Below are 144,179 nucleotides of genomic sequence, written 5' to 3' on the forward strand. Positions count from 1 at the left end.
ATTGTTATGATAATCATCTATTTCATAAAGAATGCTGCATCTTCCTATTATCAGGCTTTCCATATAATTTATGCTTGAAAACTATGACTTTATTATGCCTGGTGAGTTTTTATTCTGACAAACTAATGTGAAGTTTTTCAAATTTTGTGCTCAGATATTATGACTTTATTATGTTTGTTAAGTTCTCATTCTGAAAAAAATTACTTTGTTGCTTTCATATCTGTGCTTGAATGTTATGCCTTTATTATGTCTGTTGAGTTCTCATTCTGACAAACTAATGTGTTTATGTCAGAAGCGGCTCATGCTATTGGGCTGCAAGACTGAAGACCCCCCCAGCTGTAAAAAAGTAAATAGAATAGACAAAATAAAACAAAAAAGAAAAGAAAAGAACAAAATAAAAGCAAATGTGAGTCCCGGAACATCGCTCATGCGCACACGCAACATTTCCTGATATCCGGACTGCTGGTGAACCAGTCTGGAGCATGCACACAGAATCCAGACTGTCTCACCAGCAGTCTGGATTAAGAAGACAACATTCAACTCCAAATATCCCAGAAGTCTATGCAGTTGTAACTGCATAGACTGGAAGGGGATCAAACTGCGACGTCTGCAGGATGGTGCTCCCGCGGGAAGGGGAAGGACTAGGACGAACCTCACAGAATGGGAAGGACTTTGCTTACTGCAGGAATGGATGGAATTTACACCTGCTCTCTCATCGCGGGCTTTTATATGGATGGATTTTACAGCTGCTACAGGGATTTTGGACTCAAGTAGGGTGCGAGCTGCTCTGTGTGTGTGTTTGTGTGTGTGTGTGTGTGTGTGTGTGTGTGTGTGTGTGTGTGTGTGTGTGTGTGTGTGTGTGTGTGTGTGCGCGCGCACGTGCTCATGTGTCTAGGAGAAGAATGAAAGATTGCTTGTGCCAAAGCAAGGCATGGATAGCCAGTGGTACATACTGCAGGAAAATATTGATTTGCACTTAGTATAGTTTTGGGTGATTCACACACTCACAAATTAGCAAATACTAAGGTTTTTCCTCATTGTGGCTTACGTCTCTGAATGACATTTTCCCACTTCACAGAAACAGTCGCTTTTAGATGCAGCTGTTTTCACTGACGTTCCTAGATATACTGTGATGCCCTCTGTTTGGTCTTTTCCATATAGAACTGTCACAACCAGAACATGTCACCACAGAGAACACTCCTCAAGAGTTAAAAGTAACATGAGCTTTTGCACTATAGATTCTCTCTGAATGTGGACTATTTAGGAGTGTCTATCATTATCTATAATACAAAACAAAACTCACTTTCCCAGCTCTCCAGAGATTTTGAGCTATTTGATAGATTTCAGGTATACTTCTCTCTGCCAAAAGTGTCATAATGTTCATTTTCCTTTCATTGATAAAAACTGGAATACATCCACCACTTTCAAAGCATGACTACTGCCTTAAGGTTTTTCCACATATGACTAAAGTGTTTGGCGGTTGTTAACATTTCTGCTGTACTGATTATAGTATCAAACTCCAGCCATGTAACATTACCCAAATAAGGGCATATACAAATAGAATCTCTTTTATATTAGTAACTATACTCTGATCATATCCCCATCTAACAATATTTGAACAATCTCCATTTTTTTCCATTAAGACAATTTTTACCACCAGACATCAGTCTAGATAAAGTATAATAACTGACTTTTAACAGCATACAATTTTATAATATTATTATGACTAGCATCATGAGAATACATGCCCCAGTTGCTTCATGGTGGTGGGTAGAGAATACCACAGGCTTGAACCCTGCACCTTTGGCCCAAGTGGCAAAAGCCTGAATTCCCTACCCACAACCATTTGTAAAATGTTTGCAGATTTTTACCTCATATTTTTCTGTTTTGTTCTGTTCCTCATAAAATCTGTGATTTCTGTATTTTTCCTTTTTTGCACAATTAGTAGTGCAGTGGTGCAGTGGTAGCATTGTTGCCTGACAGCTACAGCTTCTCTGGTTTAATTCTTGGCTGGGGTGCCTTCTGTGTGGAGTCTGCATGTTCTCATTGTGTTTGTGTGGGTTTGCTCTGGTGTCCTCCAATCCTATAAAGACGTGTGTGTGGAGTTTTTCTCCCTGCTAAAATTGGCTTTTGTTCCAAGTCAGACTTTCCTGGTTAACAAATGTTATATAAATAAAACTGACAAGCATTTGAATTTCAGACTTCATATTCTTCAGAAAGTACATGGTAACACAAAACCTTTTATTCTAGCAATTTTCTAAGTTTATAAGGTGGGTATTTGAAATTTGCCTTTAATTTTGGGACTGCATTCCCCCATTATTGGCTTTGTCCAGGTTTTTTGTGCTAAACTTGAGAGCTATGGTAAGAACTGAATTCACTGAATATGTTTGGGGCTGTATTCCCCCATTACTGGCTTTGTCCAGGAGTTTTTTGCTAAGAGGTTGAGAGCTATAATGATAACTGAATTCACTAAATGGTATCCATTTAAGTTTCAGTCTTCCTGTCTTTCACAAAACAGCCACTTTGGCATAGTGGTATGGTGCTCTGACTGTTTAGCACAGGCTCCTGGGTTCAAGTCTTGGCAGTGAAATGTTTTGTGGCAACATTTTTAAAATGTGTCCCTGTTTTTTGGGCTTTTGCCCCAATAAATTTTGTTTTTCCAGATTTCCTGTGCTGCAAATTTCAGAGATACAGCTGAGTGTTGAGTAGATATTACAAGGAGCTGAGAGCTGCAGGGGAGCAAAGTTTAGTGCTGCTTATGCTGAGCTGGCTTGCATTGTTAATAGCTCAACAGGTATTGTACTTGCTTTTGATGTAGAAGGCTGTGGGTTTGAATCCCCCATTAGGTAAATGCATTGCTGATACTGTACTGTGTTGCGAAGGGGTTGGATGCTGGAATTCATTTTGGCAAATATACCTAGTAACTATTAACCTGTTATCAGTTTGCCATCCATTCCATATTGCAATATTACTAGCTTATCATTTTTTAGTGTAACATAGGCGATTTATTCCTCAAGGGCAACAGGCACTTTATTTGTAGATGAAACAATGAAATATAAAGTTGTTTGCTAGCAGCAACCTCTTCATTAGTTGAAACCACCACGAAAAAATACTGCTGTATAAAAGTCCAACTGATTTATTAGAACAAGTACAAATGAAAAAAAGAACAGATGAGCGCCGCATACCAGCTAATGCGCTTCTTCAGATCTTAACATCTAGATTTTCAAAACCACTTTTATACAAAAGCTCATACTCAAAATGATCAATTAATCAATTTATCAATTTAACAATTATACAACTGAATGATCAGTCAAAAGTGCAGTGCAAATAAAAGTATACTAGCTGCATGATATCTCTATAAACCCTTTTAAAATTAAACATATGTTCTTCATTGTCCAATATGTGTTTGCTCATAGCATTGGTTAACTTTTTTGTTTTGATCTCATAGAGGTGCTCATAAATGCAATTTTTTTAGTTTCCTGTCAGTTTTACCAATATAAAAACAGCAACATTGGTTACAAACAGCGCAATAAATCACTCTTTCAGAGTTACAGTTACTTCTATGATGAATTTTAAAATTAATATTGTTGATGTTAAAAGTGAACCCTTCCTTAATGTATTTACAAAAGTGGCAAATACCACATTTGTTCATACATCCAAGTTTGTGCTTAAGTCCTCTTTGTTTTGTTTCAAATACATTTTTTAGGTTCCTACCTTTCTTATAAACTATGGTTGGAACTGTATCAATGATGGGTCTAATAGCTTTATCTTGTCTTAGGATTGACCAATTTTTAATAAGGATTTGTTTTATTGCAATACTGTCGGAAGAAAAGACAGTTATTAAGGAAGTCATGTAGTCACTAATACCTGAAGTAGTGAAAAGACAGTTATTAAGGAAGTCCTGTCGTCACTAATACCTGAAGTAGTGGCTTGAATAGTAATGTCATTTTTGGTGTTAGGGCTCTGGTGTCCTAAATCTTCTCCTAGTAAAGGTAGATAGAAACCCCATTCTCTTTCATTAACAACTTCAAGCAAAATCTCCATGTCAAAACTAACAGGATATCCTCTTTTCAGGAACATATACTTGAGGGTATCACATTCAGACAAAACATCTTCCATAATAGACACCATCCGTGCAGCACGCACAAATTGTCCCTTCATTATAGCCTTCTTCTGTTTCAGTGGATGAGAACTTGAATATTGAAGTAAAGAATTTGAATACGTCTCTTTTCTGAAGATTTTTGACATAAATTTCTTATTTTGATAGTCCTTAACAAGGAAAAGTTCAAGGAAGGAAATTTCATCTAAATGAAGTGTATAAGTGAACTTTAAAAATTCTGTAGTGGAATTAATGTAATTAATAAATTAATTAATTAATAACTCAGTTCCATCCCATAAAATAAAAATATCATCCAGATATTGAGTATAGTGTTTGATGTAACCATAGAAACACGAGGGAAAAAAGCATTTCATCTCCCACTGTGTCACAACTAAATTGGCATACAGACCACCAGATGCCAACCCCATAGCTACCCTTTCTTGTTGTAGGAAGATTTCATTGTTAAAAAAAATTAAATTGTTTTTAAGCAGAATTTCCTTGAGGTGTGTGTAGAGTAATACATCAAAATGACCAACTTTCTTTGCATAAAGGAACTCACTGAACCAATAAAGACCAATACTGTGAGGAATAACTGAGGAAAGTTCTTTTATGTCAATAATCAAAAAGACAAAAGTGTCCCTGAAAGGTATCTTGTTGATAGCTCCAGGAATCTTTACTGATATGAGTTTCATTAAAAACTAAATGTTTTAGTTTAAGGTCAAGATATTTAGCCAAGGGGTGTGTAATGGATCCCTTAGCTTCTACTATGGGGTGCATGGGTGGTTGTGTTAAATTCTTGTGTAACTTAGGCAAGCCAAACATTACTGACACTCTTGGATGTAAAACTGATATGTAATTCAGAATTTCAATAGAAATAGAACCTTCTATAAAGAGATCTTGTAGTTCACTCCTTATTTTTGTGTAAGCACCATTCACTTCATTGATGGAAGATATTGCATTAACTTTATTGTTTAAAATAAATAGCATCTTATTGTTATAGTCATCTAAGTTCATTAACACAACACCACCCCTCTTTCGGTTTCATAATTCTAATTCTATCCAACACATCCTTGATTTCATTGATGGTGGTAGTCTCCTGAGTATGAATTTCAATATTCGTCCTATGCCTAGTATGGAGGTTATGTATATCTAGTTTATACATTCTCTCCAATAAGGAAGTTATAGGATGTAATGGAGGATTGTAAGTGCTGGAAATGGCAAGTGGGTTAACAAACTGACTAGATAAAGAGTTCTGAAACAGAACCTTTAAGTTCAGCTTGCGGGTGTATAATTTTAGATCCATCAAAGTGGTGGCTACATTACACTTGTATTGGGGTACAAAAGTAAAACCCTTTGCAAAAATGTTGCAATGCGAAGTGTCCATACAAACATTAGAAAAATTATAAACTTTAAAATCACCTAAAGAATTCATAATGATGTTGATAGGGGATAAAATGTGGTCATGGTAAGTGCCTATAATATCAAAAACATCAGTATGTTCCGGGGAATCTACTTCAACTATTTCCTGTTGTTGTTGTTTTTGCAAAAGGTTGTCCCTCCACTGTTAGATTATCCCCCGCTCTACCATCAATTTTTGGGGTGATGAGAAGGTGTATACTTGTCTACCCAGTGGTTATCCTGTGGGAGGGCTCGGTTCTTTAGACGCTCGGAGGGTCTCTGTGGAGGAAAATCTGCTTGGTCTAAAAAAACTTCCTCTGAACTATTGTTAGAGGCTTGAGCTTGAGATTCATTAATGAAAGTTACATTTTTGGCAGAAAATTTAGTACCCCATTCTTGTGAGGATTTGATAAAGGTTCAACAACTGAAAACACTTATCCAGACAGCAGCAGCAGGATTACATTTTATTTTGTTAATAAAGGAACTGATTTTAACTATTTCAACCATTTTTCTTCAGCTTGGGTGGCAGCGGCAGGTTTACTTTTCACATTTTCTTGTGAGGGTAGGGGGGTTAGGGTATGCTGCACCCTTGCTGTATTTTTTGTCTGAATGTGATACACTCAAGTATATGTTCCTGAAAAGAGGATATCCTGTTAGTTTTGTCATTGCGATCTTACTTGAAGTTGTTAATAAAAGAGAACATGCTTTCTATCTACCTTTACTAGGAGAAGATTTAGGACACCAGATCCCTAACACCAACAATGACATAACCATCCAAGCCACTCCTTCAGGTATTAGTGACGGCAGGACTTCCTTAATAACTGTCTTTTCTTCTGACAGTATTGCAATACAACAAATACTTATTAAGAATTGGTCCTTCCTAAACAAAACAAAGTGGACTTAAGCACAAACTTGGATGTATGAACGAATGTGGTATGTGCCACTTTTATAAATACATTAATGAAGGGGACACTTTTAACATCAACAATATTCATTTTAAAATTCATCATAGAAGTAACTGTAACTCTGAAAGAGTGATTTATTGTTCTGTTTGTCACCAATGTTGCTGTTTTTATATTAGTAAAACTGACAGGAAACTAAAAATTTGTATTTATGAGCACCTCTATGAGATCAAAACAAAAAAGTTAACCAATGCATTGAGCAAACAAATATTGGACAATGAAGAACATATGTTTAATTTTTTTGTAATAGACAGTATAAGGACAGACATTAGAGGTGGAGCCTGGTCCATACTCTTAGAAAAGAGAGAGCTTTACTGGCAGTTACACTTTGGTGCGGGTAACTGGCCAGGATTAAATGAAAATATTTCAATCAACTCCCTTTTAAAGCTCAAAGCATTAGACAGATAAATTGCATCGTATTATATATTTTAAAAGTTATTATTATTTTTTTGATAAACACTTTTATTATTGTAATTTATACATTTTTACATATTTATATTCTATTTTAATAGTGAACACACTTTTTATATAGCATATTTATTACATACAACTGTTTTACTGCATTTTATTGTTGTGTCTTTAAGGGGGGTGTGGCTTATTTCATTTCATGATTATGATGCCTTCCATGTGTGTTTATAAGGGGGACTTTACAATTTTATTGTATCTGATGAAGTTCTAGTGTTCTGGGATGAAAGCACTTATCTGTTTTATGTGGATTTAATAAAGCTGTGTTTTGCACTTAGACTACTTTTGGATCGATCTTTTGGCATGAATAAGCATTTTTCTACTTCAGGGAGGACTTTAGCTGCCATGTTTTGTATTTGGACTACTCCTGGATTGATTTTTGGCTTTAATAAGCATTCTGCAACTTCAGTGGGGATTTTAGCTGCCCTGTTGGCTTTCTGTCTTTTTAACTTACATACCTCCCTAAGGAAAAAAAAATAGAAAGCTGCTATAATAAAATTGTCAAATTTTCCATAAACCCAACCCCTCTAACTTATCACCTGCAAAGCTCAACATTTCCTAAGATGGCTAGTACTCCCCGTGCCCCTCCAATACGTCCAACTTACTATGGTATACAGAATCATCCACAACCCATTAGCTAGTTCTGCTGTTAGCCCATTAACCATCTTTTATATCCCAAATAAACATCTCAAATCTGAAGACAAGCATCTCCTCACAACTTATAAATGTCACAAAACCTCAGGCCTAAGCCTTTGCTCGTGCTTTGTGACAAAACTATGGAACTCATGTCCTTTAACTATCAAAACTGTTATTAACCTTCACTCCTTCAAAACCTCTATAAAAGAATACTTTAACAAAGCTCGGATGTGCTCTTTTATGAGCCCACACTGAGATATTCTTATACCTTTTTCTTACTCTACTTTCTCTGTATCCCGACTACTAACTTACCCTACCCTCCCTTCCTCTACATATACTCACCTGAGGTTACACTCATACCTTTTCCCCATCTGTTCCTACTATCCCCTCTATCATGCCCTACCCTTCTCTACTTGTGATATCCTATACTTTCACCAGTATAATCTATTACCTTACTTCATCAGCTCTAGAATATTAATAATTGTTATGATAATCATCTATTTCATAAAGAATGCTGCATCTTCCTATTATCAGGCTTTCCATATAATTTATGCTTGAAAACTATGACTTTATTATGCCTGGTGAGTTTTTATTCTGACAAACTAATGTGAAGTTTTTCAAATTTTGTGCTCAGATATTATGACTTTATTATGTTTGTTAAGTTCTCATTCTGAAAAAAATTACTTTGTTGCTTTCATATCTGTGCTTGAATGTTATGCCTTTATTATGTCTGTTGAGTTCTCATTCTGACAAACTAATGTGTTTATGTCAGAAGCGGCTCATGCTATTGGGCTGCAAGACTGAAGACCCCCCCAGCTGTAAAAAAGTAAATAGAATAGACAAAATAAAACAAAAAAGAAAAGAAAAGAACAAAATAAAAGCAAATGTGAGTCCCGGAACATCGCTCATGCGCACACGCAACATTTCCTGATATCCGGACTGCTGGTGAACCAGTCTGGAGCATGCACACAGAATCCAGACTGTCTCACCAGCAGTCTGGATTAAGAAGACAACATTCAACTCCAAATATCCCAGAAGTCTATGCAGTTGTAACTGCATAGACTGGAAGGGGATCAAACTGCGACGTCTGCAGGATGGTGCTCCCGCGGGAAGGGGAAGGACTAGGACGAACCTCACAGAATGGGAAGGACTTTGCTTACTGCAGGAATGGATGGAATTTACACCTGCTCTCTCATCGCGGGCTTTTATATGGATGGATTTTACAGCTGCTACAGGGATTTTGGACTCAAGTAGGGTGCGAGCTGCTCTGTGTGTGTGTTTGTGTGTGTGTGTGTGTGTGTGTGTGTGTGTGTGTGTGTGTGTGTGTGTGTGTGTGTGTGTGTGTGTGTGTGTGTGTGTGTGTGCGCGCGCACGTGCTCATGTGTCTAGGAGAAGAATGAAAGATTGCTTGTGCCAAAGCAAGGCATGGATAGCCAGTGGTACATACTGCAGGAAAATATTGATTTGCACTTAGTATAGTTTTGGGTGATTCACACACTCACAAATTAGCAAATACTAAGGTTTTTCCTCATTGTGGCTTACGTCTCTGAATGACATTTTCCCACTTCACAGAAACAGTCGCTTTTAGATGCAGCTGTTTTCACTGACGTTCCTAGATATACTGTGATGCCCTCTGTTTGGTCTTTTCCATATAGAACTGTCACAACCAGAACATGTCACCACAGAGAACACTCCTCAAGAGTTAAAAGTAACATGAGCTTTTGCACTATAGATTCTCTCTGAATGTGGACTATTTAGGAGTGTCTATCATTATCTATAATACAAAACAAAACTCACTTTCCCAGCTCTCCAGAGATTTTGAGCTATTTGATAGATTTCAGGTATACTTCTCTCTGCCAAAAGTGTCATAATGTTCATTTTCCTTTCATTGATAAAAACTGGAATACATCCACCACTTTCAAAGCATGACTACTGCCTTAAGGTTTTTCCACATATGACTAAAGTGTTTGGCGGTTGTTAACATTTCTGCTGTACTGATTATAGTATCAAACTCCAGCCATGTAACATTACCCAAATAAGGGCATATACAAATAGAATCTCTTTTTTATATTAGTAACTATACTCTGATCATATCCCCATCTAACAATATTTGAACAATCTCCATTTTTTTCCATTAAGACAATTTTTACCACCAGACATCAGTCTAGATAAAGTATAATAACTGACTTTTAACAGCATACAATTTTATAATATTATTATGACTAGCATCATGAGAATACATGCCCCAGTTGCTTCATGGTGGTGGGTAGAGAATACCACAGGCTTGAACCCTGCACCTTTGGCCCAAGTGGCAAAAGCCTGAATTCCCTACCCACAACCATTTGTAAAATGTTTGCAGATTTTTACCTCATATTTTTCTGTTTTGTTCTGTTCCTCATAAAATCTGTGATTTCTGTATTTTTCCTTTTTTGCACAATTAGTAGTGCAGTGGTGCAGTGGTAGCATTGTTGCCTGACAGCTACAGCTTCTCTGGTTTAATTCTTGGCTGGGGTGCCTTCTGTGTGGAGTCTGCATGTTCTCATTGTGTTTGTGTGGGTTTGCTCTGGTGTCCTCCAATCCTATAAAGACGTGTGTGTGGAGTTTTTCTCCCTGCTAAAAATTGGCTTTTGTTCCAAGTCAGACTTTCCTGGTTAACAAATGTTATATAAATAAAACTGACAAGCATTTGAATTTCAGACTTCATATTCTTCAGAAAGTACATGGTAACACAAAACCTTTTATTCTAGCAATTTTCTAAGTTTATAAGGTGGGTATTTGAAATTTGCCTTTAATTTTGGGACTGCATTCCCCCATTATTGGCTTTGTCCAGGTTTTTTGTGCTAAACTTGAGAGCTATGGTAAGAACTGAATTCACTGAATATGTTTGGGGGCTGTATTCCCCCATTACTGGCTTTGTCCAGGAGTTTTTTGCTAAGAGGTTGAGAGCTATAATGATAACTGAATTCACTAAATGGTATCCATTTAAGTTTCAGTCTTCCTGTCTTTCACAAAACAGCCACTTTGGCATAGTGGTATGGTGCTCTGACTGTTTAGCACAGGCTCCTGGGTTCAAGTCTTGGCAGTGAAATGTTTTGTGGCAACATTTTTAAAATGTGTCCCTGTTTTTTGGGCTTTTGCCCCCCCCCCAATAAATTTTGTTTTTTTCCAGATTTCCTGTGCTGCAAATTTCAGAGATACAGCTGAGTGTTGAGTAGATATTACAAGGAGCTGAGAGCTGCAGGGGAGCAAAAGTTTAGTGCTGCTTATGCTGAGCTGGCTTGCATTGTTAATAGCTCAACAGGTATTGTACTTGCTTTTGATGTAGAAGGCTGTGGGTTTGAATCCCCCATTAGGTAAATGCATTGCTGATACTGTACTGTGTTGCGAAGGGGTTGGATGCTGGAATTCATTTTGGCAAATATACCTAGTAACTATTAACCTGTTATCAGTTTGCCATCCATTCCATATTGCAATATTACTAGCTTATCATTTTTTAGTGTAACATAGGCGATTTATTCCTCAAGGGCAACAGGCACTTTATTTGTAGATGAAACAATGAAATATAAAGTTGTTTGCTAGCAGCAACCTCTTCATTAGTTACAGATCTCTTTAATGTGGAATTATTTAGATGACTTTTACTTCTTCAGAGATTGTGCATATTTACTGATACTGATGGAGTGTAGAAGTTTGAGTAGACTTTTATGATGGAAATGTTCTGAACTGGGCAGTTTTGTCATTATTAGTGCATGCATTTTGTTTCATTGTTTACTGGAAAAATGTTCAAAACAATGAATTTAAAATGCCCTCTAAAAGTGTACTGTATTGTTCAAGGAATATAATTTAATACAATCAGGAAGGTGTATCAAAGAGCATGTGTATGTTTCGTGTGCAAGGGGCCTGTGATTTGAAAACAGCCCGAAGTTAATCTTTTTCTGCCACTGGCAAAATGTAATTTCTTTGAATGTGGGTTTCAATGCTGTTTCAATAAATGTGAGTTTCAAGGGCAGAGAAGTTTTAATGCTGTCTATTTTCATTGTGAGACTGCATTGCTTTGTTTAGCAAATGTCAATTAGTGTTTGTGCTATAAAATGCAAACTAAAACTTTCAAATGAAATCTAAATCATCACAGAAGTAAAGCAGTATGCACATTACAATATTTATGGTAAATTGGGTGAAATAACCAAGGAATGGCACATTGGAATGGCTGCAGGGGGAGGCTCCATTTGACCATGATTTTGTGATGGGGAAGGGCAGCAAACTCAGACAGCCCCATTTGAACTATACCTCTCAAATGTCCAGATTTTTGTAGAATGAATAGATTTTTGCTTCTTATTTTTGGTTTGTTCCTCATAAAATTTGTGGTTTTCTGGCAAATAATTTAGGAATGAACTGAAGTCACTAAATAATGACAGACATTGAGTTTCAGACATCATAACCTTCAGAAAAATGCATGCTTCATATGACAATATTTGTAATAAAGGATAGGATTACAGTATTTACAGAAGCTCATTATATTTGTTGGAGACTTGCAGTCATCTTTGCAGGCTTTACCCGCAAACTAAACAGAATGCCAATCTATCATGTGCTGTCCAAAACCTGTTCAGTAATCCTTTAAGCAATTTTACTTGAGCTTGTTTCTTGTTTGCTATTCATTTTTTACTTTAATCATGTCTTCCCCATGAAACAAGTAGATAGTTGTTGTCAGGCAGCAGGTCTTTTTTGGATAAAAAACATTTGAGGGTATCAGCTACTTTCAGCATATTACTTGGTACTTTTATAAAACTGAATATAAATTATAATTTGAACTGCAGTGCAAGGAGAAGTGGTTTGAGTTGAGTGCTGCTTGTTTTTTCTTTATACTTCATCTTGACTGGCATTCCAGTAATGTCTTTAAAAAGTAATTTATTTTTTCATGACTCAGAACCTTTTTCTTTCCATCTAGATATTAAGTAAGCTGCCATGTAGCCAATGCATTGAAATATTTTTTTCTTCTACACTTCATTTTGTCTTGATTGAACTCTCGTAATGATGGTTTGGCACCCAGGGCAGGATATTTAATTAAAGTTCCAGTTGTTGTGGTTATGAACATAGCTCCACCCCTTTCTAGTTGTCCACACCCCTTCCCATTGGCCCTACCCATTCAGCTATCTCCTGCAGCCCCCCTTTAATTTGAAGTCACCAGCCGCCACCGGTTTATGTTATAAGCTTATTATGTCTATCCTGTTTTCTGTTCTGTTAACCATATGCATCTAGAGCTATTCCGCCCAAGCCTACACTGAAAAGGGGTATCTCATGACCCAGTCAGACTTTTCCCAGTAAACAAATGCCAGATAGATAGATAGATAGATAGATAGATAGATAGATAGATACAAATGCATATTTCCTGACTTTTTATATAAACCATTTCATAGCAGCACAGAAGCCTAGCTTAAAATAACTACCACAGTGAAAACAAGTCTACAATTCTGTCAAAAACAAACCACCTTTTTGTTTGCAAGTGACCAATTCCTCCATGAGGGAAAAATGGCACTGGTAATGGAGTTACTTGACTATAGACTCATTCACTGAGAATGTCTTGTAGCTCCCTGACAACTACATTACTTCTGTAACATGTGCTAAGCATGGTAGCATGATCAGAAGCAGTGCTAATTGAATATGCATACTGCTCATTATGCCTACACATTCACAAACACCTTTCATGGTTAGCAATAGTGTTCATGGCCATAGAAAGGTGCTTGCAAGCACAAACACAGAATGTAAGCAAAATGTCTTCTTATAAGCAAAGCTCAGCTGTGAGCATGTGCTGTAGCCTGGAAATATTAAGGACAAGTACAATGACAGAATATTGAAGGAATCACCAGAATTACAAGCTCTAAAGACTTAAACCTTGCCTGTGATATAAATAGGACCTGCTGGAGAGACACTTATGTATTCCAAAGACTACCCCTTCTCTGGAAAAGTGAAGCAGAGTTCCTCCCTAACCCAATTCAAGTGTGGATGGGGAATAGGAAATTCATCCCTTGTCTGGTACCTATGTCTATAAAGGGCACAGACAGCCTGTAACTGGTTTATCTTCCAAGCCCCTGCTTATACTTATCAGTGGTACCACAACTTGTCATAGATTTGGCATGCATGGCTAGGCTTAAAAAGAACCTTGTGGTCATTAGCCTACTAAACACCTATGAACCTATAAGGGAAGTGAAATGGGGAAATTGTACGCACATAATAATTGTTTTATACTACATAATTAATTAACATGAAAGGGTAAATTAGTAAAGTGTACTCATTTGCTGTAGACAGATGTGTTGAAATTTCAAACAAGCATTTTTATCATAAGTCCTGTAATACTGATGTAATGATACTTAATGTCAATGACAATAACAGAGTTTTGTACATAAATAGAAATGGACACGCTAACAATGGATGTGATAGAAATATAAAGCTGCAGTACAACAAATCAGAGTGAAATTCGATATACATGTTAATAAAATACTGAGTTGCATTAACAGCAATGACAGAAGATACATTATGGGCAGAATGCATAGGCTACAGTTATTGCATATGAGATGTATATATAGGGAAAGTATAAATGCAAGCCAATATCAATGCTTTATTCTCCACATCAGCATGTATAGACAAGAACAAATGGACCTTACAGCTGTAATATTGAGTACATAAGAAATGGACATTGTTTTTGCAAAGAAATGTCCGTGGCACTCAAAGGAAAGGGGTTTATCACCTAAAAACATGTAATATCAAAGCAAATGTGGTTTAGCCATATAAATGCTAAATGGCAATTTAATAACACAATGTACATAAGTGACAAAAGACAACACAGATCAGATGATGTGTCATGACTTCAAGTTTTCCTTTGCTGATTTGCAAACATCTCAGACATCATTATACTGGGCATGCTGACATGAAATTACAGGGAACAGTAGCCTAACAGCAATTCAACAGCAACACACAAGCAAGTGTTGTAACAGAGGACCAATCACAGCTTCTGATGGTCTGGCTGCATGTTATACAGTAGGAAACATTTATGGAATTCCTACTCTGCCATTAAGTTATATAGTGTGATGAAACACAATTTCAGTAATAAAGAAATGTCTGGATGAAGACATGCAATACAAAGCATAATTATCTTGGGAAAAGGTAATGTCTGTGAGCAATGTATGACATAATAAACACGTGCATCATGTCATTTTCGAACACATTCCAGTGTAAGAGAGATGTATAATGATTATGGATGCTACAGAAGTATGTATATTGGTCACGTCATGACATGAAAAGCATCCTTGAAGGGTTTGCAGCACTCTCCTATCATAATGGATATAGATGCTTACCTTGTAGGACAAGACCTGAAGAACATGACCCGCTGAGTGTGCCATAACTATTTTATGTGAGTGTAAGCCAGTACTGTCTGAGACATTTGTCTGAAAGACAAATGTTACCAGATTCAAACCCCTGCCTATTCTACAAGGCTCTGTCTAGAGCTCTGTATTGACTGCATGTACCCCATCAGAGAGCAATGGAGACTGTCACAAATAATTGAATTGCATGCATGCATTAAACAATGAGTTAGGAATATAAAATGAACAATCAGATTTATTCAGAATACTGGAAATGAACTACACATCTTACTCTCCACACAACAGTGTTCAGTAAAATATCAATGATTCTTTGACCAGGAAGCTGTTTTCCTCATGTATTACATACACTGCCCCAAAACTGAACAACAGTCCTTTTGTGCAGGTATTCTGTATTAGCCAGTTATCAATTAATGTGCCACAGGAGTAAGCAATGCATGGCATGCCCCAGATACCAACGTTACTGCCATGCGATCACAACCTAGGATGATATATATTTGTCCAACATAAAATGGAAAGAATAACTAGATATAATGACATTTGTGTAACATCAGTCCATTCATATAATGTTGCCTTTTCAGGAACTGAACAGCAAGCAAGTAGACTCTGTAAATTAATGACACATGAATAAAGAACAGTGGAAATCTTAACACAGCTGTGGCACTCCACCTATATGCACTTATTACATCAGATGTATATGTTGTGAACAATCTCTGTGATAAAACTGATGGTGGTGGCCTCTCCCAATGTAAATGGACTCATTATAACTGTGTTAGATGCCATTCATGCTTTACAGTATAAGGTCCAACAATGACAACAGGCACTGAATGTGGATGTTGAACACCTGAGCATTTCACTGCTGAAAAAACATGATATTGTATAGGGTGAAAGCATCATGTAAAAGTGTCACTGCAATTGTGAGATATGTCAGTATGTGAAAGCATTACATCATGTTATTGCTGCAAGGGATATGTGTCCTTGTAATTGCTATTCTAAGACAACAACATACAGAGTATCATCTTATTTCCTTGTGACAGAAGATAATGTTTCGTACAAATGTTATGTAAGGAAAATATAATCACATGGCACCATTACTCTGACCACAAGTATTGCAGTCTGAGAAATTATCAGAGATTTTTGTAAGAGAAATCAACATCTCTACTTGTACACAGCAGATGTGTTTGACAACAGTGTTAGCAACATGTTTAGTTACATTGAGACTGACACAACAAAGACTGAGCTGTAATGGCTGGATTTAAACTAGGTATGCAATATCACACTCTAAAGATTAGTGCCTGAGGAAAACTGAGACAGTGCATATGTAAAAGTATGACATCCTCACTGCTGATTTAGCTGTATGTTTAAAAGCGATCAAAAGGCATAATAATATTGTATAGCCACACATCATATATGCATTTGAAGAGTAGTATATATAGTAATGGGGTGAGATACACACTCACAGCTGGCCTCAAGCATCTTACATATGTAGTTACACAATATACAAAGCATAGTATCAAAGTCATATAACACAGGGAAATTCACAGTCCTACTGTTAGATACTGCAGTTACTGTAAATTACGTAATCACTGAGAGCCAAAAAGTTATGTTCCCTGATCATGCTAGGATTTGCTGTTCTAACATTTTGCCACTGTAAATCTATCTCATAAGTAGAAGTGTACATAAAGGTGGTTGTCAAGTGGCCAACAGTACATGACAGCAATCACAGTCACATTAGTTAAGCAGTGATGGACTTGAACCTCCTACCTATCCACTTACACTATCTATACAACACATTATTGGTAGCCAGTGACACAGAGAAATACTGAGTACAAGTGGGGCATACAGCATCTATGAAGGGATGACATCAGTAGTATATTGCTATGAAGATGTGTCTGGTAAAATGACTTTTACAGCTATGTGGCACATCTCATTACTAAGAGTTTTGCATCCAAGAAGAAAAAGGTCATTGTCTTCCTCTACTCTTCCCGCATTAGACCAATCATTGAGTACAATGCCCCATTTGGCATGCACCTCATTAAACACTTGCAACAACTGGAGAGGCCACAAACTACCTCACAATAGGATCATAGGCCTTAAACATTTGTCCTACATGGACAGATTAAAAAAACTCCAACTATTCTCTGCCTCATATTACCTACTTAGAGGCGATCTCTGCTTGACTTACAAAGCCATGTCTGACCTGGCTCTGTTAGAAATGCTACATCTGAAGAAATCCCAATCCCTCTGCACCACATGCTCCAGAGACCTCAACCTTATTACCACAATCAACGGAGCATGCTGGAGGGACAGGTTCATAACCCAGAGACTGCCCATGCTATGGAATAGCCTTCCCATACATGTCAAGCAGAGCACCTCACTGGCCCTCTTCAAGAGAAATCTTGATGAGTGGATGGGAAATAAAAAATTCACCCCAGGGATCACTCCAGTGGCTTTACTCGGCAGAGGCACTGGGAGCTAAGGTCAGGTGGCACAAGGCCAGGGTAATCCTATGGGCTAGGCTTGTAAAGGCTCCAGGGCCATTAGCCTAGTACATACCTATAAACCTATGAACCTATGTTGGGCTGTAAAAATTGCCACTGCAAATGTGTGTAAACAAATCCTGAATTCATTTGCAGTCTCACACACACACACACACACACACACACACACACACACACACACACACACACACACACACACACACACACACACTTGAAGAAATTGAACACTGCTGTATTCAGACTTCCTACATACCTATTTACACATGCTACAGAATAATGTAAGAAATGCAAACACCACAAAAGAATTCTGTAATTTAAAGTGTGACAGTTAATTTTAGAAAGAATGACCTCATCAATGTGTTGCACCAGTATTGTAGGCAGAGAATATAATTTTGTATTAATGTGCTGCCCCACAAACCACCTGTCATTTGGAAAATGGAAATCCCCCACCCTTAACGAATGTTTGGGTAACTTTCACCCCTAAAAATATTAAACAGATATTTTTTTTCAATCTGTGACACTGCTATTGTTCACATTATTTTAGAAAGTTGTGGACATATTATGACTTAAAAATATATGGTTTATTTAAATAATGTATAGAAAAGTGTACTCAGTAGAGTACAAACAGTATGCCTAGCTACATTCTTGTGTTGCAGAAAATTTGTGGTTGGGAGCAGTGGGTTTAGTGGATGGTGGAGTCATGCAACAGTTTAAAACATTTATCCAGAATAGACATTGATTGAGCATATACTCATCTAACTGTAAACAGTTCCACTAAGGCACACACACACACACACACACACACACACACACACACACACACACACACACACACACACACACACACACACACATATATATGCTCACACGTACATACATTTCCCATATTGAGCACTGAACCTCCTACCTATCTAGTCACACAATGTAGAAAGCACTGTATTAATTGCAAGTGTCACAAGAAAAACCTGACCCTTAAGGGGAGAGACTGCACTTTTGTCAGGATTATCTCATCAGTGTGGTTCAGAGATGACATTTTAGTAAAAAGTACAATAAGGGAGCTGAGTGCACATTTACATACATTCTCTTTAGGGGGAGTTGATACAGCACTAAGCATTAAACAGACACTCATTATTCCTCTACCGAGAGTGAAACATTCTACCTATTTATTTACAGAAGCTAGCAAGTACTGTATTGTCACAAGCACCACTGAAGACCTGACATTAGCAATGTGAAATAGGATGTTTGAACTTCTTGAAAGTCCATTGCTTGGGACAGACGGTGCTGTGTATCACAGGATGTGCAACAAAAGCACATGTGTGCACAGGGCAATGTTACATCACTATGATTGTCACATGTAACTACATACTTCTCAGCTAAAACTTAGATACCTTCTTTCATGTATAGTTCTATACTGTGAGCAACATTGATGTGTTTCACATTATGGGATGCCATAAACATTCGCTGTTGTAAACCAATGGATTATCAGTCAAACTTTCCTGCAACTTCATGTTAGGATGACTGCACGCATGCATTGCTTCATATCTGCAGTATGTGCATTGACAAGACAAACATGCAAGTCATACTGCAGAATAACAATGATCGATTGTGTGAGAATAGGTTAGCCTAAACTTGTAACACAATTGCATGTATAAACACTGCAGAGCAGTTATATATTAAATGACTGAATTAATTGAGTCAACAAGATCACCTGTTGACAGAAGAAATGCAGATATATAAATTTGCAACATAAAACAATAATTTTGAGATTTTCTATTTTCTTGTTTTGGTACTCTTTGAGTTCAGCTCTGCCAAGCTGACTTACGCTGCTAGTGTCAAATTATCAGCACAGGCGTAATCATATCTTAAAGTGTTGAACTTAAAATAGGAATTAGCATAAGTCTATGCTGCTCTGTGCTGACTTTCCCACAAAGATCTGTACAAGAAAGGCTTCAAAATAGGAAGCAGGCACATTAATATATCAGCAGGATAATGATGTATAATGAAAGGAGTAGCAAACATTTGCAGTCACAGGAGTCAGACAAAACATTCTTAAACATTTTTACATCCATCTGGATTCAAAATTTGAGAACATTCAAAGAAAAGCATGTATACATGAGTATTGTCTAAGCACATCACATATGAAGTCATACTTCTGATAGCTAGCATTTGACAGCAGATTGCAACAAACATTAATGTATGTATTCATCCTCCTTACCTTACTGACAACTGTAATCTGTAAATCCAAGTCTTCAGGTTGTTGAAAAGTACTTTAAACTGAATAAACATAGCTTAGTGTGGCAGTACAAAGCACAATAGAGTAATGCATATGAAGGAAATAAAACCATAAACTATTGCCATAAGCTGTGTACTTCCATTTAGCCTTAGTCATAGCTGTTGCCCAGAGCCAGACATTGCTTAAATATAGAGAGGGAATAATAATAATAATAATAATAATAATAATAATAATAATAATAATAATAATACAGAAGGGAAACATTGCATAAACAGGGTGCAATGGAGGCAGGCATAAAGTAGCTAATGACAGAAGAAGGATAATGGTGGATAATAACAATATGTAGCCATCAGGTACACATTAAATCCTCTACTAAAAACAGTCAGTAACAGCCAAATTGCTGGATTAGATCCATTCAAATAAGTCAAAAATGTATCTATACATGTGAGTGCTAGTTCATCATTCTACAAAGTAATTATTACTTCACATCTTTTAAATAACACAGAAAGCACAGTGACAACTTACTAAAGCAGAAGGGGTGAACAGAGAGAGATAAAGACATATGCAGAATGGAATAGAAATAATATTTTTTTGTGGTACGTGTAGGAAGATCTGTATGGTATATTACTCTAACTTATTAAATCATCATTCATCTCTCATGCTCTGTACAATAGTGTTTGCTATATAGACAATTAAGGGGTAGGAGAGTGCAACAAACATGAAGACATAAGCAGGATAAGGTTGGCTTAATAAGTCTTCTTGTTGGGACTACAGTGTTTTTAGAAATTATGTCTTGCTTCACTATTCAAATGGTATGTTAATGAAATGTTGAATATGGAGAGAAATTCAGATGTTTGCAGTTAAATATATGATAGGAGTATGAAATGTTAGGAATTGATAAATGTATCTACAGCTGTAATTAAACCCATGACACTATGCAAAACATCAGTCTACAAACAGGGTAGATATCTCAGCATGCCACATAGGAACTCCTACTTTATTACATCCATCTGCCCAAGACCTTTTACATTAACTATTTCATAGTACAGCCTTATGTCTGCCTTTACTCTGTATTCAGCAGTATAGCAGATTTAAGCACATTTGTGGAAAAGTAACCTGACCACTGGAGATTACATTGAAATCATCAGCTTTTGCAATAAGAAGTTGAATAGCATTCAGTCACAGCATTGCAGTGTTATGTCAAGCTCTGCACAAATGCTGCGGATATACAGTGAATGCTTTTCCATGGGCCATTTGTGTTGTATATGAATCTATTTTTTCACTAGATTAAATGTGTGAAAAGGGGTTATAGGACAGTGCTGAAAATGGCTTTGGCAAGCAGAAGGTAGGACACGGGGGAAAGAATACAGGAATTTGCAAGACAACAATAGATTAATGTTTCATAACCAATTGGACCAAGTCAAGTGAGTAAAGCTGACATATAGACAAAGTGGAGAGATATGCATCAGGCATATTTTTTATGGGTGGACAGATTCTCATTTTTTATTATTTTTTGGGAGAGAGAGGAATGTTGGAAGAGGTGCTTAGGAGTGAGAGTGTCAGGTAGGTAGGGAAGTTTATCAAGCATGTGCAGATATACAGGACATACAAGACAGAAATGGTAATGGAAGCAAAAGGTTGGGGATAGCATGACTAAAGATAGGTAATGGATATCAGAGGGGCACTCATGTCCAGCATGAGAACAGTGAAAATCTAGTCCTCACTCTCAGAGCTATCATCACTTTCTCCTGCAGCAGCTTCCTGAGTTATAGCCAGATGTGGCATCATCTTTACTATCTGACTCAGGACCTTTTCAACTCTGCTGATGTATGCATGGAGGCCCGCCTCCATGATATTCTACACTAGCCCTGTCACCTCCTGCCAGGAGACAAAATCACTACCTCCACCAGTACTGCTCCAGGAGGGTAGCATTGTATGAGCAGTCAGGGCAGAGTTACCTGACACAGATGGACTAGTTAGGGCAGGAGTTGTGGAGGCAAGCAACAGTGACTGGTTGAGAAATCAAAATGCCAGGTGTCTGTGCTGCCATCTGTGGAGGTATGGCAGGCTGAGCTGCAGTGTTTGGTCTGTCTCACTGTGCTGTTGGTCATTTATTTTTCAGCAGGAAGGTATGCAAACAGCAGATTGCTAATAAATTATAACCCAAAAAAGAAAATACATTACAAAATAAATAAATAAAAAAGATAGCAAAGCATTGAGAGAGACAAAAAAAGAGATAATAGATATATGGCATGTCATAGTACTAAATTTTTTTAACGAACTTTGCTTGGCAATGCATAAACAATTATGACAATTTACTATAGTAAACTTTTGCCATATCCATATATGATGGAAAGGTATTAATGTGTCATGAAATAAAAGTCAAACTATCAAAATATGTCTTAATTGGTGTCCATTTCAGATCTTGTGAGTAACTGTGCATAAAGACTCAGTCTTGGCAACTTGCAATTGCACAGTTGAAAACAGATGGCTTCATTGGCAGACATATTGGCACTTCTTACATCACATAGCAGTAAAGGTGTGAAACATGGCATTGAGCTTTGCCATGTGTGATGCTCAACCTTTTGATACAGGTTCAACAATGGAATGCTTAACAGTATTGATTTTAATCCTTGCAGTCTAGAAGGTGATGACCATGAATTGTGAGATATTGCGATGTTGGGACTTGCACAATATTAAAACATTGTTGTATATACTGGAAATCAAATCCATGTGAAAAAGTATACAAAAATGAAAGTAACCTATTAATTGATATTGCCACAGGACTACCTTTTAAGCATGGGAATTAGAGATATAATAATTTCAGAATAAATTGAAATACATTTCAAAGAGGCCTGCATGTGTGTGACTTTAGTTTTTGGAATGCATTCTTATGTAAAAGTCAGTATTTATATTTAGAAATAGATTTCAGATGGATGTAGATGTATAAGCTGAGTAATGCAGGCTAGGAAATCTTAGATACAGATTTCACAAGACATAACTGTCCTAAACACATAGGTAGAATATCTTATGAGTCATGATGATTATAACAAAAGTGTTTTGCTTTTTGCCTATCATACAGCTGAAAGTGAATTTTAAATTAAATATTATCATTGTCATGTTTATGAAACTGGATACGCATTAGTCTGAGGCTATATGTGAAGCATTACCAATATATGCCAAATAAAAAGTTGATTTATGCACGTTACTGATACATTGCTTGCAAAAATCATGTTTAATATTATTATTTTTTTTATTATTTTTAAAGTACTAATGAAAATGTTGTACGAAATGGGACTCACACCCTTTGTGAATGTATCTTTCAGTTGGACTGGATTCCTTAGTCAGCTGTATTCTTTAAATAAACTCACTGCACTTACACCTTGTATCATAGAGGAGGCTGTATGGCAGGCTGATTTTCTCCACTCAGTGCTACCTACAGTGCTGAGGAAAGTGCACTGTTGCTGTGTATATTTGTACTATATAAGAAAGCCTAAACTAAATTTTTCACTTTTGTCCTTAGGTAGTCAACCATATTTGTATACTGCCAAGCAGAGAGCAAATGCAAGTGAAAATGACAAGAAAAACAATCATATTGTGAATAATTGCAATGTGATCTCTAAACAGGATTCGAACAATGCTTTATGTGCCTTATTTCTCTCAAGTCACATACCTTGTGCTAATCAGAGAGTTATGTAATAGGTGGAATTCCCCCACTCAGTATTGTCCAGAGTGATAAGGAAAGTGCACCATTGTCAGGCATGTTTTTGCTACATAATGCAGCCTAAACTAAATATTTCACTTTTTTCCTTAAGTAGGAAACATGTTTGTACATTGCAAGCGGAGAACAAATGCAAATGAAAATAACAAAAAAAAAACACATATTAGGCTGTAGTCAATAAAACCTACATGATTCAGTAAAACTGCACGCATGTCATGGCAAAATGAGTACATGATAGCTCGCTGCTTTTTATACAGTAAGCAGCTCTTCATGCTGTGTAGAGCTGTGCAAACATAGTAAATATTGTGACATGCTAATTTCTGCATAAGCAGCTGAATTGTATGGTAATAAATCAATCCAAGATGGAGGAGCTATTCATCAAGCTATTAAGCAATTGTGTAGACTCAATTAAGTTTTGCCTGTGAATTCCAAAACCTATTGGAATACAGCCACAAAAACTACTCTACACAGAAACAATGTTATGGGCTGCTGTTGCTTTTATGCACGTGTATGTGCAAAAGGGCTATGTCTATACTGCTGCTGCTGCTAATAAACCTCATTCAAGAATGAAAAGGGTGTTAGATGCCATTTAACTTTACATGGTCTGCATGAGATGGAAATTGAAAAGAGCTAGAGGCTGGATAGAGACACAATACAGGAACTCTACAACCTCTATCATCCTCAACTGAGAACAAGGGGAGCCAACACTTGTGTAGACTAATGCAAAAGACAAGAACAACTGGAATCCAAAAACGTACCACGGAGCCCTTGTACCAGCAACAACAAGTAGGTAGTCTTAACGAATTTATTTATCACAAACGTTTTCGCCGCACAAAGGTGCAGCTTCCTCAGAGAAAACAAATTAACAATGAGGTAAAAGTGCACGCCCCTTTTATACAAAGCAAAAGGAAAATGACAACATGATAAGGTGAAACTCATTGTAGTAATTAGTATACAAGTAGAAGCCTTCACAAGAACAACTTGTTCCTCAAAGAGAAAATGCAAACATTAATTCATGTTAGTAATAAGCATTTCAAAGTGTGGAATGTTACCAAAGAAATAAACATAAAATTTAAAATAACATATTTAAAATTCTTAAAATGTGTGAAAGAAATCATAACGTTAAAGTAAAAATTCAACATAAAAAGACATTCAAATAGCAACTCATAAAAAAGTAAGTATAATATGCAGTAATGGATTAAATCTTAGTAAAAAAGTGATGGTAATCCATTATAAGTATGAACCATAATGAACAACTTTGTACCTTAAAGATATTATTGTATAAACAACAATAATAACTAAAATCTAGGCAATATTTAACATGAGAGGTGCTACAACAAAGGCACGTCACATGAAGTCAGAAACAAAAAAATTTTGTATATTTTAAAAAAAGTCTTTATGTATGCATAAGAAAGTAAGGAATATCTACAAAGGGGGGTACTACCTTAAATAGCTCCTCAATTTGAGTACTGCTGAGATGTTACAGTTTTCGTTTAAACCCGGGTAGCAAAATGCGTCTAAAGCAGTTGCCACTCCAGTTCACGTACTTCTAAGAGTAGAGTTATTGGGCCTCCCGGATGTTATTGGTCACTTGATCTATGGCCATAAACGAGAAAGAGTGCCCAGGGTGGTTGGCAATGTGTTTAGCCAAAGCGTTAACGTCAGAGTTTTTCTTAATTGCATACATATGCTCATAGACACGGTCCCTAAGTCTGCGATCAGTCTTTCCCAGATAAAATGAGGGACAGCAATCACAAAGAGCCAGGTATACAACTGATCTACTTTCACAGTTGAGTGGAGCTTGGATTAAAAACTTCCTGTCCCTTATAGTGTAGGTCTGCCCTACCTTCATTTTGTAACACCAGTTGCAGAAACCACATGGGTACATCCCTGTGCGCCTGTTAAAGGTTTTTTTAGTTAGGTCCCTCTGTAGAAGTTCCTTAAGATTGTTGTTCCTCTTGAAGACAAAATTAGGACAGGGGCCTAATTTCTCAGAGAGGCCAGGACTCCCCAAGATAAATTGCCAGTTTTTCTTAATCAATGCAGTGGTAGTCTGAGTGTTAAGACTAAATGTGTGGACGTAACTAATGGCAAAATCGCGTACATGGTTGGTCAGAGAGATGTCATTAGGAGAGGGGAAACACTCAATGGGTGACAGTAGTGTGTTGTTAGAACTAAGGTCAAGTAGTACATGGCTTTGCAAGATAGGTTTATAAACCCCGTTTATCCTTTTGGCTGTAACTTCAAGCCTAATTTCATCAATGAGATTCCTCGGGTAACCCCTATTAAGGAACATGTTACACAAAAGTGTGCATTCGTTCTGGAAGGTGTCAAAATCACTACACATTCTAACAGCCCTAACCATTTGGCCCTTCACAATAGATTTCTTTTGTTTGAAGGGATGGTGGCTAGTGAAGTGCAAGAACGAATTACAGTAAGTTGGCTTTCTGTAAACACAAGATGTGTAGGTGTTCCCTTCCTTTCTCAACTTTACATCGAGGTAATCGATTTCTACAGGTGAAAAATTAGAAGTGAATTTCAAGAAGTCAGTAGTACCATTTAGAAACTGTAAGAAGTCTACGGCTTCTGTGTCATTACCATGAAAGAGGATGAAAATATCATCCAGGTAACGTGTGTAAAATTTCACTGTCTGCATCCTTTCACTGGAAAAAAGGAAGTTCTTTTCCCAAAACCCATAAAGAAGTTGGCGACTGAGGCCCCACAAGGCGAGCCCATCGCCACGCCTTTTCTGTAAAAGTAATCCTTATCAAAAGGAAGTAATTACATGAAAGGACTATGTCCAAGACTTCTGTAACCAAGTCAATTTCAGTCTGTGGTGCTCCACAGTCTAAAAGCAGTAGCCAAATCCATTCCACAGCTTCTTGGTGTGGAATGGAGGTGTATAAGTCAACAACGTCGATGGTGAGAAAATTATTCCCATCATCGAACGGAATGTTGTTGAAGTTGTCTAAAAAAGACCAGGAGTCTTTACATACACCCCGAAGGTCCTTCAGGTATTTAGACAGGATAGTGTCTACCAATCTGGCGCTGGGATATGTCATAGATGATCTACCATCAACCAGCGCTCGCATGGGGATTATTGACATCCTTATGGACCTTGGGGATGCCAAACATGACTGGAATTTTTGGCATAGAGATGTCGATGTAATTGTAAGTTTCTATGTCAATCTTACCCTGCAAAAACAAGTCACGGAAGACGCCCCTCATCATACTATGGAGTGCGGTGTATTTCATTGAGAGAAGCAGGGGAATAGGCAAGTGTGTTAAGGACATACAGCATTTTTTCATTATACAGTGAATTGTCCATAATTACAAGTCCACCCCCTTTATCAGGTTTGACTACTCGAACTGGGTAATGGCATAATTCATCTAAGAGGTGACTTGTTCTTTAGTAATGTTATACCGAGGAGTTTCGGTATAACTATTACATGCCTTAAAGGAATGTCTGATGTCTGCTTCACAGATCCTTTCAAAATGCTGGAGAGAAGGGTGGATGGGGGGGTTATACACACTCGGTAGTTTGAGAGAATCATGTGGCAAGGCAACTTCATTGCTAAACAGTAACTTGAAATTTAACTTTCGGACAAAGCATTTTAGTTCAATAAGTTCCTTGGATATGTCACCCATTTTACTAGGGTCAAATGTGTAACCAAGGGAAAGTAACTCAACTAATTCCTCCCTTAGTTCCAAGTCTGTGAAATTGTAAATAGTGAAGTCCCTTTACGGTTAAGTATAATTCTTGGACCTTGATGTAGGAAACAAGGGTTAAGGTCAGCAGTCGTGGTGAAGGAGGAAGAGACACCTGCTGTGTAAGAGAAATGAGAGTCCGAACAGTCAAGAACTGAGAGACCAGGGGAAGCTACTTCCGCTTCTATCTCTTGTTGTGAAACTGTCGGTGGTTGCGGTTGCCTAAAAAACTGTTGTTGTTTTTGTTAGTATTGGTCCTATTTGTGTTGGTGTTATTATTGCCTTGATAACCCTTCTTAAACCCTTTAATCCTGTCACTGCGTCTAGGGCCTACCTCGTCCACTCCTACCTCATCTTCGTGAAAGTGAGGGCTGGCGAGACAGGGTGGGGTGCAGGGTTAGGATGTTCCTGGTGGGTACTAGTAGTAGTGTTGTGAGATTCAGAAGCCTGTAATTTAGGATATGCAACGTTATCCTGATAAGTCAATCTGTCTCTGACTAATTTTTTATTTTTGTTAAGCTTTAGTTTGACAAGAAGCGTGTTAATACTAGAAAGGGTACGGTCATAGTCGAACCTGTACCTTACAAAATTCAAGTCTGCTTTAATCTCCTTGTCTAAAACATCAATCTCCTTCAGGAGAACACAAACATGTTGGTTATAATGTTTCACAATAAGCTGTAACAGATCTAAACCTTGCTGTTGAAATAAGTCTTTTAAGTCACAAAGGAAATTGTTGTTGTTGATTAAGCCTGAAGGAGAAAAAGTACTACGTAGACCTTTTGGAACAAGTTTCTCATGAATGCACTGGTTAAAATAACCAATCTCAAGCTGTAACTTTTAAGTTTGAGAATTTTACTGTCAAAGATCTTTAATTTATTGGACAGTGACTCATTACTTGAAATGGTATCATGCTGATCAGCTGTACTTTCCATAGGATTAGAAAAAACAAAGTTGTCAGTATTTGTCATCCATTCAGAAAAATGAATGGAGCATTCACATTGTCAGTCTGGCCTGAAAAAGAGCCAGTGTTAACAGCTGCAGCTATACGTAAAGAAGAAGTTGCAGGCCCAGTGGGCCAGGCAGAGTTAGTTGTATTGTAATTAACTGAATGTTCTCCACTACTGTTAATGTCTGCACCTAGTAAAAGGGCAGGAATACCATTAGGAAAAGTACCTGTAGTTGCCTCCAATCTTGTACCACTGTTGACAAGGCCAGCAGATGTAGATGTAGAAGGCGGTGGTGCATTATGTTCATTTGCAGAATGAAAAGGTTGTCCTGCCGGTATTAGAGAACCAGAGTTCGACTGTGTAGTATTAGTGGCTGAAGAGCCTTGAGTAGATAAAGGTATAGAAGCTACCTGGCGGTTCCTGTTGCCATTAATACCTTCCAGTAAGTCAAAGCGTGCATTAAGCTTGTCGAGTCTTTCCGACAATGAAATCAGCAAGGCAGGCACATCAAGAAGTGGATTAGACTGCGCTTCCTTCACTCCAGAATTAAGAGATGCGAGGGCTGCTGGGACTAACAGGGCTCCCTGTGGCCATGAAAACAAACAGGCAAATGCAAAAGACAAGAACAACTGAAATCCAAAAACGTACCACGGAGCCCTTGTACCAGCACCAACAAGTAGGTAGTCTTAACGAATTTATTTATCACAAACGTTTTCGCCGCACAAAGGTGCAGCTTCCTCAGAGAAAACAAATTAACAATGAGGTAAAAGTGCACGCCCCTTTTATACAAAGCAAAAGGGAAATGACAACATGATAAGGTGAAACTCATTGTAGTAATTAGTATACAAGTAGAAGCCTTCACAAGAACAACTTGTTCCTCAAAGAGAAAATGCAAACATTAATTCATGTTAGTAATAAGCATTTTAAAGTGTGGAATGTTACCAAAGAAATAAACATAAAATTTAAAATAACATATTTAAAATTCTTAAAATGTGTGAAAGAAATCATAACGTTAAAGTAAAAATTCAACATAAAAAGACATTCAAATAGCAACTCATAAAAAAGTAAGTATAATATGCAGTAATGGATTAAATCTTAGTAAAAAAGTGATGGTAATCCATTGTAAGTATGAACCATAATGAACAACTGTGTACCTTAAAGATATTATTGTATAAACAACAATATTAACTAAAATCTAGGCAATATTTAACATGAGAGGTGCTACAACAAAGGCACGTCACATGAAGTCAGAAACAAAATAATTTATTTAAAATATACAAAATATAGGAGCCTTAAGATAACATGTTCCACTCCAGGATTTATAGGAAGTCTACTTTTTCCAGTAATTACTTGGTATATTCAAGTAACCATCCCCCGTATATTAAATGTTACATTGTTAAGGGGCAAATGGTAAGAGTAGTGAGGATGTGTTCTAAGAAGGAATATGTAGAAGAGGAAACTAAACTAGTGTTGGACATGTTTCTCAATAGAGGATACCCTCTCGTTTTTCTGGAAGGTATCAGAAACCAAGTTATGGGTGAATGGAACCATAGATACCAACCCTTGCTGGGTTCTAGTGAGAGAGTGGAGTCCACAGTTTATAATGCTGAAAAAGATTTTACCCAAGCTATGGTTTTAACCTACGGTGAAACATCAGAAGAAATTAAAAAGATAATTAAGAACAATTGGGCTATGTTTAAGGGGAACAAAGATGTTTTAGCCCTAATTGGCCCAGAACCCCTTTTTACCTACAGAGTCCATAAAAACTTGAAAAATATTTTGGAACACATTCCATCAGGTAGAAGGAAAAGGGAGGGTACCCACAGATGTGGGGCGTGTGAATACTGCAAATATATTTTGGAGACTCCCAAGGTAAAGCTAGGCCCTTTTGGTTTTGAGGTAACCTTTGTTACAGGTTCTTGTAATACAACAGGTATTATCTATTTAGCTCTGTGTAATGTATGCAAATGTTTTTACATTGGAAAAACAGAGAGAAGATTAAGCCGTAGAATTTACGAACACTGTTACAGTATTTCTAGAATGGATGGAAAAAAATGCTTTATACAAACATATCAAAATCAACCCCACCCATAGTTTTAAATTTGGTATTTTAGAAATAGTGAGTAAAGATTTTAGAGGGGGGGATTGGACCAACAAGTTACTTAGGGCTGAAACTAGATGGCAACTTAAGGTTAATGCCTGTGAGTTTCCTGGCATCAATGAGGCCATCAGTATTAAACCAGAGCTCTGATTTACAGCTAACAAAATAAAGTAAATTTTATATGTTTCTATATATAAACAACACTGGTTTGTTGTAATTGTTTTACATTACTGGGTTACTGTCTTTTTAAATGTTTAGTGCTAATTGGATTGATTAATTTGGGGTATACAAGGAATGTCTGGTTAATTTGAAATTGTTCTGAAGAAGTAATTCTGATGAAAGCACTTGACCTGTGTGGATTTTACAACAAGATCTCTGTGGATTTTACAATAAAGTGTGGCAATCATTTGGCTTGTGTGGATTCTGTCTTCTAGATTTTCACTTCAGTGTGGTTAGGTGGTATTTCGTGTTTATTCAGGGACTAGTTATTGGCTTGGAAGTGGCGGGTTTTTTATACTATTGGGAAAGGTGTTATATATTTAGTAAGGAAGACATTAATTTTAAAATTAAATACTATACTCAATACCTAGATGATATATTTATATTATTTAAGGAAAACAAAATAAGGCTCAAGATCTTTTAAAGTATTTAAATGAAAGCACTGACTTCTTAGAATTTACATATAATTTTGAAGAGAAACAAATTGCATTTCTTGATGTACTTTTGACTAAAACTAACACTGATAAAAAGTACGAAACAAGAATTTATAGAAAACCATTGTATTCTAATGCTTTCTTGCATTATTCAAGCGCCCACCCTATGTCCCAAAAAAAGTCAGTAGTGAAGGGACAATTGGTAAGGGCGGCACGAATGATTTCAAGAGAGGATGATTTTAATGAGGAATGCAAAAACCTTAGGGATATGTTTCTCAGAAGGGCATACCCAAATGCGTTTTTAGATAACATCATAGATGAAATTCAAGAGAAGAGATGTTGAGGTATTTATAAACCAACTGTAAGAGGAATTATAAAAGTACAAATCCAGGAAACAGCACTAAATATTTCTGGAAACTCTAATTGTGGAATAACGGACCTTGCTATAAATGAACTAACTAAAGAAGAAAAAAATAGCCTGACTTTGACTTTCAACTCTGATTTTTATTACCTAAAAGGCATTGTATTTAAAAATTGGAACATCTTGAAGGAAAGTAAAGAACTAATAGAGAAATTAGGGGAAGTACCCAAAGTTACAGTCAGAAGAGATAGAAATTTTAAAGAAATTTTGCAAGGTATAAATAATAGCAATAATAATACCAGTAAGAAAGGTATGCATAATTGTGGCTCTTGCCCTTATTGCAAATATATTCTAGTGAGTAATTCTGTAACTATTAATAATTTTTTACCTAAAAAGTAAGGGTAGATTCAACTATAATTCCAAAATGGTTGTTTATTTAGCTAAATGCAAGTTTTGCCCATGTTTCTATGTAGGCAAAGCTATTCGTAGATTAAGAGACAGAATCTACAAACATATCTATAATATAAATAGACTTAAGCAAGAAAATGCATTAGCTAAGCATGTATCAGAATATCCTACACATATATTTAAGTTTTGGATTTTGGATCAACTAATGTCTAATATAAGAGGTGGTCCAATAGAAATAGAATTAGAAAGACAGGAACTGTTATGGCAGATCAGATTATACGCATATAACTGGCCAGGTCTCAATGATATGTGTTCCATTATGGCCATATTAAAACTCAAGAGCCTTCGAAGATAGGCTTATATAAGGGGATATACATTTATTTATGTATTTTTATAATATGTGTACACATTTCATGTGCAATATATAATATGGAACTAAGTCACTGCTAACAGGATATATAGTAATTATTAATATTTTCAAAATGTGTTTATTTTAGTTGCTGCTGCTTGTTTAACATTATTTTTACCAGCATTTATTGAGATTAGAATAGTATTAGTAAATTTAAATATAATTATTGTTTACAATGTATTTTAAATACTAAAAGAGAGTTTTTAAATCGAACCAGATATACGGGAGATACTCCTTTAATGCTTAATACTGATGTATCAGCCGACTAAGTGTTCTTAATACTTAAACTGCATTTCTTGATCTAGTTTTTATCTGATGAAGTTCGTACACCTATCGGACAAAAAGCACTTTATTTTACTGGATTTGGAATAAACGGATTATCCTTAAGGTTGTTTGGCATATTTTGTGACTTTTTAAAGTTTCTAATGGTTAAAGTGTTTGCCTTACAAGCACAAGGTGCAGGGTTTAAGTCTCACAAAGGATAATTGGCTAGGCTTGAGAGGGTGGCATAATGGTTAAAGTGATTGCCTTATAAACACAAGGTGCAGGGTTTAAGTCTCACAAAGGATAATTGGCTAGGCTTAAAAAAATGGCTCGCAATGGCAGTTAGCCTAGTACCAATCTATGAACCTATGATGCCCATCAGAAATGCACACACACCCGCAAAAGCATGCTATAATGAGGTAAATGCTCAAACAAAAAATATCATAGAGTGTGTGTTTGGGCTCCAGAAGTCACAGTTCTGGTGCCTAGATTTATTTCGGCGAGCCCTGCAGTACAATCCCAGTACTTGTGCTGAAATTTCACTCTATGTGCCATCCTTTGCAACATTATTATGAGAAAACAGTTTCAATAGGAACACTAAGGGGAAGGAGCACACATCTCACCACTGCTGACAAGATCACTACAGCTACATGCAAGTGCCAAGTCAGAAGGGGAACCACCTGGTGTCAACAGATGTAGGTATGCACAATATGCCCCCATCCTGGCCAAGAAGCAATGGATAGCACACATTCTCACCACCTAAGGGGTAAAACCTTTATCCTATGCGCATATATAGCATATTATTGATGCCAGCCAATGCTCATGTTTACTTCCCCATGTAATGGCTGTATATCGCTAGTATCACACAGAGTCAGCCCCAAATTACAACACTTGTAACTCCTAGACTATCAAGGTAAGTGTTGAACATGGAATAGGAAAATAAATGACTAAGGACACAAAATATTGGCATATCCTTGCATACTGTTACTTGATAATGTAACTAAGTAGCAGGTGGGTGATTTTTACAGCAAAGACATTAATCTGTGACAGTAATGACTAATGTCAATAGATGTGTTCTCTGTCAACTAATAGACCTCATGCATCAAAGATTCACACATTACAAAAACCTGTAAGAAAGCATTTCAATTTCTAAAAGAGCATCACAAGCACATGTATACCAAGCACTCAGTCAGCAATACACCCTGTGCATTGGACAAAAGACTTATGTATCTCTGAATCCAAAAGATAGAAAATCAAGGCAATGGCACACTTCTCATCATTTGCACAGGGTGTCATTTGTGGGAGCAGGAGGTAAAGGCTGAAGCAAGAGGTAGAGAGTGCATGTGAGTAAGAAAGACAGGCAGGCGGAAATCTGGATAAAGTATCAAAGAGCCACTGAGACTGAGTGAGCCATATGGCTCACAACTGACTCATTTAACTGCTGTGTGTGTGTGTGTGTGTGTGTGTGTGTGTGTGTGTGTGTGTGTGTGTGTGTGTGTGTGTGTGTGTGTGTGTGCGTGCGCGTGTGTCTGTATAGGCACTCAAGGTGAAACATGTTTGTGAGAGTCTGCCAGAACAAAACCAATCTCTGTGCTACTTCTACATCCAGTGTTAGACAGGTGAGAGCCATGCATGATACAGGTAAAAGTTCATTGTCAACACCCCAGACAATGAGAACTGGTTCTGCAAGGAGTTGCACAGCACACCACTGCCCATGGTCAGGTGCATTGCTGCTGCCTGTATGTGACTGATGTCTGCTGGATGAGCTCTCATCATGAGTATGCCCAGGGCAATGATCCCCATGTCCTACCACATCTTGTTGTGGACACTGATGGAGCAATGGAAGTAGGGCCAGTACGGGAGAGTTGTCAGGTACAGCAATATTGGCTAACATCAGTTGATGCTGCTGACCTTTGTCCACATGGATGCTGTCTATCTGAGAAAGTAAAATGCCTTCAGACATTCCATTGCAGACGCGTCCTGTTCCATCCTTTCATTCATCTGATCCAGTGAATCAGCCACACAGTGGAGGCATTCATGCATGTCAGCTTGTGCTACATCTAAGACCCTAAACATGTCCTCAGTGTTTTATATATATATATATATATATATATATATATATATATATATATATATATATATATATATATATATATAAATTTAGAAATGCATGTACTTCTGTTGCTAGTTAGATGCATATAGAAATAATATAGTCGGTTAGATGCATACATTTCTGTTTGCTAAAAAAGGGTTAAACTGTTCTTAGCTGAAAAGCCAGGAAAAAAAATCAAATAAATAAATAAAATGGCATTCATGTAATATAAATTTTCAAGGTCTAATACAGCTTGAGAAAAATAAAGATAAGGAATTCCTGAGACTCAGGTCCAAGGAAGGAACCAAGTTGGAGGCAAAGAACAACTTACTGAACTTTTGCATAATTCACCCTGAAACAAGAACACAAAGGAGCTTATTAACAGACTGCATGACATCATCGAAAGACTGCATGCTCGTACAGAAACATACTCAGATGGGAAAGACTCCATAAAATGTTTAATTAGTGGACTAAATAAAATCAGAAAATGCCAAAGTAATGACTTTGAGCATTCCCAAAAGACTGTTTTCACAAGAATGTATATATGTGAGATGTAATCTCATTTCTCAGGAGATCTGCTTAGATCTGCACACTGGAGATCATTCATGTTCTACTGTAAAAAAACTTGAAGACATAAACCCTGCAAACTCTACATCATTGTACTTTTTGTCTGTTATATAGATAAGTTACTTTATTAGTTTTTGCACAATATACTGCTGAGAAGGTTAAAATCTGCAAAGTTTATCTACACTAACCAGACTGTGTTTTTACAAGGCACTAAAGCAGTGTGCTAACAAGACTAGGCACCAACACAGAGTTGTATTTCAGCAGATTCAGTAAGATAAGACAAGACTGTCAGTGACATTCAAAATAACTTTTCAGTGGAGAGCCTTGGCTGTATTCAAACACAGAGGGAGTGATGTTTGTGCCTTGTTTAAGGTCACTTCAGTGAACACACAGTAACTAACATTTATGTACATTATTGAGTCCGGAATAGAAGCACTTCAATTTCTACAGTTTGCAGCAGTACATTTACCCAGACATCTGGATCCAGAGAAAGGACTGCAGGACAGGAAGTAAGCAGTGCCATAAATTCTGCAGGGTGGTGAAGACTTCAAGTTGAATTTGCAATGCCACATTCATTTCTCCAGCTTTTGAAGTAACTACAAAAGTTTGCCAACCATCTAGGGTGCTCAGAAGTGGCCAGCTGAAGTCAACATGGACTCTGGTAAAACACTGTTGTTGTTACGTAACAGCATGAATGACATAAATCAGGGTAGGAAAGGTAGTAAACACAGTATGACTATTAATCTGTCAATTTTAAACAGACTACAGAAGTATGACCAGCATGTTAGCAAATGTATAACCTTATTAGGGCAAGTTGACAGTCAGGAAATATAAAAGTGGATTACTTTTGACTGGTATCTTAAACAGAAACATGATTGGTATGACAATAAATGTTTATTATGCAAATTATATGAAACTGCTTTCTGTGTGCAATGTCAAAAAAGTAATGGTAAACAACCAGATAAGGGTCATGCACATGCATTATGTCTTGCCACCACATGTGAAATGTTAATTTCAGAATTACAGCAGCAGTCAGATCAATTATTGACAGAATCTTATATATATCTTGTTAGACAAAAGTGGCACAAAACCACTGCACAGTAGAACACAGATAAGAAGAGAGATGAGATTCATAGTGAACTGACAGAAAGATTTAATAAACTTCTAAGAGACAGACAAAGTGATTTCAGAAAGTATAGACAACATATGCAAATACTTTTTATGAAGTACGTAAGAGCTTTAGAGTCAGCAGAACAGAATACTGAGACATAGACAACCCGTGCAGAATCACAAGACAAAAAGAATCTGGTTAGTAAAGGGTTAAAGCAACAGCAGTTAGCTATGCTAATAAAAATAATTTATGACATACTATTCTACATCTAGAAAATGGTTAGCATAATCTAATGTAACTTTCATTCAGTTAAAGAAAGACACAGTTAAACAGCAATGTAAAATGTATGACACTGTTCTCATAGCTAAGCTACTAAATAATTGTTAATCACCATTTCAAATAACAGAACAGTTCTAGGGCACAGACATCAAATGAGACTAGTTAAAAACAGTAAAGACATGTGGTCAAAAGACTGCCATACATGTATTTTATTTTCACCTAAAGTGCATCTGTTTAAAATAATGCACAAGAGCAAAAGGCAGACAACAGCAAATGTAACTAATTTATATATATATATATATATATATATATATATATATATATATATATATATTTGTTTTAAGCATGTGCTAGTTAAAATAATATCTATTTTGTTTCTTACAATATTTTGTAATTGCATAATAGCATCAAAAATAGCAGAGACTCCAGCAAAAACAGTATTCAAAAGCAATATTATCCATAGTTAGGCAAATTACAAATACGTATTATAGTTATAAGTGTTTTACAACTGCATTCTGAGAAAACGTTTTACAACTGCATTCTAATATCAAGTTGCAAGAGTATTAACAAATGATTGAAGGTAAAAAAAATGCTAAAGAGGTTAAAAAATGTACTATAGTTTAACAGAGTCTGAAATGCACAAAAAGAAAATGTGAGCTAGAATCTTCCCAGGCTGGAATGGGTAGTTACAAGGAATGTTTGAGCGATAAAATATTACTAGTACTGAAATTTATTGTTAAGCAAAAAGCAAGAGAGTCTACAGAAATTCTGTTTGGTACTTGTAATAAAATGTCACAATTGTGCATATATACCATTAATAATCTGCTTGCAAGTAAATACTACACCGAGTACAATCAGTAAATGGGCCGTGGTATGCAATTCAAATAAATTATGTAGGTCCCTTGACAAAAAGGGGAGGGAACAAATACCTACTAGTAGTAGTGGATGTCTTTTCAATTTTTACTGCATAAAGCAAATGAGCAATACTACAATAAAATGCTGTATACTGCAGGGAAAATGGCAGTATTCTACACTGACTGTGTAAACAGTACTGCAGAAGGGATTAAAATAAAGGAATAACAAAAAATGTATTGGTCTGTGTTAATGATTCAGTAATTATTAAAAGACAACCTTGCCTTTTTATTGTCATCAAGTGATAAGGGTATCATCAACATGTATGGTTGTAAGACAAAAATACCAGAAATACATTTTAATGTTTCAAGCAATGTTTACTTAGCAGGCTTCAGTATAATACTAAGTTTATAAACTGGACTGAGTGTAAATTACAGCGATGTATCTACAAATACAAAACATTCTGTACAAGCAAGCATATGTTGTACAGTAAATTGTTTAATATATAAACAGCATTATTTAGTGTATAAACCATGATGTTATGCTGTCCTATCTCACCTTCATTCTTACAATGATGGGTTCAGAGCAGAATCACAGCTCTGACTCGGCTGAATACACAGCTGCAAGACTCAAACTTGGCTCATGGCAAGTAGGTATCCCATAATGCAGTGGTGCAATTCCCCAGATCTCATTTGCTGCTTTACGAGGTTGGATGTGCTCATCGTGGCTAAATTGTGAAAAATTTTCTTCATTTTTTCTTTTTAGAACCAGTAATCTCTTTCTATATTATAGTAGATAGTGTTTTTCATGCATTGTACTTACATAGTTAGCTTTCAAATTTAGTAATACCTAAATTGTTAAAGATTTATTCCCTTTGGTGCTGCCTTTGGCCATTGTTTCTTAGGCCTTACTGTATCTCTTGTAGAGGTTGTTGTTGTTGTGTCTTGTCATAGATAAATAGTAGCTCATTTAAGTTAGACAGCTCCTCACCCATTTTAGTTAGAGGGCTTGTTGTTAGTGTGTTGTTTTTTTCTGGGAAATAGGGCAGTTTGAGTTAGAGGCCCTATTTTATTCCCTTGTAGTCTGTCTCCCTAGTGTTTCCTATAGTTAGCTGTAGATCAGTTTAGTCTAGTAAGTTAAATTTCTTGTCATATTGTGGTCTTATGTTTATCATGTCCAAAGACCCAAAAGAGAGGGAACATAAGCCTTCAGACTTCAAAAAATGCCAGACGTGTTCACCAAAAATGTCTATCACAGGCGGTCATGGCATATGTGTGTATTGCCTTGGAGCTATTCATTTACTAGACAATTGTACATTTGTCATTCCTTCAGTGCCAGGGTTTTACAAGAAAGGAGAAACAAACTGATCCTTAAAGGGATCTTAAGGCCAACTTTTGAGGAAGCTATCCACAGTTCTTCTTCCTCTTCTTCTTCTCTGTCTTCTAAAAAGGACAAACCTCAAAAGAGACAATCACCTGCTACATCAGCTTAGTCAGAGCCACCAGTCAAATTACCAAAAATTTCTAAGGCCACTACCTCCTCAGCTCCACAGTCCCCGGAGCCATTGGAGGTTATACTTATTGACAAGCCTGGTTCTTTGGATCCAAAGCCCTCAGAGCCACAAGATACCTCTTCTCGGAGCTGGTCCATGGATATTTCAGTGGTTTCCCTGACACTGAGATCTCCCATTTTGCACAGGTCTTCTTCTCCATCCCTTTCCTCCAGGTCCACCAGGAGCTTATCTGACAATGACATGGAATGGGTAGTGTTCAGACTCTTGAAGTCATTGGCGCTGACTAAATTGTTTACAGCTCTGACCCATTTGGTTCCAGAGCCTACTATACAAATTGTACCCACTGTTGTTCCTCCTCCGAGCCAAGCTGGACCTTCGGAGCTGAAGTTCTTGGTACCACTTACTGTGGATCCATAGATTCCAAGACCCCCTTCAGTGTTCACAGAGCTGACTTCCACTCCAACACTCTCGGTGCCATCCGGAGAGTTGGCCCCAAGGGGGATTCTCAGCCCTGATCATCTTCAGTGCTGTGCCTGCCCCTTTGAGCATCAGCCAGGGTTAACTTGGCTCCTACATCAGCCTCTGGTTCTGGTGCCTTCCTCTGTCTCCTCAGAGTTGAGGGAGTCTTTCAAGCCAGTGGGATCCACCTTTGAGCTGATGAGGAGTGTGCTGTCTACCCATACAGCTCCACATAAGGATACCAACACTCATCCCCCGGACACCGGCTACTGTCTCGGCACCACCCATTCCACAGGACAGCAGAGATCCAGAGTCTTAGGATCCCCCATTGGGCAAACACCTCTCCTCCGAGGCCTCCTCATAATATCCTTCTGAGGAGCCACCTCTAAAGAGAACTTGCAAGAGGAAGCATGTAGACTCTCCAGATGAGTCCGTCACTTCAGACACTGACCTTGAGGAGTCGGAAGGGTCCCCATGGTTGTCCTCTGATGATATCTCATTTGCAGATATTCTAGAGATCCTGAAGCAGAGAGGCAGCTGGCAGGTCACCACCCCTTCTGATGAGGAGTCAGTGTACCTGAAGGCTTTTGGAACTCAACCTTCAGCCTTCTGGGTGTCTCCACCTCTTGATGAGCTAATGGACTTGGCTAGTCAAAAGGGGTGGGAGTCACCTGACACAATGGAATCAGTCCTTTGGAGGCCAAACAAATTCTTATCAGCTCCTTCGGGAAAGGATTTCCTCACTAAGGGGGTACCTGTAGATGCTATGGTGGTGAGAGCAGCCACCAAGAAGGAAATTTCAGAGACATCCTCATCTGTTCATCCTCTGAATAAAGACACTCAAAAAATGGACAGATACAGGAAGCATGTCTTTTCTTCAGCGATGCTTAGACTCTGATAGCTGAACTACCTAACTCATTTTATAAGGCTACAAAGAGATCTCCTAAAAGAGGTAGGAGATACTCTACAAAATTACATTAGCTGTGGGAATGAATGAGAAAGTCTCCTCCCAGCTATCCACTTTAAATTCCATCATCAACTCCTCCATGAAGCTGATATCCTACGCAGCTGATGGAGTGAGTAGGGCAGCGGGTTCCGGAGTTTCCCTTAGGTGATACTCTTGGATGCTCTTGTGCACTTTTGCATAGCCCTTTAAATCTACTTTTACTAATGCACCTTTTGATGAATCCTCACTCTTTGGACCCAAAGTAAAAGGCACTCTCACCTGATGTAAGCAGGAAGGAAAAACTCTCTCTGCCATTGGAGTTCATTTTTCCATACCTACAAGACCTTATCCTAAAGGTCAGAAGAGTGGGAAAATGTTGTTCAAAATATACCAGAGAGTTTTCCAGGATGCATGGGGTGATTCCTTCCCCAGGGGCAGAGGGGGAGGTAACAATGGTAGACACTGTCCCAGAGGCAGAGGGGGCCCGCAGAACCAGGGTGACCATGATTCCTTTCGTGGATGCCCTTATCAGCACTCCTGAAAGGAGGCTGACTGCTCTGCTGTGGAGGCAGGTGGGGGAAATTTATCTATGTACCCAGAAGCCTGGCAAACTATCACAAGAGACAAGTGGGTACTAAGAATAATATCCAGAGGATATTCCATACCCTTTTCCAATCCTGTTCCAAAGACCAGAACAATCCCAGATTCCATCCAATCTAAGGGAGCAAGCAACTATAGAGACTCAAAAGTTGCTGCACAAAAAAGTCATCCAAGAAGTCCCCACAGACCAAATAGGATTCAAAACTTACTCAAGATTCCTTTTGGTGTCAAAAAGAACAGGGGACTGGAGACCCATATTAGACCTAAGCAAATTAAACAAATCTGTCAAGAAGTCAAAGTTCTGAATGGTGACACTGCAATCTATACTTCCTTTTTTAGGGAAAGATGATTGTATGTGCTCGACAGACATTCAAGATGCTTACTACCACATACAAATGGACAGGACATCAAGAAGTTTCTTACATGTATGGCTGGGAACCAGTCATTATCAGTTCCGAGCTCTGCTGTTTGGTCTCACTACAGCCCCCAGAGTGTTCACCAAATGCATGGCAGTAGTCATGGGTCACCTGAGGCTTCTAGGATTCTGAATGTTTCCCTATCTGGATGACTGGCTCCTGTCTGACACCACCAAGCATCTACTCCAACAAGCCAGGGATCTGACTTTGGACATTTGCACTAAGTTGGGTATTACAGTTACCTTTCAAAAATCTGCCTTGTTGCCATGTCAACATATTACTTTTGTAGGCACAAATCTAGACACTGCTTCTATGGTAGCACTTTTTCCAACAGACAGAGTACAGCACTCAGACAGCAGATACTTTATTTTCTTCCCAAAACCAAGGTGAAAGCGAATATAGTTTTAAGATTATTAGGGACAATGGCTTCCACAATAACTCTGGTTTATCTTGCCAGAATGCACATGAGGATCCTCCAATGGCTGTTGTTCTCCCAATGGTCACTTCAAGAGCTTCCTATGTCTCACCCGATCAGGTTAACAGAATCATGCAAAAACAACTTGAGATGGTGAATACATTCCAGCCATGTGACCATAGGGAGACCCTTTGTTCCACAACAACCCATAGCTACTGTGACCACAGACGCTTCCCAGATAGGGTGGGGGTGGCATTATCTGGGTAGAACAGTCCAAGGCACATGGCAAGAACATGAGGCACACTTGCATATAAATGTCCTAGAGATGAGGGCAGTGCTTCTTGCATTGCAAGCACTTCACAACTCTCTCCCTCCAGGGATAATTGTGATACAGTCAGACAATATGTCTGTGGTCTGATACATAAACAAGCAGGGGGGTCCAGATCTTATCCTCTTTGTTGCGAGGCCCTAAGAGTTTGACAATGGGCAGTTTCTTCCCAGAGCTTTCTAATAGCAATGCACATTCTGGGGAAGTCCAACGTGATTGCAGACAAGCTGAGCAGAGCAATTTTAATGCCTCATGAGTGGTATGTCAATCAGAATGTAGTGCAAAGGATTTTCTGAACATGGGACCTGCCTTGATGCAATCTTTTTGCCACTCCCATGAATGCCAAGTGCAGCAACTACTTTACCCTAATCCCCCCTCTGGGGGAGACACTGAGAGATGCACTTGCTCACTATGGGCCCTCGGGACTTCTATATGCCTTTCATGTTTCCTCTCATACCTAGAGTCATCCAGAAAGCACAGTACTTGGGAAGCAGGATAATTCTCATTGCTCCTTACTGGACTCATCAAGTTTGGTTCCCCTTCCTTTGGCTTCATCTTTAGGAGAAGCCTTGGACTCTGGACCAAGTTCCAGACCTACTGACACATATATCAGGTGCGCTTCATCCTTCTCTCCACACCCTAAAATTGACAGCTTGGCTGCTCCACTTCCTAATCTAGTCAGGCTTCAGAATTTCACTCCTACAGTTAAACATATCCTAATGCAGAAAACTGTATTCTAGCAAATGTAAAAGGTTTTCCCTCTGGGCTCAAAACAGGAACATTGATCCTTTTTCTGCGCCCATCCACTCTATCCTGGAATTTTTGGTGGAGCTCTTCCAACAAGGTTCAGCTACAGCAACCATCAGAGTATAACTCACTGCAATCTCAAATTTCCACATTGGTGATTGTACCTTGAACTAAATGTCACACAGGTTATGTAGAGCCTTCTTGAAAGGTGCCTTCTTATTAAGACCTCCCTTTAAGGAACCCCTTTCTCCTTGGGATTTAAGTTTTGTTCTATCTCACCTGATGTTACCCCCTTTTGAACCCTCATTATCTTCAGACCTCAAGTTCCTTTCCTGGAAGACCATTTTTCTCGTGGCTATAAAATCTACTAGAACTGTATCAGAGTTGCAAGCTCTATCTGTTAAACCGCCATATTTGATATTTCATAAGGATAGGGTATCCTTGCGAACTAATCAATCTTTTTTTTACCAAAAATCTCTTCTTCGACTAGCATAAATCAATCTATTGAGCTTCCAGTCTTTTTTATTAATTACAGCAGCAAGGCAGAATATAAATTACATTAACTAGACATGCACAGACAACTCAGATTCTATTTGCATAGGACAAAAAATTTTAGAAAATCCGACCAGTTATTCGTATCCTTCTCTGACACAAAGAAAGGTAGCTCAGTTTCAAAAACTACTCTTTCCAACTTGCTCTCAAACTACATTACATTCATTTATACCTCAAATAACCAAGATATACCATTTAAAATGAAGGCTCATTCCACTAGAGCAATGGCTATGTCTTCTGCCTTTCAAGCAAAAATTCTTATGGATAATATTTGTGCAGCAGCTACCTGGACCATTCCTCATACATTTATCACACATTATAAAGTGGATTTGGCCTCCAGGGACAGGGCCTCCTTTGGTTCCAGGATGCTTCAAGGTGTACTCTAGTGAGCCCCCTGGGGAAAAGGTGCTAGGGACTCTGTCCCATCATTGTAAGAAAGAAGGCGAGATAGGGCAACATAAGATAAAGAAGTTATTTACTCACCATAATGTTCCATCTTTATTGTCCATCTCACCATTCATTCATATGAACCTTCCTTCCTTCCTCCTTCCAAAGGGTCCTTGTGGACCTGGTGGATGTTTTACTACCTTCAGGAGTTCTGTTTCATTTTGTCTCTCCTTCCACTGGGGTTAGCATATGTTTGTATATATATATATATATATATATATATATATATATATATATATATATATATATATATGTATGTGTGTGTGTGTGTGTGTGTGTGTGTGTGTGTGTATATGCATATAGTTGTTTATAATTCATTTAGCAGTAGCAGCAAACAAGATCTGGGGAGTTACACCACTGCATTATGGGATACCTACTTGCCACAAGCTAAGTTTGAGTCTTTTAGCTAGTGTATTTGGCTGAGTTGGAGCCGAGATTCGGCTCTGAACCCATCATTGTAAGAATGAACGGTGAGATGGACAACAAACATGGAACGTTATGGTGAGTACATAACTTCTTTTTTTCTATCTGTGTAAATAACCAATTTTGCATTTGTTTAAACTGTTCACAGAAATCACTCCTAAATTAATTTATATGTATAGTAACAAGTCAAAGCTTGACATTTATGACATATGTGTTTATTCCAAAAAACAAGGCTGCAGTGCCTTTACAGTAATATTCACAAACATTGTCAATGTAAAATCACTGTATAGAGCATCACTGTATAAAGTCACATTCAGCAATTGCAAAATGCAGCTTGTGACTGGTAAAACATTTTTACAGAATGGTCTTCAAAAGAAAAAGTTGATAAATGAAATAGTACAGCCAGTTCTAATAGTAATGGTTGTTACCATTGTGTTGACAATATAAAACTGTGTTAACTTGCTGCATCAAAAGAAACTAAATGTGTTTCACGTAATCAGTGTTTTTAAAATGAAACAGAGGTAATTGTTAGATACATATATATTTAGACATTTATAAATGCATGCACTTCTGTTGCTAGTTAGATGCATATAGAAATAATATAGTCAGTTAGATGTATACATTTCTGTTTGCTAAAACAGGGATAGAATGTTCTTAACTGAAAAGCCAAGAAAAAATCAAATAAATAAATAAAAACGGCATTCATGTAATATAAATTTTCAAGGTCTAATACAGCTTGAGAAAAATAATGATAAGGAATTCCTGAGACGCAGGTCCGAGGAAGGAACCAAGTTGGCGGCAAAGAACAACTTAGCGAACTGTCACATAATTCACCTTGAAACCAGAATACAAAGGAGCTTATTAACAGACTGCATGACATCATCGAAAGACTGCATGTTAATACAGAAACATACTCAGACAGGAAAGACTCCATAAAAAGTTTAATTAGCAGACTAAATGACATCAGAAAATACCAAAGTAATGACTTTGAGAGTTCCCAAAAGACTGTTTTCATAAGAATGTATATATGTGAGACATAATCTGGTTTCTTGGGTGATCTGGTTAGATCTGCACACTGGAGATCATTCATGTTGTACTGAAAAGAAACATAAAGCCAGTAAACCCTGCAAACTCTACATTGTTGTACATTTCATCTGTTCTATAGATGTTACTTTATTAGTTTTTGCACAATATATTGATGAGAAGGTTATTAATCTGTAAAGTTTATCTGCACTAACCAGACTTTGTATTCTTACAAGGCACTAAACCAGTGCACTAATAAGACTAGGCACCGACACAGAGCTGTATTTTGGCAGCGTCAGTAAGATAAGACTATCAGTCACATTCCATCATTTATTTTAAATAACTTTTTACTCAGATGCCCTATTGGAACATGCCTGCACCTCCATGATGGCTCTAAACATATGTTGAGTGGAAAATAGGCCTCCTCCGATCACTCTGAACAACCCTCCTGTGTGGCACTTCACCTTCACTTTGGCTATGGCCAGAGTCAACTGGCACTAAAGCCACAATAAGCAAACTACCCTTATCAAGTGTATCAAACTCTACTTGCAAAATATCTGATCACTCACTGGAATAGGTATGAGCAGGCCTACTGGCTGTGTCTGATGGAAATACAGGGGATGGCTGAATGTCAACCTCAATGTCAGATTCAACCTCTGCACCCCCCTGACTGTACCTGTGCTAGGTCATCATCATCAATCTGCCAGTACTCTGACATCAGGTGGCAAGAGTCCTACACTTATGCTGTCAGGATTACCTGTGATAATAAGCAACACACACAGGAACCAAACTAATACCTACACTAAAATTTAATATTATGATAACAGACTAACACTGGCACCATTATCACAGATGGTACAGCAATATATGCACACTCATGAAACCCACCTCACACATATGGATAAATGCATATTTCTGACAAATTGTCATCAATAATCAATGTGCAGATGACTCCACATTTGCTACAGAGGATGGTCCTGTAAGACCTGAAGCAAGGTAAGGACACAATCATCACAACTGCAATAATACAGGGGGACAGAGAATATACATTTTTTGCCTGTATGTTCATTAACATTACTTTTAACTGAATCTTGGCTGACACCCAAAGTACATGTGTAATGAACAAAAATATGCTGTTAACTGTAACAATTTACCAGTAGGGTCATCCAGAAAACAAACAAATAAAAACATCAACTATTAATTACAATATTTTACTATACAAGCAAATCTTAGAAATTGACATATGTAAGCCTACACAGAAGCTCCACCTAGGAAATACTTATCCCCCCAGAAACACCAGCACCAACAGCAATCACATGTTGTTGTGCAGTTTCCACTAAACACTCTGGATCTTTGCCAGTGGGCAGGAACTCTTCATTTGGTGTTACTGGTGGCTCTGTAGCAGCTCCACTTCCCACAGACAGCTATTCATGGTCAGCTGTAGTTGCTTTCCTCCAGTCTGATGAAATCATATCAATGTAGCTATGATGCACTTGGTCATAAGTTCTGGTGTATTCCCCTATGGCATTTATGTCATTGAGTATCTGGTTCCAAATCTGCATTCTGGTAGCCATATCTCCACGTCCTTTCTCAAGCAAAAAAGGTGTTGGGGCATCTGAATGCCTGCACCATGATGCCTTTTTCTGAGTCACTGAAAGGAGGTTTATGTGGATTTGTAAACTTGTGTACCATAATAACATGTAACATAAAACAGAGAAGAATAAAACACATAAATATCACATAATGAAATCCCTTCTTACACACACACACACACACACACACACACACACACACACACACACACACACACACACACACATACAAATTATATTTCAACATTAAACACTTGAGAGACACAGTTCAGTTAGTAAAATTTAAGGTGATGTGTTGTACCATATTGTACTCACATACAAACCAATGTTTGCTATAATACAAGGAAGAACAATGGAGTAATGTATTGTTTACCACAGAAAGAATAGGATGACTACATAATCTGAAGAACAAACCTCTTGAAACACAGCTTTTGGTGTGACAACACACGGATGGTTATTGCATTCCCAACCCCCCCCCCCCAAAAAAAAAACAGGCAGATAACAATTTGTTCAAACCAAGGAATACCACATAATAACATTGCTATAAATGCTTTAAACTCAAGTTTCACAAAATATGTATACACATTTACAACAAGTAAGTCAATTTTATGTGATTGCCAATCACCTCTGACAGTACCCAGCACTCCCCTGGAGGTGTCTATGCGCCATCTTAGAAGCCTAAAATGTCTGTGTCATTGAAAACATAGTACATTACATTTCTCTGTAATAACATAAGAAGAGTGTAAGATAACCAGTTGTAGCAATAACATTTGAAAGTTAATTAGGACTTTCTATCTGAGAAAGTAAAATGCTTGCCAAAAATATTGATGCCAACAGTGAGCTATAAGTGCATACAGATAAAATTCCATTTTCTAATGCATATATATATATGTATTGTATTTGTAACATGTTAAATAAAATATAACTTAACTCATTACTAACAACTTCAACTAGAAAGCTCATGTGATTACCGTGATTTTCTTCTATTTGTGGCTTTGTCCAGATTTCTTGCTCTGAGGCTGAGAGGTTCAAGTGCTTTGTGTAGCAGGTGCAAACATAGTGTAGGCCCTACCTCAGTATTAGTTGCTAATGGATTGCAGCTGTGAAGGATTAGTGTGAGCGAGAAGGAAGACACAACAGCAATTCAGACTACATCACCTGTAGTGGGTGTGTCATCCAAGATACACTTACAAAGTGTATAAGTAACTGTAGCAAGATTTTAAATGGAAGTGAACGGCACACATTTCTCACTTTAGTTGACTAATAGCCAAACTCTACTCCATTTGCAGAAAACTGTTTTTTTTTTTTGCTGTCATGTCATTTTATTGGATTTATATTAGATGAGTGAACTTTCAAAAGTTTGACTGTCATATGGTCGACACCATATGATCGAACTTTTGAAAGTTCAAATGTTTTAATGGAGATCTCTGTACAGTGCAGAATGGGAAGACTTCCCTTTTCTGCACTGTAGTGCAATCTCAGAGTTGGTATATTTAAAGAGCGGGGGTGTGGTGGGTGCAGGGGGGCTTCCCCCCTGTTTAAAATGTTCAGGTAGGTTATTTGTGTAGTTTATTTTTTTTTATTAGATGTTCAAACTTTTAAAAGTTCAATCATGTGGTGTCGACCATATGATGGTTGAACTTTTGGAAGTTAGATCATCTAATATAGACCCATTTTATCATACATTTTAATGTCAATGATACAAAATGCGGTATAGCCTACATGTCTGAGAGTAAAGCACAGATAACAGAAGAATGAAGACAGAGCTCCGTTGCTGAAAACAAAATTCATAAATGGTTGTGTGATCACTCATTGCACTAAACATGTAAGCTACACGTATACAAACAACTAAGAGTGTGCAAGTGTATATATCTTGTTAATACCATGGAGGACATTGGACTTGCTTGTATGCACAATGACTTGCATTACTGCTGCAAAGTTATTTCTGTGGCAAAGACAGATAAGACACCCTTAGCATGTTTTGTTTTTTTAGAAAAATATATATTTTTACATGACCACACATCTTAGGCAAATACAGTGAAACAGCAAAATAAATTAAAATTAATAGACGTTCCTTGTATGATAAAGACAGCATAAATTAAGGCTGTGAGCCAAGTGTGTGTAGAGCACACTTGATAAACATTATGAACCATAAAACACATAGTATACATAGATCAAGTACATTTATCTTTTACTGATGAAAATTTATAAACACTTTTTTACAATATTAATACATATCAAGCTTTGCTAATCTCATTTGTACATTTCTCACCTCTGCACAAACATGGCGTAATGGCCCGGACAACAATCAGACATTGCCAATGCCAAAAAGGATACATTGTCGCATCTTTTGCTGATTATCACACAGACATGCTAACCAGCATTGCACATGTTAAGAAAGCTTCCACAACACCTGCGGAGAACAAGCAGACATTGTCAATTTCAAAAAAAAATTAATCACAACATGTATGGTCTTTCCACCATGCAAACACACTAAGCGGCATTGCGTGACAGTTAACATACATATACAGTAATGAATGTGAAAATATTCAGCTGTTTGCTAGCTCTTCCTGTGGTAGAAGGTGTAAGTTAAGGGTTACAATACAAGTGAGCCAGGCTCTAATCCAGCAAATTCAAAAGTTTTATTAATGCCGTTCCAATTTATATTTTAGAAATATGCATAATAGATAAATAACTACACACACAGGTAACCACGTATAGCAGACAGATTGAGCATACACAGAATATCATACACATTACATTTCTAATCATGTGTATCGGTTCAATTATGATTCTACAATTAAAAAGTTATGTTCTGAACTTTCATGTCGCACACAGACATGGTTAACAACTCAACTCTTTAATGTGCGTGCTCTACTAATGAACATGTCTGATAAACAAGGTCTTGGTTCCAATGAACACTATGCCCAATAATGACCGAAACAAATTCTCCTGATGCTAACCCTGTGTCAACTGCTATAAGTTAATGTCCACAATACAGGTGATCCAGGTTACTGATGTAGCACACTCCAAATTTTATTCCAATTTGTCCAGTCAATTTCAAAAACTAAAAAACAATATAAAATAATTATAAAAAACAATAACTATGTATAGCAGTGAAGATCATATGAATTATGTCTGTGATTGAGAATATACTGACAATTATGTTTCTGTACTTAAAAGTGTCTTTTCTGCCATGGGATGGACTTCATAATTCAGTGATAGCCAGATACACCTGAATGTGTAAATCAGGAACTTGTCAGGTCACAAACATACATGGTTATCCCCTCACTCTTTCATGGGTCTATACAATTAATGAGCATGTCTGAAAAGCACTTCTTCTGTGGCAAGGATGAATAACACCTATGTGGAAGAATATGTTCAGTCTATTTTACATAGGTTTTTAATACCACATTGTACTTATTACTTTTATTAGTGTGTAAAGCCACACAAAAATGTGTATGTTCATAAAATGTATACACCCAAAAACATGTCTGAAAATTTAAGTCATCTAACAGGTACGGCAGCATCCAACCCATAAATCCTTTCTAAATCATAAACTGCCTTCTTCTCTGTTTGACATTGTTGCTGTCTGTTTTGCATTGCTCAAACATGGTTGACATCATTGTGTGGGTTTGTGCAATAGCCTTAAATGCAATAACACAAATTGACAGGAAAACTCTTTAACTGTTGCTGTATGACCTGCACAGACATGACAGGAGCATGAAAGGAAAGTGCCACAAAGATGGTGGGTAGAGGAGTCCAGAATCTTTACTGGACTCCTTGTAAATCATCACAATCATAGGCTATTGCAAGGGGACTATACTTTATCTCAATATAAATCAGAGGTTTTGAATAGTTTTGCCAAGGCTGTGTCCAGTGAGACCGGCATTCCACGCACTGGAGAGTAATGTGAATACCAGTTCAGTGACCTAAAAAGGCCCCAGCCAGCACAACTCAACCAGTGAATGGATGAGTTTAGGACTGCTGACATCCCACAATTGTTACCATACAGAAAAAGATGCATTAAATTATATAGAAAGCTGGATATAGCCATGACTGGTATGCATAATGACCCTTTCTATTTTACAGCTGCCCAGGAGATTGCAGTCAACAGAAATGTCCATGTTGAATGTGTAAAAAGATTAAGAGAAGCAAGGCATATGTATGCAGCACAAAATATTTATTATTGTATCAAAAGTATTGCTCTTCTATACATTACTAGCAAATGAAGCATGCATATCTTAGCTGTAAAATCAAGCATGCATACTTCATTCTGTAGCTGAAGACAATTGTAGCAATCAGTTGAAATAGTGTATTCAGATGTTGTGGGTTCCAATCTAACGGGGTAACAAATATATTGTAAAATAATTTAAAAATAAACTACATAAAAACTTTGACTAAATTGACATAAATACCATGTTGTTAAATTAATCTATATTATTTGGAAACTGTATGTGTGATATATTCATATTGTAAGGATTACTTAGAACAATTATCAGTCCTTGATGTAGTTTTATAATTAATGTAAAAGTAAACTTATATTTTTATCACAGCAATTTATTGCATGTGACATATGATGATTCTAATTTTTTTTATGTTTCCTCTCTTGCTGCCTCTGATCTCGCCTTTTTATTTGTACATGTGTGGTCACAATGTTCTGATGTCATCAATTTCTGACAAATGACTAAATGTTTTTCGGAGCAAGGAGGTAAGACAACCATACGGCTAAACTTATCATCTCTCCAGTGGCTGCCACACTGACACCCAGCACATCTGGAACCCAATCTCTGGGCAGTTGTACATATCTACCAAGCTATTTCATACAGGCTTTTCAACATGATCTCAAAATTATCCAGTGATGATGTCATCCACAAGAAATTATCCAACAGTAATGTAAACATAAGACTTGTGCTGTGGCACTTGCATTAAGTAATGACTTCTCTAGCTTTTGTATCTAGTTAGTTAGGGATTCTAATCACACTGGAGTCAACGTGTGTGTGTGTGTGTGTGTGTGTGTGTGTGTGTGTGTGTGTGTGTGTGTGTGTGTGTGTGTGTGTGTGTGTGTGTGTGTGTGTGTGTGTGTGTGTGTGTGTGTAGTCTGAAGGCAGGCATCTCAACATCTTCTCTCAAACATGCAGTAATGATGTTATCCACTAGAAATTGTTCAGTAGCAGTGTAAAAGTCAAATTTGTGCTGTGGTGCTTTCGTTAAGTATTGGTTTCTCTACCTGGTGTAACAAGTTAGCATGGGTTCTAATCTCACTCCAGTCAAAAAGCGTGTGTGTGTGTGTGTGTGTGTGTGTGTGTGTGTGTGTGTGTGTGTGTGTAGTCAGAAGAGTATGCATCTGTATCCTACTGTCAGCAATCCAGTGCTATGTTGAACAAACATTTTGACAGTCGTACTTGCCTACATATCCATTTCATACAAGCCTCCAAATGTCTTCTCTCAAACATCCAGTGATGATGTCATCCACTAGAAATTATCCAGCAGAAGTATAAAAGTTAGACTTATGATGTGGTGCTTGCAGGATAGCTAGGTAAGGGTGTCTCACTGTAGTCAACTTGTGTGTGTGTGTGTGTGTGTGTGTGTGTGTTCATTCAGAAATCAGTACAGTGTCAAATTTAGAATGGCAATTTAGAGTGCATTACAACCTGTGGTGTGAAATAATTAATTGATGGCCTCTGCTGACATTTCATTACATGTTCATTACATAACAGCTGTAGTAATATGCCTTCTGAGAACTGTTGACATGGGACGATACTATGTATGGTGTTTGGCGTATTAAGTTATGTGTTTTTATAGTGGAGAAGATACACTTTCTACTCATTTCTTATTCAACCTTCACATTGATACATGCAGTACGGCACAGGTGTGTATGTATATATCTACCATCGTTAAGTCCTCTGTGACTTACATCAATATACTGTCATACTGATTACATGGACACAAATATTTTGTTTTATCCACATGTTGTCATGCTGTGATATACAAAAAAAAAATCATATTTTACTTCAACTGCAACCTTGTGGAATTCATTGTATGAACAATTGCATTGTTATTCCAAAGGATTATTGAGGTGGTCAGCAGCACTCCACCCCTGGACCAGTAATCAAGAAGCCTCAATCCTCACTACTAGCACCAGTGGGAGATGTACATTGGGAGGATGATAGGTGCACACACAGTATTTCCAGATGCAGCTCTCTACATCAAGTGCAATTTCACTTAAGAACACACAAAAACTCAGCCAGTCCAAGGCTGGTTTTGTCCTCATTCTCCAGATTCCCAATAAGCCTCCCCGCTGACACAACTATAGAGTTGAGATCTCAGCTTAGTGGCCAAGCCAAGACCTCCAACACTCTCTCTGTCCAACCAGTGCTTCACATTCCCACCCAAGTAGCTGATACACACACTCTCAGAGATTTGTTTTACATACACACACACACACACACACACACACACACACACACACCTGGGAGAAGCTGTACAGGTTTACTAGGTATGCCCCATTCTGCCAAAACTATAAGGTAGTTATTTCTACTAACAGCTAACTCATTATCAGCTACTTTAAGGCCCTTAACAAACCATGTCCAATCTTACTGTGAAATGTTACTATCAATAAAAATGTTAGTTTGACTAAGAGCAAGGGTAGTAGAAGCGGCCTACACAGTATCACCAAATAAATATGCAAGTACTCTCAGAGCTTAAATATATCTAGACAAACCAGCCACAGTGAAATTTTTAAATATGTTTAATAATAAATATTAAAAGAATAAGAAAATACTCAGTATATATTTACAGTGATAGAAGAGTTCAAAATCACAGGAAATATTTTAAACAACATTACAATACAGTATCAAATAAATAAAAATATCTAAGCTAATCTTTGCTATATTCCTAACTATATCAAAGTGAATTACTATAACCTAGAAACTTATTCAGAGCAGCAAGGCAGATGTGGGGAATAGATCCTCTCAGAATACAGACTGCAGAGTCTTTCTCAGAGAGTTCTTAAATTAATATCTCAAATATTACTACTGGGATAGCTTGCAGAATGACATCATTTGTTATCTATCCCAGGTAAAACCCCACTGCTGAAAGCTAGCAGTATTTAGCATCTACCTACACAAGGGCTTTTCCTCAGATCTTTGCAGATCTTGGAAGTCATAATACAATAAAACACATCCAAGACAATACAGAAAACTTCTCAGCATATACATTCTGTCTATTGCTGCACTGAAACTGAAAGATAACATCTTTCTTATGAACTGGCTATAAAGTAATTTACTTTCAGCTATTTTCTGAAGTTTTGCAAATTAATGTTCTGTATAAAAGACAACCCTGTTTAAATATATACATTTAAATAGTTACAATAGTGTATGCACTTTTCTGTTCTATTCCAGTAGGGTACACTGTGGATACATTTCAAACAGCACTTTGCAAAATACCTCTTCAGTACACATGTCTGTACAAACCATCTTATATGACATATAGCACTAATACATTTGTAACATAAACATCGTATATGAATCGTGTTGATATTCACAAATGACTCATAATTATTTCCACAGATCCAGATAGCTGTGCTGGCAGTATCTCACTGTGTCACATGACAATCAGCATTTGTATCAGTGAATGTTTTGCATGAGCCACATCTAACTCATTTGTACTGTGTCCTTATATGGCATCAGGCTGCTGAAGCACAGCTTTCCCATGAAACACATATAAACATGTGTTGTTGAATTGATGTAGTTATGTGAGACTGGTAGAGTTGTATGAGTATGTGAACAGTACCACTGTATGGCATGTGATGCATAACCAAGGATGCATTTGGAGGTGTTGTTATAAATTATTTATTTAAATAAGTGGGAAATGTTAAGGGGAATACACAACCAAGCACATAGCTGTTTGTAGATGCCACCAGACATTCTCAACTGCCAAAAATAGACAATCTGCTAGATGACAGTTTGACTCACACTTCACCCCCGCCCCCATATCCACTGGACATCAGCCAAAGTATACATGCAAATATTACTCAGTTTACAGTCTCAGGAGAGCAGCTCATCTGTGCACTCGCTAAAATGAAAAGCACAGAATCATTGGACCCTGACAAAATTCCAGATTGCCTGTAGTGTGACTTAAAACCTGACATAGCAGACACAGTCGGATCCTTACTTAAACACAGCATCCATACAGTCTATGTTCTTGCAGAAGGGTGTGCAACAACAGTCCTCCATCTGAACTGGGGCAAACCAGTATCATCACCATCACCTGATATAAATACTTATAAACACATACTCCTGACACTACTCATCTGTGAGACAGATCAACAATTCATCATTGACCTTATTAAAAAGGACTCAGGTAATGTTCCGACTGTGTACCAAACTCATGGTTGATTTGTTTAGGCTATATCATGACTGTTAAACTTGTTTGACATCTTCAAGAAAGTTACCAAGGGCTTGTGTGGGGAAAATACTATCATCTCAGATAACTTGACCTGGCCAAGGCATTAGACACAAATCCACACTAATGTATTACAGAGAAACTGTCTCAAGTGATAATAAACACCAACATCACCAAGTGTATAGACAAATGGAGTGTGTACAGGACACATACTGTCAAAGTATGTGAAGTCACTTCTAGCTAGAGTACAGTGACCAGATCCATACATCAGGATTCTCTACAAGCCCTCTCCTGGTCAGTATTTAAGTCTCAGAAGTTGAAACAAATTTATAAAGCCTTTGTCTACCCCGCATTGTGGATGAGTGCAAATTGTGCGCAATCAATAAATCCAAGAATGACATTGCTCTAATGCAGAAAGTATTAACACACACAAAGGATTGTTTCCAGAGACATGGTGACACCAATAGATGAACAAAAATTATGACTAGTTCCTTTATGGAAGCAACTCATAAGATAATTACAATATAGACGCGACACATCTATGAGCAGACCAAGTAGTACATGACCTGTGTACTCAGGTTGATAGTAATCTGAACTTCCACCTGTATGTGACCACAGTGGTGACAAATCCCTTTTATGTAGCACAACTTCTGAGTGTGGGCAGGCCACCCATATTGAAGTACATTATAGTTCCAGTTATCATCCCTAACTTATACCAATAACTAAGTACAATACATCCTTTTGCATGTACCTCAGCACACATCTTCCTGGAATGATTTTTGCAAGTGTATCACTTTTGCCACATTGAGCTTCCACACATCTTTGTGTTCATACATAAATATTCTTTGTGATGCATAACCATTGACAACATTGATGGCATGGGTTACATTCTTGTATTTGTGGATTGTGACATATATATGTCATGCAAACCTCTTAACTAGCCATAATTGCTCATAATGTAAATTACAGGTGTAACACTGTCCCTCTTAAAACTGCCAAAAAGTGGTAATTTTTTGAGAAAAGTGTAATGGTTTACCCTTATAGATTACAAAATAATCATTATAGTTGTACATATGGGTTCCTGCAGAACATGTATAATTAATCAAAATCAATAGTTTATGTCAGTAATACAGATTAATGGTGGCATTATTCTGATATTGTCCATGATCGTGTGTGCTCCTTTCTGCTGTTCTCCATATGCTTGTTGCTATGTGGCTTGATTGGTTGAGACCTGTGTTGAGATTACATTCATATTCCAGCAACTCATTTTTCACACCTTCACAATTTGCAAATACCCCCTGTTGTATATACTGCCCTTGCTAAATGATCTCTCCAGTGATCATGTCAGATTGCTTATATCACAACCAATCATCTCCATTAATATGTGCCCTTGACTGACTGTCACCTAATATACAATTAAGTGTGCGATGATATGAATATACCCACACAGGAGATATAATCAGCAGTCCACACTGTATTATGTACATATATAATTACTGTTCATGCTACAACTGTCTTGTCTTTGGGGTGTACGTACACTGACAAGCCCTTATCTGGTGTACATTACCACGTTTCACTTGTCCTGTTACCCATTCTTCATTCCGAGCATTCCTGTCTGTGGCCATTTTTAAAACACATACTTCCTCAGACTACTGTCTTACTGTCTTTATAATGCAGTCTATGTACCTTTGATAATTATCACCCCAAACCTTTATTTCAGTAGTGGCTGTTTGTGCAATCTCGCAAAACAAGTTTGTCTGTAGGTAAACATGTCTGCATGTCTAACTTTGTCCTTGCTACTTTACATGGTTTCCATGCTGGCAACATTGTTGCTGGCCATGAAACCTCACTTACATCCTTGTAGCTCGATGTGCAGCATGCATCTGCAGTTAACACTGCTACTTCAAGCTAAGCCTACACAGAGTTTATTGAATCTCCAGGATTGTGTATAATTGCAATGTGACATATAAACAGTATTTAAACAATGCTTCGTATGCCTTGTTTATCTCAATTCACTTCAGTTATACCTTTTGCCATCAAATTGGACATTTGGCAGGTGCCTTCACTGCAGTAAGTACTATCCATGTCGTGGAGGGCCATCCAATGACACCATTCTGATTTGCTCTACATAAGGCAAAAACTACATTTTTCATTTTTTTTCCTCAGGCATTGAGCCATGTTTGTGAGACATTGAGTGGGGAACAAATGGCAAAGGCATTAGAAAAATATACATGGTAGAGAAAAACAGCTGAAAGTACATTAAATGCAATCAATGGATATTTCTAGAAATGACCAGAGCAAGAATTTCATTTACATGACTATTGATCTTTCTCGCATGTCATTGCAACATCAGACTTGCAGTTGATAACACATCATGTGAAAGTGGACAGATAAAAGCTCTCAAGTAGTTAGCAATAGTGTCAACAGTTACTTTTTAAATAACAAAAACACAATGGTACCACAACATGACTAACTATGTAGTCAGACCACCCTCTTAAAAATTATCATTTAAATGGATTCAAATCATACATCAGTTGTCCTTTTTCTTTAAGCTAACAGCACTTACACCTTGGACAAAAGAGAAAGTTACTTAACAGGCATACTTTCTTCACTGAACACTAACCAGGCTGCTGACAGCCATTTAAGTCCTCAGAGCTGGTTTGCGCTAACTACATAAGGCAGCCTAAACTAATTTTTTTCATTTTCCCTTAAGCTCTAAAAGTTCAGTTTGCAGTGCCAAGTGGTGCACAAATGCAGAAGGCAACATTTAGCAGAGGCATTAAAAGAACTTTTGGGGAATAACAACTTGAAGACACATGAAATGAATCACAGTGTATATCTAACAATGAGCACAGCTACTATTGCATTAGACTGATAGATTCAGCTTTCTCAGATCTTCTTCCTACATCAGAGATATCATGTATGTCTCACAATATCAGGACTTTAGCTAATGCCATGGGACTAGGCAAGGACATAGGGAACAGAAAAAGTGTGTTCATTGTTCACACAGCACACATAATGAATACTGACATAACTTTAAAGGATGTTATCTGCTGTCTATCAATTTTAGTCAGAAATGACCTTACTTGAGTATCCCACATCAACACATTCATACATCAAAATGAGTGTTAAGATTTAGTATGACCTCCTTCATTATCTGTAAACAGGATTCAAACCTTGTATCATCTGTATTGTTTCTCTATTCTCAATAAATTTACACATTATGCCGCAGAGATAAGAGTATGGCATCTTGAATTTCTTCACACATTTCTGTCCTGACTGTTAAAGATGGTGCAACAATGCCAATTGTTATTGTGCTATTACAAGAATATAATAGCCAAGTAGCTGAGTAAAGGTTATAACACTCAAACGTAGTATAATAAATAGAAAATATGTAATGTTCTGACCACCATGAAAACTTTCTTAGTAAAAATCAACACATTTTAATGAAGACATGAAGAAAAAAAATAAAACAGTTTAGCACTTTCACAGTGCTACACTGCTTCATCAGACCTTATATAATGAAACATAACATCTATAATATAATTTATAAAACGATATAAATACAAAAGAACCAATAAAAACATAAAACAATTATGATTTGACAATTAGGCATAAACATATAAACACATGCACATTTGATCATGATGATCCAATAATTGTCTGGTAAATGTTAACTGTTTGTTGAAGAACCAATGACTGCAAAGGCAAAAAAAAAAAAAAAAGAAAGAAAAAACGCCCTACTGAGTATAATCTTACAGTCAAATCACCAATTGCCATCATATGGTCAGCATATAGCCAATGAACATACAAGAATAAATACTTCATAGTCTTCTGTTGTCTAATAAAATTCATGCCCTCACATGTATAAAACTACAGTCATGTCATAGAACAACATCTATTGGTTAATACATAGCCAATGAGCCAAGAAACTAAAAACTATGCATATTTAACAGTGTATGCTGACATAATCATTGCTGACAAAATAACTAATAAAAGGTGAAAGGCAGAAACACATCTTTTCATTTAAAGAGGCAATAGATACAAAGGCTAAATATACACCTTACTGAGTATAGTCTTGCAATCATAGTTTCATAGGTTCATAGGCTCATACTAGGCTATCTGCCGTAGGGCATTTATAAGCCTAGCCAGAGTGTGTTTGGTTTTCACCACCCATTTTAAATTAATTTTGCTATGCCCTTTTTCGGGGTTAGTATACTGTGCCTCTGTCTAACAGTGACACAGAAGTGATACCCGGGGTAAACCTACGATCTCCCATCCACTCATCAAGATTCCTCTTGAAGAGAGTCAATGAGGGACTCTGCCTAACCTGGACTGGGATTTTATTCCAGAGTGAAGGGGGCCTCTGGGTTATGAATCTGTCCCCCCAGCATGTCCTATTTATTTCAGTGCTAAGGTTCAAGTCTCTCAAGTGTATAGCTTGATGGGATTTGGATTTTCTGAGGTGCAGCATGTCCATTATTTCCGGGTTGGACATGGCTTTATACGTCAGGCACAGATTGCCTCTGAGCAGGTGGTATGCCACTGAGTAGAGCTGGAGATTCTTTAACCTAACAGCATATGGCATCTGTTTGAGCCCTTTGATCCTCTTGGTGAGGTACTTTTTGAGTCTTTAAAGTTGCTGCAGGTGTCTGGTAAGGTACATCTCAAAAGGGGCATTGTACTCAATTATGGGCCTGATGAGGGATGAGTAAAGAGACACAATGACCTCCCCTGATCTAGATATGAATCCCTTCATGATTAGGTGGGCTATATAAAATGTTTTTCTAACCACTTCGGCCACGTGGTTGTCAAATGAGAGATTGCTATCAACTTGGGTCCCCAGGTCCCTAATTACTTCTTCTGTACTTAATGGATTACCACCTATGTGGTAATTTGTGGGCACTTTGTTTTTACCAAAGGGGATGACTATACACTTTTTGCCATTTAGCTTGAGGCCATGGCTCTGGCAACAGTTGTCTGTTTCTATGAGGCCCTTTTGGAGGATGCTTGTGTCGGCTGGAGAGTTGATTATGGTGCCCAGTTTGCAGTCATCTGCGAACTTGGTCAGCCACAGTCCTTCTGTGTTGGCCTATACCTCCGAGAAATATATACCAAACAAGAGAGGTCCCAGGACTGAGCCTTGTGGGATGCCACTTGTAACTGGTTTGGAGTCTGACATGGCTCCAGCAATTCTAACCATGTGGGTTCTGTCCTTGAGCCAGTTTGCAACAAATCTAGTGACATAGGGGTTTATATTTAAGCTGGTGAGCTTATCTATAATGCCTGAGTGGGGTATTTTATCGAAGGCTTTTGCGAGGTCCAGGTAGGCTGTGTGAACCACCTTCCCCTCATCAATGGCCTTGGTGACTGTTTCAAAGAAATCAAACAGGTTTAAGAGGCAGGATCTGCCCTTAACAAAGCCAAACTGGGTAGGATCCAGTGTTTGCAGGTCCCCAATATCTTTATTTATGAGGTCCATGATGATCCTTTCCATAGCTTTGCAGACCAAGATAGTCAGGCTTATGGGGCGATAGTTTCCAGGATCTGTTGAGGCACAACCTTTGTGGAGAGGGACCACTGTTGCTGTATGCCACTCTTTGGGTACATATCCTGTAGTAAGGCTGAGATTGAACAGTAGTTTTATGTTTGGGTTTAGCTCTTCTTGGAGTTCATGTAGAACGCAGCCCGGGACACCATCTGGTCCCATTGATGCTGTGTTTTTTGCTTTGGAGAGGGCGGCTCTTACATGAGCATCTGAGATGTCAGGGGGCAGCACTCTGCTGGGATAGATATTTGCCCTTTTGATGGGGAGGGGAGGAGAAGTTTGCACTGAATCTGTCAGCTAGGATGTTGGCAATGTCTGTGGGTTTGGTGTATTTTTTGTCATTTTGGACTAATTCTGAGCATATCTGGGAATTCCCACCCAGGTTCCTAACATAACTAAAGAAAGCCTTGTGATTATTCTTAGTGTCCTGTGCAATTTTTCTCTTGAAGCTGGCCTTAGATGATTTTATGAGTGCCCATAGTTTTTTGCTAATACTGATCAGAGATGCCTTCCCTTTTTGGGATTTTGCTCTATCGTGTAGTAGCTTCCTCCTTCTATTGTATAATTTGTTTATGGCTGGGGTCCACCAGACAGGACGTCTGCCTTTGGAGGATTGGGTCTTGGTTTTATTTGGGATTGCATGATCCATGCATTCCTGAAGGTGTTCATATAATGCGTTTATAAAGGATTCAGCGGTCTGGGACATATTTTCCACAGGCCCGGGGGCTTTGAAGAATTCCACCTCGGTTTTGAGGAGTGTGAAATCTGCTTTAGAGAAGTTTTTCACTGTAGTTTTCTGGGCAGGGCATGGGGTCGGGATGTGAATATCCAGTGAGATTAGTTTATGGTCTGATCTTACCAGGGAGGGATACACATCTGGTCTGGAGCATAGAGTCCCCATGTTGGTGATGATCAGGTCCAGTATGTTTTCACCTCTTGTGGGTGTGGTAACAAGTTGTTCCATAGCATTTGAGTTTATAAATTCTAGGAACCTTTAGACTAGGGTGTTGGAGCTAGAGTAATGCTCCCAGTCTATGTTTGGGTAATTGAAGTCGCCCAATATAATGGTGTTTGGAGAGACCTTCATATTTTCCAGTGTTCTCAGGAAGGCTAAGTGGGGTTCCTGGGTTTGGGAGGGTGGTCTGTGGCAGGCTATAAACTGGAAGGCAGTTTTACCCACTGTTATTTGCACATGGATAGTCTCTGATGCTTCGTGCTGTGCCACTAACCTGGAGGTGTGGGTGTCTTTGACGAATATTGATACTCCCCCTCCTTTTGTGGTTCGGTCCAAGTTTTGGGGCCGGAAAGTATGGTATGAGGTATAACCTGGTAGTGCTGGGGTGCTCTCGGGAGCCTTGAACCAGGTTTCTGTTACTGCACAGATATCGATGTTCTCCCTTCTAAGGAGAGTTTTGAGTGCATGCATCTTGAGGTTTAGACTTCTGGCATTGAGTAGCATTACTCTTAGTTTCATATCCCTTGTGATACCTATGGAGGTGGGTTTGTCTTTTGAGCCTTGCCTAAAAAAGGCACTATGGGGGTAGAAAGAGCCTTTGCCAATATCCAAAAGCCCAGGGGTGACAGGAGCAAGCTGTCCCTAGCGAAGCATTATGTCTTGTTGAGCCTGTCATCCTAGGCTGACAGGCATTGGATCCCCTTTGAATGACACCAGTACTTAAAGCCAATTGTTGAAATTGATCATTTTGTCTTCATATTGTGGCATCATTCTTGGTGAGGGTAAGATGCTACTCAAGTTCAGGGTCATACTGGCCTGAGCTACATGCTCAGAGAGCTCCTCTATGTCTCTTTTCATGTAGTCCAGGGAGGTACGTCTCAGGTCATTCACACCAGCATGGACAATGACTGAGTCATATTTGTACTTGCCTTGGAGTGACCTGAGTGCTAGTGTTATGTGGCGGATCCTAGCGCCTGACAGGCAGCTCACTGTGACCTTCTCCTTGTTCAGCCTGGTGAGCGGGACGTCAGTGTGCCTGACGATAGCATCACCTATTGCAAGTGTATCAGGTGTGCTGTTTAGCCTTAAGGGCTGTGACTGTTCAGCATACTGGCTTTGTGAGCTATGCGTTGCACGTGTTTTGTTTTGGGGTAGCGGTTGCTTGGGTGTCTGCTTTGGAGGTCTCTGCTGCTTAGGCAGATTTTTATTTAGAGCCTCCGAGTATGTTTTTGTGTGTTTATGTGTTTGGTTTGCTGTCGTGGTAGGTCTATGTGAGAGTGGAATTGTAGTGAGTGTGGTTTCCTTCTCCTCCTGACTGGTTACGCAGTACTGAGTTGAGAGAGCTTAGCCTCCAGTTTGACTATATGGTTGCATCTCTCACATGTGTTTGAATTTGTTGGGAGGAGGAGAGGGTTGTCTGTGTACATGAGGCAGTTGTAACATTGCCTCAAGATTCCCAGATTCACCAGCTGGACCGGAGAGGAGATTGACAACTGACCTTTGGACATGCTAGAATAGTATTGGGAATTCCTTTATAATTGAAAAAAGGGCCAATGGGGAACAAGGTACTCAAGGGGAGTTTGTGAGGATGTAGTGCTTTTAATTTTTTAGTGCTGACTTAGTGAGCAAGTGCCAGGTAACTTAAATGCTATGTGTTACAGGTAACTTAAATGCAAAAATGACAAACAGTAAGTTTCTTTCAAGTGAAACAAGGAAATAAGTACAGTAAGCAATGCAGATATCACTAGGGATGCACAGAAGCGCTGAAAAGCCGCGTTTTAGGTGGAATTAGCATTTCAGGGAAATAACAAGCAAACAAACAACAAGCATACAAACAAAGCTAGATTCAGCAGGCCTGGATCTAGTCTATGCTACAGCAAACAAGATGTACCAATTTCAGTAAGAAGCAGTTCAAATATGCAGGCCCTATAAGCCTTTAACCAGAAATTCCAAGCTCAGAAGGGCAGAGTCCAGCCTCTCCTCCCACAAGAGTGCAGACCACGAACCTTCTTAATGTAAAATAACTGTCCTGAAGCCCAACTGCTTAAACCAGAATTAATACACTTTTAGAATAACAGACACTGAGCTCTCAATCAGCAGTTCCCAACTTAGAAGGGTCTAAGCTATCTATTCTGCCATTACAGTGCAGACCGCAAACCTTCTTAATGTAAAACAACTGGTCTAAAGCCCAAGTGCTTAAACTAAAAGGCTTAGAATGAGTTACACCAAGCAGTAATAAATACAATTGAGTACTTTTAAGATGACACAAAAGCAAAATAAAGTAGGAAGAAACACAAATACAGTAAATGCAGATAATTTATTTATTTATTTTTTAAGTGGAAAGAAAGAAAGGAAAGAGAGAAAGGAGTAGCAGAAACTAAGCTGATTGGCCTTCTCAAATATTCTCCCTGTACTGAGTAGAATGAGGTAATGACACCAGACTGGGAGGAGGGTCCCAGATCAAATTTACACTAGGGGCGGGCAACTGCAAAGCCACCAGCTATACAAACACTATACCAACAGGAAGGGAGGGTGGGAAACAAACTGCAAAAATGTTTCTCACAGCTGAAAAGCAGCAGTGAGCCTCTAAATGAAAGTTTTAAACAGCTAAAGGAGCCTCTAGAAAAAAAGACTTTAACTGCAACAAGTTATCAGAAACAAGCAACCGAACAGATGCTTAATAAAAGTGGACAATTTCCAGTTAATACCTCACACACAGTGAAACTAGCTAGAAAAATACACAGTACACAAAGTGCTATAAATAACAAAGAAATAAAGAACAAAATAAACAAAAAACAGGATACTTAATGTTATATATTATAGCTCTAAGTTTCCTCAGTGTCTTTCCTTCGATCAGCTCAGTGTGAAATGGCAGAACACTCACAACTGAACTTTTTAGGTAACAGAAAGTTGAAACCTGAGACAGCTTTTAAGAAAGAAATCTCAAAAGAATCAATGAGGTGCTTAGTCTAAGCTGTAGTCCAGGTGACCTCAGCCAGCCAATGACCTCAAACAGTTCTCTCTCACTGAAATGCCTGATGGCTTTGGCTAAACCAAGATGTCCCTGAATATGTGCTCAGACACACAGCCTCCACAAACACTAGGCCCAAATACAAGCCTGAATATGGAAATGCCACAAATATCCCCACTACTTAGAACAAACTGCAGAAATGTTTCTCACAGCTGAAAAGCAGCAGTGAGCCTTTAAATGAAAGTTTTAAACAGCTAAAGGAGCCTCTAGAAAAAAAGAGTTTAACTGCAAAAAGTTATCAGAGACAAATAACCCAACAGATGCTTAATAAAAGTTGACAATTTCCAGTTAATACCTCACACACAGTGAAACTAGCTGTGTAATCATATTACAGTGAAATCATATTACAGGTAGCCAGCAAATGATCAACATATAGCCAATCAACATAAAAAATAAGAATTCCATAGTCTGCAATTTTCCAATGGATAAGAGGACAAAATTCCCACCTCTACAACTATAACGCTACAATCATGTCATAAAACAGTATTAGTTGCTTAGTACATACCAATGGGCACAGAAACTAAAAAAATGCATATCCAACAATGCAGTCTGACACAATCATTGATTGTGACATAACCCATATTGTGCTGTTGATGACGGTCCAAATAACAATTGTCAGTTTTTACTTTGGCCAGTGAAGTCCCATTCATGGCCACTGGCCATTGCCAGTCAATGGAGCTCAATGCCAAATGAAGCACAAATTATAAAAGGGAAAAAATGGTCATCAAGAACTTTGTATATTTCAGATGTTTAATGCATTCCCTCCAGTATAGCTCGTTTGAGTGTGTACTTTTAGCTCCCAGTGGGTGTGGCCTGAGTCTTTGAAAAATTAAGTTATCACCTTACAGTTCTAACAAATACTCATTGACAGAGGTCAAATATCAATACAATTGTGTTTGCCATCATGTATGCTTCAAGATAAGATATCCTGATAATATGTCTGTAGCATGGCTTTGGAATTATTAATACAAACATGAACAAGCAATATTTGATGCCTAGAGGCCCAGTAGGTGGTAACTGCAGAAATGCCTGGAGGTGCACTTGACTATAATGAGTTCAATGTTGTTATCTTGCAACAGGAATCTATATGAATTTGAACATTCGCACAAAGGTAGTAAGAACAATCATTTAAGAGGATTTCACACATTTTTCACAGATAAATACATACATTTCCATAGAGAAAAAATGTTTAGATGTACTGATAATGTGTCATTGTATCAAGTCATATTGAAACTGCAACATAATCAAAGTATGAAGCTTTCCTTTCTCATTTGGCATTAAATGTCAAAACATTTGTGATATTACCAACAGTTAGGATACCCATGTATTTACACAATATTAAACAATGACTCCAAATATTGCAGGTGCATTCCTCTCTTTCTTTATGGTGCCCTATTCCCTTATTTATGATCTGTTTATTGGAATTCTATCTCTGTTTTATTGCATATGTTATCAATGCTTAAAGTATTCCCTTGGATATGAACAACATTTCTTCCTAAAGGGCAGTAACTATGGTAATTGAAACCAGAATTTGAATATTAGGAATGTTGCTATCCTAAAATCAATCAATGTACTTTCAGATTTTTTGTTAAGTCTTTTCTCCTTGACACACCCTTAACAGGTATACATCTAAGAGGGAAGAATGAAAACCTGATTGTTCCTGCAGTTATAGTAATCATAGACACCTGCAAGCCATTAGCAGGTAACACTTCTCAATGGACTTCCTTGCATTGCTAGGATGTGTGCATGAAATTATGTAGGTCCTTACACCATGTTTACAATCCCTATGCTTAGTGCAGATATTTGCATACTCATAATGGTGACTCAGCACTATATAAAGGTAACTATGTAGCTAATACTCTTGTATTATACTGGGGAAACTGTTTAGCAACAAAGATCTAAGACAACCTTTGGAGAATTATCTAATTTCTATACTGCAGTATTTTCAAGGTATGTTATTTCTTACATAATCCTTTTAAATTAACATTAAACAGTGGATTACACTGACCACCAAAAACTTTTTTTATCTTAATGTTTTTTTCTTTATCCCTTTCTTTTGGCATAGAAATGTCTATCTTACAAAAGGCAAGCTACAAAATGGCACATGACCTGTATTTTTTAAGTTGAATTTAATTGATGTTTACACAGTTATTGCATATGAGTGTATTATAACTTTTTAGGAAGAGCTTAAATTTTACCTGTGTTAACAAAAATAAATTGTGTTACATTTGTGGATTTCAGCATGACTGCCCTCCACAGTAGTGGAGGTGGCACTTATAATAGTTTTGTTTTACATTTCTAATGCAATATTTTGAATTATTGTTGTTAATGCTTCTATGTATTACACAGTTAAACTTGAGTTATCTGCATTACAGAACTGTTATAGATTATGATTGATATTTGATTTAAAAATATTATTTTTGAGGCAGTCTGTCCTAACGTGTATATAGTCATTAGGAGCATTCACTTTAAATTTTTGTGTGCATTATGGATGGATGCATTCAAACATAACTGAGTTCACAAGCATCCTGTCTATTATATATGAAATTATATGTGTCTGCTTTCTGTTTCATCTCATAGAGAGATATGGCACCAAGAGAAAATCTGTACTTTGCAAGCCACCATACACAGATACAGAAAATGAGGTCATTATCCAGGTCTTATGTCACCATGAAGCTTTTCTTTTATAGAGAATTAGAGGTGACCAATCTGCCAGAGACAGGATATGGCAGCAGGTGATTGATGACATTAAGGCTGTCAGAGGGCATGGGAGAAATTAATCCGAGATAAGACAGCAGGCAAGTGATATGATATCCTCTACCCCCATAGGGTGGTTGCAGTTGCCTGGAAGCAAGAGGATATGGTGGTGTCCTGCTACCAAACCACTGCTGACTGAAACAGAAGAGTTCCTGTCCACTGTCAAAGATCCAGATAACTCAGCAGAGAGTTCCAACAGAATCCTTGACATAGATGTGGATAACATATCCAGAGTGTCACATTCAGGTATACAAAATGCAAGTGTCATTGTCATATCTTTCTATGCGTATGTCTTAGATGTCTGATATATATATATATATATATATATATATATATATATATATATATATATATGGGTCTATCTGACTACGTCGACAAGTCAGAACGCCGACAGCGAGAACACCGACGCCAGAAGATCGAAAACGGAGAAGACCGATGGATCAAAACCCCGACGCTGAGAACATCGACATGGGAAAAGGCTGTGTATGTATGCGGTAGTGACGGACGTTAGGGTGCGAGTAAGGTAAGTGTGCGACTGTGATAGTTTGTGGGTTAGGGGCGGGTTAAGTGAGTTAGGGTTAGGGCGCGGGCTAGGTAAGTGTGCGACTGTGATAGTTTGTGGGTTAGGGGTGGGTTAAGTGAGTTAGGGTTAGGGCGCGGGCTAGGTAAGTGTGCGACTGTGATAGTTTGTGGGTTAGGGGCGGGTTAAGTGAGTTAGGGTTAGGGCGGGCTAGGTAAGTGTGCGACTGTGATAGTTTGTGGGTTAGGCGGGTTAAGTGAGTTAGGGTTAGGCGGGTTAGGTGAGTGTGCGATAGTGGCGGACCTTAGGGTTAGGGTTTGGGTTAAGGTTGTAGGTAGTTGTGTATGTGAGGTTTAGTGTTGGTTTGTAAGGATTTTGGTGTGCTTGTGTTGTGTGTGTGCTTTTTGGACTGGGGATTTGTTTTGTTTGTTGCTTGTCGGGATTATGGTGTGTCGGGCATGTGAGGTTTCGTGTTTGTGAAATGTCGGTTATGTGGTGTCGGTGATTTCGTTGTCGGCGTTTTGACATGTCGACGTAGTAAGATAGATCCATATATATATATATATATATATATATATATATATATATATATATATGGTTCCCATTCAGAAGCCTGAAACATCATAAGCCTGAAAATCAAAATCCTGAAACCAAAAGCCTGAAAATTCAGAATCCTGAAAACTCAAAATCCTGAAAGCCCAAAATCCTGAAAGACCAAAATCCTGAAACTCAAAATCCTGAAAACACAAATAATGCTAATATGTCACTATAAAGACACTAATATCTACCAACTGACCCTGACCCTAACCCTAACCCTAAGGTCCGTCACTATCGCACACTCACCTGACCCGCCTAACCCTAACTCACTTAAACCGCCCTAACCCCAATATTTGTCACTATTGCATACATGCCTAACCTGCCTAACCCTAACTCACTTAAACCGCCCCTAACCCTAAAACAAAACCAACCGCACTTACCTAACCCCAACGCATGACCTAACACCACAGGGCTAAAAATAGCAAAGCCACAATGACATCAGTATGTCTATTTTGTGTTTTCAGGATTTTGAGTTTCAGGATTTTGGTCTTTCAGGATTTTGGGCTTTCAGGATTTTGAGTTTTCAGGATTCTGAATTTTCAGGCTTTTGGTTTCAGGATTTTGATTTTCAGGCTTATGATGTTTCAGGCTTCTGAATGGGAACCATATATATATATATATATATATATATATATATATATATATATATATATAGGATCACTACTAAATCCCGAATACTCACAATACTGATGACCGGAATTCTGAGACCAGATACCCGAAAGACCAGAAGACCAGAAGACCAGAAGCACAAAATTTTAAATCCTGAGCACTACACTAAACATAGACCACACACATACACATACACTTTCACCCAAAACATAAACACACAAACCTACACTACATAAAAGCAGGGGGAAAGCTCCCGTGCACCCCCCCACTTAAGTATTCTAACTACAAGGTTGCACTATACAAACACATGAAAACACCACCACACACCTACATTCCCCAAACACACACACATCACAGTCACAACACACACTTACACACACTAAAGTTCCTAATCAACACAATCAAACATAAATACTTACTTGACCATCCATCTACCCATTCAAAAACCACAACACCAGAAGCACTACTTCATCATCCCCGTACTTCCCGATTTTGAAATTCATGCTTCTGGTCTTCTCGTTTTCTCGTCTTTCAGGTATCTGGTCTCGGGATTCCGGTCTTCAGTATTGTGAGTATTCGGGATTTAGTAGTGATCTCATATATATATAGATAGTGCCAGTGCCAACTATAAATCTGATGACACAGTCCTGGAGAAAGAGAGAAGGGCGTGTTTTTTTTTTTTTGGTTGGGGTGATCCAACTATTCACTGCATTTTTGTATGAGAACAATTTTAATCTTCACTTATGAATGGGGATTTTTCTCTTGTTCTTGTTTAATTTGCATTATGATACTTATAGACTTCTTTCCTTACCCTTCCTCACGTACATGCACACCTGGATTGTAGACTGCCAGCCCACCTGTATACAGTAAGCATACATTTGGTTATTGGTGTTACTGTCTATAAGGTAGATTCAGGTCTGTATGAGATTAAAGTTTGTTACTTTGGTATTAGTTATAGTTTAACATGCCTTTCATATAAGGAAAATATGTAATCAATTGTATTCTCTGTTTTTTGTTTGTAGTGTTCACTGCATGTTAAAATAGGTGATTCTGAGAATGGCACTGCAGAAATCCTACCAGCTGATATTAGAATATCCGTAGCCTCTGATGATTATGGTGGCAATGAAAAAGCACTGTCAGTAGGTGCTGATAGTCAGGCTGACACTGATGTTTTGGCTCCCACATCCCCTGCCCATATTTTGGCCACAGCCAGTATGCATACATATACCCATGACATGGAGACATCTGATATAGTGCATAAGTGTGGCAAATTCAATCAGGACTGTGTGCTTACTCTAGTTGTAGAGCTGGTTTCTACTCCCTTTAGTCATCATGAGGGCTTTCTGACACACAGGAGGGTTGGTAGGGGTGACCACAGGAGGCTTGCCACCCATCGTCCTCCTCCTGATGCTGTGGTGTTACAATGAAAATGTGTAGGGCTATAATGGAAGCACAGGCATGTTCCAACAGGGCCTTGGAAGAGATAATGTGACTACTAAATATCGTTCATTCTGCCATGAGTGATGGGCCTGAATTGTGTGGGCAACTCCTTGTTCAGGATGAATGACAAACTGGATCAGGTAGTGTCTGTAACAGAAAATCTGTTGGGGTAGTGTGGGCATCCAGATGGCTTTAGAGCCACTACATCCTCTTGTGTTAGCAGAAGTAGCCATCCTACTCCAGTAGTGATACCACATCCAAAGCTCCATCAATAACTGCATTGTCCACACCCAGATGTGGTAGACCACAGGGTCATGGTCCTGGACATAGTTGTGACGAGAACTCACCCAGCAGAAATTGCTCACATTCAGGTAGCATCCCAACATCTAGCCACAGCCATGGAAGTAGTGTAGCACTTTGCTGTGCTGGATCAAGTGGACTGGGGAACTGATGCTAAATGGACTACTCTATCATGTATAGCTCACACCTGTCCAAGATACCAGGACATAGGGCTAGCACAGTGTTTGATTGTGTTCATGCAGATGCATGCAAATTGAAAAAACAATCGCCTGCCCATGTCACCACACACACATGCAAACTATCTAAATGGTACTGTTGAGTGCTATACCTCTGTTGTTACTGGCCCTGAACACTGCATACCCTGTTAGATACATGTTTTTCTTACTTACACACACTAACTTCTTTGATGCTAGCCTTGGCCTAATACCCCCATCCCCCACCCTATGCAAATGATGATGACCATGCCCTTTGCACATGTCTTTGTGACTTAGGGCTGTATATATGTCTAATGCAGACAGTGGAGAGCTAATGCTTGTTTATTCACATGCTTGCAAGCACTTATCAATATGTTTTGCAGAAGAAAGTTGTTGATTGCTTTTCCTATGCATTTTTGAGGGGTGGCTTATATAATTGTTGAACCACATTGTATTTCAGTTGGAATTGCCATTACAGCTGTAGAAACATTAGGTACTTTTGAATGGCTTCTTGGTGTAGTTGTGCAAATGAGGCTATAATTGACCTGTTCTATGCTTTATAGACGGTGGTGAATTGCTGTGCTTAATGGACACTGTTGTTTCTAATACATAACTGTATAATGCAAAAATCTGACAGAGGAGCTAGATATTAATGACACTCCTCGGGCGAATGCTCTGTTTATGTGCATACACATATTTCCATGTGAGAGTAATCAGTGATATAACTTTTTTTCCTTACAGGTTCCACACTTACCTAGTCATTTCTGCAGGTACAAACTGTATACTTGGGGGCTGTCCCTGTCTGATGCTATCAGAGCACAGCCATTGCATGGTCATTTAAAGTTTATGGAGTCTAACAGGCATTAGTTTTCCTACTTATATGTGTATGGGATCTTAGGCTTTGAACTAGGTAGTAATTGTGTGCACTATCCTTTGTCTCTTAACCATAGTCAGGGCATACTGTGCACATATCCATCTGCCAGTAGCATCTGCAACTGGTTGTTCTCCCTCAGACACCTTATCTGTATTTGCCACTGCTGTTTGCCCTACCTGTGATCCTTGAACTGTGGTTCTGTTCCTTGCTGTCCTTGAAGCTGTTTCCAGAAAATTATATTGTATAACATGGCACAGACTGTAAGTATTTCAGTAGATGTTCCTATGATATATTGCAGTGCACCTCTTGATGTGTTTAGACACCAGAACCTTGATTTAAGCAAACCAAGCATATGTTCTATGTTATTCTTAGTTTGAGAGTGGGCCTCATTGTATCCTTCATCAGTTGGCTTGTGGGGTTTCTCACTACAGTCATCAGCAAGGTCTACAATGCATAACCTGCATTCTCCTCTAGATGCCCTTGAGAAATGTCACTCTAACAAACGTGTTTTACAGCTCACAAGTGTGCTTTATCTGTGAGTCATGGAAACTGCCATGGTTACCTGTACAGACATTGCAAGTGATCCCTTAGGCATAACAGCCAAGCTGACAATTTATAGAGTGGAAATATTTTCTGTTAATTTACTTCCTTCTGTGTTCACTGGGTGGGGATTTAGTTTTAGATTAGTTCAATCTATGGCCCCCAACACTTCTGGGAAGGGTGCTACTGCACAGAAATCCTGCATGGTTCTTAATCTCTCTTGTGAGGTATGTGGAAAACAGATGTGATACTTTGCACATAGTAACAATGCATTTAAAATATGATATAATATTCTAGAGGCTGATTCCTGTGACACCATTAACATCACCCCTGTGGGTCTCTGGAAAGTACCAGTAGCTAGTATACGTAATGCTACATATACCTTTGTTTCTTCTAGGATGGGTTCTCCATGATTTCCCTGGGTACTGAGGTGGTGGTGGCAGAGGTTGCATATTCCCTCCAGTGTTTCCCTATCCACCCATTAACTCTCAGCAATTTCTATGTCATGAGTCCATGATAGGTCAGATAAGGTCTAAATACCCTTCTTCCCTGAGGTCTGGCAGCAACAGCAGCATCCTGATTTAAAGCTTGTTGCACATACACTATAATAAAAACAGCTGCAGCAGTAATTCCTAACATGCTTTTTTTTCCTAAGTGTAACCATACTGTATTCTAAAGAGTTTTGATGTACAAGGCAATTGCCTACACTGAGAGTAAACAAAAGTTCTGTAGCTTACTGAGTAGCTCCACCATGTTGGATTGTTTATCACGTACTTCACCTTGTTATGCTTTTATTAGCGTATTCTGCCATTTCCTTTGTTTAGCAGCTCTACATAACAAGTAATGCTAGTTAATAAATAGCTACCACTTGTGTAGCTTTTAATAAATATAACCCTTTGTTAATTTGACTCAATAAACTTTCATTAAATAATGGGTAATCAGCACAAAATTACTGTAAAAAATTAGGTCAAATGTTATGGCTCTATTTGTTACAGAAAGTTTTAATTAAAGTGAAAATAATAATAATAAAAACACCAGAAGTCAGCTGATGTGAGCTATCATGCCAAATATGCCATACTGAGAAAGTTCAAATTTAAGGAGTTAAGTGCATCCCATACTTAACTTTATATAACAGGGTGGATCTTTATCTAAAAAAAGAAGAATGCTTTTTAAGTCTAGGAAGGAATACTTCTCATTGAAAATCATCCCTGTCTGTTCCTCACATCTTTGCAAGCAGAAGTTGGGCAAACCCGAGTGCCAGGCTATCACTTTTTTTCCTGCTACAATTTTCCCGATTTATTTTTTGGTAAAGTGAATTGTCCCCAGATGACTTATATTTGTGTATCATTTCAAAGTGTTCTGACATCTTTCTAGAAAACACCAACTTCCTTTTAGGTTTGTCAAATTATCTTGAGTTTGCCCAAGAGAATGCTTATGCCAATGTGTACTTTGAGTGACTTCATAGCCTTGAATTAGCTTTGCACTGTGTATTTGGTACTAGAGAGAAATGTCTTGATATATAAAATGTTTCTTTTATTCTTTTTCCATTTCTGAGTGCCTCATGAAACAACAGCTACTCTTCCTAATCAGAGGCAATAGAAGCTGCAGTGATCAAAGTGGTCAGGCATTTTGATATGCACAAATCTTCTGGGCATCTCCACCAATGATTCACTTCAACAGATGGAGTGCAGTGATTAAAGCCAGGAGTTGTCACTCTCTCTGTTAAGTATTGTAGTTGCAGAGAAGTCATACACCACTAATGCTGTGCATTGTACTAATCTGTACTGTCTGAATTGTGCTACATTCCTAAAATGTTATTTAAAAAAGTTGCACTTTTACACATACGCACACACACATGTACGCATGCACACACGCACGCACACACACACACACACACACACACACACACACACACACACACACACACACACACACACACACACACACACACACATACAAAGCTGCAGACATAAATACACACAACACACACTTCTGACATTTCTCTTTTTATCAGTTAATTAGGAAAGGTTGTTCTTTACTGTCTTACTAATATAATTTACACAACCACGTTTCTGCTTTGAAAATTCTGATGTGAGATCTTTTCAAAATGCCATGCAGCCATGTTATTATAAAAGTATTCTGCATAGTACTCATGTCTGTGGAAAATGTGAAAAATGTTCAATAAAGGAGTGGAAGGGCATTTTAAAAAGATGGGAGGTAGCAACATTCTGGAAAAAAAGCTGTGATGGCTGTAATGCCTAAAGATGGTAAAGACCCACCTGATCCAGATTCATATAGACCCATCTCAATTCTAAACCATGATTATAAAGTGTTTATATCCATAATGGCTAAAAGAATGGCAAAGATGATGTCAAGATTGATAAATATGGACCAATGTGGATTTGTGGTGTGGAGGCAGACATTTGACACCATTAATAAACAATAATTAGCCAGCTGGAAGCAGAATGCAAGAAAATGCCATTTGTTTTTGGTATGTCTTGATACAGAGAAAGCATTTGACAGAGCAAGCTGGGACTTTAATAGTAAGGCAATGGAAGCATTTACATTTCCTGATACAATGATAAGGTTAATTAGAAGGATATATGAGGGAACAGAGGCAAAAACTGAAGTGTGAGGGTTCCTCTCTGATAAGTTGTGTCAGAGCAAAGGAACCAGGCAGGGATGTCCTCTTTCCCCTTTGTTATTTGCATTATATTAAGAACCACTGGCAAAGAAATTAAGGACTTCAGAAATTCAAGGATATAACTGGTACAGTGTTCAAGAAAAGTTGGCATTATTTGCAGATAATATTATATTGTACCTGATGAAACCAGATAAGGTAATCTCAGTGTTGTGGAATATCCTGAGACAGTTCCTTTTTTCCTGGATATACAGTTAATGACTATAATCTGATTATAGTCATCAGAATATAGACAAAGAAAAGGGATAGGGAATCCTAAATTAAAGATATGTACTGATTGAGTTATTAATTGAATCCAGAACCAAAGCAGCTGTTAAAAGGGGATAATTAGTAGGGCATATAAAATAATGCATGATAACTATAGGAATCAATTAGAAGATGTCAGAAAAGATTGATAATAGAGATTAGATATGGAATTCACAAAGAAATAATGGAGTGACATATATATGTCTCCCAAATATACAACAAAGTCTAGAAGATTTACAGTTTTTGCCTGGGAGTGTTTCTCCAATTTTTCATAACATTGTGGAATCTGACCAAAAACTGGCTTCTTCAAAATTAGCCACTATCATAGTTCTAGCAGTACAAGTTCACAAGAACTCACTCTGATCTTGCCCTGTAAGGCATATAGGTCAGAAACTATTTAACATCATTGCTATGAATGTATGAGACAAACACTGCAGCTGTTAGACTTATTCCATTTTTACATATGCTATTGCTGCTGTGCCTGTTCTGAGGAGACATCCAGTTTGGTGCTTAGAATTTTTTTAAGTAAAAACATCATCAAAATAAAAGAAGGCCCACAGTATATCATACAACATTGTAGCAAGCATATCAATGATTCACTGGGACACAGAATATGTGACAGTAGCCTTTGAAGCAAAAAATAAAATTGTGGACTCCTGTGATGCAAGTAACCTTAAAATAATACATGTAAGTAGAAAATAAAATCCAACTTTGCTAGCCAAAGAACATTGTGAAATTTGTTAAAAAATACATAAAGATGTGTCTACTTGTGCTTTTGTGCCTTCATTAGTTTGTTGCTATCTGAAGACAAGGAAAATGAACTCAAATGCTTTATTTAATATTTATAAAGGCCATATTACCCATCTAAGAACACAAAGTACCATTGTTAAATCAGTCTGCAAGCAACTCACTGCTTATACTTAATAAAATAATCTCTAGTGTATTTCAAATAATATCGTTGTGCATTTCTTCAAAAGAAGGGCATTGCACCAATGACCTTGCACATTACAATCCCCTGAGGTATAATCTGAACAGCTATTATATACATGCTGCTGGGTTTTCATACTAAAATAGTAGTATGAACTACTGTGTAATGTTATTTTGAATAATTATTTATATAATGCTGAATATTTATTTTATACTGAGCCTAAGAATAGAAATCTGTGTTATAACAATCCGTGCTGTAAAATCTTTTAAAATGAAAGTGCACATTTTAAACATGGCCTTTAGTTTAACATATAAGTTAATAAGTGCTGTACATTGCTTTAAATATATATTTAGTCATGTAACCTCTTCCTCACTTTGCCAAATGAGTTTATGATAATCTTAATTTTCATTTACTGTTAATGTCATGTGCACAGTTGAAACTGAGTTTAACAATATTCAGTACTTTATCTTGAAACCTTAATCTACACAATAATATAAATATTTATTTAACTACTGACTCGTCTGAAAATGAATGCCAATTTAGGTGTAGCAATGCAGTTTACTGAGAAAGATAAAGTAGAAATATTTTATACATGTCTAAGTGAAGTAAAAATAAATGATAAAATATGCTAAATATCATCTCAGGGAGAAAAACAGTATAGATGCAATTAATAAACTACATACTGAATCTGAAAATGTAGTATCATGGTTGACATTTTGTGGAATGCACTATTTTGCATAATTTCTGAATTATATTTTTCAGATGCTACAATTAGACAATACCACTGCTGAATTGTTCTGGTATTCTCGTTATTTCATTAAATATGTCTGTGTAGCCCATAAGTTACAATTTGGCAGTTAATAAAAACAACAAAAAAAAAAAACTCTACCTCTATTTAGTGACCTTTGTCATTCTGTATACCAAGGTCACAGGTAAAATTTTCATAGCGGATGACTAACCTCATTAGTTGCAAAACAGTAACACAAACAGCTGCAATAAGAAATATGATAAGATCCAACATATAAGCTTGAGTTTGCACATTATGCTAAAATTAACTTGTTTCTTTTTAACATAGCTTTTCCAGCTAACCCCAAAATTTGGGGGAGCTTTGATCCATATTCCTCTTATTTACCAACAGTATATTTGCAGTTCTAATTACAATGTTGAAAGGGGGTCAGTCTGAAAATATTACCTCTTGAAGATATGTGCGGGTGATGACTGGAATGCTTCATAATAAATATATGGATGGATAGATAGAGTATCATCGGTTTCATTATTTAACTCATCAGTGCAGATTTTATGATACAAATTTTGCAAATTCTTCTGAAAATCTCACTCGTGCAACCTCACAAAAAATGCTACAAGATAACAGCATTCTACAAAGAAAAAAGCTTTGGACTGGGTCAAGAAAAACAATTGGCCACTGTTGATGCTGATTTCTAAAACAGTAAGAATCAGGGCAGGATTCACGAAGCCTCCGTGTAAGAGATACATGGCTTACACGGAGGCTGCAGTTAAACGGTGTGACGTCAGCATGTCATGCATATGCATGAGGGCATGCTGAATCACACCTAAGGCTAACACGGTCCATGGAAGACAGTAGGGGGCGTGTCCGTAGGCCGAGCCCTGCAAGCGGACACGCCCCCAGAAGAGTAAAATTGCCCAAAGTAAACACCCACGACAGAGGCCATGGAAATGTGAATAAACACAACACAACACATGCCCCCACAGACTATGAACATAAAATATATAAATTAACATGTTATACATTTTTTTAAATCATAAAGATGTTTGCCCGTGAGTGCGCTCGTTTGCGCGGGCGTGCCCGTAGCTTAGCCACAGTTAGCAGTCAGTGGAAAAGGATATAAGAACTAAATATGCAAAGTAAGCCAAAAAGCAATAGCGTAGCGGTAGAGATGTTGGCTGAAGAGCAGGCATTCATGGCTCGAGCCTCCACAACATCAATTTTTATTTTTAGTAAAATAAGCACAAAACAAGTCCCTGACAAACACGTACACATATAAAATCATAGTTTATGTAAAATGTAATGAAATAGTCCATTTATTTTGAAGAAATGTGAGATAACAAAATAATAAAAAATGCGAGATGTGCCTATAGCTGAGCTACAGTTTAACAAGGTGAGTGCATCTGCCCGTAGGTGAGCAGTGGTTTAACAGGTGTAAAATGAGTGCCCATAGGTGAACAGTGAATTAACAGGTGTAAAATGAGTGCCCCTAGCTGAGCTGAGTGTAATATGCTTGCTAACAGCCAAATGAAGCGTAAACCAGCGTAACACGTTTGCGCGGAGATGCGCACCGCACCAACAAGCTAACCGACGGGCAACGTTGAGCAAGCTGTATCAAAACTGCCTTTACACAGACACACCCCTTAGCCTGTCTAGACAGTCATAAAAAATAAAAAGCAGTGGCCAGGTTCGAACCCAGGATACTATGCACCATAGTCAAGGTACTGAACCACTAAGCCATGACAGCAGTACCTAGAAATGCAGTAATAGCAAATATATAGGAATGAATACAAAGTGGATCATGACAAAGCAGGTTTTGTGAAGTTGATACAATTCCAAAATAGTCAATCACAGATATGTGCGGGAAAAACGGCATATATAAGCCCTATAGGTGGGAATACACAGCATAAACGATTGTAGAACTAACTTGCAGCCAGAATGTCAGGAGTAGGTGAGGGTAGTTGCTTTCGAGCACAGAGGTGGGGCGTTGAGGAGTCCAGATACATGGTCTGGCTCCTAGTCCACAATCATGAGGCCCAACTCATGCAGGGCCAGGTCCTGTGGGGAGCATATAGGGCTGAGGTGTGGGACCGGTTGGTTCATGATCTCACCAGTGCCACAGGGATTCCAAGGACTGGTGAGCAGGTTCGACACCACCATGCGGACCTGAAGAGACACAAGCAGGACCAATTGAACCTTTGGATCCAGGAGGCCTGGCAATTGACAATTGCATTTTATGAGCATGTGTAAGGTTTGCATTGATCATGCTATCCCACATATACCCATGACTGCTCCACAACAAGACATCTGTCAGGTATACACCAGCCATATATGAGCCATCCAACAGACAGAGTGAGCTAATACATTGCAGAGCTGTAGCCCACAGAGGGAGGACATCTGTGAACAGTACCGGCACGACACTTCATTCCCACATAATCATCACAACACAGTGTTGACAGTGGAATTGTCCAGACAATGCAGATAGGGCTCCCCTCAGTCTGTTATTGATGGCCACTTACTGTTAGAGGTCCTCAGCAACCCTCTTCCAGCACACACCAACAACATGGCTGTGGCTTAGCACATTCAAACCCTGGGATCTCCACTGTGCCCCTGCTTGACAGAGGCACAGCTCACTAGCCTCACACATTGCCTTATGTGACCTGCTTTCCAGTGGCACAGTAGCCTACTGTACTGGGGATGCCGATGCCAAGCACACTCTGGCTAAGCTGTCATTCCCTAGGGCAACAAGCCTAGTATTGACCTGTACACCCGTATGTTCAATTGTCAGATGCACAATATTTGTTGTGCTTTTATACTGTTTGCAGGTCTTTATTGCCATATCATTCCCTGTTCCTATGAACAACTTGTGTATCTGTGGAAGATGTTTGAATATGAGGGCGATCCACTATATCACTTATGTCTCTGTAGTCATTTACTGTGTGCACTGGGCAGATTGCTGTGTTGTGGTTGGTTCCTGGAATGACACATACAAATACCAGATATGTGTGGCCAACTGCTAAACGGAGATATGGCCTAAGTGTGTGAGCATGCCCAGTTCAGCCTTTCCATGGCATGTTGTCTGACATATGCCTCATTTATCAAAGTGTGCGAGCATGCCCAGTGTGAGCTTTCCATATGTTGAACTCTGAAGTCCACCACATATTTGGGTGTGTGTGAACTTCAACAATATCTCACGTTTATGGTTGTGTGTTGGGTGTCATGTTGTGTACTAACTGGCCAACTGCTTCGTGTCTGCCACAACAGGGATTATACTGTGCCTGCAGAGATTGCATGGGATACTTTGCATACAGTTATCAACATCCTTTCATAATGACCTAACACTGTAGTACCGTATAGTGTACTGGTTCAGTACTTTCACTGTGGTGGACAGTATCCTGGGCTTTAGTTCTATCACTGCTTGACATCTTCAAAGTGAGCACAACAGACTGTGTAGGGGCCAGTTGTGCACATATGACCATGTTGCATTATGTTCAGATATGGACTACCTACACCAGGCTTGTCCAACATTGGTAGAGTATTCCACAACATAAGTGGACATTGGCAAACAATAGCAATGTTCCCTAGGCCATTTCTGATGCTAGTCACAGGGTGTGTTTGTCCTTCGACACACATTGTAACTGGGGTTTGCCATGACATATGTCATGGTTAGTGTACTGTGCCTCTGTCTACCTCTGACATAACAGTGATACCCAGGGTTAACCTACCATCTCCCATCTACTCATCAGGATTCCTCTTGAGGGGTGTCGATAGGTGACTCTCTGGCTAACCTGTACTGGGAGTTTACTCAAGAGTGGGGGTGCCTTCTGTGTTATGGATCATTCTGTACAGCTTGTCCTATATATGTCAGTGCTGGGGTTCAGGTCTCTCATGTGCATTGCTCACTGCCATTCAGATTGTACAAGGTGCAGCATGTTTATTGATTCCAGCTTGGACATGGCTTCATACATCAGGCACAGATTGCCTTTGGCTGGGCAGAATGGCAGTGTGTGGAGCTGCAGTTTGTTTACTCAGGCAACACATGGCATCTGTTCATGCTCTTTGCCACTCCTGGTGGGGTACTGTTGTGGACTTTACAGTTGATGGAAGTGTCTGCTGAGGTATATCCCACAGGGGCTATTGTAGTCAATTGTGACACTGATGAAGGATGACTGTAGAGCCACAGTGACCTCCCCTTATCTACATCTGACAACCTTTATGATTGGGTGGGCATATGGTATGTTTCTGCGAACACTACAGCCACATGTTTGTCCAGTGCAGGATATCTATCACCTTGTGTCCCCAGGTCTCTCATTACATGTTAGGTATGTAATGGGTTAACACCTGTGTGGTAATTTGTGGGCACTTACTGTATATCCATGGTGGTTGTCTATACACAGTTCTGCAATTAGCTTGCTGACATGGCTATGTCTCCAGTTGTCTGTTTCTAGGTGGCCCTTTTGTGGGTTGCTTGTGTCAGCTGGGGGTCAGATATGGTGGGCTGTTTGTACTCCTCTGCATACATGTTCAGTCACAGTCCTTCCATGTTGGCCTGTACCTAAGGGACATATATACGGAATGGTGGGGGTCTCAGGACCAAGCCTTGTGGGATGCCACTCATATCTGCTTTGTAGTCGGACATGGATGCAGCATGTCTGACCATGTCAGTTCTGTCCTTGGTCTGGTTTGCAACCCCTCTACTGACATAGGGGTATATATTTAAGCTGGTGAACATATCCCTACTGAACTCGTAGGGTATTGTCTGGAAGCATATGCACGGTCCAGCTACGCTGTGTGGACCACATTGCCCTCATCAATGACATTAATGACTGTTTCAAATGGGTCAAACATGTTTAGGGGCAGGATCTGCAGTTACAACAGCCACACTGTGTAGGGTCCGGTATCAGTAGGTCCACGATAGCTTTATGTCTGCGGTACATACTTATCCTTTCCATAGCTGTGCAGACCAAGCTTGTCAGGATCCTGGGGTGGTAGTTTGCAGTATCCATTAAGGCAACACCTTTGTTGTGAAGGACCACTGTTGTTGTACACTGCTCTTTAGATACATATCCTGTGGTAAGGCTGACATTGGGCAGTAGTGTGTTTGGCATTCCATTATTCTTGGAGTCCATGTTGGCCTCAGCCCAGGACACCATCACATACCTTTGCTGCTGTGTGTTTTGCTTTGCAGATGATGGCTGTTACCTCAGCATCTGCAATGTCAGGGGACCAGCAGTCTGCTGGGATAGATATTTTGCATTCTGTGGGGGGGGGGGGTTGCACTGCACCTGTCAGGTTGTATGTTGGCAATATGTGTGCGTGTTTGGTATGTTGTTTGTAATATCTGTGTGATTCAGAGCATATCTGTGGATTCCCAACATGGTTCCTACCATCAGTTAAGTAAGCCTTGTGATTATCCTTAGTGTCCTGTACAATTTGTATCTTCATAGGTTCATGGGTTCATACTAGGCTATCCACCCTAGGGCATTAGTAAGCCAAGCCAAAGTGTGTGTGTCTTTCGCCGCCCCTTGCTATGTGACTATTATGGCCATTTATGATTTTCTTTACTGTGCCTCTGTCTGAACGTGACACAGTGAAGACCCCCAGTGTACATGTACGATCATCCATCCACTTGGCAATATTCCTGTTGAGGGGTGTCAGTGAGGGGCTCTGCCTAACATGGATTGGGATCCTGTTTCTGGGTGTGGGGAGCCTCTGGGTTATGTATCTGTCCCTCCAGCACATCCTATTTCATCATGTGTTGAGGCTGACATCTGTCACTCTCACAGCTCCAATGGCTTTGATTTCCTGTGGTGGAGCATGTCCATTACTCCTGTGTTGGACATGGCCTTGTACAACAGACATACAATGCCTCTGTGTAGGCAGTCTGTGACTGCATTCAGCTGGGGTGTCTACAGCCAGGCAGCATATGACATATATTTGATATCCTTTATCCTCTTGGTGGGGTACCTTTGAGGTCTTCCGAACCGCTGCAGGTGTCAGGTACGGTACATCCAATATGAGTCATTGTACTAGATTATGGGTCTGATAAGGGAACAGTACAGGGGCACAGTGACCTCTGTTGATATAGATGTGAATCCTTTCATGATACGGTGTCCATTATCGACAATCTTCTTAGCCACATTGGCATTGTGAGTTTCACATGACAGGTTACTGTCGACATGTGTCCCTACGTCCCTGATTACTCCTTGCATACATAATGGTTTACCACCTATGTGGTAATTTGTGAGTACCTTGTCTGGTATTTGGTGGGACATTCATATTGTCCAGTGTCTTCAGGATGTCTGGGTGGAGTTCTTGTGTGTGAGAGTGTGGTCTGTCGCATGCTACAGACTGTACAGCAGTTTTGACTACACTTAGGTGCACATGGGTGGTCTCCGCTGCTTCGTGCATTGTCAGTTACCTGGCCGTATGGGTGTCTGTGCTGCATATGGATACTCCCCCTTCTTTGATGTTTTGGTCCAGGTGTTGGGGCCATAACGCATGATATGTGGTATAACCTGGTAGTGCTGGTGTGCTATCAGTAGGCTTGCAGCAGGCTTCTGTCACTGCACAGACATTGATGTTCTCCATACTGGGAAGTGCCTCAGGGGCATGCATATTGCAGTTTACACATCTGGCATTGGTCAGCATTACCCTTATGTTTCTTACCACTTATGTTTTCTACGGTGGTGGGTTAGTCTTTTTGGCCTTGCCTACGTACGGCTCTATGGAGGTGGCAAAGGCCTTATCCAGTATCCAGACGCCCAGGGGTAACAGGTGCAAGCCATCCCTGGAACAGCAGCTTGGCTTGTCATGCATGACATCTCAAGCAGACAGACATTAGACCCTCTTGGACTGACAGCTGTAACTGTGCCATCTGTTAAAGATGATCATTCTGTGTTTGTACTGTGGCATCATTCTTGGTGAGGGTTGGATGCTGCAAACGGCCAGTGTCATATCGGCCTGGGGTACATACTCAGAGAGTTCATCCATGTCTCTTTTCATGTAGTCCAGGGAGGTACATCTCAGGTCATTCACACCAGCATGGACAATGAGTGCATCATATTTCTTCTTGCTTTGGGGTGACCTGCGTACTTGTGTTATGTGGCATATTGTGGCAGCCTACAGGCAGCTTACTGTACCCTTTCCCTTGTTCAGTCTGGTGAGTGGGACAGCAGTGTGTCTGCCTATACAGACACCTATTACAACTGTATCAGGCATGTTGTTTCTCCTTCTGGCCTGTGACTGTTTGGCACACCAGCTTTGTGTACTATGTGTTGCATCTGCTATGTTTGGAGGTTGTGGTTGCTTGGAATCTGCTTTGGAGGCTTCTGTTGGTGTGGTGTGTTTGTAATTAGGGCCTCCGGGAATGTTTTTCTGTGTTTATGTGTTTGGTTTATAGTTGTGATAGTTCTATGTGGGACTGGGTTTGTGGTGTATGTGGTTACCTTCTCCTCCTGACTAGTTTTGACAGTACTGAGTTGGGGGAGCTCAGCCTCCGGTTTGGATACATGGTAGCATCTCTCACATATATTGGTATTTATTGGGGGGAGTTGTGGGTTGTCTGTGTACTTGGGCCAGGTGTCACATTGGCTCTGGAGTCACAGATTCTACTTGTTGTGGCTGGCCTTAGTGGATTGTATGTGTGGACATATTTTATTGCCATACTACTGATCAGTGATTACTTCCCTTTTTATGTTTGCTCTATCACGTAGTAGCTTCCTCATTCTCTTGCATGGTTTGGTAATGGCTGGAGTCCAGCATGCCAGATGCCTGCATGTATGGCATTGTGTCTTGTTATTTGTGATTGCATACTCCAAGCATTCCTGGCTGTGTTCATGGAATGCCTGTATAACATGTTCTGCGGTGTGTCCCATATTCTGCACTTGCACAGGGCCTTTTGTGGATTCCACATCGGTTTGGAGGGGTGCAACCTATGCTTTACACATGTTTTTCACTGTGGTATTCTGGCCAGGGACTGTGGTCAGGATGTGTATATCCAGTGTGATTACTCTATGGTCTGATCTTACCAGTGAGGGATACACTTCTCATCTTGCCATCCAGTACACATGTTGCTGATTATCACATCCAGTATGCTTACCCCTCTTGTGGGAGTGGTACATTGTTCCTGGGCATTTTGGTTTATGGATTCTGGGAACTTTTCTCCTACTGTGTTGGTGCTAGTATAATGCTCCCAGTGTATGTCTGGGTATTTTCAGTAAAGCAATATAATGTGGTTTGGGGGGCTTGATATATTCATGTATTCCAACATAGGCCAGATGCAGTTCCTGGTATTAGGACAGTAGTCTGCAGCAGGCTATATACTGGGAGGCGGTTTTAGCCATTGGTATTTGACCATGGCTAATCCATGCTGCTTCTTGTTGTGGTACCAACATGGGGGTGTGGTTATCCTTGACATTTATTGATAGTCACCCTCCTTTTGTAGCTTGTTCCATGTTTTGCGGCTGTACAGCACAGTATAAGGTGTAACCTGGTAGTGTTATGGTGCTGATGTGAGCCTTGACCCAGTTTTCTATTACAGCACTGATATCTACATTCTCCATACTGTGTGCATTTACACTGCCCACATCTTGCTGTTTAGACTTCTGGCATTGGGTAACATTACATCTAGGTTCCTATCCCTTGTAGTACCTATGAAGGTGGGTTTATGTTTTGAGACTTACCTATTCAGGGCATGCTGTGGGTACTGACAGCCTTTGCCAGTATCCATAAGGCCTGGACTGATAGGTGCACACCACCCCTAGCAGCTGGTGCATCATGTCATGCTCCGCATGTCTTCCCAGGCTGAAACACATTGGCTCCCCTTTGACTAACTGCATTACTTCAGCCAGTTATTGCAATTGATCATCCCATCGTCATTTTGTGGCTTCATGCTTGACGAGGGTGGATGTTAGTCAGGGTCTTCAGGTGTGCATATAGTACATGGTGTTACATTACTTAACACATGGCATTCATGCCTCTGAAGGTGCTGCAGGGCTGCCTCTGTCAGATGCACATATTACACTCCCTGTACATGTTTGTGAGCAGGTCATGTCATTTTAGGCATCCCTGTTATTATTTGAGTGAGTCAGAGAGGGTATCATTCCCAGGGTTCCTACTGAGCCAGTGTATGTGATATGCGTTGCCTCTTTGCCAAGGCCAGGGCATACTGGGCATGCCTCCTTCTGCCTACTGGGGCAGGCTCAGGTTGTTCCTCCTCCGAGTCACACTCTGCCTGTGATGGCCTTGGCAATGGTGGGGGGCTGTTTGGCTCAGCCCTATGCTGGTCCTGCTGCAGCTGTTTTCGCAAGATCATATTATGTAGCATAGCACATACCATGACAATTTGGGTACATGTAGTTGGTGTGTACTGCAAGGCTCCACCAGATGTGTCCAGACACCGGAACCGTGAGTTGAGCAGCCCAAACACACGCTCTATTACATTACGTGTCTGTGCATGTGGCTCATTATGGCGTTCCTGTTCAGGTGTGTGTGCGTTTCTGATGGGTGTCATCAGCCACAGCTCCAGTGCATAACCTGCATCCCCCAATAGGTGTCCATGTGGGATGTCCCCAATGGCAAATGTCTGGTACAGCTGCATCAAATGCCAGATGTGGGAATCATGGTAGCTCCCAGGGCAGCCAGCACACACATTCATTATTCTGCCCTGGGCATCACACACAACCTGGCAATTGATGGAGGGGAAGCCCTTGCAGTTAATGTAGGCCCTACCCCACTCATCAGCTGGTGCTTTGATGCGTATGTGCGTGCAGTCTATTGCACCCACTACCTCAGGGTATTCCGCTATTTGCTGGAAGAGACGCATATTGCTGGCCAATACCTCACGGGCATTGCGGAAATATACATGATCACCGACATGTGCTGACATGGCATCTAGGAACTGGTGCAGTACCCTGGAGGCTGATGCCTGTGATATCCCCATCATATCACCAGTTGGTCTTTGGAAGGTACCTGTTGCTAGTATTCTTAGGCCAACACATACCTTGGTTTCCACTGGGATGGGTTCCCCTCTGTTGGTTCTGTGTGTGAGGCGTGGCCTGCACAGCTCAACTATTTGCTGCAGGAGCTCTCTGTCCACTCTATAGCGCTCTACTATTTCCAGCTCATGTAACCCATGGTAGGTGACCCTGGGCCTGTACACTCTTCTCCATCTCCTCACTGTGGGTTGTCTGGCACCATCTGCATTGTCACCACCCTCAGCAAGTCGCCTATGTCTCATTATGACAGCTATGGCAGCCCCTAACATTTCTGCTCTGAGTTAAGCTTTTTCAGTTTTCACTTCTAATAGCTTACTCCTGTCTTGCAGTGTCTCTTGAGAGAAACATCCTGTACTGCTGTTTGCAGAGTTTTAAGTGCTGGGCTGGGCTACTATTCTGCCTGTGTAATTGCCTGCTTCTAATTGTTTTCACCTGCTAGCTCCAGCAGTATTCCCTGCTAGCTTCCTACTAATTCTGTTGCTTCCTTTTTCCTTTCTGTTTCCTCAGGGGGGAGCAGCGTGCATACCAGCAGAAACATGCTCACAATGGCTTACACGTGCGCACACATGCTTACATGGTTCAGGATCTGCCTATTTGGGTTAAAACACCCGCACACCAGCGCAAACAGTGTTAAACATCTACCAACATGCTCCCACATGCTCAGTCTGCCTTACACGCACGCACACTGCCCTACTCGTGCTTCATGGCGTGCACACGTGCGCATGCATGCCCAGCAAGAAACTTTGGTGTAAGTAACAGTGTACACCTTTCATTTCTTGACTTTCCCATGCTTATCTTGTGGCACTCCTCTTTCCCTGATCTGTGTCTGTCATCTGTCATGTTACACTGACCTCCAATGAACTGCATTTCTTTCTACCATTCCCCCCTGTGATGTCACCTATCTCCTACTCTATTCCTCCCCCTTATGTATCTCTTACACTACTCAAACTGTGCTCATTTGCTATGTGACTGTGGGATTCAGTATCCTAACCCTCATTTACATGAGATTGCCTAGTAATGCTTAGTTACATGTCTTAGACTCAGCTACCCCCCTTAGCAACCACTACATGGTGGCCATGTTGTTTTTGGTCTGCTGGTCCCTGCATTGTCATTCCATGTATTGCATAAAACCCACATTTGTGGGTTTATAACCTTCATTTTTATGTTTTATACAGCGCAACCCGTTTGCGTGGGGCTGCGCTGCATTTAAACATCGCCGAAAAAAAAATTATATTTTTATAATTTTTGCATTGGGTTACCTTGCCAATGGCCACATATTTGGCCATTGGCATGCTGCCTGACACATATGCACCCTTTATTTGGAGCTGACATGGCTCCGTTGTGATTTTTGCAGAAACGTACTCAGTTGTCAACTGAGTACATTTCTGCAGCTAAAACATCTCTTATACCGGCTGGTTTCTGCTTCGTGGATCACTAATATACCTCATTTGCATACCTTTCAGCTGCAAGTGAGGTATTTAGCATATCCACGCCCAGTCCGTGTAAGAGACGTTTTAGCTGGTCTCTTACACGGAGTTTTGGGCTGTTCCTGGATCGCGAGGCTTGCATGGAGTGTTACATGTCTCTTACACTCCGTGCAAGCCTTCGTGAATCCTGCCCTCAGTCTTTTGGGCTGCATAATATGTTTGTTTTGTATACATTGTGAACATAGAAATCGTTCCAAGAGGAAATTAGCAATGTGGCTGTGTTGTTTTCATAAGGAAGTAACAATAGTAGCTCTTTCAGTGAAAGAGAACCAAGAGATTCACATCTGAGTTGTTAAAGTAAAATGTCATGCAGTCAAAGATGCAAGGCTAGTGATTACAAAGATGCAATACTATTTAGCAACAAGTCACACAGTTTTTTTTTTTAACAAGAAATATTTTTATTAAATTATCATGTATGACAAAGATCATGCTACATTTATATAAATGAAAATAAACCTTAGCAAGGCAATCTCAGTTGCAAACGCAATACATTTAAACCAGTGCCAATACAGCTGTAGCTGCAAACATTATGCAACACTTTTAACGTATCCAGTCATTGTTAGTCAGCCATTACAGAGCTCATTCAAATCCTGCCATCTTTTAAACCTCCTTCTCCTCTGCATGTATCAGTCCCACATTTCTCATTTTTTCCTTTGTAATTTGCTCCTACCCTTTTCTAAAATCCCAGTTTCAGTTGTTTGATCTCTGTTACTATCTCCGTTACTTCTAGTTGAGTTGGTTTAGACTTTGATTTCCATTTTCTAGTAATTGCCTTTTTGGCAGCCATCATAATTAGACTCAGCAAGTCCCTAGTATGTCTAAACAATTCTGATTCTGTATAATAGCTCAAAAAATTATTTCCCTAGTTGCTTCAATTTGCTCACCATGCATCTCCAACAGAGCAGAGCAGTTTGCAGGAAAGGTCTGCCAACTCATTACACTCCAAGAAAATATGTTCCCAGTTACCTCTTTCTTCCCTATCACACCTCCAACATTTGCTGTCTACCTGAGGAAAAATCCTTTAAAGTTTGCTTGCGGTATAAAATTATCTATGTAAACACTTCAGGCAAAGATCCTAAATCTTCTAGATTTTGGTGCATATTTGTGAGATATGTATATACCCCCAATTGTTTCTTAGTGAATTGCTTATCTATTTCTCTTCCCAATCCAAGTCACACAGCTTGGAAAAGGTGTATACACTCTTCTGCAAAGGTGTGTAATGTCAGCTAATGTTACAATTAAATGTGGTGTGTAAGCCAACTAGTGTATGAGCTTCACATGATCTTTGCTCCTGCAAAAAAAATGTATTTATATTAGGCTTTAACATGTTGCATTTACACTCTTTGCTACTTTCTATCATATGAAATGTAGCACCAAAATATGAGTGCAGAACAATGGCTGATACATGTACTGATATATGTATGTATTGTGCTGAATTTCATAGCTGTAACATGTCACTAAAACCAAACTTTGTATTGTTTATAGTAAATCATGCTGTTTGCTGTTACACAGATTCACTGTTATATGTGGTAGACAGTGTATATTCTCAGCAGTGACCAAGTAGAACGTATGTAATATAGTAATGTTAGGTATGTACAACACCAGGATCATATATAAATTGGCATACAGATGTTGCAGTCTCAGCTGCTTAGGAAATAGTTAGTGCACCATAAAGCAGTCATTTGAATGTTTTATCTGAAGAACATAATACAGCCTATTCTGTATTATTCTCATATTAAAGTTATACTGGTTAAAGCAAACATTGTCAGTGCTTAAGAAAGAGCAACTATCTTGCAACTACCTCAAATGCAGAATGAATGTAGATTCTCAATAAGTGGAAAGCTGACACTGTCAAGAAGTAAAATAGGTATATTGCCACATGAAAGAAAATGTGATATAATAACAAATTCTTTAACGAGTATGTGTATTTTCTTATTAGGTTTGGTATATCTATGACAATTAATCTATTCAGTGAGTACATGAACAATCAAATTCTCTCTTCTCATTTACTTTAATCAAGAAAGCTGAGGCAGAACTAAAAACAAATCAACATTTGCATAGTGATTTAATTCTATCCAGCATGTCTGTCAACCTCTTTTCTTTAAAACAAGCGGCACAGGTGACACTTTTATTTGTCCCGGTCCCCTTCAATAAACACATCACACAGAATGACATTTGACGACCTTTATTAAACTTCCATAACTTTGATTTCCAATTTTATTTACAACTGAACATAATATATTTGATTCTAAACACAGCATAAGCCTCCTTGTAATGTTAATCAGGACAGTGTACCTGCTCATCCTGCCCAGTAAGCAGCATCCATACCTGTGCTCGCTTACTTTACTTAAAAACCTCCTTGTAATGTTAATCAGGACAGTGTACCTTCTCATCCTGCCCAGTAAGCAGCGTTCATACCTTTGCTCGCTTACTTTACTTATAAACCTCCTTGTAATGTTAATCATGACAGTGTACCCTCTCATCCTGCCCAGTAAGCAGCATCCATATCTTTGCTCACTTACTTTACTTAAAAACCTCCTTGTAATGTTAATTAGGACAGCGTACCTGCTCACCCTGCCCAGTAAGCAGCGTCCATACCTTTGCTCACTTATTTTACTTATGAAGCAGTGCCACTTCATAGACTATTCATCAAATTACCCATTACCAACCAAATAAGCAGCATTCTTATCCCCGTTTGCTTGCCTATTCAGCAAACTTCCTCCAGTTGCTCATTTCCTTTCCACAAATCCTTGGAATAAACCTCCACACACTGGAGGGGGAACAGAAGAGGGAAAGCCTGTCCCTATTCTCCACCAACCAGCCTGACCAGGCTGTTCCCCCTCCCTTCTACCCAAAATTGTTCAACCCCTACCTCCCATAACAAGAAGGGATAAGCCAAACATCATTCAGTGTACCCATCATCTGTAATCCCTTAGAATTCTGCATACCATCCATGGAACTCACCCTAATAAAACTAAATAAAGTAGGATTACCCATGACTCCACTGTACCACCAGGATGTCCACTCCCTGAGAATACCTTCTTTTTAGACCACTTTCTTCCAGCCACTAATCATGGTTCAACCTGAACAGAATGACAACCTATAGCCACAACCCTTTCAACTGTAACATATCGCCTTCACCCACCAAATTACCCAGTTCTGGCTGTGCATTAACCTGCTTGCTGTAGGGAATGTTCTAACTCCAAAATGTTAATGCCCTAACCCTAAAAGGCAGAAAACAATCACCCCTTGACCTAGGTCCTGAAAACTCGCCTATGCTCACCAATGAAGTATTCTATATGCCCAGCCATAAACACCCCCCAGTTCACTCATTACCAAAATGACAATCCAGACTAGAACCCTCAGACCTCCTAGCAACCATCCAAACCAGAACACTCTACTACCAACCATCCTTAACCACTGCCTGTCCTTAGCCTTTCCACTCGAAGGGTCTCTTCCCTTAAATTGAATACAGAGCTCTAATATGCCTTAATAAGGTGATTACTCAGCCCCAAATTGTGCCCCATTCTGGTGGCAAGAACATCCATCCTATCAAAAATGTCACCTTTCAGGTCCTCTTTTCAAGCTACCACATGATGCCTTCTGGCCTTCACCAATCTGCAAAGAAAAGAAAACAATAAATTCTATGTTCACACATACCAATAATTACTTAACATGGAGGCACTGATAAGGACCCCTGCCACCCCATCAAGTGTTTGCCAAACTCTGCACCAAAGTATGGAACCAGCTCCCCCCCTTTTTTTTGCTGCTACAACTCATATCCCCAGAAATAAGAGCCAAACTTGTCTAGCTTGTAATCATCCCCGAGCCAGTAGCCTAATAACTTCCTATGATACTAAGAGAACTGTGACCCACACCACCTACCTGAACCCCATCCACCTTAACACGCCTAATGAGCGTCAACTAAAATGCATTATCTGTAACCTCGTCCAGCCCACTACAGGAACCCCAAACTCTTGCCTATGGCCAATGTCTGTTGCTCCCTTTTACTATTGATTGCAAACACCCAAACGCAGGGACAACTTCCAAATATTGATCTAACATACTGAACGCTAATTAACCCTGAGAGCACAAACTCAAATGCCTATCCTTCCCTGGCTAGCAGTGTAAATCCTCTACCAAAACTTAACTTTGAAATCCTCTTACTTCAGTCAGTAACTGTTGCCACCTTGCGTTCCCATGTGTAACCTCCTCGCTTGCCACTACTTCCATCAGCTGTGAATTCCCTGTGTATCACCACAGCTGGTACTCAGCAAACTACTGTCTACAAAGAAAAGGACAAAAGTAAATCCTCTAATATGTAAAGAGAAGGCTCTACCTGATACCCACCTATTCCAAATTATAGTAGCAGCATTACAAGACCTTCTCTGCAAGAAAGAAAAGACATATAAAACATCTAAAATACATAACAAACATTCCAAGACATCTTCAAAGACAACCTATCCTGCCAACCCAGGAAGGAATGCACCACCACCACTCACATCTATGATGAAGCAGCCATAATTGAAACTATGCTTCCAATGACCCTACCAAATACCCAAGATAAATTTAACTACCCGTCAACTATGTTAAAATTAAACCACACACATGAAGGGACCTATCAATATCCACAACTGGGGTAACCTTGCGATTCCAGACCACCTCAGTTAGTGCCCTGTACAAGCCAAGCTAACTTATATTGTAAAACCATAATCCTAGCTTTTAACCTTCCATCTCCAAATGATGTACATTACCCAACACAATATGGAACAATTAAACACAATGCAGCAAACCTAATCATAGCTGACTAACAGCTTGCTAAGTACAGTCAGGTAGTATTTTAAATATTCCTCTTACAAACTTAAAAGGTTGATAGAACCGGTTGCAGCAGCATGATCACCTCCAAACATCAGATAAAGACGAAGCCCAGCCAGCATCAAAACGGCACTTGCTGCATCCCCCACTGGTCAGCGAGCCCACAGAAAACAATTTCTCACCTCAGATGTAACCCAAACCATACTTAATAATATATGCAACTTAAGTAGCCAAATGTACAGCAGTGGAGCGGAACCAAGAGCAACCCAGGGACTCACCGCGGCTAGAAGCAAACCTTGAGAAACCAATGCCTCTTATAACACAACCATAACTCTCAAACTCTTAAAGCCCGCAGTCTGGACCAAGCCATCAGTAAAAGTGGGACAAGGGCCCAAAATATAGGGGCAAGGCTTAAGTTGATAGACTAACAGACAATCTATTAGCATGAATTTTGAAGGGTATGAAGTACTAAGCTCAAATGTCTGTCATTCATTTCTAAATAAACAGCCTGGGCTAGGCTTGAACCCAGGACCCTACACACTATAGACAATGTGATTTATCATGAAGCCATGACAGATATACATGTTACAACTGAATGTTAAATTGAATCAACATTTCCTCATTTACAAATAACAAAGTATTAATATAACTATAGGGCAGTCAGCATACCCGCTACCTGTTACACCTTGCCACCTCCCCCCAGTCATAAATTCAAACCCAATCCTTTATGCACGATAAACTCTGCTCGGCAACATGAGGTGTAACAGTTCCAGTAACAGCTGAGAGGTATGCCCAAATGGTACATCCATGTGCGAAAGCCATTGTTATTCCTAGGTACCGTTCAGCCCCCGAAAATAACCCAGCCAGCCACCCCAACACTGAATAACCAAACCAATAATGCAGAGTCCCCTACCACATGCTTTCTGATCAATGCTATGTCATGGTGCATTATTATTTCTCAGCAGGGCTTAGGAGGGCTGCTGGGCTGTAATCTATGAATGTCAAGTCTCTTTACAAAGAGTCACATTAACTCTGCATTTTAAGGCTTGTGGTCAGGACTGCATGCAATATATGTTTTGTGACATTCAGTTTCTTCCTGTTCATTTGGATGCTGTTCTTATGTCAGAGGGTTTCAGATTAGTGTAATTGCAAAATTTTAAAAAAGTATATCAACGAAACATTATTTTCTTTATAACCAGTTAAGTGAAGAGCTTATTTTGCAAGCATTATGCTCTATGAAATGAAGAGGTTATTTCCTGATATTTCTTTGGGAATCCAAGCAATAAAACATACGCTTTGCACATATATATCTGAGCCAATTAAGATAAGATAATTATAAGCTGGGTCACAAATCATTCATTATTATTATTAGTGGATATTTTAAAGAAATACTGAAGTCAGGCATTGCTAAAGCACAACTGTGCTATGCTTTTATTCAACAAGCCAGATATATGTGCATTTCATGGTTCTTAAATGCAAGCTTACCAATCACACCATGCATGCATGAATCTGTCCCTACCTCAATGACCTTGCAGCTCATGGAGCAGCAAGTAGCATAGGCCTATCACCACTCAACCTCCATTGGACAAAGCCAACTAGTGACAAATTAAAATATTGTTCCTACAAACTTAGATAGTTGACAGAATAATGGGTTCTGCACTAGCCTGAATAGTCTGAAGGGCATGAAGTCTAAAACTCAAATGACCATCCCCATTATCCAACTCCAATCCTTAACAAACCGCCACTGATTTGCCAGAAAACCACCATTTATGAAAACAGACCCACACATAAGACAAAAGCTGTACATACTACAAATTCTGTACAGTTGAGAGGTAATCACTCTCACCTTCTCCCAATGGCTACCCTAACCATCGCGCCTGTGCAGAGGCAGCTGCTCTTCATCAGTACATGTCTATCACAAGGTGCACCATTTATTTAATTCATTTTAATATATTTTTTTTTTACTCCTTAACAATTTGTGGACAAAGAACCACGAGCCAATGTGAAACCTGGCTGCACATGCGCAGTCCTGAACTGCTGTTCCTAAGCCCGTGAACAGGCATTACACCTCTGTACTACAATACTGCGTTGTATAAATGTTGCCAAGAGACCAAATGGGGAGATAGAATAGCCAATGCTCCACTACCACTAAAGAAACCAAGGTCCCCTCCACTAAGCTAACTATTCAGCCCACCAAGCTTGCATTCCTCACCCTCAGACTCCGACTAAGCAGGCATCAAATAGCTGAACGAAGATTGTTACAGGTCAACTGCAGCATTCACATGCCATTCCTTTCCTTCATCCCACGCATGCACAGGGGCATCCAAGCCCAACATCTCTCAGCCTGCGAAAACCCATGGCCTAGACCAGAATACGCAACACCGGGAAACTCCACGTGATCCCCACAACCACCCTGTCATGAGGGGTTACACAACAAGGATCAAACTGCAACAGACAAGGACAATAGCCCCAAACACAACACAAGTAATGAAACTGTTTTGCCACTGTCATGCTGTGAAACACAAGCCATGAGCTAGGAGAAGTCACTCTGCAGTTTGAATGCAAAATTGTTCCTTCTTCCTCACCTCAGAAAGACAGTGATAGCTATTCTCGGGTAAGGAATACCTGTTAAGTAATTTAAAGTTTCAAAAAAACAATGTGGTGATAAATATAACAACCTGGCTGCCATGGCAATGTACACTATTCCTAACATTTGCCTTTTACTAGACCGCAGTGCTGACCTTAAACCAACTGACTAATTTAACCAAGCGTCCATTCTAGCTAACTCGAAAACATTGCTGAGCTCACAAGTACAGTTTGAAAGGCGCTCATGGTAGATACTATGCAGAAAGAGAAGACGGGTGGGAAAAAAAAATACTACTTTTGTTTGACAAGCACTGTCACTTCTTATACTGTATGTTACCCTGCACATTGTCTTCCTACTTTAGGTATTAACTTAAAGCAAGTAACAGTACAAAATTTAGCAGCTCAGTTATTTAAGTGGGTCAAAATATGTAACATTTTTTCTTTCATTTTAAGAGTACCACTACCAAATCACCCACTCCACTGCCCAAGTGCTCAAACCTCCCCCCACACTTTAATCCTAACCCACTAGAAAAACAGAATAAATACATCAAATTTACCCAGCTCTTCCCTGCACAGAATTATTAATCCAAGATCTATCTGATCCTTTACTACCAACTGGTCATCATGGATGTAAGCCTGCACTGTAGCAAGGTCACGCAAAAATGTGATTACTTACCCAGCTACACCTGCCTAAAACCCTTAAGCCCCTCCCCACCCTAATCTCATTTCCTCCCAATCATCCCTCTCTCCATTTAACTCTTTCACCTCCCCAACCCACTTAACTCCCATTAATATATCAGCCTAACCCCCTCTGAAGATGTCCCAGGACAACTTGGTTTGTTACCAAACCTCATTTATCCTTTGTTGACTGGGTTAGTCTCAGTAGGCTAGTCGCCTCTTTTCAGGGGATACCTGAGGTGATATTTATACTAAGGGGATTTTGGCCAGGACATCAAGGAACTTTCTCTACTCTTTTCCATAGGTGCTGTGGAATCTTTTATATCCATTTGAGTCATATCTCAACTTCTCAGAGCAGGAAATCTGGACAAAGCCATAAAAAAATGGGGGGAAAAGGGCCAAAGAAAGGGACACTTTTTAAATATTGCTCTTACAGACTTTGAAAGTTGATAGAAAAACAGATTTTGCATTGGCATGAATTTTCTGAAGGGTATGTAATCTGAAACAGAACTATTTTTCACTATTTACTGACTTCAACCCCCTATGATTTGCCAGAAAAACACAATTTTATAAGAAACAGATCAAAAATATGAGGCAAAAATGTGGACAGTCTGTAGGAATCTGTACAGCTGAGATGTATGAGAATCACCAGCAGTTGAAAGTATGGCACACTTAGGAGTGCAGCTCTATAGTGTCAGCAATTGATGTACCTGGCATGGGTATAGAACCCAAAGCTTTTTTACTAAAGGCAAGTGTGGTACCTGTTGCTCCCCACACCAAGAGAACCTCAGATATTGGCATTATCCATTTACAGAATGGACAAAATCAAAGGGATGTTTTTCATTAAATGCATTTTAAGAAAAATAAGAGCTTTTCAACTGCAACATGTGGAGTTTCTTTACCCACTGTGTTTTGTCAAATGACTACAAATTTTATGATGGTCACAACATTACCTTGACTTAAAGTCAGGAATATCCCCTAAAAGCAGGGACAAGAGAAAGGTACACTTTTCATCTGTTGGTTATTGCTATTAATAAAATATAAAGCTATTATCTACATAAGTAAATAAGGTGACATGTTCACTGCCCTTGGCTTAGTTCAAAAGTAGTGTAAACTCATGTGTGATATTAAAGTGCATGATGAATATTTGTTGACTTAGAAGAAATCATACTCTGGATCCCCTTCTTTCTTATATGCATATGTTGGATTATCAATATGCACATACCAATCTGTACGTATAAGAAATTATGTATGTCCTCTTTACATTTTAAACTGTAAAACGTTTCTATATTTTCTTGTGTACAAATATTTTATATGTAAAAATGTACTCTGCGATGATAACTATTATAGCCTGTTGAAAGAATAACATTTAGCTGCCGATTCTGACACATTGAAAACAAAATGCATTTACTGCTTGCATATAAACCTTGAGGAAAAATGTCACACATCTGCGAAAAGAGAATATTTATTGCCATGTAACGTCAACACTTAGGTGAGAGAGCTGATACATGCAATTGCAATGAAGGACACAAGGAAAATGAGCTTGTAGCTGGCATAAATATTTATGTAACTAAAATTATATATAAGCAGTTGAAGTTTCCCAGGTGAGATGAGCTATGCGATTGCTACAGTTCTGTATGTGTGTGATATGTATTGGGTTCTTCTGAAAAATTAGAATTGTAACACACACATGATGCTCAAAGTACAATAATTTGCACATTCTGTAAATAAATAGTACCTCAAAGCCCTGACAAATATTTTAATAGCTAACAACGTTTAATTTATCTAAAGGTCACTGCTTACAATCTGAAGACAGTTTTAACCCTTAAGCTATGTTTCTGTTAGTCACTGAAAGTAAATGAAGCTTCATCCTAGCCTGCACACTCTACTTAATTTATAGCACCCCAGAAAGAATACATCATGCAGTGGAAAAATACAAACTTACGGTAATGATATCTAGACTGGTTTAAGTACAAAATATGTTATGTAATAAGCCTGTGTGAAACTTTGCAAGATTCCATGTTCTAGCTAGGTTCCAGATTCCTGTGTCCCTTCATCTATTACTATGAAACAAACATGCTGTAAAACACGCAAGCTAGAAACATTTTAAAACATTATTTTCTTTTGACAAATATCTGTGTTACTACATGTTTAGTTATGAAGCAAGCTCATGGCAAAATATACAAGCTAGAAACAATAAAATATTCAGGTGTTTAATCAAAGAGGACAGAGATCATACATTGATTTACACTTACTGCATATTATGGATTCCACAATTTCAAACAGAAGTGCATAATGCAGAAATATAATGTCAGCTGTAAAACATAATTCTGTCTATACTACAAATAAGAAGTAGCATATAAACATCATCAAGATTCAGGTGTGAACTCAGGTTGAATATATGCATTTTAAGAAATAATGTATATATGCTTTTACAGCATATAAACTACACTAAATATTAATTTTCTGCATCGCTGAATTAAAGAAATAAAGCCAGCCTTCGATTAATTACCCCTCAATTCACACAAAGCATAGTGCATAATGTAAAATAAGAACAGCCCCTTGGAACTGATAATATAACATCTAAACATTCCTGTGCATGCAGCATAAAATGATATATAATGTGATAGGTAAAACAACATAATTTGTAATGGACACAGTAAGTTGCACCACTTAAACAGGAAAAAAGGTGCACACTGCATCAGGTTATGGCTGCACGGAGGACACACTCCATTTCTTATGTTATATGACGTGCCATCATTAGGAGACCAAATACAATTGTCCCACCAAGTGACAGTAATATTTACAATGTGGTCTGCAATTTCTACAATGGCATCTTCATCTTTAGTTCATTTCTTTTTAACTTTGCAAAGTCTTATTTAGCTGTTTTAAGACTTGTTTTGGTTGATCATTTTTTGACAGATAGATCCAATATAGGCATCTCAAAAAACTGAACACCATGAATAGAAGCAAATGTGTTTTCATTTTCCTTTGTGTTAATAATGTTCAGTATCATCTCTTACATAAATCATTAATATCATGAACACCTGTTTGCACACGGGATTGTATGTATTTATAGTGTAAGCAATAAGATAGTAACACCTGCCCTATCAGTCTGCTTTGTTTAATTAGTATTACTAGTTTCATATATTTACAACTTCCAGAGTAGAAAAACAACAATATTGTCCTTTTGTATTCAAACTCTTTTATTAAATTTTCATCAAGAAAAAGGAAAAAAAAATGTTTTTAAATAACAAATATTGATAAACTATGTACACATTTACAAAGACCTCAAGATCAAATAATAAGGGAATAATAATGTAATATAAACATGTAGATAAGTTATACAATCTGCAAAATTTCTTGTTACCAATTTGATTAATAGGATAATAGTACATCTGAATTCATTGTTTTGATAAGAGATAGGACTTTTTCCCAAGGATTATTAGTCCATTTTCTAGGAAAAATTCTTAGTTCTTTAGTCTTTATTTCCATTAGGGCTACTTCATCCAGTAGAATTATGAAATCTTCAAAGGCTGGAGTGGAGGATGATTTCCATCTTTTTGTAATACAATTTTTGGCTACTGCCATCATTGTCCAGAGAAGATATTTATTTTTGTTATTCATTGTAATAGATTCATTTACATTTAAAAATATTAAAGATGTTGATAATATGAAGGAGTCAGTAAAGATAGTTTGTAAAAAATTTCCAATGTCATTCCAAAATTTCTTAATGAAAGTGCATTCATAAAATATATGAGACCAATCAGCCTTGCATTTCAGAGAACATCTCCAGCACATTACCTCTTTAGAATTGTAAAATTTGGCAATTTTATTTGGGGTATAAAAAGCTCTATGCAACAATTTCCAGGAAAAAATCTTCCAAACTTGTAAATTAGAAGTTAATTTAATGGAATGTAGTAAATTAGTTTTATTCTCAGAAGTTAGGGACAGTGTACAATCTTTAGTAATGCAATTCCAAAATTTCTGGTTGGGAGTAGTTTTATAAATAATAATGATTTTGTAAAGTTTTGAGATTAAATTCTTCCAATTACATTCTCTATATAATATTTTGTGCATAATAAGTATAAATTTAAGCAATGATTTAAAGGAATAATTATCTATTGTTCTGCATAGAGCTTGAGTAAATGGGATTAAGCTATAAAGAGATAACCAATCTGAATTTGGTAAATTAAATGTTTTGATTACATTTTGTGAATCAAGGGTGACTAAATTCATTGTGCAATGAAACCAACACATGAAATTTTTCATTTCCCAAGTATTAAGAGTATCTGTATTAATATTGTTAAAAATGTTTTTTGTAACATTAAATGGGAAAATAGCTGAATCCATAGTATAATATCAATATTGTTGTTAATAAAACTTCTAAACATGTTATAGATATACTTTATATAATTTAGATTTGTGAGTTTAATAGTATTATTCTGTAAGTTAATACATAGTGCATACCAACGTTTATTATGATCACTAAGTTGTATTTTTTTAATAATTTACTTTCATTTAAAATAATAGTAGCATGCAAAGTCTTCCAAGCTGAAGAAAACTTTGGATCTATCCAATTTGATTGTTTTAAGGTTATTCCTGCAGGCTCCCAGGGTCTAATATGGTTTAATAAGGCTATTCTATTTTTTCTTGGATGCCATACAAAATTTAAAAGTATTTTATTTATCTCTCTTAGAATACTTTTATTGTGTAGTAAAGGGATAGATAATGCAGGTGGAATTATACCTTCATTCAGAGCTTTATGTAAGACTGATATAGCAGAGGATGGTAGTAATTTATATATTTCATTAATAATATCATCTATGCCTGGAGCGTTGTTATTTTTGCTTTCTTTTATTTTTTTTCAGTAATTTCTTTTAGTGAAATTTGTTTCTGGATATCATTAATTAATTTTTAGGTAGTTTTTTTTTTTAATTTGGAAAAGTCCAGGTCATAAGCTAAAGTTTTATGTTGAGAATCTTTATTTTTATTTTGTTCTGAGAAGTAATATTTAAAAGTGTCCAAAATGTCACTAATATCAGAAACTTTTTTTATTACCCCTGCCTTCATGAATCACACTTACAATATTATTCTCAGTGGACTGTTTTTTTACTCTCATTGCTAGATTGTGCATGTGTTTTGTAGATACAGAGAAAGAATTTAGTTTTAACTTGTCTAAAGCTATATTAGTTTTGTGGGTTAGGATGTCATTATATTTTTTATTTAAAGATTCAATTTCTTTTTTCTTATCTGGCAATTTTTTTGTATTATCGTTGTTAGTTATTATTTGTTTTCGTATGTTAGATAATTCAGACTCCCATTCCTTTGTTTTATTATTGAACCATGCAATGATTTTTGTTAAATAAATATGCTTTCATAGAATCCCAAATAATTACTATATTTACCTTGCTGGTTAAATTTATTTCTAGGAAATATATGATTTAAACTGATTTAGTTTATTAATATAGGTTGGGATTCTTGTAGTAAATATCAGTTTCTTAAAATCTGTTTGAAGATTAAAAAAAAGTGCATTGTGATCAGTAAATGACATGGGGTTATTTTAAAGTATGATAATTTTCATTTTAGATCTTGAGATATAAACATTTTATCAATTCTAGTTTGAGTGTTATGTCTAAAATCACAGTGAAAAAATTATAAAGAGTTGTAATTTTTGAGATAAAATAAATCATATAATTGTGAGGTTTCTATCCATTTCTTAACTTTTTTTCCTATAGAGGTAATATGGAAAGATCTAATATTAGATGTTTCTAAATCGCTAAATAAACAGTTAAAGCCTCATCCCATAACTAAACTACCCTTAGCATTTTTAGTGATAAGTTCTAGGTGTTTTTTATTGTTTTTATTCCAATTCCAGGAAACCTATAAGCATTAACTAATGTACATATTCTGTTGCTAAATTTTATTATTATAATTGATAAAAGACCTTCCTTATCTTCATAGTTATAGATAATTTGGGGAGAAGCAATGTTTTTCTTCCATAGTGTTAAGACACCTCTAGTTTTTTTAGTGTGTGACAAATTTGATAGCATCAAGCATTCATTTTGATTCCAAATAAAACTATCATTTGTTTTAAAGTGAGTTTCTTGCATAAAGACTACTTGCGCTTTATTTAATTTTAAATACTTTTGTAAATTAAATCTTTTCCTTGGGTTGTTTAAACTATTAACATTTAAAGAAAAAAAAGTTAAATCCATCTTATTTGCTCGTTGAATAAAGATGTTCGAATAAAATAGTAATGAACATTTATATTATTTAAATCTTGTATAACCTTCTTGAAAAGTCCATATTTTAATGGCAAATTATTAATTCCCACTAAAAGGTAAAAGTTAAAATTAAGTTGAAGCCCTGAAAAGAAAAACATTTTTTAAGAAATGATTAATTTTCAATAAACCCTTCAACTGACATGGAATGAAAATCATTCCTAACCTGACAGAGTGAAAATATTCAGTCAGATTAACCATCATTTACTAACATGAATGATAGAAACATGTAGGTCTAAGCTCCAAAGTTTATTGTTCTGAAGACATCTTACTCATAGTGAAGGTTTATAATAAATTTGATTTTTAAGTAAGAATGTAGTTAATTAACTTCAGTGTGGAAATTTTTAATTATTGAAACTATTTCTTATACATCAGAGATAACTAAGATAAACAAGGTTTTATCTTGAGATTAAATAAATATTGTATTTTATACAATCTTTATAAAGATGACAATATGTGTTTGGAGAGATCAAAATTAATACAATAATCTATTATTGATTTTTCCATGCAATTACAAGTAATTGATGGTATTAAAAGTCATTATAATTTTAACTATGATGCAAATTTACCTTTCATTATTTATATTTCATGATGGAACAAATCTCAAATTGCTTTAGATTTATAAGTTAGCATTTCTATTCAAATGAAATAACTTTAAACCAGATTTTTAACCAAGTGTTGCTTGACTCCCTGTATATTTTTTATTTTTTGTTTTTATTTTCTATTTTACATTTGTTGACCGGGATAGTCCGACTGGATGCATGTCCATTTTCAGCTGAGGCCCAAGGAGAAAAGCTCCAAGGGTAAGCAGATACAGCATTACATAATACCAGCATTACATATTACAAACAGACTATTTACAGAGATTACATAAGTAAACAAGTTCCACAGGTTAGAGTTAATCCCAAGCGTAAGTCAGGATTAAATTAAATTACACAGTAAGATGGTTAACAGATTTTTACACATTCTAGAGAGAGTTAGTCAGGCTTGATACAGTGACATAGCCAGTTAAGTGACAAATGTTGTTTGAGTCTAGTTTTAAATTGACCTAAGGTAGAAAGTAAGGTAATATCAGCTGGAAGAAAGTTCCAGGATCTACTTACAGAGTTTGCAAAGAGAGAGCCACTGGCTGTGTTATTAATTTTGCTAGTCTGAATTAGTAGTTTGTTAGAGGATCGAAGCGGTCTAGGATTGTTATAGAGGGTGATAATATTTTTAAGTGCAGTAGTATTGTCCGGATTATGGAGGATTTTATAGGCCATAATCAGTTGGTTATACTGGATTATGCTGGGTAGTTCAAGCCACCCAAGCTGGTTTAGATTAATGCAATCATGTGTCCTAAATGGCAGCCCAGTGGCAAACCTGGCAGTGTGGTTGTAGCAAATTGAGAGTTTGTTAAGGACAGACTTGTTTAAATTCGAGAGTAGATGGGATGCATACAGAAGGGTTGAAAGAAGGTAAGAGTGAGCTATGGAAATTTTAGCTGGAGGGGTTAGGAAGGCTTTTATTCTGTAAAGTGACCCTAGTTTTTTATTGATGGATTTGATAGTTTGGTTAACATGTAGGTCGAATTTTAGATTATTATCTATGATGACACCTAATAGTTTTGTAGAGGGGTCAGGGGAGATTATTGTGCCATCATTTGAATTTATGGTAAAGGTGAAAGTGGTAGACTTACGTGTTGGTGAAAATAACAGCATTTTAGTTTTTTTGGGATTTAGGATCAGACGATGTTCAGAAAGCCGGTTTTCTATTGTATTAAAGATGGTCTAGGTAGCTGACCATAATTCTATTGGAGATGTGGCCGAGAAAATCAGAGTAGAGTCATCAGCATATTGGATACAGCTGACTTTTGGGATGACAGTATAAAGGTCGTTAATGAAGATGGAGAACAGCAAGGGCCCTAGTATAAAGCCTTGTGGTACTCCAAGGGTGTTAGGTAGAAGGTTAGAGAGTTTGTTCTGCCAGAGGACAGCTTGCTGTCGACCATTCAGGTAGGACTGAAACCAATGAAGGGCTCTAGTATCCAGACAGAATGTTTGCAGGGTGTGGATTCAATTTGTGATCAAGCATATCGAATGCCTTGGAAGGATCCAAGAAGAGGGCTGAGAATATATAATTATTGTTGCGATTATGGTTTATGGTGTTGGTAAAGGCTAGGAGGGCTGAAGTAGTGCTGTGATGAGGACAGAAGCCATGCTGAGTGTCTGCCATAAGGTGATTCTGGATTAGGTGGTGCATGAGTTGTCTATGAATAGATTTTTCCATAATCTTTGCAAGTGGAGAGAGTATAGCTATTGGCCTATAATTGGAGAATTCAGTACAGCTGCCTATTTTGTGAAGTGGGATTAGATAGGATATTTTCCGGATAGTGGAAATTTTAGCTTCTACTATGGTTCAATTGACTAGTATAGAGACGGGGTAAGCAATAGCATCAGCTGATTTTTGTAGGTATTCGGCAAGGAGTTGATCAGCAGAAAGTATAGTGGGTTTTAATTTTTTGATCAAGGTATTGATAAGTGAAGTGGTGACTGGTTGGAAGCAGAATGCGAGTAGGTTTCTAGGGGTGCTACTTTCAGGACCAGGGGAGCTAGGAGGTAGTTGGCTAGCTAGGGCTTGAATTGTCTCAGTAAAGAATCGGTTAAAACTGTCAGAAGCATCTTCAGGGGTTTTATCAATAGTAGCAGCAGGGATTGGGGTTGAAGTTTGTCCAGGATGTAGTAGATTATTTAAACCTGCCCAAAACTTCTGAGGGTTATTTTGATTTACTGTCTGTAAATTACAGTAGTATTGTTTTTTGTCTTGTAAAAATGGATTTTTTAGTTTAATTCCTGGATTGCCTGTATTTAATGTGATCTTGGGGGTCTTTAGAAGAACGCCATAAAGCCCATGCTTTGTTTCTAAGGGTATTTTTGAATTTAGACTCTTTAGAAAGCCATGGCACAGTTTTTGCCTTTGTTCTCTTTGAACAAACAGATGCATGCAAATCAAGGATCTCATGGAATTTGTTGTTAAAGTATGCTACTGCTTCCTCTAAGGGGAGGTGTTTTAGAATAGACAAATTACATGAGTTTAGTTCTTGTTGGAATTTGGCAGGGTCAAAGTTTATATTGTTTCTAACCTTTCTGAGTAAGGGTAGTTGGGAATTAATGGATTTGTGCTTAATTACATATGTGAGAAGGTGATCGCTTAGGTCATCAGGGAGGGTACCAGAGGTGTACAGTTGGGAGTGACTATTTATGAGTACCCATTCAAGTATGCTTTCTTTTTGGTTGGGTTTACCTATCCTAGTAGGGGTGGATATGATTTGTGTAAATGCATGCAGGTTAATATGGGTGGTTGGGGATTCTGAGGAATAGGTGTCCCAGTCTATGTTAAAGTCTCCAAGTAGTAGGGTTTCTTGGAGGTAGTGACATGACAACCAGTGCAGGATATCTTCAAGTGTAGATATATTGTTACCTGGGGGTATGTACATACAGATTATATTAATGCATTTATTTTTATTAAGTTGCAATTTGGTGGCAAGAATCTCTGAGTTATTAATCTGAGGTGGTTGTATTACATCTATGGTGATATTCAGCACAGATTTAAAGAGTACAGCTACCCCACCCCCGTTCCTCGAAGCACAATCCAGCCTGTGTATGTTGTACCCAGGTGGTAACACTTCATTGTCTGTAGTGTTAGGTTTTAACCAGGTTTCAGATAAACAGAGAATCCCAGGGGAGTGGACATCCAAAAGTGCATGCAATTCATGTACCTTTGTTATTAATGCTTCTAATATTGAGATGACAGGCTAGGAGAGAGTTAGTTGGCCTATTAATTGTAGGTTTGTAGCTTAGATTGCAAGTAGAGGGGGTATGTGTATCTGAAGTGGGTGGGCCAGGGTTGGGGTGAATATCACCGCCAAGTATTAGGTTAAGTCTATACTTGGTGATAAATTTCAGGAATTTGTTTATTAGTTTGTGGTAATGTTTGGATCTTGAGCTAATGTGCCTGGGGTTGAGATGTTGATAGACTGAGCAAGATATTGGATAGGAACTGGTACTGTAAGTATGGTTGAAGGTGGGAGGATTTACAGCTGGGGTGATAGTATGGCCTTTCGGGACCTGACATCCTGTGAGAAACTAGTTTTCAAACAAAACAAGAGGGGTAGTAAAGAGGAGTATATCATTATCTGTGATTCAGCTAGTGAGTTAAGGAACTATTTTACCTAGTGATGCAACACCAGAAGATAGAGTGGTGAGGTAAACGTACTGGGACAGGGATGGGAGAATGCCAAATGAAAGCTAATAGATGCTATTGAAATGTAGGTAGAAGAATGGGGTAGGAAGAATTATCCCAGATGAAAGCAGATAGGATCTAGAAAGTGGGGGAGTTGCTATAGTACTATAAATTTAGAGGTACTGGGGTGGGATGGAATTGGGGGCAGGGAGGGGAGCAAAGAGTGCCTGAGCACAGCGAGGGTGAACATAGCGGGGCTATTGCAGTTTACAAGGTTTCCTATGGTGTCCTAAAGCTATAAGGTAAGTATTATAGTTATTAATGTAAGAGTCAGTTTACTTAAGTTACAGGGGAAGGAGGCAAACACTCAAGTAGAAAAAGAGCTCTATGGCTGACCAAAATGGTGACCTGCTTAATTACACAACACTGTAAGTGAAAGCTTACCAAATGCTTTTTGTGTGCAACCTACACAACTTAAATGCTGAGAGAAACTGTTTTCAGTCCTGTAGACTCCGTTTTGTAGGGAACTGTAGAGTTCAACTAGGAAAAGAGAAAAGCAGAGATTCTAGGGTAAGCATGAAGGCAACAACAGGCAGTTATTTTATAATAATACATTCAGAAAGGTTTGATGGTGGGGGGTAAAGTAGCATACTTCAGAAAGAACTAATATTTATAGCTAAGAAACCTAAGCAAGAGAGCAATGCAGTAAATAAACACTTGCCAGATTTTAAAGATATGCCAGAACAACTAAATCAATTGTTCACAACTGTACAGTTGGAAAATTGCCAGTAAAAGCACTTCAGGTATAGCTAGCCCAAGTTATTCAAGTCATAAAAGCACTTCTTCAATGTGTGTGTGCAATTTAAACATTAAAAACACATGCAGCAAGTAGGAGCTCTGATTATACACTTTCTCTAGGTACAGTTTCAGTTTAAACACAAATATTACCACAGAAATGCAGTAAAGTCACTAGCTACTTATAGAACCACTGCAATAAAATACAATAGTCTGTGCAGAATCAGAATTTAGCAGCAGGTCATTCAGTTACACAAAAAAACAGTAAAAGATCCATACAATAAAGAAACTTACACTGAGTCACACCAGGTCAGCCAAGGGGGGAAGAGAGAGGGAAATCCTAAGCACCTAGATTTGAAAACGATGCCTATACTGAATTGTATCAGTTTAACCTGTTTGATGAAAGAGGGGGTGGGGGAAAAGAGAAGGCAGTAGGAGTGGTTACAGGGAATACCCTGATTGACTCAAAACACCACACCAGAGGTAAGATGAATGTAAGGGCCTAAAATCTGCACTCAGCACTATAATGTTATTTGCACTCAGTACTTTAATTTTAATGTTACTTGCACTCAGCACTGTAATTTTAACTTATGTTTAGCAGGAAAGACAGACCAACAGTATACAATTTTGGGAATTTTTACAAGGGTTACTTGTTCAAATGCCAGGCTATTGCAGTTTACAAGGTTTCCTAAGGTGTCCTAAAGCTATAAGGTAAGTATTATAGTTCTTAATGTAAGAGTCAGTTTACTTAAGTTACAGGGGAAGGAGGCAAACACTCAAGTTGAAAAAGAGCCCTATGGCTGACCAAAATGGTGACCTGCTTAATTACACAGCACTGTAAGTGAAAGCTTAACAAATGCTTTTTGTGGGCAAAATGCTTAAATGCTGAGAGAAACTGTTTGCAGTCCTGTAGACTCCATTTTGTAGGGAACTGTAGAGTTCAATCTGCTTAAATGCTGAGAGAAACTGTTTGCAGTCCTGTAGATTCTGTTTTGTAGGGAACTGTAGAGTTCAATCTGCTTAAATGCTGAAAGAAACTGTTTGCATTCCTGTAGACTCCATTTTGTAGGGAACTGTAGAGTTCAATCTGCTTAAATTCTGAGAGAAACTGTTTGCAGTCTTGTAAACTATGTTTTGTAGGGAACTGTAGAGTTCAATCTGCTTAAATGCTGAGAGAAACTGTTTGCAGTCCTGTAGACTCCGTTTTATAGGGAACTGTAGAGTTCAACTTACACTGAGTCACACCAGGTCAGCCAAGGGGGGAAGAGAGAGGGAAATTCTAAGCACCTAGATTTGAAAATGATGCCTGTAATTTTGAGTATATTTTTTTTATTTCAAATAACCTCAAACTGATATATATCCTTAAATTAACCAAAACCTCAAATTATACAGATACATTTCTATAAACAGTGAAAACAAAATACAATAAGGTTACTTAATAAATGAAGTTGATGAGATAATTATTTCTGTTTATAATTATCAATGAATATATTGCCAAATAATAACTTAAACTTTACACTATAAACACAACAAATGAATTAAACAATGTAACTAATCCTTTGGCATTTCATATTTAGATAGTATTGTTTAAATATTCTATTTTAAAAAAGAAAACGTAGTGTCTTCATTCTTTGTTCACTTAAAGTAACACAAGAGAGTTCATTTTTACCCTAAACCATAGCAGTAATGTATATACAGTTTGAAATATACATTTCTTAGAATGAAAACATTACTTCAATAATAGTTTAATATTTCTGTTACTCCCATCAAATAAATTTCACTGTGGTTTATGATACAAAGCCTTTAAACTAATCTTGTTATTGATTTGTAAATGACCTTATAATCACAAACACTTATCTAAATCTTAATTATGATTACAAAATCATATACTGAGAGGAAAGTTTATATTTATATCATATAATTTCCTTTTATATATAAACATTAAGTAATAAGTATAGAGAGTATTTGAATCTGCATTCTAAAATTAATTTCTTCAAAAATATCCTGAACATGAATTATAATATAGAGAGTGTCGTGACAATTATTTATTTATTTATTTTATTTATTTATTTGCAGTTGGTTTACCAGGATAGTCCATTGGGCCAAAAAGAACCCGTTTTCAATGGAGTCCTGTGGAGAAAAGCTCCAAAAAACAGACAGATTAGGTACATACAAAGATTGCTACTAAAAATTATACAAAAGTAAAAGATAAAACATTTACGCTCAAAATTCACAAGCATTCAAAACAATACAATATAATGAGGGTTAATGTGAAGTAAATATGATGAGACAGTGATGATGTTTTACAATAAAGAGTGTTTTTTCAGTAGGGACATAAGTTTTGTTAGGTAAAGTGAAGTAATTATGAGTGTAAGAGAAGGGTAAGATATCATATATTTATGAGGGGTGGGAGCAAGAACATTCCCATTGGGACTTTAGATGTGTATGAAGAGATTTTTTGAACATGTGCTGGTTGGAGGTGGTGCGTATGGATGGTGGGAGTGAGTTCCATAGACGGGCTAGGTTAAAGGATAATAAGTGTTTGCCTGGGGGATGGGATGTTTTATGAACTTCTAGTAGGTTTTGATTGTTAGATCTTAAGACTCTATTTGGTAGGTGCATTTTAAAGGCAGAAGACAGGGAGGGACAAAGAGAGGGGCTGAGAATGAGCTTATGAGCTAAAGTCAGCTGTATATATATGAGATGATTAGGTAGTTCAAGCCAATTTAGTTTTAGGAGAGAGGAACAGTGATGGGTGGATGATCTATGGCTGTTAGCGAATTTGGCGATTTTATTATAGCAAGAAGAAAGCTGTTTTTTTAGAGAGGTCTGAAGATTAGTCAGCAATGGAGCCCCATAGAGAAGGTAGGGGATAAGAAAGGAGGAAGCGAGAGTGATTTTGGAGGAGCTTGTAAGGTACTGATTCTGCCGGTAGAGCATACCTAGTTTTTGATGTTTTTTTTTAATATTTAGTTGTAGATGGGAATTGAAATTGAGCCAATTGTCAATTTGTACACCTAGTAACTTGGTTTCAGACACCAGTTCCAGGGCTGAGTTATCTTGGCTGGTGATCGAGAAGGTGTTTATGTCGAAGTAAGTAGTTTTAGAGGGGGTAAATACCATTAGCTTTGTTTTGGAGGCATTGAGTGCTAAGTGATTTATTTTCATCCGATGTTCTGTAATTGAAAAAGCTTCTTGAGTAAGTTTTTGAAGCAAGGAGGAAGAGGTGGCAGAGCAGATAATGGTAGAATCATCTGCATATTTGATGATGTTAGCGAATGGAATGGATTTGTGGAAATCATTTATAAATATATTAAAAAGAAGGGGACCAAGAATCGATCCTTGGGGAACTCCAGTGGGGGTACTAAGGAAAGAGGAAGTGGCCTTTTTCCATATTACGGCTTGGTGTCTATTTGATAGATAGCTGGAGAACCAATTTATGGTGGAGGGAGAGAGGTTAAGTTTTGATAGTTTGGTTAAGAGCAGGCTGTGTGAGATAGTGTCGAAGGCCTTAGAGAGGTCAAGTAGTAAGGTAGAGACAATGTGGCCTGAGTCGCGTGCTCTATTAACAGTCTCAAGGTAGGACAGGAGGGCTGTCATAGTGCTATGGTTTGGCCTGAAACCATGTTGTGTAGGGGTTAGAAGGTTATTATCTAAGAGATGTGGTAAGAGTTGAATTTGGATACATTTTTCAAGAAGTTTAGAAATGGGGGACAGGATAGCAATAGGACGGAAGTTGTTGACGTTACAATTGCTGCCTCCTTTATGTAGGGGGGTGATGAAAGCTTTCTTCCAGAGTTGGGGCACTGTGCATTCATCGATGGAGCAGTTGATTAGAATGCTAATAGGATAGGCAATTGCTTCTGCAGCTATACTTAGGAAGTAAGAGAGAATGTTATCAGGTGCGTTAGTACATGGCTTCAGTTTCTGAAGGAGTTTCTTTATAGTGGAAGTGGGTATAGGTTTTAATGAGAAAAGAGTAGAGTGGGGAGAGAGAGAATTTGAGGATGATATGGGTGAAGAGGGGGTTAGAGTAGTGGATGAGGTGGAAGATGGAAAGTAAGCAGATGAGAATGAGGGGGAAGTGGTAATGAGGGGAGGGATGTTTGCGGTAGAGGGTGGGGGTGAATTAGATGTTGAGGTGGAGCATGGGAAGGAGGAGGTGAGTTTGCTAATAGAGTCGATGAAAAAGGAGTTGAACTGTGTGGCTAAATCTAAGTCTGAGCTATTAGGGTCAGGGGTTGGGGTGTGTGGTTTGCTAGGGTTAAGGAGGGTAGAGATCCCCTTCCAGAATCTTTGAGGATTAGTTTTATTATTGTTTTGGAGTGTAAAGAAGTGTTTTTGTCTGTCAGAGATTATAAGCTTTTTTACTTTATTACGAAGGGTTTTGTAAGCAATATGGTGTTCTGGGGTCTTGTTTCTCAGATAGAGTCCCCATGCTTTGTCTCTAAGGCACATGGTTGATAATGTGGTTTTGGTTAGCCAGGGGGCAGAATTAGTTTTTATTCTTTTTGTTCTCAGAGGGGCTTGGGAGTCAAGTATTTCTAAGAATGTGAAGTTGAAGTGGGCAACTGCATCATCTAAGGGTAGTGTTCTTAGATTGTTCCAATTAATTGCTTTTAGAGAATGTAAGAAGATTGATGGGTTAAAGTTTTTATCATTGCGGGTGGTGATGTAGTTATGGGTGCGGTAGGAGATACATGGGAGTCGGTGAGTGAAAATAGGCATATGATCACTAAGAGGATCAGAAAGAATACCACTATCTGAAAAATAGTGGGGATGTGACACTAGAATCCAGTCAAGAATGGTGCCACAAGAGGGGTTTTTTGATGGATGTGTTATAGTGCTGATTAGCTGGGAAAAGTTATATAGGTTGATATTAAGAGGGTTGGTTGGAGACTGGATGGAGGCCCAGTTGATATTTACATCTCCTAGGATTATGGTTTCATTGCTGATGTTATTTGAGAGCCATGAGAGGATATTTTCAAGTGTCGAAATATTATCCCCTGGGGGGATATAGAGGGATGCTAGACATATGTGTTTGTGCTTATTAACTTGTAGGAGAGTGAGGAGTAATTTGGCGTTGTTAAATTTTGGAATAGGTTTGTTATAAGGAGTAATTAGCAAGGAAGAAGAATATAGGAGAGCTACTCCACCACCTTTTTTCTGGGTCCTGTCTTTTCTACTGATAGAATAGCTGGGTGGAGTTATTTCAGAGTCTTTTATAGATGGTTTTAACCAAACCAACAAAGGTTATAATGCATCAATAAAGTGTAGTTGGAATTGATTACTCTCTTGTTCAGACTGAATAGAAGTAAATATCTAGAAATCAGGTGCAATCCATTTCTTCTCTTGTACATGAACATATATCCCAGCAAAGAACAAATATATATTTTTAAGTACCTTCCCATTAAACCCCCACCATTTCGTCACATTGCAGAGACTTGAATTAGCTTCTTCATGCCAGGATGAAGTAATAGGTGGCAATGTATTGGTGGCGTAACTATAGCCCGATGTGTCTATCACATTTATTAGTCAGAAAATTCAGTGTGGCTATTTTGAAACAGAATGATAACAATGCACAAAAACAAGAAAATCATATTTAAAGTGAGGAAATAAATATCCATAAGAACTCTCACATCATGTAGTCTACTGAAACTAAATATAAAATGGCAATGATCATATATCACGATTATTCATGTGTGTGCCACTATATAGTCACTGACAAATATCAATGAATGAATCTAGTAATTTCAGCTTTCTACCCTGAGTGACATTCAAAGAAGTATGTATTAATGTGAATCATATATTAATCAACCCATGAAATACAGCTCTAACCATTTCAAAACTGTAGCTGTATAAATGTGCCCAATCTTCAAATACATAAACTAAATCATGCAAGCAAGATACATATATGTAAAGGATGCATGCTTGTGATCATTTACACCACTAACTGTACTACGAATTTATAGTCAATCTAATTGATATGAGACACTGTACTCTTTCTGTGAAGTACAACAAGTTTAAGAGAATGAATGAACAATACACAACATAAGGTATGACTGGGCATACGTATGGACAACCATTGATAGATACATAATCGTAGTAGACTGCCAAGTACAATGATGATTTTCTTAAAATTAACTCAAACAATATCTTTAAACTCTTAAAATTATATTTGCCTTTCCATTCTCTGTCCAAACAGCTAACCATCGCAATTTATATATTTAAACCCATACTGCTTAATCTCTGTGCACTACGCAAGGTACAACTTCACTTCACAGCAAAGCGAAAGGGTGTTAACAGAAATGCACCTCTTTTTTATTTTTTAAAGTATAATACATGTTTACTCTTTGCTATAACACATGTATTCCCTCCATCAACAACGTAAGCAATGCTCTATTCCAGTCTCAGTTATAACAATACACAAGCTTCGTCTGGACTTTTTGTTATTAAATATGCAATCTAAATTGTGCTTTACAGGACTATGCACTGATGGTTTTCCTTTTATTTCTTTCTCTTTATGAGTAAGCAAGCTGATTCTCTAGATGTTACATACAGAATTTTTCTTTTAAATGTATATGAAGAGTGTAGTTGTATTGTCGGAGCAACTAGGTTCAAACAATGTGATACAATGTATTACGTGAAACCTCAGTGTATTCAAACAAAAAAAAAATTTAATAACAATTGGACATAGATTTTTTGGTTGCCATGGTTACTATCATGTAACTATGCTAAACAAGTCAGTACTTAACAGCTGAGGTGGTTAGGCTGTGATTCAAACAAGTAAAACATTTTAAATAGTAAAGAACAGTATATGATTATATTTTATGCATATAAACATGAGTGGAGGCATATTTAGCGCTCGTGGTTAAATTTAATGAAGATTGACAACAAATGGCTTGTTGGAACTTTACACTGCTATTTGAGTGGGTTTCCTTGTATCTTGTAATAACCGAGAAGCTACCATTAAGTTATGTGAAGCAAACTTTTATTTAAAATTTTAAATAAATATAAAAATAAAATATATAACCACCATAAATGTATAACCCTAAATAGTACTGTATAATATTCCCTATCCACTTCTATTATATTATGGATAACAATAATATAACATTAAAGTATACAGAAGAACTTAATTTATGAAGTGTTTAGAATAGTGTGCTGTAAAAGTGAGAAAATAAAGAAAGGAAAACTTATGAGAATTCATACCTTAGTTAAATCTTTGAGAGATTTAATGGTGTCAATAATTTTAATATCAGTCCTTTGTTTTATCCTCCTTACATCATTCCAGGTACTTTTTTCTGAGGTTTTCTTCAGAGTAGCAGAATTTGACCAGTCCATTTCTTCTGGTAATGAAATTATGTTGTTGTTTTTAATGAAGGAAGTAGCTTCTTCGATATTATTAAAGGTTCTCATGCCATTGTTATAGTGAATTCTAATTTTGGCAGGATAGACCAGTTGTGCCTTTATTTTGTTTTGCTTGAGAAATTTCACCAGTGGCCAGGTTTTCTTTCTTAATTCTAATACTTTTGAGGAATAATCATTATCAAAGCTTATTTGACACTGTTTATAGATTATTGGAGCTTTCCTCCAAGCAGATCTCAGCACCAGCTCTTTGTCCATAAATGATAGGAATTTAACTACAATGGATCTCAGAGATTAATTATATGTAGCGGATGCTATTTTCCAAATAGTTCTTTGTGCTCTTTCAATTCCATAAGATAGTCCTTCCTTTAGATCTAAGATTTCAATTAACCAAGAGTTCAAAAATAAGATGATGTTTTCTCCTTCAGACTTCTCTGGTAGACCAAAAATCCTTATGTTTGTTCTTCTCTCCCTATTTTCTATATCACCAACTTTATTTATTAGCCAAGTATTCTGTTGTAACAGAAATTCACTTTGATGTTCATCTTCTTTTAGTCTCCCATCTATGTCATTCAGAGAAGTTTCAATGTCTGATAACTTTGTTTGTTGTTGCTGAAGTATTTCCTTAAAAATATCAGTTTGTTTCTGACAGTTATCTTTAAGATTTTCCAGAATTTCAGTGAATCTATCCATCTTCAGGGATAGATCGTGAAGAGTAGAAGACATCAATTGAATTTTTTTTTCAATGTAGAGTCTAGTTGGGAATTCCTTGAGTTACTCATTTCCACCCAACTTGACTAGTCTTCAGTTTAGTTTGACAGGAAAATTTTGAGATATTTCCTTCAAAAATGATAATTTTATAGCGTAGTAGTTCTTCTATAAGATTTTCCAAGAATTATTCGAGAAAAATAAATGTTTTCCTGTTTTCTAGTATGAGTTTGTAGAGCTCAGAAAATTTGCTGCTAACAGTTAAACATCTTGGCTCCGCCCCACAACAATATTGTCTTGGTGTAAGCTTTCAAAAAGAATGCTTTCTCAGCAACTCCACTTTAACTTCAAATGTTATTGCATCTCTTTTGCTGATCACTTCTATCATCAGCAGTGATACAACTACTTGAATTATCTTTTTTAAGGCAATTCAACAGATGTGCTTCACTGCATTAGCAAGACATGATGTCCCACAACGTAACATCTACCAGGGTGTTTTTAATTATGGCCCATTTCAGTGCTGGCTTAGACCTTACTGTCATAGAACTGCTAGTTGAAGTTTTTCAGAAAGTCTAGGAGAGTTTAGGTGTTTGGGTTTGGTATATTTCCTCAGTTTACTATATATTAATCACAGTTATAAGGTTCTTTGAGGGAATATTCAGATGAGGTCCATTCCAACTTCATAGCCTTGATGATAATTTGTGAGGAGGACAATGAAGCGGTCATATAGTATTGTTAGTTAAACCAAGATGTATATCATCAGGTCCAGCTATAACAATACGTTTTACCTCAATTTGCATAGAAATCTTTATCCAAATCTTTGCTCCCACACATCCAGACATCTGTCATTAAAAGTGCTTCCTTTCAATAATATTTTTAATAAAGGTCTTTTAGGGCCTGGCACCCTTGTAATAACTTGTGTTGCTATTGTTTTTTGTTATTATGTCCAATTTATTTTCATAGTTCAGTCAGAGTCTAAGAAACTGATCTGCCTCCATTGTCAGGAGAGTGTTATTATGATTGTCCACCCTAGTGGATTTGAAGTTTTGCTTAAGGTTGTATGGATTTCTCTGTCATTCTGTAAAGTCATAGATGTGTCTATTTATCCTTTGCTAACAACATCTGGTCAGTATCAAAATGCAATTATTGGGTAATCATAGTTCATATGGAGTCAAAGTGAATATCCTTGTTGCCCTTGTGGTCTGCTGTTTGATTAATCTACTGTTTTTTTTTTGTTTTGCCCCCCCCCCACACACACACATTTTGGTCTTTCAGCAGTGCATTCATTTATTCAGTTATAACTGCAGCCCAAAGATGATACTGGATGTATAACATCCATCTCTTTAAGGTTGCTTTTGGTTAGTTTTGTATTTCTAATCCATTGAAATAAGATCCTTGATTACTTTAGATTTTTAGGGATACCATATGTGGAGCACAACGTGTCCATTCCTTTTATTATGAGTTGCTGAGTTCTACATTTTGGAAATGACAACCCTTGTTAATCATATGCACTGCTGGAGGAATTAACTATGGTCAGAGGTCTAGGTACTAAGACTGACAAACAACCGTCATCTGACTCAAGCTTGGACAGTGTAAGAAAGTGCGACATTTCCATAAGGGACACGTTATGCACAATTCTTAGAAGAGATGTAAGTGTATTATTCTCTCTTTATACTTCAGTAGTGAGACCAAACATTGAATAGTGTATGTCTGCTAATATATAACAGCACAATTAATATAGTCATGGACAATTATGAAATGCTTCACAAAATGCATATCAAAGGTGAAGAACTTGACTTATAGGAATATAATGGAGGCACTATCCATTTTCCCAACAAATTATAGATTTGTGAGGGGTGATTTTATATAAATGTATAAAAGTATGAAGAATGAAAGAATAGCTACAACATAATGTGTTGAAACCATAAGTCATTTTTAAGTACAGGAACAAACATCTGATTTTTGAAGCCAATTGCTGTAAAACTATTCAACATAGGAAGCCATTTCACTGTAGGACATGCTGTCCATGGAATAATCTCATCGTACAAATAAGGAAATCAGACACTTTATAGGCTTTTAAAGGGGGGATAGACAATTGGTTGGTTGATACAGTTTAAGTTAAAGATCTCAATCTGCTAGAGGGCAAACACACTGATGGCCTTTAATACGCTCAGAGTTTGAATATAATACACCTTGAACAATGAACAGTGTCGGTTTGCTCTGTTACTGATCATGTCTAGTAACAATCCAGAATAAGTGTCCACAATACTAAGGCTATATATATATATATATTTTTTTTTTTTTTGGAAACGTAATGGCCAGATGAAATCAGCTTACCAGTTTACTTCCCCTTTAAAATGTCCATGATTCATGCCGTAATAGTCTTTGATTTCTTTTTATATTTTAAACTCTTTGTTATTGTCCCTTCCTACATATCTTTTCACTTCACAGTGTAATTCTGTTTCTTTGTTCACTGAATAGTGGCTTCTTGATCCAAATATCCACAGAGATCATGTGCTTATTTTGGCATGGAATATTCCATTTTTTCACACTTGCTCTTAGTTTTTGTACAGCTGCGATGTTATCAACTTATGTATTTCCTCTCAATGGTGATAGGTTTAGCTTGTACATTCACATGTCTAATGGCAATAGCACTAGAGTTTTTGATTAATTCCCAATATGCTGCCTCTCCTCATTTTTAACCACAGGGGTCTGTTGTGCATTTTGCATCCATAGTGATTCCACTATGGTACATACAATGTATAATCGTTGCATGTCACCCATCTGTCAGTAGACATGAATGCCATTCTGTCAGACATTCCTTGAAATACTACTAACACCTCAACTCAAAGCTCAGCTTAATTACTTGAACAAGCCTATAACTCATCATACTAACTTTACTCAGTCTTTGGGGAAAATTTTAACTACAACCCATGTTTTGTCAACTGTCTTTTTCTTTCTTTCTTTCTTTCTTTCTTTCTTTCTTTCTTTCTTTCTTTCTTTCTTTTTTTTTCTTTTTTTGTTTAGCTACATCTTTAAACAGGCTTTTTATTATTCATTAGTTATCAGTTGTTCAGTGTGACTGATACTGATAAATCATAATATTGTGAGTCACGGTGGTGGTGCTGCGGTAGCGTTGTCGCCTCACAGTAAGACGTTGTCTTGTTCGATTCTCAGCTAAAGCGTCTTCTGTGTGGAGACATGCATGAATGGGTTTACCTTCGTTAAAGGTTGTGCATCAGAGTTGGCAACTTGGTACGTAAAAATCTACTGCCAATCATTAGCGGACCTGAGTTCTGCTCTGGCGACCCCTAACCGCGAAAAGCCGAAAGACACAACATTGTGAGTCACCTGATAAAGAATAATTATTATATCCACTCCAGCAAATGCATGCTATGGCTCTGACAATCCAAGTAAAATATTTGTTCTTTCTTGCAAATTCCTTTTTTGTATGGTGGAAACCTACATAATGAATGCTGACATTAGTGCATTTTCACTTAATGATCCATGGACAGGATAGCTGATTTTCACAGTCAGTCATTATTTTTTTAGGTCTTCTGTATGCAAGTGTGTACTATATGCTAAGACATACAGTGATCCAGTTTCCTCTTATTATACCTGTGATCCAAAAAAAAACATTTGGACCAGAATCATAATGATCATTTCAACTAGGAGACCAGACCTCTCAAATGTCCAGAATTTTGCACAATGCCTATATCACTCATAACGCACTTGTCTGTTTTTCTTCCCCAATGAAATACATAGTTGCTCATCTTGTTATTAATATGACAGTTTCTACTACAGCTCAATTTGTTGACCCAATTGTCTCCTTGTCATTTGTCTACCAGCACAGGGCCTATGAACAGAGATTTCTAGAAGAATTACATTCAAGAATTGCATTTGCTACCCATAAAAGGTTCTTGTATGACAAAGCCTGCAGCCACAGCTCTTTGTAATTCTTATGTACATTCCATTGGGTTTTATGTCATAGAAAGATCAAGCCTTACTTATGTATGTCTCAGGTGATCAAGGGTCGGTTAGTGACCACAGCACTAAAGGATCTGACATGGGGTATGGATACAATGCCTCCTCAACAACGTCTGAGGAGAGAAAGAGGATATTTGTATTAGGAATACAGCCATTTACCATAAAGAGAGTACCAGTGTGCATAGCACAGTACACATCAGATAGCACTGAGGTCGGACTGCAGAACAGCTGGGGTACAGTCTCACAAAGCCTATAGAGATGTTTACCTCACTAGGTGCGAATGCTGGCAAGTGAGCCCCAGTCCAGCAAAGAGGGTACAGGTGCTCTATAACAACTATCTACATTTTAACAGTGACTCTTCAGACAGCTGATCCTTGGACCTAGCGTACGAATGAAAAAGAATAAGCCAACTGGGTGTCTGAGGGAGAATACCCAATCGTCAATGAAAAGTAGCAGAAAATGATGTTAAAAAATTGTTAGAACCCCTCTTTTTCTTAATTAAACTGACTTTTTTGATTAATTGAATCACTAGTATATCCAAACTCTGTATCTGCTTCTTTCTCTTCATTGTGTTCGATAAATATCCTTACTACCTAGGATCCTTCCAGCATAGCAAAGTCAAACCAGTAAATAGTTCACAGTATGTTTCTGTCCGTTATGCATTCTTGAAATTTTCCAATACCTTTTTGTGTGGAAACTTATTTCTGATTTTAGATGCCTTACAGCTCATTTTCTGTCAACATGGCTTTCTTTGGATAAATGCATGCTGACCCAACTGGGGCTAAACTGGTGAAGAAAAAAACACCCATAAAACAAATCTATCTACCTATCTTATCTGTCTATCTATCTATCTATCTATCTATCTATCTATCTATCTATCTATCTATCTATCTATATATAAAACTACTTTAGGTTTCTGACCTTTCCATGTTAATACTGCCCAATGTATGTACTTTTGAAATTTTTATTAGTGCTAGCTTTCCAAGTTCTACCAGTCTATTGATTTTCCTTCCAAACAGGGAGAAGAACAACTTATACTTCACCATAGTTATGCAATACCTGGCATTAGCTCTTTAGTGAGATATTCCAGGTATACACTCCCAATTTTCAATGAAATGTAATCAGTAATTTACTGATGGCTTTACCTGGCATGTGTCCCTTCACTCACCCACATATGAGAATGGAAATCATCCCTAACTAGCACTCATAAAACCCAGCTGAGTTTTAGTAAACAGTTCACACCATCAGTTTTAGAAAAAGTGAAACCATTTATATATTCAAGTATGCTTCTCTCTTGGGGACAAGGACATGCAAAGTTTTGCCCTCCTGAAACCTTAGCATTTAAGTTCCTCCAGCTGCATCCATTTACTACTGTAAGCACTGATCATGCTGCTACTCTATTTGCCAGCTGGAAAATACAATGACCCACCATACCTTCATGCCTTCTTTTCTAACCACTGTCAGACAAACACAGTGATGTACCTTGTATGTGCTTTGTAACAGTGTGTTATGTAACCCCTGAGCCAATGGTCTACTCAGTTAAATCACTGTACAGCCAAAGGCCATAATAAACTCTGAATGAATATTAGCATATCTTTAGCTAGTACATTATCTATGCATCTGTGAATGCATTAACTTTATTCAGCAGAAGTATGAAACAGTCATTTAATGAATACAACATGATCCTCAAAAAAAAAAATAAAAACATCTTCAATAACATACAAAACTTCTAAAATGTTTTTTGTCTCCCTCTGGGTCCTCACATTAGTCCTACACACAAACAAGATGGCTTCCAAATAATATAGAACACACAATTTTGGATTATAAGTCTACAGTGCTTCCACAGCACTGATGATTTTTTAAACTTCACAACTCATCGACCTTGCCTACACTATATTACAACAAAAAGATCTTTTAAGGAGTTATTTTTTACTTTATGACCAAAAGCAGTCTAAATGCAGACCCATTGTCCATTTTATAAGACATTGCATTATCTTTCCCATATGTTATCTACCATATCATCCAGAGAGCCAAAATTAACTCTGGTGCAGCTGTTTAACATATCTGATATATTACTGTTGTGTACTACACAAATCCTGAGATTCAGTAAACTCCATGCAGGCATCATGCAAAGCCTGTACAGAGCTTACATGTGTGCGCGGTGATGCATGGTAAGTAGCAGTGCTAATTGCATATTCATACTGTGCACCATGTTTAAGCATAAATAAGCACAGTTTCATGGCTGGCAACAGTGTTGCTGGCCAGGAAACTGTGTAATGTAACATGGATAGCAAATCTGTTTAACTCAGAGCACAGCAGGCTAGTGGGTTTAAGCAGAATTTCCACAATGGTCACCAGGACCTAACATATACTATTTCTCATAGCTCTCAATCTCTTAGCACAAGAAATCTGGACAAAGCACAACATAATGGGGGGTGGGCAATGACCCAGAAATAGAGACAGATTTTACATATTTGCTCTTTTAAACTTCGACATGTGCTAGAAGAACAATGGGTTTGTGCAAAGATACATTTTCTGAAGGATTTGAAGTCTGAAATGCAAATTTATGTAATTATTGACAAGGCATTTTCTTGAGTTAAGCTTCAGTCCGTGGGTTTGGCACCAATCATTCGTCAGTGTCAGGCCTTTCTGTGCATGCAGTTGACAGTCATCTGCAAACTTGGTAAGCCACAGGCCCTTTATCTTCACCTGGACTTCAGAGAAATATTTTCCAAACAGTAGAGGGCCCAGCACCGATCCTTGTGGTAATCCACTGGTAACTGGTCTACTGGTGTCAGTGGACTCCCCAACTTTGACAGTGTGCATTCTGTCAGTGAGCCAGTTGGCTACCCATCTAGTAATGTATAGGTTAACCCACAGATGGGAGACATTCTCTATGATACCTGAATGAGGGATTGTGTCACAGTCCTTGGCTAAATCAAGATAGGTGGTATGTCCTGTTTTTTCCTCATCCAGGGCTTTTTGGACATTATCAAAGAAGTACACAGGGTTTAATAAGCAATGTCTACCTTTGACAAAACCAATATGAGTTGAGTCAAGGGTGTTTAACATCACTTATGTCCCTCTGGATAAGGTCCATGATGAATCTTTCCATAGCCTGGCAGATAAGGCTGCTTAGTCTTATGGGTCAATAGTTCCAATGGTCAGTTGATGGATGTGTAGAGATGTTCAGCTGTGAAAATAGTTTTAGTTCTGCATGTTACCAGATTGATGTGCATTGCATATCACACTTTTGCTATTAGTTAATGCAGTGTAATTGATATATTTATGAAAAACTACTGAGACGCCAGGATTACAGTGCAAAGGGAGAGGCAACACATGGCTGCATTGTAAATATGTGACATATTGTTCAGTTTGTTAAGCTTCCACATTTAGTCTCATGGCTTAAAGAGTAAAATGTACAGTAAACAGCACTAATATAAGCTAAATTTGACTTTGCACAGTGTAGCAGCAAGCAGTGGGTTTGCGCTATGGTTGACAAAGAGTTTGCGCATGTGAAATATACATTTCCATTATTTTCTCTGTATGCATGTAGTTAAGCAGTGTGCAAGCCACACTGTTAAAATTGTGAGAGTTAGTAATGACTGTATGAAACACATCTGCTGTTTAGCTGACTCTATGGCAGCAGGTGTAAATGCATTGACACATTTCTTTTTGAGCCCAGATGATATTAGGTTAAAATCCAGGTGTATGCAGTACTTTTAAATGAAAAGTTTGACAATGCAGTGACATTAATTCTTTATAGTACATGTGTTTCTGTGTGTATGTTGGCATAGTGTAGTGGGGTTAAGTGGAATTTCACGGAGGTAATTGCAAAATTAAAGAGCTGCTCACCATCACTTTGCATTGGTGCACAATGCTAAACTCCATGCAAACACAGAGGCCAAAAAGAGAAGGGATCCATTGCTTTTTCTGCTACTTATGTGTGTTGAGTATGATTCTATTTTTAGACCAGACTATAGGTGTTAAAATGGAGTAGATATGAAAGTGGTGAAATGGGGAGAAAACAGGGAGAAAAACAAAGAGAAAGTAATACAGGAATATGCAGGAGGGCGCTAGGTAAGAACCATAGCTATCCATTTCTTCAACAGTAAAACTAATGATATGTGAAGAATATTAGCTGAATCTGGACTGTCACCTCCAGAGAGAGGGGCGACAACAACGTAATCATGTGTAGCCAATTTTTACAGAATCAAGTGTGTCAAGAAGACGTGTGTGAAATGGAGAGCTATGCATGGCATGATACTTGTTTTGTGGATAGGATCCCATTTTTCTTTTTTTAATTCAGTAAGAGAGAAATTCTGGGTAAGGGTTGTAGGTATGTCTGGGTCAGGTATGTTGGGTAGGTGAGGAAGCAAATATAAACAAATAAGACAAACACGACAAGAGACAGGGATGGTGAGGGACACAAATGGTTGGGGACACAATGATTGGGGTGAGGGAGGGAACAACACAGGTTCATTCCCATCAAACAAGGAGACAGTGTAAATTGAGTCCTCATCCACTGGACTGTCATCACTCTGCCCTTACTCCACTGGTGGCTGGAGTGCTTGACATCTTCTCATTCTATAGATCATGAGGGGCAACATCCTCTCCATTGGTGTAGGCATACACCAATGGTGTGATGCATGACCCTGCACACCAACCCTGGCATCTCCCGGGGGGGGGGGGGTTGATGAAATCAGCACCTCCATCACTGCTCCTGGATAGTACCACAGCTCCAGCTGCTAGGGCAGTACTACATGAGGGTGCAGGTAGTGCAGGCAAAGCAGAAGCAGTGCTGCCAGGTTGGCTCCCAGATGTGCTGGGCATCAGTGCTAGAGCTAGTGGACTGGGGCCAGACTGATCCACTGGGGATGGCCTACCTCACTGTGCTGTGTAGCATTTGGTACAGATGGATGACAAAGAGACATTTTGATGACATATAATAAAAAATTAAAAAAAAGAGAGATAAGGATTGGCGTGAGAGAAAAAGAGGTAAAATTAGTACCATCATATGTGACATGCAATGCATTTACACAAGTATACGGCTATTTTATCTGCAGTATTACATTTAAGTATACAGCCTAACAAATGCACACTACAACTACAGATTGTTGAAAGTAATATTTGAAATGTGCATATATTGCACATATGCGTGTTCCATTTATACAGATTATAGTTAAAAGCAGGGGGTTAATGGCACTTGTACAGAGTTTAATTTAATGTAAATATTATTAAAGAAATACGGTGTTGTTTATTTGTTACTCATGGTATTTGAACCCAGAACATCAGACTACAGTCTTCCATTTGACTCCTAAAGCTGGTTTCTGCTACAGACTAATGCATGCATACTTGCTGTTACAGATATGCATGGTCAATTTGCTACAACTGTGTAAAACCCCTCAAATCTATCTTTAACTTTTAAAGATACAACAATACTTCTCTTGTGCTGCTTACATACTACTTGCTTCCTTCATTCTCACCAATTGAGCAGCATGAACTTGTCTGTTGAACTCCATGTTGGCATTAACTGGGGAAAGAAAAGAAGAGTGTTATGTCTACCAGTCTTGCCAACATTTAGCTTTCTAAGCTTTACATTTAGGAAGTGCTAGACTTAGGGAGTATAGAGGAGCGTATAAAAGAACTTGAGTTAGAGAAATAGGATGAATATTGTTAATAGCAAGGTAAAGTAAAGAGAAAAAAGGGTAACTAGGAAATCATGTAAGAAATCAGTAAAGAGTAGATTGTTAGGTGCATGAGGAGATGAAGGGGTTGATAGGAAAGTGGTGACAGCTAGGTTATTTATTATTTATTTATTAATTATTTATTATGTATTATTTATTTATTGACCAGGAAACTCTGACTGGGACAGGAGCCCATTTTCAGCAGAGGCTCGGAGAGAAAAGCTCCATAAATATATACATATAAATACAAATATATATATATATATATAAATACAAATATATATATATATATATATATATATATATATATATATATATATATATATATATATATATATATGTATACACACACACACACACACACACACACACACACACACACACACACACACACACACACACACACACACACACACTCTCTATTTTTTTGTAAATATTGAAATAGGTTGAAAGTTAAGAAAGGAAAAGATCACTAGAGGGGTAGTGTTAGGTTGAAAGGTTATGGAAGGAGGAGACTTTGTACAATTACAGATCCACGTGGATGTGCTTATGCAGAGATGTTTTGAAGGAAGCAATGCTTGGAGTGGTGTAGGAAGGTCATTCCAGGTTTTGGCTATTGTCCACAGGTATAATAGTTGACCAGTAGGTAGCTTGGGTTTATAAATGTGCAGGAGGTGCTTATTTACTGATCTCAGGGACCTATTTGGATCATAGTGAGAAAATATGGAATTTAGGGCAGGACAGTATTGCGGTTTAAAGACTATATTGTGTGCAGTAGTTAGCTAGTGTAGGTTTAATGATTTTAGGGGTGTGCAGTGGTGAGTGGATATGTATGTATTTGTTGCAAACTTTGTTATTTTATGACATGCTTCTAATATGATTTTGAGTGATGATTGGGGTTTGGATAGCAAGGGAGTGCCATAGACAAGAGAAGGAAGTAGCTAGGTGTAAGCAAGTGCTTGTTTAGTAGAGAGAGAAAGGAAATGTTTATGCCTGTAAAGAAGCCCCAGTTATTTTGTGCCTTTTTGATATCATGTATATATAGGTCGAATTTTAGGCTTTCACCAGTTATGACTCCCAGTAGTTTGGTATGGCTAACTATTTTTATGTTTGTACTGTTCAGGGAAAGTATGTTAAATTGAGATTTGTTGATGGAAGTATTTTTCTTGGTAGTAAATATTATGAGTTTAGTTTTTCTGAGGTTTAGAGACAGATGTTTGATGTGGAGCCATGTCTGTATGGAGGAAAAAACAGACTGAGTGATGCATTGTAGTAGTGGTGCATTTTTAGCAGAGCACATGAGAGTGGAGTCATCTGCGTATTGTACAAGGGGCCCCTGGTTAAATGATGATTGAGGGTTATTGATGAATATAATGAAAAGTAATGGTCCCAATGTAGAGCCTTGGGGAACACCAGAGGAGTTGTGAATATATGGGATATTGATTTGTGCCATTTTACTGCCTGTTCTCTGTTAGATAAGTAGCTTTTGAACCAGATAAGGGATGAGGCAGTTAGTCTGATAGTTGCAAGCTGGGATAGAAGGAGTGAGTGAGAGATAGTATCAAAGGCTTTTTATAAGTCAAAAAATAGTGTGAGCACAATTTTTCCACAGTCACTGGCTTTGTTAACTAAGTCCATGAAGGATATTAGGGCAGTTGATGTTCTGCGACCTGGTCTAGAAACCATGCTGAGTTTGAGATAGGATTTGATAGTTAAGAAGAAAATGCATAAGTTGTTTGTGTACACGTTTTTCAAGGAGTTTGGAGATGGGAGATAGAATAGCTATGGGACGGAAGTTATAGATATCTGTTGAGGACCCACCATTGTGGAGGGGTAGAATATAAGCTCTTTTCCAAAGGCTGGGGATCTGTTAATGAGTGTACTAATAAGGTAAGCAATAGCTTCTGTGCTGGATTTTAAGTATTCTCTGGGTAAACTGTCAGCTGTGTTGGAACTGGGTATTAGCTGAAGAAGTAGTCTTTTTATAGTTGAGGTCAAGGCTGTAGTGAGTGTGAAATCAGGCAAGGTATTTGCTATAACTGAGTTTGTGAAGGTGGTAGAGAGCGTTTGGTACTGTGAGTGCTGCAGAGGTATGGTTTGACCAGAAATGTTTGTTGCAGAGAGAGGTTGTGAGAACATTGTAATATTAGCTATTGTGTCTATGAAGTATGAATTGAAGAGGCTTGCAACCTGTTCTAATGTTTTATCTGGATAAGGGGAAGGGTTGTTTTATGTGCCTGCATTTAGGAGAATTACTATGGAAGTCCAGAATTGTTTAGGGTTATGCTTATGTATTTTTTTCCTTGACGTTTTAGTTACTATTCTTTCTTGTCTTTGTATACAATTTTTTTCACTTGGTTGCTGAGTCATTCGAATTTTATTAGATTAGCATAATTTTTCTGTTTTTGCGATAGTTTCCAGATTTTTTTCCAGAGTTAACACCAGATTCTTTGTAGGCTTAGTTAGCCATGCAGCAATACTGGTTTTCAGTCTTTTTATTTGGTGTGGGGGGGGGGGTGTTGTAGAGCTGTTTAATATTTTTAGAGAGGTAGTGTTGAAATAGACCAGAGCATTGTCAAGGGGGAGAGATTTTAGGTTATTCCAATTTATATTTTTAGAATGTCATTGAATGTGTGTGGGTTAAAGTGGGATAGGTTCCTAACATGTTTGAAGTGATTTTTTTATGGAAACAGGTTAAAGTTCAAGTAACAAAGGCAGGAAGGTGATCACTTAATGTGTTAGGGAGGGTACAAACTGATGAGATCTTCGTGAAGTCAGAAACTAGGATCCATACTAAGATGGAATCATCCTTTGTACTATTATTATATCCAGGGGGTGGTGACAAGTTGGGTGAAGTGAAATAGCTTTATATTTGAGGATGGATTTTTTTTAATTAATATTTTACCAGTTGATGTTCATGTCAATGAGTATTATAGTTTTGTTTTTTATTGTGAGATAGATTTCTTCCAAAATTGATATGTTATCACCAGGGTATATATATATATATATATATATATATATATATATATATATAAAACTGTGATACAAATGATACAAAGTTTCTTTGAGTTATTTACTTTTAGGAAGGATACTAGAATTTCAGTGTTGCAGAACTCGGGGATACATTCAATATATGGGAATATGCTATAAGTATTGGGGTAGAGGATGGCAACACCTCTTCATATTTTCTTGGTTCTGTTGACCCTTGTTGTATTATAGTTATGTGGGAGGAATTCAGAATCTTTCATTTTTAGTCAGGTCTCAGTATCGGCATGGGTGTCAGATTTATTATGAGCTAGCCAGTCATGCAGGTCAGGAGTTTTATTGCCAGTGCTCTTTAGATTTAGTGTAGCAATATATAATGGTCTGTAGTAGTTAGTGAGGTTGGCTGTAGCAGGTAGAGTGGGGGTAGTGGTACACGGGTTGGGATGGAGGTCACTACAGCAGAAACGTGTTGACTAAATAGATAAGTGTAGAGATATAAGATTAGGCTGTATAGAGCTGATAATGTGGAGTAGAGGGGAAAGGGTATAGCCTAAACAGAGCTGAATAGTTTGTAGGGAGAATAAGTAACTTAGAGAAGAGTAGTGGACTTTTGACAGAGGCTAGAGTGTATTTCAGAGTAGCTTTCAGATGGGGTGAATTGGAAGGTAGTTATTGATGTGTATTTAGTGAAAATTAAGATAAAGTTGAAAGATGGGAGTTGTAGGAGTAAGGTTAGTAGTAGTATAGTATGAGATAGGAAGAGTATATGTGAAATAGAGGTGGGCATATATATGGGTAGTGCTAGTAATAGTGGGTGTGTATGAAAACAGAGAAGTGTTTGAATTTGATAGGATGATTTATGGTAGTAGGTGTTTCTAAGGTGTAGTTTGAGGCAGTGTAGCTTGGGTGAGAGCTTTGTGTAGGAGAAAGTAAGTGGGGGCATTGCAAATAAGGTAATAGAATAAGTCTGACTAGAAGATATAGAGAAATTATGAGAGAGTGGGGTTTCGGTGATGGCAGTTTGATACAGTAGGTCAGGAGGAGAGATAATATAATTGTGCTGTGATAGGAGTGTTTGAAATTGAAGGTGTGGCTAGGAAGTATTAGTTCAGGTGATATGTGGTTGGTGGTATTTGGGAGTAGGGTAGGGGAGTGTAGTGAGCATGAGCAGAGGGTGTGCGACTGGCGCGAGTTGAACCAAGAGGCAGATCTAGCAGTTTCACCAAAAGCAATCAGCTAATACTACATGACCAGGTCAGTGTTCCATTGCCCTTAACTAGTTACTGAATATTGCACATTAATCATCTGCAATGGAGCGAAGTTGGACATATGTCTTTTTAGTAGGGAATAAAGTCCTTACTGTGAGCAAGAATGAAAAGACTTACACAGCTGTGGGATGTCCACAGTCTCAAATTCATTCAACCAATTGTTGAAAGTATCACTTTGCACCTATGTAGGTTATTAAAATAATGCCTACACTGTTCTCCAGTGCATGGGATGCCAGTAGCACTGGACACAGCCTGAGCCAAAGTACTCCACTCCTCAGACTTGTACTCAGAGCCAGAATAATCCCTCTGCAGAAGTCTGTGGTTATGGTGCTTTAACAGGAGTCCAATAAATATTCTGGACTCTTGGACACCCCGCCTCTGCACCCTACACTTGACAGCTTCCACTAACAGCCATGTTGAACACTGACCTTGAGCAATGGAAAATTATGCTTTACTGCCAATTCCAGTTAACGCATTTGGTAGTGCACAAACCTGAGCAATGATGCCAACCACATTTGCATGATGTTAATCACAGTGTAGCAATGCAAGCAGGGATGAGATAAATATTTGAAATAGGAATGTTAATCTGACACTTGACCTTAGTCTGAGGGGTGTTTGGTGATGTAGCTTAGAAATATGTACAAAAAAAGTGGGAAGTAACTGTTAGGTGAATTACGTTTGCAGACATGAATTGGGGGCATAAATGTCATGACCTGACACATTGTTTTTGGCTTATACAATGATAAAATTGATTTTAAAGTGTGGGATATTTTATTTCACAGCATTGATTTTCCATTATTGCCCGAGAAGAAGTGCTGCTCAGATATAGTCAGGGATCATTCATAAATACAGTTGTCAGTTTGAGGTGTTGCACATGTATCTGCGTGACCTGACAAGGTTCTTGTATATAGATCCAGTTGTGTATATGTCTTATTTAATTGTGAAATCCATACAAGTCCAAATAGCAGAATTATACTTATAGAAATATAGTAGACAGTATACCCTCAGTCATACATCTGAAAACACACTAAGCATGTCTTTTCCCTCATACATATAATTCATATCAGCTCCACTATCTAAAATGTTATAAGTGAGAGTGACTATAATGGTAAATAGAACAGCAATAAAGATGTCTGGAATGTCCTGTATTAGAACCCAGGACCATTTGAATGGCAGTCCTACAATTACACCTGTTGCCACAAGACTGTTGAAATAACACTTGTCTATTTTACAGTTCGTTGCTATAAATTGCACTGTCACAAGAGTAAAAATAGGTCACACCCCGCATATTAGAACCCAGGAAAATCTGTACTCCAGCTCTACACTTACAACTGCTGCAAAAGAAGTAGTTACATGACAGTTCCATAACTTTTTACTCATTTTTATGTTTTCTGTGTTAACCACTGCACAATGCCACTTAGTGTGTTTGCATGGTGCACAACAGAATGAATAGAATGCATCCATTTTCAATTTTTGTCTGTTTGTGCCCTGTCTGCAGATGTTTAATGACTGCAGCTGTTGGAGAACCTTGCTAACTGCTGCACAACACTTTGTGCAATGGAAAACAAAAATTGAAACAATGTATTCTTTTTGAATTTTGCACATTTACAGACTCCCTATCTGCAGGTGTTGTGTCTGCTTCCTGTGCAGGCCAGTAGTTTCATTTGCACACTGCTAAGCGTCATGCAAATGAGATAAGCACAGCCAAACCTGACATTCACTTTCTCCATTTCCCTTGTTTGTGCTGAGCTGTGTACAACGCAAACAATGGTAAAAAATTTTAAATGAAAGAGAAAAGTAGTTGAAATTATTAAAAACAATCTATGATATAAACACTACAAAATGTTTGTTAGTACACATGAAATATTCCTACATAGGTCAGGATTTGAACTCTCACTCCAATGAAACTTCAAATTATACTAAGGGTGCTGTATCCCTCTTTGCTACACAAACAACTTTGAGGCAGGGACCTGAAATAATTCTGTATATAACCAACTGCAACATCATCCACAATACTAAGAAATCACATAACAGTTATTTGTACATGTATAAATTTCAGATGTAGTGCAGTAAGTGATCACACAACCATTTATGACTATTGCTTGCAAAAATGCAGCTCTGTCTTACCTCTATGTGTTTTTTGCTCATCCATTATCTGATCAGAAATTTGAGACATCCAGTCTGTAAGGCATTCTATATCCTTTTTCTTAAAATGTGTGAGGATATTAAATGTCAGTAATTTACAGTTGCCAACACATGAAGGGGAAACTAGGAATTGTGTGCTGCTTACTTACATTTCAAACCCTGATAAAATTACTTCTACACTTTGTAAGTCTAATCTAATACATTTATTGGAGGTAGGGCAGTCTGCATTGCTGTTGTGTTTTCCTTCTCCCTACCAGTAATCACTTACAGTTGCAATCCATTAGGAACAAACACTGAGGGAGTGCTTGCATCATGTTTACATGAGATGCATGGAGCCAAATGTTTGGTATTCAGCAATTCTAATTAGGTCACACCTCATTTGCATCTTTGTCATGTCAACAGCCCTGAATCTACACCATAAAAAGGCAACAGTGTAGCTAGGGAACTTGAAGTTGAGGAAACTTTATGTGGAGAACACAGAAGAGGCTATTACTTTGGGATATATGTGCACAGAAAACTGCTGAACTTGAGAAGGTATGCATGCATCTTTCAACTATATAGTGCAGGTTAATTATCAAATGCTACTGTTATCTGTATGCATTACTTAGAGGTGCATTGATGGCATGGGCATGCTTGTCAGGGAATTTCACAGGTATACATGTTTGGCAATAGATTAAAATGTAATGTTCTGCATCACATATGTACACATGTTTCAGGGGCATTTCATTTGATAGCACTTTTAACATTTCACTAATGGTTTACTAGCAAAATGTGTCATCTGCTTGTTCGTTTGGGAGGAAGCAAGGCTGCATTTCTGTTTTGGCATAAACAAGAATATCTTTCTACTATTACTCTCCCTTGTTTTGCATCCAGCCTTGCTTTGTGTGTGAATGCAATATGTTACAACCACACAAATATCTAGAGTGTTTTATGCTTCTCCTGTCGGTAAAAATGAAATTCTACCTTTTCTGCTTTAACTGGGAAGAGGTATTTTTTACTTATGTGTATAATCCTTCTGTTGTGTTTTAGGACAATATAGAAATATGGCACCCAGGCATCTCAATCCATGAAAACCACCCTTCAGTGACCCTGAGAATCAGGTAATTGTGGAAGCTTTTAGGTGGCATGGTGCCTTTCTGCTTGAGAGATGGCATGGAGAGATGTCAGACAGAATGCAAATTTGGCAGCAGATAGATACAAATGTGAATGCAGTAGGTGGACTCAGCAACACATATGACTGGGTGTACCCTAGGGCCACTGACATGATCTCATCTGCAAAGAGGAGAGAACCTGCAGTGGTCCGTGATTGGATGGGTATCGGGGGGCCTGCTACAGAGCCACCACTAACAGCAAATGAAGAGTACTTGTCCACTGTCAGGGATCCAGACAGCTCCCAGGAAAGTGGAGAACCGCATGTCTTTGACATTGGTGCTTCTGTTTCAGGGACATCAAGCATGTCCCAGGAGGAGCTTCCAGGTAGGATTATGTATCTCCTTTGTTAAATACTCTTGTACAGTAAAATATTTCCATCAATATGTTAGTTCTATTTAAAAAGACATTGGTTGGGGATTGTAGAGTGCTGCAGTTAACAACACATTCTGACTGATTACACATGGGGCTTTTGTTGGACTTTTCATCCAAATTCTTGCTGAAAGTTTACTTAATGACATATAAAGGGAAAAATGTTTTACCCCCTGTGTTACTGTCAGTTGTAATGATGTTGTCCTTACCTTTTGCTTAACTTCTTCCAGGACCATCCAGCATAGGGTGCAGACTATCATCTCCACATGGTAAACCAAACATTTTTATTCCAGTACTGATGAGCAGTACAAATTTTATCCCGTGTTACTGTTAATTGTGATGATATTGTCATGACCTTTTGCTTAATGCCTTCCATGATCATCCATCATACAGAGCAGACTATCATCTGCACATGGTAAGCCAAACATTTTAATGTCAGTACTGATGAGCAAACATTTTAATGTCAGTAATGATAAGCAGTTCAAAAATATATAGTTGTGATGTTGGTGTCAGGACTGTTGTGTGTATTGCTGCACTGTATGTAATAGTGGCACCACTGTTTGTTAGCATATATCGGACGGTAGTAGAATAAGTGTTAATTTTTATTCCTGTGTTTTGGCTTATTATCACAGATGTTCTTGACAGTGGAAGTGTGGGACTTCTACCACTTGATGTCAGAGTAGCTGCAGACTGTGATGATGATGGTGGCCAAACAGAGGCACAGTCAGGAGGTTTAGAGGTTGAATCTGACACTAAGGTTGACATACAGCTAACCCATGTAATTCCATCAGACACAGCCATTAGGCCTATGCCTACACATTGCAGTGAGCTGTCAGATATTGGACAGGTGTAGGGTGAGATAATCAATCAGGAAATTACTGTGGCTTCAGTTCCTGTTGACACTAGCCATAGCCAAAATGTGGGTCAGGTGCCACATAGGAGGGTTGTTAGGGGTGCTTGGAGGAGGAGGCCTGCTGTCCAATCTCCACCTGATCTAGGTGTCATTTCCCATGCCATTCAACATATCTTTAGGGCCATTATGGAGGCACAGGTGCATTCCTATACATCCTCTGGAGAAATGCTTAGGGTTGTAGATGGTGGCACAGGCTGACATACATCATTGCTTCTACCATGTTGCTGATTCAATGAATCAGATGAATGACTCATTGGAATGGCCGGTGTCTGTGGTAGAACATCTGCTGGGAGGAGGATGGCATCCTTGTAAGTGTAGGCCAGCCACATCATCTGTTGTTAGCCAATGTGGCCATGCCTGATCACAGTCCCATAGTGGCAGTACTTCCACTGCTCAGTCAGTGGTTGAACTGTTCACACCCACACATGGCAGGCCCTTGGGTCATTGTCCTTGGTGTCCTTTTAAGGGGAGCTTGTCCAGCAGACATCAGTCACATTCAGGTAGCAGCAGTGCATCTGAACATCGGCATGGACATGCCAGTGCAACACCTAGCAGAGCTAGTTCTTGTGGTCAGATGCAACAATGATGAACTGCCACCTCTACCATGCATGGCTCACATCTGTCTGACATAACAAGACATAGAGCTTGCAAAGAGCTTGGCTGTGTTCATGCAGACACTCATACACCAATTTCATCTGGAGGACCCCTACAGATACACATACAAAAGTTACATCATTCAGCCATGAAGCGTAAAGCACATTTTTTCTCACTGGCCATTTGTTACGTTTTTCTGAATGTCTGCCTGCTTCTCTTTCTTACTGACACACATTCACTGACCTTTTGTCTCAGTCAAGGCTTCCTGCCCTCCCCTCTACACAACACCCTGTGCAAGTGATGATAACTGTGCCGTATTACTGTTTTCTATATTTTGGATTCAGGGATACATAAGCTTTGTGCCTGATCCAGAGTCTGGAGGCTCTCCTCGCAATGGAAGATGCCAATGTCTGTGCAGTCACGGAAATGTGGGTCAGAGGTGTAGAGAGCACCCCTGCCCTACTAGGTTATGCCTCATTTCACACATTCCAACCCCAAAATGAGATTGGGAAGACAAAGGGTGATGGAGCCTCTATCTTCTTTAAGGACAGGCACACCTTCAGACTGGTTTGCCAGCATGATGTGCTAGAATTACTCCAGGTACAAATGGCAGTTGGCAAGACACCCATCCAAGTTATAGCCAGCTATAGAGTCCCCTCCATGACTCAGACCACCCACTCCTCCTACCTGGACCTACTTGACTCCATCAAGGTACTCCCTAACACCCTGATCCTTGGTGACTTCAAGTACCCTACCATAGACTGGGTGAACTATACCTGCACTAATGCACTCACCCAACAATTCCTTGACTTCATCAATTCTAATGCACTAGACTAGATTGTCTCATCCCCCACAAGGTGAGATAATATTCTGGGCTTGGTTCTCACCAGAATGGGTGACTGCTGCACCAGTCCAATAGTATGTTCTTCCCTGGTGAAATCAAATCATCAGTCTTTCTCATTCAAAGTTTCTATCCCCCCAACACCCCCCAGTTGTAACACTTCTCAAAAGCTGACTACAACCTCCTACGGGAGGGTATCAATAGCTTCACACCACCACCTCCTCAGAGGATGCAGACAACAATGTTGAACAGTATTCCAATGCAGTATACAAGCACCTGTACAACTGCATGGACTCAGCCATACCCAACAGAACTAAAACCTCAAGGAAACACAAACCTGTCCGATGGACATCTTTGATCAGCAGGCTTTACAGCTAAAGGAAGAAAATGTTGTCCAAGTGTAAAAAGGACCAAATGTCAATTTGGTAAAACTTCCTCCTCAGCCTCAACAAGCAAATCAGATCACTATTGAAAACCTCCAAGGCCAATTATGAACTGAAACTAGCCTTCAAAACAAAAGGGAACCACAAAGCCTTCTTCAGTTATGTCAGGAACCTCAATGGCAAAGCCCAGGTTTGTTGTGAATTAGTACTTAATGGTACCACTTACACTGATCCTGTTGATTTAGCCAACCTGCTAGCACATCGTTTCAGTGCAAACTTCACCCCCCACCCCTCCAAAGGCCCATTCCACATCCCTCGATACTTAACCCACACCTCAAATCTCCATAGATCAAGTGTTAATGGCCCTATCCAAGGCAAAGAACACAGCTTCCATGGAACCTGCTAGTAACCCAGGCTGTATTCTGCACCATCTCCAGCAAGAGCTAGCTTCACCATTGAGCACCCTATTTAACCACAACCAAAGTACAGGCTTCATTCCAGTAGAGTGGAGAGCTGCCAGTGTCATCCCCTTGCACAAAGGCAGTGCCACTACTGACCCTGGAAACTATCACAGCATTAGCTTAACATGTCTGACCTGTAAAGCAATGGAGCATATTATTATGGATCTCATAAACAAGGACATAGGCAATCTCTAAGCACTTGACCCCACTCAGTTTGGATTCATCAAGGGCAGATATTGCCTGTTGAACCTGGTTGACTTCTTTGAGGCTGTCACCAAGGCCCTGGATGAGGGAAAGTCAATACATGCAGCTTACCCTGACTTGGCCAAGGCCATTGACACAATCCCCAACTTGGGCATCATTGAAAGGCTAACACAACTTGGCATAAATATGTATCTCATCAGGTGGGTGGCCAATTGGCTCTCTGATAGGACACACAAGGTCAAAATGGGCACATTCACCTCTGAAAGCAGACCTAGACCTGTCACTAGTGGTGTTCTCCAGCGATCTGTCCTGGGACACCTAATGTTTCGAATCTTCTTCTCAGAAGTCCAGGGAAAGACAAAAGGCCAGTGGCTGACCAAGTTTGCAGATGACCATAAGTTGGGTGCTGTCATTGACTCCCCAGATGATGTTAACATACTCTAAGAGGGTTTCACAGCAACAAATGATTGGTGCCAAAATCATGGCCTTAAGTTAAAAGCAAAAACATGTATTATTATACCATTCAGCAAAGACATGGCACCTACTGATTGCCACATCAAAGGTAACCCCCTAAGCACTTGTTGTTGAGAGACCTGGGTACTCAGGTTGACACCAATCTCACATATGACCATCATGTAGAGGCAGTGGGCAGAAAAGCCTATTATGGGGGTGTGGCCAAGGAAGATCCTTGAGTAGCAGCACTTCCTCTCAGCTCTGCCTTATCAGATCTTTTACGACTGGAAATTGTGACTATTTCTATCTAAATATCAATTTGTTTTGCATAGTTTGATTTATCTAATAGCCTATTTAGATAATATTTCTATATTTTTTAATTTTTTTTATTTTTTCCTGTCAAAATATAAGAGACAAACTCCAGGCATCAGACTTCGGTATGAGCTTTACTAAATCTTCTCACCATGACACATCTTTAAAAAAGGAGCTTCAGTCCTTAGTATCCACCATCCAAGAATTATCCACAAAAATTGACAGAGTGGACCTGAAGTTAGATTACTTTAAAGAAAAATGTTCCCAACAAATGGACACTTTACATCAATATTTAAAACAGCAAAAAGAACAAATTACTAGTATAGAAACATCTTTAAACGACATGGACTATAGAATTTAAGAAAATGAACACAACTTAGAATTTCTCTTGAAACAAAACTCCCTTCTGCAAACACAAATTGATGATTTAGAGAACAGGTCAAAAAGAAATAATATCAGGATCTTCAGGCTTCCAGACAATATAGAAGAAAATAACTTGGAGAAATTTTTAACCTCATGGCTACCTGAGATTTTACCGCTTCCTGAAGCACTCTCATTTGGTATTGAAAGGGCACACAGATCCCTGACTTCATCTAAGAGAAGTACAACTAATTCTACAAGATCTGTAATAGTTAAATTCTTATCCTCACATGATAAGGAAATTGTATTAAAGTCAGCCTGGTCTAAATCACTCATTAAATTCAAAGACAACATCATACACTTTGACAATGAGTATTCCTCCTCAGTAATTGCCAAAAGGAAGCTATTTTGCCATTGCATAAAGATAAAAAAAAAACACAAATAAAAACACATCTGCTTTTCCTGGCAAGGCTAAAAATCTTTCTCCAGGATGGTCCGAAAGTATTTGAAGAATTAGATGAAGCTATAACATTTATCAAAGCAAATACAATTCTGGAAAAATAGATGAAATGGATTGGGCTACTACTAGTCTTAAAAGACTTGCAAAAAATGGATACTGGAAAATGCTTGATCATAAGAAGAAACTAAAAAAAATGACTTAAGCTGATCTATAACATTTCTATTTTTCTCTTTTTTCATATATAAATACTTCTTTTTATGACTCAGAAGTCTGGTGAGATGAAAACAATTCAAAAGGTGAGTGTTGATCTTATTTTTCTTTAATAAATTTATTTGTCTTAATTACTAATTAAGCTATACTATTTACTACTTTTCTCTTTATATCTTGCTCGTCTCTAATATGTAGTATAATTTATTACTTATATGAGCAAGATTATTCTTTACTCTGACCAGTTATTAATAGTTTATTTCCTAACTTTTGTAAGTTACTTTGTGGCTAAAGTTAACATTAAAAGTCCAAAAAAGTCTGCTGAGGGATGGCTCCAGTATCCCAATCGAACTCAAAACGAATACAAAGGTTCGATTGGGATACTGGAGCCATCCCTCAGCAGACTTTTTTGGACTTTTAATTGCTTTATTTATTGTTGCTGTAGAGGTGTCTGGTGCTTAATATACGTTTTTTGTCTGGGATTATTATGAAGTTAACATTAGTCTTTATATAATAATAAGTCTATAGTTATTATAAATCTATTTTTTGATTTAGTTTGCTATTTAATTATTTGTCATAACATTTGGGTTTTATAGACTTCTTTCAATGAGTTTTAAATGCTGCCATTGTCCTGGTCTGCGGAAACTGTTCTTTTGGGCTTGCTGCACAGCTTCCCTGCCTCGTACCTTGTCCTGACAGGAATTAATGGTGCCACGGAGTTTGAAGCAGTGCACTGTGTACTTCATGTTGTGTCCTACTTTTCTAATTTGTTGTGGTATTTGGTATGTTTTCTTTTTTTTTATGCTTTTAGGTTCTGATATAACCACTCTCTGAATTGCTTGAGGAATGTGCTTTTCCATATTGTTTTGGTTTGCATGGTGGTTTGGCTCTGGTTTGGGCTTGAGAGATTTTCTCTCTTTGATCTGCGTGTTCTTGCTTTCTAAATGCCTTGGGCACTTTGTATGTGTCACGTGGCACATTATCTTTCAGTTATTGTCTATACCTTGTCTGTTTCCCACTGGAACTCTCACAACTCAGAAAAACAGGGGTAGAAGTAGCTTGACGAATGTTTTCTTCTGTTTCCAGGAGCCTTCTCATTGCCATGTGAGATCACCTGCAGCTCCACAAAGTTATGGAAAACTACGTTCTTTGTTTTTTTCTTCCAGTCAGATGTTATCAGAATCCTACAGACTTCTTGTCTATTTTACAGCTGCAAAAGAACATTGTTGTGCATACTAGACTACCTTATGAGCCCTTTATAACAAAATGGTATGTTTTTTATTACATAATTGTCGTTCCTTAGAGGGGCTCTCACAGAACATGTACCTGCAAGATACTAAGTGTTTTTCTGTGTTCTGCCTTTTTGTTTCATTATGTGTGGTGTGCTGGGTGCTTGCCATTAGACCCCTACTACATTGTGCTGCTATATTTTGTAGACATGGTTATGTGATTGAATTACTGAATCATTTCTTTTTAATAAAGATGAGCTGTAGTAACTACAGAGGGATTAAATTGATCAGTCACAGCATGAAGTTATGGGAAAGAGTAGTAGAAGCTAGGTTAAGATGGGACGTGATGATTAGTGATCAGCAGTATGGTTTCATGCTGGGAAAGAGCACTACAGATGCAATGTTTGCTCTGAGAGTGTTGATGGAGAAGTACAGAGAAAGCATATGACAGGGTGCCTAGAGAGGAGTTGTGGTATTGTATGAGGAAGTCAGGAGTGTCAGAGAAGTATGTAAGAGTGGTACAAGATATGTACGAGGGTAGTGTGACAGTGGTGAGGTCTGCTATGGGAGTGATGGATGCGTTTAAGGTGGAGGTGGGATTACATCAAGATCAGCTCTGAGCCCTCTCTTATTTGCAATGGTGATGGACAGGTTGACAGATGAGATCAGACAGGAGTCCCCGTGGACTATGATGTTTGAAGATGACACTGTGATCTGTAATGAGAGTAGGGAACAAGTGGAGGAGACCCTGGAGAGATGGAGATATGCTCTAGAGAGAAGAAGAATGAAGGTAAGCAGGACTAAGACATAAAATATGTGTGTGAATAAGAGGGAGGATAGAGGAATGGTGAGGATGCAAGGAGTAGAGTTGGTGAAGGTGGATGAGTTTAAATACTTGGGGTCAATAGTTCAGAGTAACGGTGAGTGTGGAAGAGAGGTGAAGAAGAGAGTACAGGCAGGATGGAGTGGGTGGAGAAGAGTGTCAGGAGTGATTTGTGACAGACGAGTACCTGTAAGAGTGAAAGGGAAGGTCTACAAGAGGGTAGTGAGACCAGCTATATTATATGGGTTGGAGACAGTGGCATTGACAAAAAGGCAGGAGTTTGAGCTGGATGTGACAGAGTTAAAGATGTTAAGATTTGCACTGGGTGTGATGAAGGTGGACAGGATTAGGAATAAGTATATTAGAGGGTCAGCCCAGGTTGGAAGGTTTGGAGACAAAGCCAGAGAGGCAAGATTACATTGGTTTGGACATGTGCTGAGGAGGGATGATGAGTATATTGGGAAAAAGATGCTAAGGATGAAGCTACCAGGTAAGAGGAAAAGAGGAAGGCCTAAGATAAGGTTTATGGATGTGGTGAGAGAGGACATGCAGGTGGTTGGTGTGACAGAGCAAGATGCAGAGGACAGGAAGAAATGGTAACAGGTGATCTGCTGTGGTGACCCCTAATGGGAACAGCCGAAAGAAGATGATGATCCAACTGCTAAATTCACCTTTCTCTTGCTAAAGTAATATATGCAACAACACGATCTCTGGGGACATACATGAAAATAAGCTTATTTATTACTACTTTGTCCTTGGAAGTTGCCTAATCTTAATTGCTTGGACAGGGTTAGATGTTATCTTTACCTTACCTTGTATGTCTTTTTTAAAAAGGTGAAAGTAGTTGGTGTGCTGTACACACACCTCATTATACATAGGGTTTATTATTGCCTCTTTTAGAACTTATTGTGTTCTTGTTTAAGAAATGTTTTAAACACTATAAAATGCTGGTGTTACAATATTTTTATGCATTTATGTTGTGGTTTACAGCTGAAAAGATGCGGAATTATCAGTTCCAGGAGTGAGTAGTCGTTACAGGCTTGATCTGGGGATGCAATGTGTCAGAGATAATAATGTAAAATACATATGCAGTTTCCTTTGTTCAGGCCTTAAGGGAAGAATGGCAGACCATTGTGTAATGCCCTTTCATTCTAGGCTCTTACATATTTACAGTGTAATATGTAGATACAAAAATAATCTAGATTGATATTAGTGTCATTTGTACCTGAAAGTCTGAAGGGGTACGGTTGTGAGAACCGATGGAGATTTAGTGGAGGAGTACCAAATGCTGCATTGTTTTATTGACAGTCCCTTATTGTAGACAGTTTTTCAACTTTTTATCCTGCCATTGTGGTAATATTGTACTAACTGTTCTTTGTTAGCTTACTCTTGCTGTGAGTTGTATTTCAAGTTTTGGTTCGCATTGATGCAGTTATACTCCACTAATTGATTCTTCCTACATCTACAATCTCAACTTTGGTCTTTTTATTCTATAATGTTTTCTGAAACTTAGTTTTGGGGGAGTTATGATAGGAGGTAACTGATCTGTTGTTGGAATATAACGCTCGTTGTGTGTGGTATTCTTTATAGTCAGTGAGTTAACGTTGGGCTCTTCCATTTTTGTGTACCTTTTCTCCAGACCTGTTTACAGAGTCCAAACCCTCAGAAATGTACTTTATTGTTGTTCACTTTGTAGATTTTTGCTATGGATTATCACAATTATTCTGTGTATAGAGGCTTTTATAGCAATTCTACTTCCTTGCTTTGCTTTGTCTTTGCACTAGTGCATTCTGGTGGTCACAAGGTGCTATAGCATGCGCAATACTAAATTTATATTATGTTACTTATCAAGTCACAACTATAAAAAGTACAACTGCTTATTAAAATTGATTTAGTAGCGATAGTTACTCCTAGCAATGTAATGTATAACAACCTGGCTACTAGACGGTGATTCTGATTTAGGCACTTTCTTTGATGCATTAATTTTCTTTTAACAGGTATGTCCATAAGAGTGATGTAACTTTCTACTTATTCAGAGTAATGTGTTTTTTTATCCATTCTTGAGCTGATAACATTACTCAAACCAAAATTTTAAGATGCAAAAGGATATAAACTACATCAGTTTTGTTGAAAATGAGTGATCAACAGTCCATAGACTATTATTTTCTTTCTTATTCCTTGCAGACATTCTCTCAAAGCCTATAATTATTTGATGTTTCTTCTTCTTCTTTCAGCTGTTCCTGTTAGGGGTCGCCACAGCAGATCATCTGTTTCCATTTCTTCCTGTCCTCCGCATCTTGCTCTGTCACACCAACCACCTGCATGTCCTCTCTCACCACATCCATAAACCTTATCTTGGGCCTTCCTCTTTTCCTGTTACCTGGCAGCTTCATCCTTAGCATCTTTTTCCTAATATACTCTGCATCCCTCCTCAGCACATGTCCATACCAACGTAATCTTGCCTCTCTGGCTTTGTTTCCAAACTTTCCAACTTGGGCTGACCCTCTAATATACTTATTCCTAATGCTGTCCATCCTCGTCACACCCAGTGCAAATCTTAACATCTTCAACTCTACCACGTTAAGCTCTGACTCCTGCCTTTTTGTCAGTGCCACTGTTTCCAACCCATATAACATAGCTGGTCTCACTACCCTCTTGTAGACCTTCCCTTTCACACTTACTGGTACTCATCTGTCACAAATCACTCCTGACACTCTTCTCCACCCACTCCATTGTGCCTGTACTCTCTTCTTCACCTCTCTTCCACACTCACCATTACTCTGAACTGTTGTTCCCAAGTATTTAAACTCATCAACCCTCACCACCTCTACTTCCTGCATCCTCACCATTCCTCTATCCTCCCTCTCTTTCACACACACATATTCGGACTTAGTCCTGCTGACCTTCATTCGTCTTCTCTCTAGAGCATATCTCCACCTCTCCAGGGTCTCCTCCACCTGTTCCCTACTCTCACTACAGAGCACAATGTCATCTGCAAACATCATAGTCCACGTGGACTCCTGTCTGATCTCGTCTGTCAACCTGTCCATCACTATTGCAAATAAGAAAGGACTCAGAGCTGATCCTTGATGTAATCCCACCTCCACCTTAAACGCATCCATCATTCCCACTACAGACCTCACAGCTGTCACACTACCCTTGCACATATCCTGTACCACTCTTACATACTTCTCTGACACTCCCGACTTCCTCTTGCAATACTACAACTCCTCTCTAGGCACCCTGTTATATGCTTTCTCTAAGTCCATAAAGACACAATGCAACTCCTTCTGACCTTCTCTGTACTTCTCCATCAACACTCTCAGAGCAAACATCTCATCTGTAGTGCTCTTTCCTAGCATGAAACCATACTGCTGATCACTAATCATCATGTCCCTTCTTATCCTAGCTTCCACT

The sequence above is a fragment of the Protopterus annectens genome, chromosome 3.part1, assembly GCF_019279795.1.
Source record: "Protopterus annectens isolate FY-2018-M chromosome 3.part1, PAN1.0, whole genome shotgun sequence".
Lineage (NCBI taxonomy): Eukaryota > Metazoa > Chordata > Ceratodontiformes > Protopteridae > Protopterus > Protopterus annectens.